The 130,218-nt window shown below is 54.0% G+C and overlaps 2 protein-coding genes and 1 long non-coding RNA gene across 12 annotated transcripts; all 3 read left to right on the top strand.

Annotated features, from left to right (window-relative positions):
- Nucleotides 1-6: 6 nt before the first annotated feature.
- LOC118977837 (uncharacterized) lies at nucleotides 7-3,655 on the top strand. Of its 2 annotated transcripts, XR_005064620.1 has the most exons (4): nucleotides 7-897; nucleotides 2,440-2,506; nucleotides 2,547-2,600; nucleotides 3,391-3,655. It is a non-coding gene; the product is annotated as an uncharacterized LOC118977837 (long non-coding RNA). The 2 variants fall into 2 exon arrangements; XR_005064619.1 differs by lacking the exon at nucleotides 7-897 and having other exon boundaries at nucleotides 925-2,506.
- A 19,619-nt stretch (nucleotides 3,656-23,274) lies between these two features.
- FGR (FGR proto-oncogene, Src family tyrosine kinase) lies at nucleotides 23,275-42,747 on the top strand. 5 transcript variants are annotated; one of them, XM_037032862.1, is made up of 13 exons: nucleotides 23,275-23,472; nucleotides 30,568-30,631; nucleotides 31,645-31,877; nucleotides 32,359-32,461; nucleotides 33,246-33,344; nucleotides 36,560-36,663; nucleotides 36,946-37,095; nucleotides 37,524-37,679; nucleotides 37,764-37,943; nucleotides 38,501-38,577; nucleotides 38,821-38,974; nucleotides 40,792-40,923; nucleotides 41,033-42,747. In XM_037032862.1, exons 3-13 carry the CDS (start codon nucleotides 31,658-31,660, stop codon nucleotides 41,239-41,241), a joined length of 1,584 nt encoding a protein of 527 aa, XP_036888757.1. In that variant the 5' UTR covers nucleotides 23,275-23,472; nucleotides 30,568-30,631; nucleotides 31,645-31,657; the 3' UTR covers nucleotides 41,242-42,747. The 5 variants fall into 5 exon arrangements, with proteins under 5 accessions (XP_036888757.1, XP_036888762.1, XP_036888761.1 ...); XM_037032867.1 differs by having other exon boundaries at nucleotides 31,648-31,877; XM_037032866.1 differs by lacking the exon at nucleotides 23,275-23,472 and adding an exon at nucleotides 23,546-23,628.
- A 6,672-nt stretch (nucleotides 42,748-49,419) lies between these two features.
- Nucleotides 49,420-113,042, top strand: AHDC1 (AT-hook DNA binding motif containing 1). 5 transcript variants are annotated; one of them, XM_037033033.1, is made up of 7 exons: nucleotides 49,420-49,453; nucleotides 50,140-50,237; nucleotides 62,771-62,885; nucleotides 91,329-91,506; nucleotides 97,042-97,079; nucleotides 97,470-102,380; nucleotides 112,494-113,042. In XM_037033033.1, exons 1-6 carry the CDS (start codon nucleotides 49,438-49,440, stop codon nucleotides 102,335-102,337), a joined length of 5,313 nt encoding a protein of 1,770 aa, XP_036888928.1. In that variant the 5' UTR covers nucleotides 49,420-49,437; the 3' UTR covers nucleotides 102,338-102,380; nucleotides 112,494-113,042. The 5 variants fall into 5 exon arrangements, with proteins under 5 accessions (XP_036888928.1, XP_036888931.1, XP_036888929.1 ...); XM_037033036.1 differs by lacking the exon at nucleotides 62,771-62,885 and having other exon boundaries at nucleotides 49,440-49,453; nucleotides 50,143-50,237; XM_037033034.1 differs by lacking the exons at nucleotides 49,420-49,453; nucleotides 62,771-62,885 and adding an exon at nucleotides 49,552-49,905.
- Nucleotides 113,043-130,218: the final 17,176 nt, after the last annotated feature.

Genomic DNA, 130,218 nt, shown 5'->3' on the forward strand with positions numbered 1-130,218 from the left:
TGTGCTCAATCCACTGAGCTATGCCAGCCAGGGCTGACAAAAGCCATCTTGTCGCCAACTTTGGTACTAAGGTGGATGACAGTGCTGAGAAATGCCATGTTTGGTCACAAATAAGGGTGACAAGAGACTAGCAGGGAAGTTCCTCACTCTGAGGTCACACCCAAAGACAAGTCTGACAACAGTTCCATCTGTCCGTGTGGCTGACCTGATGGAAAACAATGCTGAGGTCCTCCATCCTCGTCGTTTCTCCCTGGACCTCAGTGTCCCAGACTGTAAAATGGAGGAAGGGAGGAGTTGGAATCTCATCTAGACCTAGAATACCTTTCCTAAGTGCTCACATTAAGCTGTCGCACTCTTTAATTAGGTCTCTCCCTCTGGGGATTTCTTTTATTCTTTAAGATCCTCCCTAGACCCTTGAAAGTCAGCTCACTCCTGGCCCTGGCAGGCCTCCCACATTTCCATGGTGCTATGTGCTGCTGTGGCCACCAGGTGACAGTGTAATCCCATCCTGAAATCCTCAGCCTTCGCGGTCCTTCAGCAGCTCTACAATTACCAACAGCCCTCCCGCTGCCAGGCCCCATCAGGGATGTCAGAGACTGAAATGAACCCACCCCTGCCGCTGTCTGCAGCAGGAGCTCCTGAAGCACACGACAGTGGTGGATCCCGAGGAACCCTGCAGGGCCTGCCCTCTCCTCTCTCTGGGATCTCCAAACTCCTGAGCACAGCCTTTTGGACCCTTTGAAAGTAGGTCTCACCCCGAGGGCCACAGTCTGTGCTTCTAGACCTGAGCCACAGGGATTAAAAGAAAATGAGAGAAGCACTTCACGCACACACTTCACTTGGCTGGTCCGAAGAGGTGATGCTGGGAGCAGAGCATCCCTGGGCCCAGCCTTGAAGGTGGCCTGGGTCAGCAGAGGGCCTGGTCAACAGGCGCTGGAGGAAGCTCAAGCAAAGGAGGCCTGTGGCTTCCTGTGAAGAACTGAAGAGCCACTTCCTTTCAGCAGATGGCTGTGGGGGATGGGTGAAGATTAGGGAGCATGGGCTTCCTGGCCCAGGGAAAAAGGAAGAGGGACCCCAAAAAGCCCCATGAATGAGGCCCCATGAAGAGGCCCAGAGCGCCTTCTAGTCCCCTTCCCTTGGGAGTCTCCTTGGAGCAGAGCGCAGACAGGCAGGATCACACCCCACTCGTGCGGTATGAAGCCACAGAAAGGAGAGTCAAGTTAGGGTCAAGCCCATTTGTATACGGCCAGTAAAGAAACAGAGCCTTTGGTTACTTCGAGACGCAAGCCCAAGCTCCTAGCCCCAAGTACCCATCCACCCTCAGAACCCAGCCCCAGAGACCCAGCCCCAACTTCCCAACTCTAAGCACCAGCTCCTAGTGGGGTATCCAATGCCCAGACAGAGGCTGGCAGGCCCCAATGGCTCTTTCGCTGCATGCAGAAGTGTCCCTATAGGAGAACTTGTCCCAGAATGTATTTACTGGACTCTGCTTCCCTGTAACCAGCATTAAGGGAAATGCCAGCCCAACCATGATGAATAATCACAAACCCCAAACTGGTACAATTTTACTGCTTTTGTTCTATTTGCACATACTTGCTTGTCCAAGATGGTACCCAGCCCCCACTCATCCATACCCCCATTGGATGGAGCACCAGATCTCCCCAACAGGGAGAGGAGCAGGTCAAGGCCAGGGAGGCCTCTAGAAACCAGCCCTAGGCAAAGAGGCAGGGGCTTGACTTGGGGCTCACCACCCCTTAGCCTTGCTGCACGACTTTGTCTGGGCCTCTGCCTAGCCTCTGTCTGGCCAGTGGACGGCCCTTCCCTGCCTCCTTCAAGGGGTGGTTGTAAGGAGAAAGAGAGTACCCATCTCCTGCCAGGAGCACAGCGTGGTTCAGTGGCTCCAGGTGCCGACCTGAGGAAGAGGCAAAAGGTCTTCACTCAGCCACAATTACTCACCCATTCTCTTGGAACCCGTCAGCTCAAGCTCATTACTCCCTCAATGTTCCCCACTTCGGTCAAAGGCACCTTCTGGAATTCAGGTACCCAGGCCAGACATTTCCCGAAACACTTCCTCCCCCCCCCACCCCGTGACTCTCCAATGATGGCTCCTACTTCACTCTTTTTCCATTCAAATGTCACCTCTTCAGGGAAGCCCTCCCTGACTGCTCGCTTTAGAGGAGCTTCCTTGTTGCTCTCTGTCTCAGTAGTTAGTTCTCAGATTTATCTGCATCTTGAAATTACCTGGAGGCTTCAAAATGTACTATGGCTTCAGAAACCTGTGTCTCACCCAGAGAGATTGTGATTTAATTGGTCTGGGGTGCAGCTTGGACTTTGAAATTAAAAAAACAACAACAAACTCTAGGTGACTCTAATGTGCAGACAGACAAGTGTGGGAACCACTGCTCTAGCATATCACCCCATTTTAATTTTCTATGAAAGGCCAGTAAAGAAATGAAGCTTGGTTACTCCAAGAAGCAGGCCCAGGCACCCAGCCCCAAGCACCCAAGTCAGGTACTCAATCTCAGAACCCAGCCCTAATCACCCAGACCCAAAGTATTACATAAGTTAACTCATTTAATTCTTACAACAATCTTTTTCTGGTAATTTAAAAAAAAGTATTGATTTTGAGAGAGAAAGAATTTGTTGTTCCACTTATTTATGCATTCATTGGTTGGCTCTTGTATGTGCCCTGACCCGGGATAGAACCTATGACCTTGGTGTACCAGGATAAAGCTCCAACTAGCTGAGCTACCCAGCCAACACTTCTTGGGTGTTCCTAGGATCCTCATTTTATAGATGAAGAGATCAAGGCAGAGAGAGGCTGAATAACTTGCCTAAGGCAAACAGCTAGCAATTGATGGCCAGGATTTGAACCCAGATAGTCTCTCTAGAATGGTGTCTGGCATCCAGAGGGACTCTATAAATAATTGTCCAACAAAGGAATGACTTAATTTTAATCTCCGTCTGCCTCACCCACCTCCCACATTCAATCCACCAACCAGCCAACCAGTAGATTCTATCTTCTAATTAATTTTTGAGTCTGTTCATGACTATCTACCCACATGGCCCCCCTTTCCTCATCTAATTTCTTCATCTAGTTTACCACCCTCAGGCTGGAGGGCACCTACAAGATCCTCCTAACCAGTCTCCCTGTGTCCACTCCTGCCCCGTGTCCACTGTCTATTCTCCACAAGTAGCACCCCAACCCTATTTAAAGTCTCCCCCCACACACACACATGGCTGCCATCACACTTAGAATAGAATTTTACTTGCTTACTCTGGCCTTCAAGGCTCAAATAACCTACTCAAACCTCCAGAGCCTTATTTCACCTTGCTTCCCCTCCCCAACTCTTTTCCAGCTATACTGGCTGGCCTCTTTTCCCTTCCCAGGACTCTCCAAGTGCCTGCCAATCTCAGTGCCTCTCCACAAGCTCTTCCTTCTGGCTGGAACACTCTGGTTGCTTTAGGAGTCAGCTCGAATCTAACTTCTCCAGAAACCTGAGCCCCCAATCTAAATTAAACACACCCTTGCTCTGGCTGGGTAGCTCAACTGGCTACAGCATTGTCCCCATATCCCAGCGTTGTAGGTTCCATCCCCTGCATCAGGGCACATACAAGAATCAACTGACGAATGCATAAATAAGTGAGACAACAAATCAATATCTCTCTCTCAAATCAATAAAAATAAATTAATTAATGCAACACTTCGTTATTCCAGCAGCCTGTACCTTATGTTCCTAGAATTGATCACGATTATAATAGATGCATGATTAGTGTAAGCATTTGTTACTGTTAGACTTCCTCACTAGACTCACTCAGGGCTCACCATGATTTATTGACAGCACCCAGCACAGCACCTGGCACAAAGGAGGCGCCTGATAACTTTGGATAAGTGGGTACACAGATAGATAGCGGGTGGATGAGGAGCGACTGAGTTAATACATACATTTAAAATTGGAATCTATTCTCCCTGCATGTATTTCTCGAGTCAGTTATATGTGTGATTCACAGGGTAGTCGTTTTCACCCTTCCTCACCCCCTGGTTCCTCAGCCCCTGGTTCCCACTTTGGCTTTTCCCAGACGAGGCCACTGGGCGGGGCGTCCAGGTACCGAACCTCGCGGAGGGAGGCGTGCCCGAGTCAGCTTCGCTTCCTGATTGGCTGGCGCTGACGGCTATACTTGTCACTGCGGTTGGAGTAGACTCGGTAGGAGTAGAAGGCGGGGAACGCCTGGAGGCTGTGGTGCAGCAGCACCAGCTTCAGAGCGTTGGAGGCTCCCGGGGGCATGTTCACGTACCCTGCGGGGCGAGAATAGGCTCTTGTTGCGAGGCTCGCCCGGTTCTGCTGGGAGATGGGACCGTCTCTGCTGCTGGACGGATCCCCGCAGCGGGTGGGGAAAAAAAGTGTAATCAAGCCTGCGGTGCTCACTGGAGCGCAGCTATTTCGGGCTTCTGACCTCGGTGAGGAAAGTCCCCGAAACACAGCCCCGCCCACCCCCTCAGTCTCCTGGACACGCTCCGCCTCTTCCCCCACACCCCGGGACTCAGACCCAAAAGAGTTTCGGGATAAGGAATGTGTAGGTCTGGTTTCTACTCCTAGCTCTGTGTGACCCTCAACAAGAGTCATGCCTTCCGTACCTCAGTCTGCCCTGTGCTAAATGATGTGGTGTATAAAGTGACCAGCACTGGACTAGCACATACTGGGCGCTCAGTAGATACTAGTTTCTTTCTTTCTGACCCTGACCCCGCCACTGATTTGCTGCGTGGCCTCGAGCAATTTCACTTAACCTCACCTCCCCCGCCCAAGGATGAAAGAATTGTCCTTTCAGCCCCCAAGGTCCTGCCTGCTAAGACTTCTTGAGTTACTGAGTCAGCGATGAGCTGAGACCAAACCCCACCTCCTGGTGTCCCTTCTCTGAGGTTTCTCTGACAAATGAGCTTCCTCGTCCTCCCTGAGATGGCTCTGATGAGGTTGTGCCTAAAATGGCTGCACTCCTCCAGAGGTTCTGTGCAGTCCTAGGGTCTGTAGGGACACACTTTAAAGCGTTTCTCAGATCACCTTTCTTAATATTCCTACCAAGGGTGGGTCACTCTCCTGATTAAAACCCCTCTGTGTCTCCCTATGGCCTTCAGGCTGCTCAGCAAGACTCACAGGCTCTGGGTCAGCCAAGCCCCATCCTCGCTCTCCCAGTCAGGCTCTAGCTGGACTGAGCTGCTTCCAGCTCACTTTCCCCTTCTCCCAGTGTTTGCACAGACAGTTCCCTCCCTGCCCCAACCTCTTTCACCTGACTAGCTCCTCACCTTTGACTGTCAAGGGACAGAATCCTGACCCTTAAGATGGGTCCCCCCTGTTCATGTGAGGACTTGGGACTCCTCACCCAACCAGTTCAACCACCACCCTTCTTGCTTCCTATCCTCCAGCCACGCTGACCTTTCAACTACTTAGAAATGCAGGGCTCTTTTTTGCCACTAGGCCTTTGTGCCTGTTGTTCTCTCAGACCTAAATACTCCTCTCTTCCCTACTTAACTCACACTTGTCCTTCAAACTCCGCTTAGAAATCACTTCCTCAAAGTGGTGTGGGGAAGGAGTTCCTTGACAAGTCTTTCCATAACAAGTAGATACTTTGTAGCCACTATTTAACATCTCTCACCCCTACTAGAATGTAAATTATGGGATAGCAAGGATGCTTGGTCAATGGATCCCCCAGTGATGGGCACAGGGCCTGGAGCAAAGTAGGTTCTCAGTATCTTATCGAATAAGTGAGTGAATCCTTGCCCAGCTCTTGCCAGTCTCTGCTTACACACCTCAGAGGTACGGAGCTTACTACTTCTGAAGGAGTCTTTTCCATCTGCCCTTTAGAAGGGCTCCAATTCCTGCCCACCCCCAACCAATGCTCAGGAGATTCCCTGGAATTGAGCACAGAGTAAGTGAGTACTTTGAGGTCTTAGTGCAGAGTCAGATTTCACCCACCTGTCCTGAGGGCTCATGCCAGACTCATCCGGCCCTGATAGGGCCCATAGGTGGCAGCACTGAGCAGATCCCCCACAGCCTGGATCCACACTGTAGGCTTGGGACTAGAGACACCATCATAGCTCGTGTTCTTTTCCTCCTAGGAGCAGCTGATCACTTCTGCTGGGGACAGGGACACCAGCAACCTAATTTGAGCTGGTGGAGGCCAGGAAAGAAGTGATGGATTCCTACTGCCTCGTTCAACCTCCCTGTGAGCCCTCTATGGCGGGAGGTGATGTTCCATTTACACATTCACAAACTAAGGTTTCTGGATGGATCCTATTTACCTGTGTGACAACACCGTGGGATAGTGGCAAAGTGAGGCTGAATTTCAAAACCCAGCCTCTTTCCTCTGCCTCTCAGCTTGGTGCCACTCATCTACCTGCCCTGTTCAGAGCCCATTCTGCCCAAAGCATCATGAGGTCCTGAAGGGATCCGTGGCTCCTGCTTCCCACATCTGGATTCCACCCCTACTGGGGCCTCAGCAGCTACACCTGGGCAACAGCTAAGGGCTGGCTGAATACCAGGAGACATCTCTTCTTTCTGCACTTGGTAACTCCCCAAAAGTGCAGAGGGACCCAAACCAAACTTAGGTCATGGCCAAGGAGCTGTCTTATAAACACCAAGCTCCTGAGACAGCTTGGCCGCTTATTTGCTGTATGACCTTGGCTGGGTTTCTTCCCTTCTTAAGGCTTCAATTTACCATCTGTGAAAGGGGCATATTATCCCTTCCCAGGGCCTTGGTGTGCCAGAATTCGGAAAAGCAGCTCATTCTCTCTTGCCATCTCACCCTCGAAACCTCTCACCTTGGAGAAAAGAGGCCCCCTCCAGGGTCCCTGTGGTGGCAGGACCTCAGCGTAAACTGCATATAGCCTAGTCTTTGATGGGGGTCGCAGATACTGGGTAGGGTGGGCACTGAGTTGGGGGGGCTCAGTTTCCCCAGCTTCAGCCCCTCTCCACCTCCCTCTGTGCTGTGCTCTCATCACGTCTGTTCCCTCTACTATCTGCGGCCTTTGCAGAGCCATTCCCCAGGGGACTCTGCCTCTCCTGCCTCTTCCTGTCTGTTCTCCCTCCCTTTTCCTCCCACAAATGTTTATCCGTGCCTACTCTGTGCATATATCACCAAGGAAGCTCAGTGCCTGTCCTTGTAAAACTCACAGTCTTGCAGGAAGACAGACAAAGAAACGAAGTCACAATTTATTCACCCATCCCCAATCCTGTGGCCTTCCCTGCCGCTGCCCTCACCGGTATGGTGCAGCCTGCTCTGCGCACTGCAGCCTGAGCCATCTTGTTAAAAAGGAAGTCAGAACATGTCACTCTTCTGCTCAATCCCCTCCCATGGCTCCCCGTCTCAAAGGAAAAGCCAGTGTCCTTACTGTGACCTGCAAGGCCTGCATGATCTACCTCATCGCCTCCCACTCTCCCCTCTGAACACGCCATTCCAGCTGCACTGGCTGCCTTGCTGTTTTTCAACATGCCAAGCATGATCCTGCCTCAGGCCTTTGCATTTGCCTTTGGTGCTGCTGGGAATGTCTTCCTCCAGGTATCCACGTGGCCTCCCTTCCTTCACTCAGGCATCTCTGCCTTATCCAGGGCCCTTCCCAGCTGTGCATCTAAATCCTACTCCCTTCCTGCCTTCTGTCCTTTTATCTGCTTTATTATTTTTTCTTGGCACTAACAAGTGACATATAATTATTTGTCTGCTCCCCTGAAGTAGTAGAAATCCCATGAGATCTCCTAAGGTTCCCCACCCCTCAGGAAAACAGAGAGAGAGAGAGAGAGAGAGAGAGAGGAATACAAAGAAATCAAGAAAAGAAAAGGCAACACTAATCACCTTACTACTATATAATGACCATATTTAAAGCCGTAATAATTAAAACAACTTGATTTGGGTGCAGAAAGAGACAAACAGACCAATGGACTGGAATAGAAATCCAGAAATAGACTCAATTGTACAGATTTTGTATTTGATAGATTTGATAAAGGTGGCATCTCAAAGTGGAGAATAGACTCTCTAATAAAACAGTGTTAGAACAACCAGGTAGCCAACTGGGAGAAAAAATAGACCTGTCTTCCCACCGAGTACCAGGATAAGCTCCAAAAGGAATCAAAGACTGAAGTGTTAAAAAATAAAAATAAAAATAAGACCAGAAAAGCACTAGAAAAAAACATGGGATAGTCTATAGTCTCATAGTGGGAAAAGTCTAATCATAACTCAAAAGCCAAAAATTCATTTAAAAAGATTGATAAAGTCAACTAACCATATAAAAATCAAAAACTTTTGCATTGGAAACCACTATAAATCAAGTCAAAAGACAAATGACAAACTAGAGGGAAACATTGGCAACTCAAATCACAGATAAAGGGTCATCTATAAAGAAATTATTAAAAAGACCTGGAAATTCTCTCTGGCTGGTGTGGCTCAGTGGATTGAGCACTGGCCTATGAACCAAAGAGCTGAAGGTTTGATTCCCAGTTAGGGCACATGCCTGGGTTGCAGGCAGGTCCCCAGTAGGGGGTGTGCAAGAGGCAACCACATATTGATGTTTCTCTCCCTCTTTCTCCCTCTCTTCCCCTCTCTCTGGAAATGAATAAATAAAATCTTAAAAAAGAAAAAAGACCTGGAAATTTATGAAAAGGACTGACAATATAATAAAAACAGGCCCAGGATATGAACCGACAGTCTCCAGAAGAGTAAGTACAAGTGTCTTCTAAGCACATGAAAAGGAGCTTAAAGTCACTTGAAAGAAATGAAAATCAGGGAAACCGCTCTGGGGTATCACTTCTTACCAGTCTGGCAAAAAATCCAAAAGTTTAATACTTAAGAGTTTAAGTCCTTACTCTGTGGGCATGTCTGTAAAAAACCAGTGTTCTCACACATGTCCTCATAGAGTACTCTCACCCATGCAAATATCAATTGGCATAGGTCCCCAAAAAGGGCATTTTGACAAAAGCTATCAAAATTATAAAAGCACCCAGATATCCTACTTCTGGGAATTTGCACTTCATATATTCTTGCACAAGTGTGTAATAAGGTATGTACAAAGTTGTTCTCTGAAGCACTGTTTGCGACAGAAATACTGGAAAGAACTCAACTGTCCATTAGCAAGGGGTTAGGTTAGGTAAAGCACAGTTTGTCCAGTGCATGGAATACTATGCAACTATGAAAAAGAATGGGGGAGATCTGTGTCTCCTAATTGGAAATGTTCTGTAAGGGATATTAAGTTTAAAAAGCAACATGCAGCCCTGGCTGGTGTGGCTCAGTGGATTGAGTGGGGGACTGTGAACTGGGAGGTCCCCAGTTTGGTTCCCAGTTGGGGTGGATGCCTGGGTTTTGGGCCGGGTCCCTGGTGAAGGGGCGGCATGTGAGAGGCAACCAAACACTGATATTTCTCTCTCTCTCTTTCTCCTTCCCTTTCCCTCTCTGTAAAAATAAATAAATAAATAAAATCTTTTAAAAAATAAGCAACATTCAGAACAGCATGTATGATTTCACCTTTTATAGGAAAAGGGGGGATTGGGTATATATATATATATACATACATATACATATACATATATATATATTATTCATAATCTGACTGATGTACCATAACCAGTGATTCAGAGCACAAACTCAGAAGCCAGATTGCCTGAGTTCAAATACACATCCTGGCACTGTACTGAGTTGTATAGTGTCCCATCAAAATTCATGTGTACCTGGAACCTGTGGATGTGACCTTAGCTGGAAATAGGGTCTTTGGAGATATAATCAAGTTTATATGAGATCATACCTGATTAGGTGGGCCCTAAATCCAATATGACTGGTGTCCTTATAAAAAGAGAAAAACTTGGTCACAGAGACAGAGACACACTAGAGATGCCAGATGAAGACAGAGATTGGGGAGGTGCACCTACAAACCGAGGGACGGTAAGGATTGGGGCAACCACCTGAATCTAGGAGACAGGCATGGAACAGAGTCTCCAAAAAGCCTCTTAAAGGAACAAACCCTGCCCACACCCCAGTTTTGGACTTCTCTAGAACTGTGAGAGAATAAATTTTTGTTGCTTGAAACCACCCAGGTCGTGGGTATGGCACCCATAGGAATCTAATACAGCTACTTAGAAACTGCAATCTTGAGCAAGTTATTTAGCCTCTCTGTGCCCTAGTTCCTCGTTCATAAAATAGGGATAATAGTACTCACCTTATAGGATTGAGGTTCTAAGGATTAAATGAGTTAACCTTTTCAATAATTTAGAATAATGCCTGACACATAGTAAGTGCTATGTAAATGTTAACTAAGCATATGCTTGTGTTTACATAAAGAAATCTTGCCCTGGCTGGCGTAGCTCAGTGGATTGAGCACTGGCCTGTGAACCAAAGAGTTGAAGGTTTGATTCCCAGTCAGGGCACATGCCTGGGTTGCAGGCCAGTTCCCAGCAGGGGACTCATGAGAGGCAACCATACATTGATACTTCTCTCCTTCTCTTCCCCTCTAAATATAAATAAATAAAATCTTTAAAAAAAGAAATCTTGAAAGCACAACCACGAAACTAATATATGAGGCCCTGGCCAGGTAGCTCAGTCAGTTAGAGCATTATCCTGATACACCAAAGTTGAGGGTTCATTCTCTGGTCAGGGCACATACTCAAGGCAACCAATGAATGCATAAATAAGTGGACCAACAAATACATCGATGTTTCTCTCTCTCTCTCTTTCCCTTCCCCCTCTCTAAAATCAATTTATAAATTTAAAAAATAAAAATAAGAAAAGAAGGCCCTGGCTGGTGTAGCTCAGTGGATTGAGCACAGGCCTGCGAATCAGAGGATCGAGGTTCAATTCCCAGCCAGGGCACATGCCTGGGTTGCAGGCAGGTTCCTTGCAGGCCAACTCCCAGCAGGGGATGCACAAAAGGCAACCATACATTGATGTTTCTCTCTCCCTCTCTTCTTCCTCTCTAAAGATAAATAAATAAAATCTTAAAAAAAATAAGAAAAGAATCTAATACACGTGGTTGGCAGAAGGGAAGGGATAAGAAGATGAGGGTCAGGTGGGAGCAAGACTTTGCAGTGTCCAGGCTTTTTATATGTTTTTCTTTCTGAACCATATAAATGCCCTATTTAAAAATTAAATTAAAAGTTATTTTACAACACACATATTACTGTCCTGCTCAGAACCCTCCAGTGATTTCCCATGTATTGATAACAAAATCAAGTGTCCTTCCTGTGGCTGACAAACACCCACCAGGAGGTGAGCATCCCTCTCCATAGCCCTCAGTTCCTCTCCCCTCATTCGCTCTCCTGTAGCCTCACAGGCGGCCTTGCTGCTCCTCCAAGCTGCGGGGCACACGCCCACCTCAGGGCCTTTGCACCAGCTGTTCCCTCACTTCATGCAAGTCTCTGCTCAAAGTCACGGCTACAGAGGTGCCATCTCTCACCTAAAAATACATAAAGAAAGAAAGGAAGGGAGGGAGGGAGGGAGGGAGGGAGGGAGGGAGGGAGGGAGGAGCAGCTCAATTCCCACAGGCCCTATCCCTTCCCCTGCTTTACTTTTCTTCAAAGCATGTATCTCCTTGACTTATCTGTTGTCCTCTCCCACTTCTGAGTTCCAAGAGGGAGACCTGTGCCTGCTTTGTTCACAGCTGTATCCTCGGCAGTGCTTAGCACGGGACCTGGCACATTCAGTAAATATCTGTTGAAGGAGTGGATGAAATGAGACACTGTATGCAAGCTGCTTAGCCTGGTGCCTGGCACACAGGAGAGGGCTCCTTTCCCCTTCCTTCCCTTGCCTCGGACATCTTCACTCTCTCCTTACCCTACCCCTACCTCTCATGTGACCATACGGGTGTCTTCTCTCAGGACCGCTGTTCTCACCCAGGTCTCTCTCCTCTCCAAGTAGCCTTAATATTCAGCTGTTGACCCAGGGTGCGACATATCCCCTTGAGTGAGACAATGGTTCCCCTGTGCAGGAACTGTGGGAACTACAGTACTGCCTCACTCTGGCTCCCTGCTTTCCCAGAGCTCAGCTTCTGGAATCACCCACAGGGACCTCTGTGTCATTTCCTGACTCTGGTAAGGAATTACAAGCGTGTTCCCCCTCTCTTCCAGTAAGTCCCTTCTTCAGTCTAACTGAAATCATTCTTGCTACAATAGTAAGTGCATTTTCTCTTAGTTCTGTGGGGCCGCTGAGAGTGGTTGGCCAGTTCTTTCTGTTAGCTTGTGTTGGTTGTCAGGGACTTGGGGTGGGCCCTCACCGTGGAGTCTCCAGCCCAGGCTCTCAGATAGGGCCAGGCTGGCCACCTGCTTGGCAGGAAAGATTTCTCATCTGTTTAGCTCAGAGGATCTCAGCAGGTCCTATGGGATTGTGGTCCATCAGGTTGTTGGGGGCCAGGCACAAAATGTGGTGGGAAGTATTGTGGTAGTTAATGAACCTGGGTGAGGACCTTGACCACCTCGCTCCTACCTCTCCCTTCTTAATTCATCCATCCATTCACTCAGCCTTTCAGAGTGAAAGTCAGGAGCACCTACCATGTGACGACTATGTGCCAGCACCTATCATGCACTCTTACACTCTCTAATCTCTCTTTCCCTGCCTGTCAAATGGGCCAATAGTACCCTACTTACATGGCCATTGTGAAAATTAAATGAGCTAACTGTATAAAAAGCCCTTAGCATACTTGGCTCATTGTAAATACTCAATAAACCTGTTGTTTCCACTTAATCAACACAGAGACGCCAGCTCTGGGCCAGGCTCCCAAGGGTGCAGTGGGAATGGCAGATATAAAAACAGATGTTTATAAAGTTAAATCCAAGTACTTGGGGACAAGGTGGAGCTGGGACCCCACTTGCCTGCTGCTCTGCTGTGTGGCTTTGGGGAAGGCACACCCTCTCTGGTCCTGCCAGGGAGAAGGCAGGATTTAGGATGGGGACAGATACCTAAAAAAAAGGTGGAGCAGGAATAAGGACTCTGGCTTGAGCCAGCAGGCCCTGCCTTCTGATCTCTCCTCTGCCAGGTCCTTCCAGTGTGACCTGGGACAAGCCCTCCCCACTCTGAACCCCAGTTCCATTCCCCAAAGAGTGGGGATCATCACTTGAGGAGGCAGGGTAGTTGTGAGGTTGCAGGAAGAAGACAGATGGCAAATTCAAGGTGCTGAGCCCCACGCAGGAGGAGGGTCAGTCCTGGCCCGCCTGCATTTGTCGAGGCATTTCATCCTCATCGAGAGGGGCCTGGAGCTGGGAGCTGGGAGCTGGAAGGTCCTCCTTGCTGCTGTAGCTCCTCTCATGCCAGCAGCTTAGTGCTTGGGGAAACTGAAGACCCAGTCGGTGCCAGGCCCCAGGAAGTCTGCCATGGGGTTCACTGGATGGGGTGCTGCGCCTTGAGCTGAGGTCTTACGTGCAGGCACATCTGAGGGTGGGGGGTACAAGAGACCCCTGGAATATCACATCCACTCTCACTCTGGGCCAGAGAGGATGGGATAGACAATGCAGGACCTTGGCCCTGCTCAGTAATTGAGTCACTACATTCTTGGATAAGTAACTCAGGCTCCCTGGGCCTCCATTTCCCTGTCTATAAAATAGGGGCAATGAGACTAACCTGGGGAGACTTTCAGAATCAGCCTATCCCATTCTCTATCTTTTTTTTTAATATTTTATTTATTTATCTTTTTAGAGGGGAGGGAAGGAGAGAGGAAAGAAACATCAATGTATGGTTGCTTCTCATGCATCCCCTGCAGGGAACTGGCCCCTGCCGGAAACTGGCCTGCAACCCAAGCATGTGTCCTGACTGGGAATTGAACCACGATCATCTGGTTCGCAGGCCCGCGCTCAATCCACTGAGCTACACCAGCCAGGGCCTCCCATTCTCTATCTTGTGCTCCATTCCTTAGTGCTCACTCCCTTCCCCTGGCCCTGGTGGAGTTATAAGTGAGGTGATTTTTGCCACTTTGCCTGGGTGAGACTAGGGGGATCCTGAGGGTAGAGCTTCGTGTCTTCCTTCATCCTGGGGGCAGTGCTATGCCTCTCCTATATGTTCTAAATGTTGGTATTACCTAACAGTTACTGTGTACAGTGATACAACACCACAGGCACTTCACACACATCATCTCTGTTTATCATATAACACCAATTTTATTACTACACCCATTTTACAGATGAAGAGACTGAGGCTTAGTATTCATCCAAGGTCACTCAGATCGTAGACAGATAGTCAGAGTTGCCCAGTGGCCTATGTCAGGGTTATACAGGGAAGGCAGTGTTAGTCAGGTCAGGTAGACCCTGGGCCCAGCCCCAGCTTGTTCACTCACTCACCAGCTGTGTGAACGTGGGTGAGTCTGGGGCCTTCTGGCCTGTTTCCCTATCCCTATACCAGGAAAAATGACTCTATCTCACAGGGAGATAATAAATGTAGAATGTCTAGAATAGGGCCTGGCACACAGTAAGTGTTCAATAAAGGATGTTCCCGTCCTGACTGGTGTGGCTCAGTGGGCTGGCCATCATCCCGAAATGCAAAAGTTCACCAGTTCGATTCCCAGTCAGGGCACATGCCTGGGTTGCAGGCCAGGTCCCCAGTTGGGGGTGTGTGAGAGGTAACTGATATTTCTTTCATACATCAATGTTTCTCCCCCTATCTTTCTCCCTTTCTTCTCATCTCTCTAAAAGTAAATACTTTTTTTAAAGCATGTTCCCTCCTCATTTCCTTCTTTCCCTGCTCTGGTAGGGCCTCCAGGCCTGCGTACATGCCAGGCTACTGACCTAGCTGTCTCAGAGACAGTATTTGTGTTCTCTCCACCCATATTGACAAGGCCTGGGGGACTGCTGTCCCACCCAGCGTCTCTCCATTCCCAGGGATTCTGTCTGCTAGGGGAGGGAGGTGAGGGGATAGTCTCTGGTGTGATGGAGACACAGTTCAGTCAGAGAGGGGAGATACTGGCCCGGCCTGACACTGAGTGAGACACCCCAGCATTGTGCCACTTCATTGCTCAGGGTGTGCAGGTGGGGTGTGCACACTGGTGGCAGGAGTGGTGGCGTGCTGGCAGGGAGGGTGACTGGGGCTCTGTCCTATGTCAGGTGAGCTGCTGGGGTCCTCACATGTTAGAAAGTGGAACACATCGTGTGGACAGGAGCTGGAGAAGCTGGCATAGTTCAGTTGGCACTTGCTGAAGTGACAGCCCCATGGGTAGCGAAAGCTATGCATGGTGGTGCAAACAGAAGCTGTCCCCTGGGGGCCTGAGGCCACCCAGAGTTGCCACATGCTCTTCCACCCACCATCTGCTGACACCCTCTCCACCACTGAGCACTCCTGGCCCCCGAGGACCTCAGATCACAGGCTGCAGGAGCTACCAGGGACCACTGAGGCAGAATAGGTTCCCCCTCCCCACCAGAGCTCCCATACTCAGGAAAAAGGCAAGCCCTGCCCCCCCACAAAGCAGGATGGACTTCAGGTAGACTGTAAAGAGACCCCTGGAAGCAGAAAGATCTGTTCCCAGCAAGGCTCCAGGCTCCTTTGCATGGGAGTTCCATTCTTGGGAGAGGGCAGCTGAGCAAGGGAAGGGGGTCCTGCCCAGAAGTAGGGGGATGGCTGAGTTGATCTGACCTTTATCTGGAAGCCCCGGAACTCAGGCAGGATGTTTCACCAGGACCTGCTTCTCCTTTGTGAAAACAGAAATCATTGCCCCCAAGGCCATGATCGCCAGCATCACCTTCTAGTCCATATTGAAGGACTACTTATGGTTTACCTGGAGGATGATGATCTGCCTTGGGGGCAGGAGAAAGCAGGAACCCTGGAATCCTTGGCCTGCAGACTTAGGGCTAAAGGGGGGCTCTCTGGGCAGCCTCGGGGCCCACGCCATCCCGCAACCATTCTCACTCACCTCTGAAATAGTTTATCCCCCCCCCACTAAAAGACTCTAGCCCCCACCCCAGAAGTAATCCCATTCCCTCTGAAATAATCCAGCCTCCCTCAGAAGAATTCCATAATATCCCAGCCTCCCTTCTGAAACAACCAGGCCTTCAGTGGATTTGCAGCCCGCACTGTATACTACTCCAACCATCTCTGGGTATTCCCACCCCTGCTGTGAAGCTCCACCCCACTGTTAAACCCCAGCTCGGCTTTCAAGTGTATACTCCAGCTTTAACACTGCGGTCTCCTTGAAATATGCCCACACCCATAATACTCTGCACTCCACTTCAATACTCCCACCCTCACTCCCGTGATAGTTCTCCACCCCCAGCGAAAATCCTCCATCTCCACACTGGTTCTCCAGCACTCCTGCGATGCTCCGACCTGCGCGGATAAAAAGACGGACTGCTAGGCCTGCCCAGAACCTACTGTATTAGCACTCAACCTGGCTCCCGCCGGTTCCCATGTGCCCCTGGGCCTCAGACAGCTCCTGGACATCAGTGCAGCAGAGCATCAACACCTCTAGTGGGAGGAGGCTGTGAGATGACCCCACCGGCTTCCTCATGGTACTCCCAGCCTAGCAGTCCCCCACTAGACACCTTTTCCCTGTCCCCAGGATTAGATCCCCACTAACCAGAAACATGGTAGTAGCACCCAAAGGTTGAGGGCACCCAAGTCCTGAGGGATGGCATAGCCCTGACTGCCAGGGTGACTTGTCATGAGCCCCCCGACTGGGTCAGCCACCCAGAGGCAGCCACACAGGCTCAGTCGGCCAGCCAGACCCAGCACACAGCCGGTTTCCCCACTGTCCTGCTCTGAGGCCCTGTTCTGTTTCACCACGGGTCTGAAGATGAAAGGGCAGCCAGGCCAAGGCTGAGCTGCCTCTGTCGGAGCAACATAGTGACCCATCAGGGCCTCCGGGTCATCAGAGAGCAGAGCTAGGCCTCTGAGAATGGTTCGGGTGGAGGCAACCTGCCCTGTTTTTTTAGCTTGTCCAGGTGCCACCCACCAGGTCACTGTTAGGTGAGGGTAAGTGTAAGTCCCTGACCACAAGGGAGCTCTATGGTAGGGCATCTTAATTACGGGTCCTGCAAGCAGAAGGGAACTAAGTTCCGAGCTCAGCTCCACTGTGGTACTTTAGGCAAATCACTTTCCCTCTCTGAGTTTCAGTCCTCACCTTTGAAACAGAATCATAGCCCTTATCTTGCCCCTTATCAGTCTTCTTCAAGTCTCAAAGGAGAGAGTGGTTATAGAGTGAAACTTTCACTGGACAAATCTTATTAAGTGCTTACTATGTGCCGGGTTTGCTGTAGATGTAGGCATATTTTATGATTTCTCCCTACATTGATCAGCTTATGAGAGCAGAGGGACTAGTTTATGGAGTGGTGGTGGAAAAGACTCGAAAACTCCTGATCAGACCTCTCTCCCTGACCCCTGGCAACTTTTCGTATGCCTACTATGTGCAAGGCACTTTCAAAGCCAACATTTCCTTTACTCCCCATCCTGGAGGACAAATATTACTCTTCTGGTTTCACTGATATGAAAACTAAAGCCTGGAGTTATTAAGTCACTTGCCTAAGATAACACAGCTAGTAACTTCTAAGACCTAAATTAAAACATGCTGCTTTTGACAAAGGAAAGATGTCAAAGTGTTACTACAATTCTCTTCCACCTCTACCCCCCACCCCCTGTTCCTGTGCTTTGGGGAGATGAACCAGGTCTATTTTTAGGGGTCCTCTCAGGGACCAACCCTGCACTGACCCTGTTGTCCTCCAGGAGTCCCAAATCCAACAGAGGACAGGGGAACTGGACTCCAAGCAAGACATGTGGAGGTGGGACAGGCCTCATGGGGCATCTTGTCTTACCCTGTCCTGATATGAATCAGGAAACATAGACCCACGGATAGGCAGACACCTGCTCAATGCCACACACCCATCAGAGGCCACGGGAAGTCTTGCCCGTCGGTAACAGGCAAAGCCTGATGAAGACCCCCTAGTGGTACAGACAAGAACTACTCAAGGTTCAGAGAAAATACTAGCCTGGAGGGCTGAGCCTGGGCCAAAAAAAAAAAAAAAGCCATCAGGTGGGGGAACCTCTGGGCAAAGACCTGGGGTGGAACTTGTGATGCGCATCACCGTGGACGCCCACTTCCTGCCCATACTGAGGTCAGTCCTTGTGGCCTCCACTTGCTCACCCTGGCACTTCCCGAGACCAACCATTCTGCTGCTGGTGATTGTAGTTCTTCCTGTTTCTGAGCTGAAATTCTGCCTGCCTGAGTCTCCGCCTGCTGGTGAGAGCCCTGCTGCCTGGGACCTCAGAATGAGAGTCATCCCTGGCCCCAGAGCCTCTGAGGGGGAGGGGGAGGGGAATCTCTACTAGAGTTCTCACCTGTGGGCAATATCCTATTTAATCATCAGAACCTCCTCTGAGAAGTCAGTCCTCTCCTCCAAGCAGAGTTTATTCTTTCATTCCTGTTTTCAACCAGTACCTATTAAGCAAGCACCTGTTAGGTGCTAGGTACTTGCAAGGCGCTGGGTAGATTGAGTAACAAAACCCCTGCCCAGAGGAGTTGAAAGTCTAGAAGGGAGAGAGAAAAACACATTGACTAATATGCATAATGATAGCTGGGTTTCCCCCCAAAATTATTGAACCAAGGTTTACACATCACATTTGGCGGTGATGTCTCTGTTTTCTTTTAACATAGCAGAGTGACCCTCATTCTGCCTCTTACTTGTTAAATGACAACAGCTTTTTAAAGTGACCTGGCCAGTTTTCTTTTAGAGTGCTCCACATTATAGATGAATCTGAAGGTTCCCTTATGGTGTCATTTACTTTATCCTCTAAACTCTATATCTCTTGTCAGTGGAAGTTAGGCCGAAAGCATGACTTGGCAAAACTTTTCTGTAAAGGGCCAGAGAGTAAATATTTTTAGCTTTTCAGATCATAGGGTCAGTGTTGCAACTACTTGGCTCTGTCGTTGTAGCATGACAGCAGCCATTTGCAATATGTACCGTATTTTTAGGAACATATGACGCACCTAGGTTTTAGAGAAGAAAAATGGGGAAAATTTTTTGAAGCAAAAAAACGTGGTAAAATATTTAATAACATAAATAACACAATATTTCACCAATGTAAATGTAAACTACATTTACTAGCCAGGTAAGCTACATTCAGACTATAAGACACACCCCTATTTCCTCCCAAATTTGGGGGGGTGTCTTATAGTCCAAAAATACGGTAAATGGAGTGTGTGGCTGAGTTTCAGTACAACTTTATCTATGGACACTGGAATTTGGATTTAATGTAATTTTCATACATCACTCAGTGTCATGCTTCCTTTGATTCTCTGAACCATTTACAAATGTGAAAACCACTCTTGTTTCATGGGCTGCAAGAAAACAGGCCGAGGGCCGCAGCCGACCGGCGGCTTGTCGACACCAGGTATGGGGTGCCCACCAGCCCTCTCCACTGCAAAGGAGCGACCCTCTTGTGAAGACCAGATCGGCTGTGCCATGCTCCTTCATGCTCCAATGTTCACTCAGTATGAGTGAACATTCTGTTCTTTAAAACCTTTCAACTGGTGGCTTTGGCATCTGCTACGCACTGAAATGTGCCCCCTCCCACCCCGCCACATTTATATTTTGAAGCCCTAACTCCCCGTGTGACTGTATTTGGAGCTTGGGCCCTTATGGAAGTAATTAAGATTGAATAAGACCTTATAGGTAGGGCTCTAATCTAGTCAGACAGGTGTCCTTATAAGAAGACACATCAGAGAGTTGGTTTTCTCTCCACCACGTGAAGACCCTCCGAGAAGGCGTTTTCGACAAGTCAGGCAGAGTGTGCTCTCACCAGAAACCGAACCTTCCAGATCCTGGGTTTCTAGCTTCCAGAACGGTGAGGAATAAATGCTTATTGTTTGAGCCCAAAATACCACCTGGGCTGTGGTATTTTGTTATAGCAGGCCAAGCTGACAAAGCCACTGATGATTCTTGCCTAAATCAATGATCTGATTGGGGCTGCAAAATGGAGTTTTTCTAGTTCTCACATTACTTCTCATGGGTTAGCTGGCATTTTTCTACAAAACAACAACAACAACAACAAACAGCTTTTCCTCCTCAAAGAGATAATAAATGAACTACAGTTCCTCTCAAAAAGGCAAGGGAGATGTTTCATTCTCTAAGGGAAGGTGTTTGTTTTTTCCTTTTACGTGAAAATTTCTAGAACCTGTTTGCTGAAATACTAATTCTACAGAGAGGGAGCCATAGATGGTGCTGGAGAGGGGGCTGCAGAAGGTGTGAAGTCCACAAAAAGTGAAAGGATCTGGGGTGCAAGTGGACAGGGAAGAAGAGGTGGGAAGCTGGGGGCCAGAAGAAAGGGTGTGAACTGGTCATCTGGGCGGATACACAGGGCCAGCTTACTAAGGAACTGCCCTGGAGAATTACTGTTCTTTTGGGGCTGGGAGTTGTGACCCTGTCCGCATGGCAGTAGTCTCCTCCCCACCCAGAGAAGGTGGCTGGTTGGACAGCAGCAGGCCTATGGCTTTCCGGGCCAGCACACCAGAGGGAGAGGGAGGCCAGCAGCTCAGTGTCTTTGCAAAGCAGGACTATCAGGAGTGACAACAGAATCTAAGCTGATTAAAAACAGAAGTGAGACCAAGAGAGTGATGGCTAGATAGGAAATGGATGGGAGATCTCAGCTGGCTTCCTGGGCTTTGATTTTTGGTTTTAGTATCAGTTTTCAAAGTTGATTTAAAGGAGCATGTGAGCATGGGAGCTGAAAGGATGGTGGGGGATTCTAGCAGGCCCGTTCTGTGGCCTCTTTGCCCTGTGCCCACCGTCACCTGTACATAGGGAGCAAGTGCCACGTAGAGGACAAGGACTGGACCTGATTCCTATCTGAGCCCCCAGCACCCAGCCTGTCACAGAGTAGTGACAGGGAAGGCTTGAGGTTTGATTGAATGAATGAGTGATAGCAAATACCTACATGGCACGGACTAGGTGCTAAACAGGAGTCTAACGGCTCACTGATTTCTCCCAGGGTTCCCATGAGCTGGGGTCTACAGTTACTCCCATTTCATAGAGGAGGGAACTGAGGCACAGAGAGGTTAAAATGACTGGGGATCAAGCCCACAACCTGGGTATGTGTCCTGACCAGGAATCAAACGCTCAACCTTTTGATTTACAGGACGACGCTCCAACCCACCGAGCCACACTGGCCGGGGCCACCTGGTTATTCTAGATAACTAAGAATCATAGAGCCTCTGTGCTGAGTGATGCCAGGTACCTCTCAAGGGCAGAGAGATCCAGAGACATTAAATAATGAACTGAGAAATGCCCAATTCTAGATCGGGACAACTACCACGAAGGGGACAAACTGGGTGCCAAGAGCAAAAATGAGGGGACTTCCTTCGATGAGGTGGTCAGAGGAGGCAGCCCTTCAGGGAAAGGACAGAAAGGAGCCAGTACTGTGAGGAGCAAGGAAAAGATTATCTTGGGAAGAGGGAACAGAATGTGAGAAGACCCTGAGGCAAAAATTCAGTGTATTCTCTAACTGAAAAGGATTCTGGTGGCTGCAGAGGGTGGGCCACTGGAACCGGAGAGGTGGGCAGGGCCCAGGGACACCCGACCTGAGAGGCCATGGCAAGGCGTTTGCATTTTATTATTCTTTATTATTATTTTATTTTATTTTTATTATGCAAGCAAAGTGGGAAGTAAACCATTAGAGATTTTAAGCGATTTGGCCCAATTTGTGTTTGGAAAGCAGAAGTAGTTTTATTCCTCTGTTCATTTGCCTATTTAGTCATCGATTCTCGAATTTATTCACCATTCCTTATTCTTACACTCGATTATTTAGTTTTTCATTGGATTGTCACTTGTTTACATGTTCATTCCTTTGTTCCTGAATGATCGATGTATTTCTATGCCCAGACAGCCTGCACGGCTGCTGGGGGCACGGACAAGAGCCAGACCCAGTCTCTGCCCTGGGTCTGGGGCAGAGAAAAACACACCCAACTCTCCACACCCTGAGAACCAGTGGGTACCAGGTAGGAGGTTCTGAATGCTCTGCTGGGGGTGGGAGCGGCAACCAGGGAAGGCCTCCTGAGGAGCCAGAACTTGAAGGATGACAGAGAGCCTGGTCGATTGCGGGACCCGCCCAGGGACAGGGATCAGTCTCTGCTTTCCCAGAAGCCATTGCCTGGCTTCCAACAGGCGATAATACATGTTTCTTTGTCAACTGAACACCCGGACCAATGGCCATCAGGAAGTGCTTGATGGTGGAGGAGACGGTGCCGATCCAGGGCAAGGCCACCCTTCCCGCATCTTTGAACCTCCACCTCCACCTCTTCCCTTGCATCTTCCATCCCAGCCCTCCTCTCATTTTCCTGGGAGAAAAGCATTCTTACCTGCATCCCACTGTACTCGGCCACCCCGCAGTCACAGGGCGGCACTCCTGAACTTATGCACAAGTGCATGCATATGCACACACAGAGGCATTCACACACATTCCTATTCACACCCACATAATGTGTCCTAGTTGTTGATTCCAAATCGCAGTCATTGTGTTCACTGACCACAGTCACGTGTGATGCACACACATCTGTACTTACACAGCCTCCCCACCTCCCCGCTAATCCCAACACATCACTCCTGTACCGCACAGCCCTCTCACACACATCTCTTCCTCCCAAGGACTCGCCTGGTCCTTGGTTTAAGGCTGAGGAAGTAACACTGGCTGGAGGGGGAATGGAACCGCGGGCTGAGAGGGGCCAAGGATCTTTGCTAATTGGAAAGGCTCTAACTGTGATGGACGGTGATACTCAATTTTTCTAAAACTTGAGTGTGTGGGGGAGGGTGCTTGAGGGGTGATGCCTTTGAACACAGTTTCCGAAGGGAAGGATCTACTGCTGCCCCCCCACCCCACCCCTGGCACTGTCAGAAATCCTCAGGGACCGGGCCCTGTGTCCCCAATGCCCGGCCCCTGAGGATGGTGAGGCTTGGTGACTGGATGTGCAGTGGCTCTGGTGACAGCAGCCTGAGGTCAACTGGCTGTGAGAATTTGGGTAAGGCCTGTCCCCAACTGGTCCTCGGTTTTCCAGTCTGCAAAAGGAGTGGAGGAAGGCTTCAGGGGGGAGAAAAGCCCCTCTCAACCTCAAATGCAACAATTCTGAAAGAGCAGGTGCTTTGCAAGGGGCCCTGGGGAAGGCTGTGCTGAAGGTTCGGGTCTGCAGAGTGCAGCTGGGGTGCAGGGGCAGGGCTGGGACAGCTGACCCCCGGTAATCCAGGGGAGGTGGGAAGTGGGGGCGGGCGGGCCGGCCTGTGACTTGAGGGCCCCTCCCCGCTACGGGCAGCTGGCTTGGGGCTGGGGCGTGACTGTAAATTCTCCCCGCCGCCACTGCCGTCGCGCCGCTGTGGCTGCAATAGGAGAAGTCCAAGACGGCTTCCTCCTCCTGCCCAGAGCGGGCAGCGGTCAGAAGCGGGCAGCACCCCAGTTTTCTGCTTCCCCTTCCCCTCACGTAGGTGCTCTTGGCTGCTGGGAGCCCCGCTGACTCACCCCGGGTCCGGCAGAAGCGGCCTCTGCTGGGACCAGGTAGGCAGTCGTCGGGCGGGGCTGAAGAGGAAGGGCTGGGGCTGGGGGGCGGGGGGCGGTGAGCCTGACTTTAGGGAGGGTAGCTGAGGCAGTTGAGGTCCAGGGGGGCCGCACCCAGGAACGGAGCAAAGTAGGAAAACTGAGGAGACCTGGAGAGTAAGACTGAACAGATGTGGGGAGGCAGGAGGGTCTGTGGGGAAGGCAGGTCCCCCAGAAACACTGTGGAGTGATCTTGGTAGCTTTTGGGAAGAAGGCTGAGCTGGGAGAGGGACTAGCGGGCCTCCGAAAGGGGCTGGGGGAGAAACTGAAGGGCCCTGGAAAGCGAGGGCGCCTTTGGGGGGAAAGCTGCGGGGTCGGGGTGAGGGAACCAGGTCGGGGGGCTGGGTGGGTATCTGGGGGGTCAGGGGAGGCAGTCAGGGGGTTAAGGGGAACCATTTCTGGAGGATGCCGAATGCGGGGTGCAATTCCAGGCACCCCCTAAGTCCCCCACCCGGAATCGGCAGGCGTCGGGGTGAAGCCTGAAGCGCTAGGGGAGCGGAGACACCCCCCCCGACCGCATGGTGGGCGGTCGGGGGGTGTGAGGGACACTTCTCCGAGGCACCGGAGGTGTGGGTCGCGGCTTCCTGGGGACGTCCCCGCCCTCGGCAGGGATGGGCCTCCCCGGGTGCCCCCTCCCTGCCCCCCGTAGCGGTCTCGGTCCACGTTCTTCTCGGGATCCGGGAATTGCTGGCCGCCCCGACGGAAATCCTGCCTTTGACCGCGATTGCGGGGAGGGGCTGTCTCCGTGGCAACGGGAGGGCGGAGGAGCGGAGCCGGGCTCTGCTTGGCCGCAGCCGTGGCGCGTTGCCCTCGTAGAAGCCCACTCCGGTCTCCGCTTCCCTCCCATTTGGGTCCTCAATCGGAGCAGGGCCGCGGGACAGAGGAGTGCAGCGACGGTGGTCCGCGTCTAGGGGTCCTGGGGTGGGCGATCTGTAGTTTCTGGGACTTGGCCAGACTGGGTTCTAGATCGCAGTGTGACTGTAGGCTAGTCATGGGGCTCATTTTCCTCATTTGAATTATGGGGGGAAATCGCGTAATTCATCACGTCCGTAGTCTGGAGAATCAGGTGCCGAAAGCAGGTTTTGCTAAGTGTGCTGGAGAGGTCAGGGGTTATTTATCACTGATCTGGAGACCCTTCCCTGCACCTTCTCAAAAGCATGTAGGAGCTCCAGAAAGCCTGACATGGCCTCCAGGGACCAGCACACAGTTGACCTCTAATCAATAAATAAATGTTTGTGATCTGTCGAGGGTCCATACTGGGAAAGTCAAAAAGTCTGAGACCGATCTTCAACATCCCTGGTGCCACACCCAGCATCCCGAGTCCTGTGGCCTCCTTCCACCTGCGGTGGTTGTGGAAAAACAGGGCTCTGTTCCCACTTCACAGACGGGAAGATGGAGATTTGGGAGTCAATGACTGACAGGGCCAGTGGTAGGGACTCAGGGCCCAGGGTGTCTTGTCCCTGACATGGTGAAGGAAGTAGCCAGAGCTGAGGCCTGAGGTCCCCCCTCATCCCCACCAAATCCCAGGGAGCCCTCCTGAGTGGGTGGAGGGGGAGTGGTGGAAGGCCTGGGCTCCATGGGCTTCATGGCTGGCTCCTGATCCCAGTGGCTATGAGGGTGTGAGAGTATTTATGACTAGGGTTTGGGCGTTGAGTGAACAAGCATCAGCATGTAAGCCCACGCGTGGGCATTTGGGTGTTCTCTGCAGCTACCTGGGGCTGATGTGGAAAGGAAGTGGCCAGACCTTGAGAGGCTGGGTGGGTGGGGGGGGCAGAGCTGGGGAGGTGAGAGCCAGGGCCCTCCCGGCTGGCCTAAGGTTGGACCTGGAGAGGGGGCTTCCTGTCTGGCCACAACGTGGAACGTAAACTCTTATTCTTTCAGCCCCACCCCACCCCTCAGGACCACCCCTGCTTCACCCATCCCCAGGATCTGGTGGGTGTGTTTCTAGCAGCAGCCAAAAAACCTCTTTTACTCACAAGAAGTGAAGAAAATTCAGCTGACACCCTCAGGACCATAAAGCTAGTGTGACAAAGAGGTCCCCTCCCTCCTCTCCTGCTCCCACCCTTGCCCCGCCCTCCCCCACACACCAGGGTAGTAGTCCCAGATTAAGGTATATCTTCTGTGCCCCCCGGTGTTGGGGTGGAGCATGGTAAGGCCTCCAGAAAGCCTGGCATGAGATGGTTGGCGATGCAATGAGAGGTGCAGGCCTCTGTGAAGGAGGTCAGGGCTCACTGTGGGCAGTGGAGCTCAGCGAGGGGTGGAAGGTCTCAGTGAGGGATGAAAGCCTTCAGTGGGGGGCGGGGGTGTCAGGACTTGGTGACTGTGACAGTGGGGTGACGTGGCACTGAGACTTGACCCTTGCTCCCCCAGCCCTGACCTCCCCATGGACAGTCCAGAGTCTTGAGGAGAAGCCAGATCTCTTGCAGGATGGTGGTTTCCTGCGGCTGCCCCCAAACCCCAGTTCCCTGTTGGTGAAATCCCCTAGGCAGCTGGGCCAGCTCAGCCCTCCCACCTCACCCTGGGAACTTCTCTTTCTTCTCAGCCCTGCTGTTCCTCTTCCCTCAGCTTTAGAGGTGCTTTCAGAGGCTTGACTGCATTTAATGCTCAGAAGCAACCTCTTGAGGTAGCTATTTCTATTCCTATTCCTATTTTGGGGGCAGAGAAACTGCAGCTCAGAAAGGTGAACTCACATGCCCAATGTCTCAAGCTAGTTGTCAGGCCAGATAGAACTTCCTCCTAAACCTGTCTCCAGATCCTCCATATACTTGGCCAGGGCTAGTGGGGAACAGGACATCCTGGGTCTACATCAAGGCTTTGGGAAGTATGGCCTCAAGAAAGAATGTGTGGGCCTAGGGCTCCTGTGTCCAGGAGTAGGTGGGAGGAAGTCGGGCTCCCTGCTGGGTGGCCAGCTGCCATTCGATATGGCAGGGGATGATGTGTTCAGTTGCCCAGGAGCTGGGTAGGAAATATGACGTTCCCCTGCACAGTCTTTGGAGAACACAGCCACGGTGCCAGGAACAGCACTCTGGACCTGAATTAATAGTCCTGGCTTTGAATCCCCCATCTGGCTATTCGACCTCGAGCAAGTTATTTCCACCCTACACAAAGATCCGGGTGAGCTGATTCATGGTCCCTGGGGGGGCCATTCCAACTATGACGTTTGTGGTTCTCAGGTTGACTTAGCCACCGCATGCTGGGCAGGAGCCACATCTCCTTAAGCCTTCCCCAAAGCTGCACAGAAGGTACAGTTGCAAGCACTGAGGTTCAGAGGGCTTGTGTCGTTCATCCAAGGTTCCAGTTGGGTAGAGCCGCAGAGAGGAAATGTTGAAGGCCAAAGCACCGTGGTCCAGGGTTGACCTCAGCTCTGACATCCACAACCTGACTTTTTAAAAAAGATTTTATTTAATTTTAGAGACAGAAAAGGGAGGAAGGAAACAGAGGGAGAGAAACATCAACCAGTTGCCTCTCACACACGGCCCAACCAGGGACTGGGCCCTGACTGGGAATTGAACTGGTGACCTTTGCTTTGTGGGATAATGCTCAGCCAACTGAGCCACAGCACCGGTCAAGGCTACAACCTGATTTTGACCTGGATGAGCCTCTAGTAGCTGACTCCTGTCAACCAGGTGTTCAGGAGGCATATTCACAAAGAGAGTCAAGTCACCTTCCTGTAAAATACAGGTGATAATAAAACACACTTACTTCATAGGGCCACTAAGTGAGATCATGCATGGGAATTGCTTGCATCAGTACCAGACACTGAATAGCTTTTCAGTAAATTAGCATTTTTAAAAATATTATTTATTTATTTATCTTTAGAGGGACAGGAGAGAGGGAGAGAAATATCAATTGTATGGTTGCCTCTCATGCATCCCCTGCTGGGAACTGGCCTGCAACCCAGGCATGCGCCCTGACTGGGAGTCGAACCTGCAACCAACTGGTTCTCAGGCTGGCATTCAATCCACTGAGCCACACCAGCCAGGGCCTCTCTTCTTTTCTTTTTTAGTTCTCTTTCTGACTCTCATCATTTCTCTTTTCCTGTTTCTGTCTCTACTTTTCATTTCTCTCTCTCTCTTTGTCTCTTTCTAGCAGTGAAATGCTGGAGCCAGCTAGTGCTGGCTCTGGGGAGCTGATTCTGCGAATCTCTTTCCAGCCCCGTGTTCAGGAAGTCACTTCGGTAGCCTGAAATCAGCCATGGTGGGAATATTTACACCATGGAAATCAGAAAATGTGACAAATCAGGCCCTTTTTTCCTTTTAAGAGTCAGCATACCAGCATATCACACTGGGTTTCTCTTCGTCTTGCTGCACTTATGTCTCCCTGCATCTCCCCGTCTCGGTCTCTAACTTTTCTCTTCCTATCTCGTCCTCCGACAAAGCCAAATGAGCGTGGTCACACTCAGTGTATCCCCCTCACCGCCTTGGGCCATGAGGATGCCATACCCTGGGCCCCACGCCCTCAACCCACATCCCCCAACCCCCTCGACATACTGGTGTTCAGAGGGCCAGGCCTAGCCCTGGACTCTGGTCCCCATTAGGTCTAGAGTGCAAAGCCCTGAGAGCTGACCCTGCTGCCTATTGCCCGTGGTATCAGACCTGCCATGGCTGGTCCTCGGCCCACAGAGCCCTCTGCCTCCTTCATAGCTGACAGTTTTCTCAACCCCACCCCATTCCAGGCATGCAGAACCTGGGGCTCCTGTTAGGCGCAGTTAAAAACATTGTGGAAATATGTACTTCAGTGGCAACACTGTATCTATGTGGGGACCCAAGAAGTTGTATAAATTTGTGTCTTCTGGAGAAGGGAGCTCTGTGTGGGTCCGCCATCTGGGAGGGCTGTGTCCCTGTGGGGGCTCCGTGCATCTGTGCCTGTTTGGGGGAAGGGCTGTAATTACCCGTGTCTGTGACCAGGCATGGGAAAGAAATGGCTCTCATCCCGGGGCCAAACAGCAGTGTGTATCAATTGTGTAACCTCGGGCAAGTTTCTAAACCTCTCTGTGCTCCAGTTGCCTTATCGGTAATAAAAATACTTACCGCATAGGGTTGTTGGGGGATGAAATGAGATAATGTATGTAAAATGTTGAATGCAGCGGCTGGCACATAGTAAGTGCTATGGATTCTGAACACGCTATTTTGGGGGAGAGGCTGTGTGTGTGTAGGTGGGTGAGGGCTGGAGGTGAGTGTATATGGGGTGTGGGTATCTTTGAAGATGTGTCTGGGAATCTGGTGTGTGTGTGTGTGTGTGAGAGAGAGAGACTCCACGCAGAGGAGCTCAGAGGCTTTGCGTGAGGTGCTGTGTGTGTCCAAGAATGTGTCAGCTGTGTGCTCCTGAGTATAGACCCTGTGTGCCATTTGAGATGCACATGTGTCTTCATGTGAGAAGTCCCTTATCCTCATCCTGTAACCCTTGCTTTCATATTACCCTCATCTGTCCCCTCAGTGCCTGAAACCCCTGGACGCCACTCCCACCTCCATTCTCTCCCTGCTCCCAGCCCTGCCACCTCCTGGAGCCTGTCCAACACAGCAGTTTTGCCCTAAGGGAGGGGTCCTGAGGTGAAGATCTCTGCAACGCCTTGGTGAACAGGGGCTTTTTTAGGTTTCCAACCACAGCCCGCCTCACAGTTCACCACATGGGTGCCAGCCCCCCCCCCGGCTCCCCCCGCCTTACAAAGGAGAACAGTTACAGTGAAGGGTGAGAGGGGTTGGTAGGACTAAGGTGAAGATCAGGGCACTGATGTGACAGAGTCATCAGACATGGTGGTGAACCTGGTGGATCCAGGAAGGCTTCCTGGAAGAGGAAGAGGTGAGTGGTGCTTGGTAGGAGAGGCAGGACCCAGAGACAGGAGGAGGAAGTTATCCATGAGGGAAACTGGACTTGGGGTTCAAGAAAGGCTAGGCAGCCCTGGCTGGTGTGGCTCAGTGGATTGAGCACCAGCTCGTGAAACAAAATGTAGGCAGTTCAATTCCCGGACAGGGCACATGCCTGGGTTGCAAGCCAGGTCCCTGGCTGGGGGTGTGTGAGCGGCAACCTATCAACGTATCTCTTGAGCATTGATGTTTCTCTCCCTCTCTTTCTCTCTCCCTTCCCCTCTCTCTAAAAAGTAAATAAATAAAACCTTAAAAAATAGAAAGAAAGGAAAGGCAGGGGCCCTGGGGCCCCTCTGGGGAAATCAGTGTTCTCTGGGTCAGTGTTCCCCACCCTGCAACTCTCCATGCATCTCACATCTTAGGAAACTGAGCTCTGCCGGGCAGTTCCTCTCTGAGTGTTGCAATGGGAGAGTTTCTGGCAGGGCGTGGGGAGCCCTTGCTCAATGACCTGTCAGCCTGTTGCTCAGGGGACACAGTCACCGGGAAAGGCTAGGCACATTGGTGGGCTCTCCAGGGGACTCCCAGTTGCCCTGGTTCCTGACCCGGGCCTTTCCTTGATGTGGGGATAGGAGCAAGTTCTGGAGGTAGGTGTCTACCTTTACTTTGCCACCAGATGGGTGGCTGGGGCTTACCCAGCCCAGGCTGGGAGCAGAGGCTGCCTCCAAAGGAAGGAGACTGTGTTGTTAGGAGTCAGTAACTAGCAGCCCCCCAAGAATGGGTAGAGCATGGCTTGGTAGAAATCCAGTGAGAGAAATGGATCTAATTCTAAACTATGAGTGTCCAAGTCTGTTTTCTGAGAGGCGTCCTGTGGGTGTGCATGTACATGTTACTGTACTTCAGAGCTTGGGCTTGTGTGTGAGTTTGTGTTGGTGTGTGGTGGTGGTGGTGAGCACACTCACGTCAAGTGTATGCTGTGAAGATTGGTGTGTGACTGTTGCTGCTGTGTGTATTACTGTCTGTGTCGGTGTGTTGGTGTATCGGGCTGATGTGACAGAGTCAGTGTGGGCATGTGTCCCGTGTGAGGGTGAATGTGTAAGTGTACCAGGGATGGTGAGAAGGGAGATGAAGGCAGAAGTCACACTGGAACACAGCCCAGGCCTTCTGGCTTCCCGAAGAGGGCAGGAGCCAGCAGCTGGCTTACAGGAACACTGGCAGAACCTGCATCTTCTCTGTCCTTCTGTCTTGCTCTCAGGTCTCCAGCTCCTCCCAATGACCATGCCGCAGCCCCACTGACGGAGGGAGCAGGGGCCTGAGGGGTGAGTGAGGAGAGTGGGGTCTGAGGGCTTCACATACGCAGGAACCCTTCCCCAAGAGTCATCAGCTTTGAGGGTTGGGAACTTGGGTTGGGTGGCCTTCCCAGGTCCCACAACTCCTCACAGACCCCTCCTCCTACAAGGGCCCTGTTGCTAGGTAACAGATGGGGGAGCCAGAATGAGGCAGCTTGAGAGGCCAGAGGCTGGACCCACGACAGGAAATGGCCTTGATCCCCCTCTGCAGGGAGTCTCCAGGTGCAGGCACACAGCCCTCACACACTCACTCACAACCTCACATCCATGCATAATGTGCGCATCCGTGGGGAGACACACACAGGCACAGACACATTCACACATTTCCACAGAGCGCACACACAGACAAGCACGTGATGATACACAGACACAGAGGCGCCTCCTCACACAGACCTGCATGCACAGGAATACACACACAGGCACACACTCTTGCACAGAAACACATACATGCATACATGTAAGAAACGAGCACATGCAGAGCCATCACATACATGGATATGTACATGCACTTATATACATGGGCACTCAGACATTCACAAAAGGCTGCACATATGCAGAGACTCATACCCACCGACAAACTCACAAATACTTAGAAACACACAAAAGGCACACACGAGCACTCTGAAGGAGTCCCAGAAATGCAACATATTGAAGGAATAAGAGGCACAAATCTAGAAGTAAGGCCGGCGACATTTGGAAGCAGAAAACCAGCCCCACTGAGCATATGCGTGCCCTCTCCAAACACGCTAAGGCAGCTGGTAGGGAGATCCAGCGGTAGCCCTGCCCCACCTGCATCCCTCACTGGGGAGGCCCCCTACTCCAGACCTGAGAGGAAAAGCTGCATGCTTGTGTCAGAGTCATCAGCTAGGCAGCTGGACCTGGTGGTCTATGCGTGTGCATGTGCACATACATGCGCATGGGTACGTGCATAGGGTAGCGTATCTGGCAGGGGCCCCCAAGTGAGGCATGCCCCCATTCTTTAGCAGGACACGTGGGATGGGCTGTGTGTTCTGCAAGAAATTGGAGCCGGGGCCCAAGGAGGACGCTGGCCTGGAAGGGGACTTTAGGAGCTACGGGGCTGCAGACCGCTATGGCCCTGACCCTACCCAGACCCGACCTGCGTCCTCCTTCGTCCAGATCCCCAACTACAACAACTTCTGCGCTCAGCCCACCAGCCCCGCCTTCCTCGATGGGGGCACTGTCAGGGGCATCTCAGGTGAGTCCAGTAGGCTGGAGGCAGGCACTCCCTGGGCCCTGGGGGAAGGGAGGATAAGGACTTGTCCTCAAGAGCCTCCAGTGTGGCAGGGGAGACACAGCCCTGCTTTCAGCACAAGCTCTAAGTAGAGCCCTCCTCAGAAACCCTGATTTGAGGGGAAGATGTTGCTCTGACCCATTCTGAGAGAGGGACCCTGATGACGTGCAACTGGGAATTCTTCCTGGTGGGGAAGAAGAGGAGATGGTGACCTGGAGACTCCCCAGATTGGGAGGGATGGGCTTGAAGGTGTGTGTCCCGAATCGAAGGGGGCCAAGCTGTGAAGCCCAGGTTGGAAATCCATGGGACTCCAGAGACCTTTGGGAAGAAGGGCATAGCAGTGAGGAGGCACAGTGCCTGGCTGGGGAACAGGACGCTAGGGGTGCCGGCCCCTTGGGGTCCCCCATCCTGTGCCCTACTCGGCTGAGTAGCCCTGACTCTGCAGGGATTGGGGTGACCCTGTTCGTCGCCCTGTATGACTATGAGGCCCGGACTGAAGAAGACCTCACCTTCACCAAGGGCGAGAGGTTCCACATCCTGAACAACACGTAAGTGGCAAGGCCACTCAGCATGGCCTGGACTGGGAGCAGGACCCAGAGGAGAAGTCTACTCAGCCCCCATTCTCAGAAAGCTCCAGCCGAGCTGGAGGCACAGGTGCATGACGACAACAGCCCTGGGTGATGGCCACTGCGTGAGGGGAGCATGAGGAACCATGGGCACAGAGATACCACCAAATACAGTGTCCAGGGCAGTGGTGATCGGGGCAGGCCTCCTAGAGAAGTTGATTTCTCAGCTGAGCCTAGAGAAATGAATAAGCATTGAAGGAGGGGAGAAAAGAGGAAGAGAGAGAGAGAATGAGAAAAAATGATGACTTCTGGAACCCACCAAGTGGTTCAGTGTAGATGGGTCATAAAATCTGAGGTGCCGAGCAGAGAGAGCAGAGGCTGGGGAGGTGGGTGGGAGCAGATCTGCAGGGCTTTTGTAGTCATGTCGAGAGTCTGAGTTTTATCCAGAAGGAAATGTGTAGCAATTGAGGGCGGGGTTCAGTAGGGAAGTGACCTAGTTAGTTGTACACTGCCTACCCGAACCCCAGCTCAGCTGAGCAGCCAGAGGAGAAAGTCAGAAGTCCTAGATGTTCCTAAACACTTTCCTTCTCCAGGGAACGGTCTCCTGGGACAGCTGTAGTGACTGGGGTTAAAACAGACAAAAGCCGTGGTATGTGTGTGTCCAAGATAAGGGGTTGGCAGGGCCAGTCTGCCACTGATCCTTTGTGTGGCCCCAAAGTGCGCCAGGGGCTAGGTTGCTGCTGACACCCCTGTTCTGTGCCTACAGTGAAGGTGACTGGTGGGAGGCTCGGTCCCTCAGCTCTGGACAAACTGGCTACATTCCCAGCAACTATGTGGCCCCAGTGGACTCCATCCAGGCTGAAGAGTGAGTAAGAGTTGAGGGGAGACCAGCCCTATGAACAGTATTCTGGAGTCCAGACTCAAGGTCACCTCTTGGGCAAGTCACAGCTCCACTCTCTATCCTTATCTATAATTCTGTAAGATCATTGGGAGAATAAAAGAAGATAATAATGATGGTAATAATAGTAGATGATACTTATCTAGCAGGTACTACGTGCTGGGCACTATTCAAAGTGCTTTGAGTATATTCATGGAGTTGGGAACTACTGTTATTGTTTTACAAATGAGTAAACTTAAGGCACAGAGAAATGAAATATCCTGCCCAGTAATGTCCAGTAAGTAGGTGGAGCTGGTATTTAAACCCAGATCACCTGGGTGCATTTGCTAAGCATTGTACAGATTGTCTCTCAGTGACAACAGCAATGTGTGGGCTTTAAAAAATTGTGAAGTGCTAAACAAATGCAAGGGGGTATTATTTAGAATTAGTTCTATTAAGGAGGCAGGGAATGACTCACAGAGTCCGTTTATGTACTTGAGATACTACTACGGGTACTTTACCTGCCCTGATTCATTTACTGCTCAAAATAACTCCACTGATATTACTATTGTCTCCGTTTTACCAATGAGGAAAGTGAGGCTTGTATATATTTTTTATCTATCCGCACATGTACATATATATGGGACAAAGAAAGATCAGAGAGACTGCAGAGTGAGAGTCAGCAGGACATGGTAGCTGATTCGCTGCTGGGGTGCAAGGAGTGGGAGGAATCCAGGGTGGACCAGAGTCTTCTTGAGGAATTGGGTGGGTGATGGCGCCATTTGCTAGAGCGAGGAACGTAGGTGCAGGTCAGTTTCTAGGGGAGACCCGTTGGGTTAATGTCCATGGATAGGAATGCCCAGGGAAGAGACCGCCAGCAAGTAGGTTCCGTTGTGCTTTGCATGAGAGGTGCCCAGCTCGTGCCGAGCCATGCCCCGAATTAGTCCGGAGGGAGGGGCAGCTGCGTCTCATTGGCACTAAAGCTCTTAATTTGCTGTAGCCCTCGTTTCTGGCGCGCCTGGGCTGGGGCGGAAATTTGGGACTCTTCAGAGTGGAGATGGTAATTAAAGATGCATAGTGGGGTGAGGCAAGAGGGAGGAATGTGAGAGAGATTGGTCCTAGGAACCAATTTTGAAAAAAACTGCCCTCAAAAGAGAACTTGCCGATGGAAAACCAGGCCAGGCCACGTCAGATCAGCCAAGAGGGCAGAGGAGAGGTTTCAGGAAACGAGAGGAAGTAACAGCGCTTCCACTGGATTTGGCAATGGGGTGACCTTTGTGCGAGATCTGTCTGAGTGAGTGGGTGCAGGCCAGACAGCAGAGCCTGGGACGGAGTAGGAGATGAGGAAGTAGAGATCCAAGTATGAAGTCCTTTTTCAAGCAAAGGGAAGATGAGAGCGTTAACAGAATGTCAATGGCAAGAGAGGATTTAGGACAGTTTCCTTTGGGAAAAGAAGAAACGTAGGCATAGGTGGAGGTTGCTGGGATGGAGAAGCTGCAGCTGGAGGCTGGTTGGTGGGGGAGAGGCGTCTCTGAGCGGAAGGGAGGGGACAGGGTCTGGAGCTCGAGTGGGGTGAGGACTTCATCTACTGAGGGTTGTGGAAGGCACGGAGGAGAGGGGCGGTGGTGGTGCAGAAGACGAGAGCTTCTTGGGGTTCATGCTTGTGTCCCCACCTTGGGGGGCAGTGTCAGGAAGCCCTGAGAGGCACTTAGTGCAGGGTGGTTGTTAAGAATAGTGCAGCGGTTTAGGGTGCAGGCCCTGGAGCAGACAGCTTAGGTTCCTTTTCTAGCAACACATCTTAAGAGCTTGTGGCCTTGGGCAAGTTGCTTAACCACTGAGATATCTCAATTTCCTCATCTGTAAATGATGGTTAATAATAGTACTTACCTCACAGTGTTGTTATAAGAATTCAATGAATACATGTATGTATTAGAGCCTGACACAAAATTAATGCTGTTATTATCATATCGATTATTAAGGAAGTAGCTTATGTCATGGGTGTGGGTGGGGGCAGGCTTTGAAAAAACTTGGAAATGTGTCTTGTCTACACTGTCCTGTAATAGTTTTCTTCCCCATCCTGCCCACCCTCCTGGACACTCCATTTGCCAATGTCTTCTCCTGTTCCCCAAAATGCACCTAGTTCCCAGGTATGGGATGACAATTTCAGAATTCACTGAGACTGCCACCTCCCTTGATTCGAAAACTGTGCTCTTTTTAATTGAGCCCTAAATGGTCATGAGCCAATTTAGTGACTGAATGACATCTGACCCCCGCCCCAAATTGTAAGAAAATCGATTTAGAAAGTTACAGAGTGGTAGAAGTGAGCCAGCTGGGCTGTGTCAGCTCAGGAAACAAGTTACAGAGGCCAAAGTAGGGCCCTGGAGCTCAGGAGAGAGAAGGCAAAAGTAACTCCACCCAGGGGTAAGAAGGGGGGGAAGGGAAAGGCAGGAGTGAGCTCCAGACATCTGATTCTTTTAAGGCACCTGTGGTCACTTCATCTCTCCAGCGTACTTTTAACAGTTGCTTTGAGGCTACAGTTCAGTCCAAGGAAGAATATTCAAGAGACAGCAGGAAGGCTTGAGGCCTGAGGTTGAAGCTGAGACTTAGAACAACATGCAGATTTAAGAGAATGGAGGAAAAGCCACAGGCAGGAGCAGTGAGAAAGAGGGGAGGAGAAGCTGGAAAGAGTGTTGTTCTGGAAGCCAGAGGAGGAAAGGGTTTGCGGGTGGGTGTGGGGAGAGGGATCTGAGTGATTGCCTGAGCTGGTGTGAAAAGAGCCAGGGTGGGCCACAAAGGGTTTCAAGGAGAGTTGCTTGCAGGCTTGTTAGGGGGGTCACTTCCCTTCCCCCAGTCTCAAGTTCCTCATCTATAAAATGAACTCTTGGAGGAGCAGCCATGACATGGACTGATAGACGGGGGCACCCCGATAAGGTCACTGGTGACTGGGGTTCTAGCAATTTTAATTCAGGAGAAACCCAGAGAGCGGAGAGGAAAAAAGCCTAACCTTTACTGGGCACCTACTATGTGCCAAGTGTTCTAATTCCCCCTTTCTGTGATCCTCACACCCAGCCTGTGAAGCAAGTGTATGAGCCCCCTTTCGTGGGTGAAGACATTGAATCTTGGCTTGTGAGGTGACTTCCCAGGAGGCTGACTTGGGGGTTGAACTTGGTGTGTACCTGACTCTTGCTGGCCCTTCCCAACAGGTGGTACTTTGGAAAAATCGGGAGGAAGGATTCCGAGAGGCAGCTGCTCTCCCCAGGCAACCCCCGGGGAGCCTTTCTCATCCGGGAGAGTGAGACCACCAAAGGTGGGGGCTGTGCGGTGGCTGGCCAGGGGCTGGGACAGCCTAGCCTTTAGGGTAGAGCTAGAAGCAGTCAGTGGAGCTAAACCCGGTGGGGTGGGGCTAGGAGTGGTGAGGTGGGGCTTGCAGGGCCAAGACTGAATGGGGTAGAGGGGCAGAGCTAAGACTAGGGCTGGGTTCAAGGGATGTAGCTGTTCAACTTCAGAGTCCCCAGCCTTCAGGGCCTCTCTGGGCTCCCAGACTGGGGCCGAGGAGGAAAGCAGGCCCAAAAGTGACCCGTTCCCACAGGTGCCTACTCCTTGTCCATCAAGGATTGGGACCAGGCCAGAGGAGACCATGTGAAGCATTACAAGATCCGAAAGCTGGACACGGGTGGCTACTACATCACCGCGCGGGCCCAGTTCGACTCGGTGCAGGAGCTGGTGCAGCACTACATGGGTGAGGGCTGCCTCTTGGGACCGGTGTGTGCTGCAGATTTCTGACCCAACCCGCTGAGACGGAGGCCCAGGACTGGAACCCAGTCGGGGGCTCTCTCGCCCAGGACACTGCTCTGTAGAATTCCAGAGGAAACAGGACAAGAGGCCCATGGAAGCATGAGGGTCTCATGTCTACATCTTTGTGGGGAATCCTCAACTCCATGTCCATCTGTCAGAATCCCATTTTATCCTTAGAGGCTCAGCTGGAGGCCACCTCCTGTGGGAAGTCCCCTAGTCCTTACAAGGGATTGCCTAACCCTCTTGGTGTCACACCCTGACCTGTGACCTCACCTGTGGTCTACTTCCTTATAACTGATCTTAGAGGCTGGGGTGGGATGAGGAATGTGTGGGCTATCCTGGTCCGACTGACTCCAACACCCTGCTCCCCAGAGGTGAACGACGGGCTGTGCTACCTGCTCACAGCAGCCTGCACCACCATGAAGCCACAAACGCTGGGCCTGGCCAAGGACGCCTGGGAGATCAGCCGCAGTTCCATCACGCTCGAGCGCCGGCTGGGCACTGGCTGCTTTGGGGATGTGTGGCTGGGTACGGAGGTCCCAGGGGCCTGGGTGGGTGGGAGGACTTGGGCTGACAGGGGACCCATCTTGATGAGCCATGGGCACCTGGCAGGCACGTGGAATGGCAGCACAAAGGTGGCAGTGAAGACGCTGAAGCCGGGCACCATGTCCCCCAAGGCCTTCCTGGAAGAGGCGCAGATCATGAAGTTGCTGCGACATGACAAGCTGGTGCAGCTGTATGCTGTGGTGTCTGAGGAGCCCATTTACATTGTGACAGAGTTCATGTGCTATGGTGAGAAGGGGTTCAGGGAGGGAAGTCTGGCCGGGCAGGATTTGGGGCAAAGTTAAGATGTCTCTGGGGGAGGGACTCGGATGGTGATCTGTGATGGGAGGGAGCACGATGGACAGGCACAAACCGAGTGAGGCTACAGAGAAGTAAAACCACGTGAGCGCTGGGTGTGGGGTCTGGGCTGAGTCAGACAAGGTGGGGTCTTAAGAAAGAACCCCAGGTGGGTGTGGTCAGCCGGTGATTGGGGCTTGGGAAAGTGAAGGTGGAATCTGTAATGAGGAAGGGTCTGGGACAGAGGCTGAGTGGGTCAGGTCCTGTGGCTGGAGGGGGCACCTAGGGAGAGAAAAGATGTGAGCAGGGGCAGGGTGTCTGTGGGAGTGGGGCCTGGGCAGGATCTGTGAAGGACTGAGGTAGCAGGACCCTACATGGGGGAAGATCTAAGTGAGAGGGCTGGGAGCAAGGGAGCAGGCTATGGGAGATGGGTTCTGGGTAGGGGAGACAGGCTGGCCTACGAGTGGGGGCAGGGTGTTGCTGCTGATTTTCTGGGTTCCTCTCCCCAGGTAGTTTGCTGGAGTTCCTCAAGGACCAAGATGGCCAGGATTTGAGTCTGCCCCAGTTGGTGGACATGGCAGCCCAGGTAAACTGGGGCAGCAGCCTTCATTTCTCAGACCTCTCTCCTATTAACCTTCCACAGATCCCTCCTAGAGCCCTTAAACTTTTAACCTACCCTAGACCTGCAGCCCCACCCACTGCATCAGCTGCAAACTGAGGCAGGGAACTGGCTATCTCTGAGCCTCAGTGTCCTGGTTTAGAAAGTTGGTTTTTTAAATGATGTGTCACATAGCCATGGTGTTCCCATCTCTCCATATCTTGGCCCCAGATAGCTGAGGGCATGGCCTACGTGGAGCGCATGAACTACATCCACCGTGACCTGAGGGCAGCCAACATCCTCGTGGGGGAGCGGCTGGTGTGCAAGATCGCCGACTTTGGGCTGGCCCGTCTCATTGAGGATGATGAGTACCATCCCCGGCAAGGTGTCCTGCCTCATCCCACCTTGGGGCCTCACATACTCTGGAACCCTTCCCCATCCCAGACCATCTGGGACACTCCCATCCTGATGTAGTGTAAGAGGCAACCCTGGGTTCAAATCCAAGCCCCTCTAGTTACCAGCCATGTGGCCTTGGGCAAGTCACCTAACTTCCGTGAGCTATCTTTTCTCATCTATAAAATGAAAATATTCAGACAACAATAAGCCAACAAATATTTATTAAGCACCTACCATGTGCCAGGTATTCCTATAATTCTCAAGTGAAAAACAATAAGCATAGGCCCTGGCCAGGTAACTTAGCTGGTTAGAGGGTCATCCTGACAGATCAAGGTTGGGGGTTTGATGCCCAGTCAGGGCACATGCAAGAATCAACCAATTAATGCATTAATAAGTAGAACAATAAATTGGTCTCTCTCTCTCTCTCTTCTTTCGTCTCACTCTCAAATTAATAAATAAAAATTAAGAAAGGAAAGACAGTAAGTATGATAGTGTGAACTCTGTAGCCAGAATGCCTGGGCGTGAACCTTAATCACCTGTAAGCTGTGTGGTCTGCCTCCCCCTCCTCATCTGTACAGTGGGGATAATAATACAGTAGCATGTATCTCACGGGGGTTTGTAAGGTTTAAATGAGTTAATGCATGTAAATCACTTAGGACAGTGCTTGGCATGTAGTCAAGTCTATACAGCAGGTCCTCAAATAATGTCCATTTGTTCATCATTTCATTGTAACATGGATAAGAAAAAAATTGAGTCCCAGCTGGACCACTGTCTGTGTGGAGTTTGCATGTTCTCCCCATGAATTCATGGACTTTCTCCAGGTCCTCTGTTTTCTCCCTCACCCCAAAGCTGTGCACATGAGGCGAATGGGCATGTGCACCTCATCCCTGTCTGACCGAGTGTGTATGAGTGTGCCCTGCAGTGGAAGGGCATCCTCTTCAGGGTGGGTCTTGCTTTGGCCCTGAGCTGCCAGCAGAGGCTCTGGTCACCCTCAACCCTGAACTGGAATAAGCAGTTGGAAAGTAATTATCTTACGCATTTTTATTCATTTTTCTTCTCTCTGTTTTCTTTTTTATCCTCACCCAAGGACATGCTTATTGATTTTGGAGAGAAAGAAAGGGAGGGACAGAAATAGGGAAACATCTATGTGAGAGAGGAACATTCATCAGTTGCCTCTCACATGTGCCCCAGCCAGGGACCGAACCTGCAACCCAGGCATGTGCCCTGATTAGGAATCAAACCCATGACCTTTTGGTTTATGGGATGACACTCAACCAACTGAGCCACACTGGTTAGGGCTTATTTATCTTTCTTAAATGAATGTACAGCTCACACTTATCTCAATGTTTAATATTAGAAGTATTTGGGTCTTTATTTAGAAGTTTGGTGATATTTTTTGTGACTTGAAATATGCCACAGGAACTTAACTTTTATTTTTTTTTATCGATTATTAGCCTAGGTGAAATTTGGTTTTGTTATATGTTGCTTCACTTAAAGTCACACTTTCCAAATACCTATTAAAGACATGAAGTGAAGATTCACTGTACAAGTGTTAGATGTTATTGTTATGAGAATCATTACAATGTTTGTAAAGTGCCCAGCACTACACTAGACATATAATACTAGACATAAGTTATTAGACAATGTGCTGGCTAGATTCTGGTGGGGCTGTGGGGAGTGGGTCCCCTCTGTCATGCCCAGAAACCTCTGTGCTCGAGGTTCTTGATACTAAAGACAGCATTCTTTTAATCCAGCTGTTCCCAGGGACCCCCTCATTAACTTTCCCTTCTACTCCCATCTCTCCAGGGGCCAAGTTCCCTATCAAGTGGACAGCCCCAGAGGCTGCTCTTTATGGCAGATTCACCATCAAGTCAGATGTGTGGTCCTTTGGAATCCTACTCACTGAACTCATCAGCAAGGGCCGAGTCCCTTACCCAGGTTAGCTGGGGGGTGGGGAGATGGAATGGTGGTCATGGGGAAGGACTTCCTCCTGGCTGCTTCTTTGGGAGGGGCTAGACCCCCTGACTGACGAAGCCCCACTCTCCAGGCATGAATAACCGGGAAGTGTTGGAACAGGTGGAGCATGGCTACCACATGCCATGCCCCCTGGGCTGCCCAGCATCCCTGTACGAGGTCATGTTGCAGACCTGGCGTCTGGACCCAGAGGAGAGGCCGACCTTCGAGTACCTGCAGTCTTTCCTAGAGGACTATTTCACCTCCACAGAACCCCAGTACCAGCCTGGGGATCAGACATAACCTGTTTGGGCATCGCCACCTCTCTAGGGGTACCTGCCAGCCCTTTTCAATCCCCAGGGCTCTGGTCCCAAAGACCCCAGGCTTAGAACCCTATGGAGTCCCAGCATGGCAGAGCAAGCAGGCTGGTCTGATGCTGTTGAGGGCAACCCACTCATTTTAAGGACGGGCAAATTGAGGCTCAGAGATCATCCCTCACCAAGTTTGGCCCAAGGCATTATTTCTCTCTTTTCAAGTTAGGACCCTACATGTCTCTAGTCTCCCTATTCCTGCGCCCCACCCCCACCAAAAAAAATGCTTAGACCTTGTCTAGTTATTTATAAAACTGTATATCCTTTCTCTCACTTTCCCTGCCCCTGAATCCTTGCATTCCTACCCTGTCAACCCACCCCAGTCCAGGACCCCAGAATTCACCTCCCTCTCAATTCTCTTGTGTCTATAAGTTACAAAGAGAGGAAAAGACTTTGCTGGATTGCTTTCCTTCTGGGTGTACACTATAGTTCAGGACTGGAGTCCAAGGCGAAGACTGAGGGAGAGGGGTACTGAGGGTTCACCCCCTCCCTATTAATAAACATGTGTGTTTATTAATTTTGTAAATAAGAAAAACGACAGCACGTGTCCTTGAGCCATGAACATACCTTCCTTTGGGAGGGGTGGTGGGTGGTCAGTGGGAGGTGAGTGGGGCTGATTCGGCTGCTGGGAAGAAGGGAATGTGAGAGAGTGCCTAATGCCTACTCAGCACAGGGTGTCCAAGGGGGATTTTGGGACCCAAAAGTCCTGCTTGCCCCTACATGAGTTTAGGATGAGTTGAGAGATGGATACACAAGACAGGCAATGGGAGATCAAAATGTCCCCTTCATTACTAATGTGACTTTCAACGTGTGTGGGTTTGCTAATTCTTTACTTGATTTCTACAGATATACTCTTCATCACAGGCACAGCAGAAGACCTCCCCCAAAAGGTGCAATGGGGGGAAGATTACAGTGGATCCTCTGCAGCTCCCCCAAAAGAAGACGGAGGGTGGGACTGAGAGTTAGTCTAGCTCTTCTGATTTCCTTTGACAGCTCTGTCCCCTAGGGGGCTTTTGGAGCGGTTTGGAGGCAGTTTTGCTTGTCACAATGGCTAGGGCCTCCTACTGTCTCGCGGTGGGCAGGGGTTAGAGGTGATAAACAACCATCCATGCACCTGTGCTGGGAGGAATTCTGCCACCCTGGGTCCCCCTTTGAGACACTTTGACAGCTGACGTGCCTCTATGTGGAAACAAGGGGAACAGGGAATAAGGATGCCCACGGCTCCTGTCAGGAAATTGTTGACCCCCGGACTTACCAAGGAGGTGAACAGGGAAAGTGGGTGGGAGCTGGGAATCACTGCTGCAATTGGCAAACAATTGCTGGGCGTTAACCCTGTGAAGGGCCCTTTGCTAGGCAGGACCTGCGGGACCTCAGGAACACAAATATGAACAAGACCAGTCCCTATCCTGGAGCAGTTCACAGGCAGGCTGGAGAGAAAAACAGTAACTCATTTATTCAGTGTTTGAGTGCCAGATATGTTTGCAACCATTTAATCTAGTTCTGAGTCTGGTTCTAGGATGAGAAAACTGAGGCTCAGAGGTCACACAGCTATATGTGACAGACAGGGGATTTGAACCCTGGTCTCACGCCAAGGCCCACGATCTTTCTAATAGACCTCATTGCCTCTGGCTTTAGGAAGAAATCATATCTGCCCCATGTGGATGTTTGGAATATCCTTCTCCCTCTAGATTTTGGTAGAAAAATCCCCCTAGAAACCCAAGGTGAGTGACCTAAAAAAAAGGGCACAAGGTGTCCAGTGCAGATTGAGAGCTCCCAGTGTTTAGTCCTGTGCTAGAGGTTGCTGAATGGGAGCAATAAGATGGAGAGAGGCCAAGTGGCTCCTTAGAGAGGTGGTCACAGGAAGCCTTGGCTCTGCACATTCAAACTTTCAGGTGCCAAGGCTTCTCAAGGGCCATGGTCTCCAGCCAATCAAATTCACAAGAGCCTGATGTATAAGCCAGAGTCCCAGTGTTCTGCCATGGAGTAAGCAGCTAAGAGCACAGCTCCAGAGCTGTACTGCCTGCTGTCAGTCTTGCCTCCACCATGCAGCTCTGTGATTTTGTGCAAGCTATTACCTTCTCCAAGCTTCAATTTCCTCATCTGTGAAATGGCAATAAAATACCCCATATATGCTAGCTCTCTTTGTCACTGCCTTTTACAAATTATTTACTCTATAGTAGGTATCCTGCTAAATGCATGCTGCCATTTAATCTTCACAGAACCCCATGAGGAGAAGACTCCTGTATCTTCATTTTACCAGTAGGGAAACTGAGGCACACAATGAAGTAAATAGGTTATAAGACATAACTGGCAGAGCAGGGACTTGGGCCAGACCCTCTGACTCCAGAATCAGTGCTCTTAGTCTCTATGGTTTTTTTCCTGGGACCAAAATATTTTTGTCTGCCTGGTGGGACTCTCTGCCTGGTATCTGGATGCCCGCTGAGTTAAAATGAAGGCCCAGCAGGGCAGTGAACCACATGAAGTTCACTGGGCCCTTATGCTCAGCAGAGACCAGAGCCTCCTGAGCCTGGAATCCCTGTATCTACTGGTTCCCTGTCCCTCTCTCTGGTGCAGCTGAATAAATTCTCCCTTGCACCCCCTTTTCTGTGCATCCTTCTGTTCCCTTCAGATAGAGCACATGCAATTGATTAGGCCCCCGTTTTCTCAATTTCAATCACATCCTCACCCTGCCTCCCTGAGATTACAGGCAGGTCACCTTGATTGCGGTTTCTACCATTCACAAAACCCTTCAATCGTTTACAGAACCATCTCTCGCCTCATTCACTCCCCCACTTGGCTCTTCTCCTGATATGTGGATTTTACTGGCTTAAGACTCAGAGGGCAATTTTATTTCCAAGTTCATGGTGGGGGAGGAGGACACCTAATTGACTAATGCTAGGTGTTTCACATGCATCATCTAATATGATCCTCCTGAGGCAGTGCACCGGTGTGATTATTCTTGTTTCATAAAAGAGGAAACAAAGACTCTGGGAGGCTACGACACCTGCCTGAGGTCATACGGCTGGCTGGCAGAATCAGGATCTGAACCCAGGTTTGTGTGACTTCGAAGTCTCATTCATCCTCACTATATCGCATTCCTTTTTTTGATGGAGAAGCATGGGGAAGGGTAATACTAACTCAGAGTCAGGCCCAGGGAGGGCATGGGGCAGATAGGGGTCTGGGGTAGCCCCATATATGCTGAGGATTGTATTTGTAAAAGAACCAAGTCATTTAGTAATTTGGCACATATTTACTGATATCTCCTGTAGACTGGTCCTGCCCAGGAGGCAGAACAGTAAACAATTAGGACACTTAGGGGCAAGGTCAAATCTGAAGGCCAAGGGAGACTTCTTGGAGGATGTGGAAGGGGAAAAAAAAAACCTGATGAAGCAGCCAGAGGGTGAGATCATCCCCCACTGAGGGAATAAGCATGTGCAAAGGCCCAGAAGTATGGCAGAGCAAGGTCAAGCCAGGCAAGTGCAAATAATTATGTATGGGAGGGTTGAGGGTGCAGATGAGGCATGGAAGAAGGTTGGAAGTAAGAGAGTTGGAAGGCCTGGGAGTATGGCCCCTGAGTTGTGGAAAAAAGTCAGAGAGAAATCTAGGGGGCTTAGAACCTATTGGGGGCTGAGTCCATCTTGGATCCCATTGTTCTAGTACTGAGCTGGGTGGACCCACTATCTACTCCAGTAGTTCTCTCCTAGGTATAGTATCAAATCCTCCCTTTCACCCATTACACACCCACACAGCCCACTGCCTGGAAGTCCGGCAGAGGTGTCCATCCGCCCTCTAGTTGTCAGTGTGGGTACTACATTTTAAAACTGCAGGAAACTCCTCTGGGATAGGACTTAGGTCCTGCTCTCAGAGCTCACAGTAATGGTGATGAGGATGAAGGGGACAGACCCCTACAGAAAATGTGGGTAAACGGGGAAGGGTCATAACTCAGCTGGGCATGGGGAAGTCTGGAAGGCTTCTCAATGGAGGTGTTGCTTCACCAGAGACTTGCAAAAGGAGTGAAAGTTTTGTTTGATAGAGAAACGAGAAGGGCATTTCCAGACTCGAATAGGACCTTGCAGGCAGGGACAACTAGGTAGGTGTGACTGGGGTGAAAAATTTGAAACTAGAGGTGGAGATGGTAAGGTAGTCACGAGTCTGGTCTGCCATGCGTGTGGGCTAAGATTCTCAGTTTGGGGGCCATGAGAAGCACTGAAGGGTTTTGAGCAGGGGAGTAACAAAGTCAGATTCACTTTCTAAGTGGAACGCTCTGCTGACTGATGTGACAGAAGAATGAGAGGGGAAGAAGTGGGAAAGGGACACCCCTCTTGAATACAAAGAGCCACACCAGGTCACATTCACAGGACACATGCCTACAGCACGCCTGTGAACCAGGCACATGATGACGCCTACAGACATGTCGGTGGGGTCCCCGGCTGAGCACCAACAGATAAACAAACACGCTCTGATATACACTCGGACACATAATTCAGGTTCACAAGTCGAAAAGAAACCAAGGAGCTGACAGAACCCTACACACCCTGATGGACACACAGGAATTCTCTCCCCCCACCTCATATACACACACACACTCACACACACAGGGGCCCTACCCTGCCCCCTGTCTCCCCCAAGGTCCCCCATCACCTCCGGCAGGAACAAAGCTGACCCTTGCCCTCTAGCCTCTGGCCTCTCCTCCCACACCCCCTGCCCAGAGGGAGGAGCTGTTTGAAGTCTGGGCTGCAGCTGGGGTTTCCTGTTGCCTGGAGGAATGTGGGAGGACTCACAGGGAGGGGGAATGAAGAGGGGCCAGCAGAGGAGGAGGGATAATGGGGGCCTGGGGGCCTTAGTTCCCACTGTACCACAATGAGGAGGGGCTTTCTGCTTCCATGGTCTCTTGGGCCCCAGCTCTGAGCTGTTCTCATCCAGAGGAGGGGAAAACCAAGGCCATGGTGGCTCCAGTCCAATGAGCCTGTTTCCTGGATCTGTAGCTCAGTGACTTAGGACGGGTCCATAACCTTTTTCAGAATCAGTTTCCCCTTCTGTGAACAGGAATAAATCTCTCTCTAGCAATCTATACATTTCCTGAGAGAACTCCAAGAGGGGTCCTGCCCCAGAACTTCTGTGGCCAGGGAGGACAGTACCCATCTTCACCGAAGGCTTACTTTATTTTGCCCTTCCCGTGAGCCCCAGGGGCCTGGCTCCAGCCTGCTGTGACTTCTCAGTTATTGTTGTTATTATTATACGATTCAATAACCCCTCAACATGCCCTTGCCAGTTTTCAAAGTGCTTTCACATCTATGTGCTCAGTGAGTTTTTTACAAGCACTGCCTGTGACACAGGGAAGGGATTACTCTTCTATACATGTGGAAACTGACACTCAGGGAGGTGAAGGACATACAAGAGCAGAATCAGAACCAGGTCTATCTGGTTCCTATTCCACATGGCCTCGAAACCCTGAGGCTCCACAGCTTTATTTCTAGATTCTCATCTCTATTTCCTAGGGTCTAATTGTACCACCTTCTGCTTACATTGAAACAAAAGTGGTTAGAACGAGCTGAACTGGAAAGGGATGATGCAGGTTCTTCCAGAACCTGGGTCCCCTCCTTCAAGTCTACTTTCTCAGGGAGCTTACAGCAGCTTACCAGGGCAGCCCTGGGGTGGTGAGTCCCACACTCTTTTTAAGGACTGGGTAACTAACCTTAACCCTTTTAGACTGTGGCTGGCAAGGCTGACATGAAGATTAGACACTAGGTGGCAGCAACAGCCCATAGGAAAACTCAGTTTGAGTTTGTCTTGGGGACACCCCTTTCAAAACAATTTGGAGAGGCTCCAAGAGAAAGACCAGCCCCCACATGACTGTGAAACCCTGTAAAACTTGATTTCTAGTGCTGCCCAGCACCTTGGTGGTTAACAGTACGCGCGCTCTCTCTCTCTGCAGAGGGGACAGCTGAAGCAGCCTGGGTTGGGAGGGGCATGCTTGGAAAACCCTACCTAACTTCTATTCTCTCCCCAAGGGGCCATGGACCCTACTGGCCTTGCCTTCTGCACCTCATCACTTAACCTGTCCCCTGCTGTGCCTTTCCCAAACTCCTCTTCATCCTAATCCCCACCCCACCAGGCTCCCTCACTCCCTGAAGCCATCCTGTATTACCCCATCTAATTCCTTCCCAAAACTTGATTCAGATTGGCTGGGGTCTTCATGCAGAGCCTAATAGTTAGGGATGTGGATGTGAGGAGAGATAAAAGAAAGGGGAATCTTGGCTCCTTTTATCCTCCCCATTGTTAAAATCTGTCTTGTGAGGGACCAACTAGGGCACAATGCCAAAGCCTCATCTATTTGTGATAACTTTAGACTCAGACTCTGTTGCTGCAAAGGGCCCCTAACAACTTTAACCACTGCCTTCACTAGTATCTGACCTTATAAGACTTCCCATTCAATGCACACATCTTGAAACCTAAGGTTTGCCTGCAAGAAGCTGCTCCCCAAAAGATGCCTGTCCAGCTGGCCAGGCCAGAGCAATGGGTGTAACATTTAGAGCCCTGGACCTCTCCCACTGCTGTTGCCACTCCCCTCTCCAAGGGCCAACAAAAAGTGCCCTCACCCAGATCCCTTCTCTTGCCCTCTGGAGATTCCAGACCTTCCTAGAAGAGGAGCTTGGAAGAGATGGAGGTATAGGGAAAGTGGTGAAAGGAAGCTGCATTTGGCAAAATGTCACCATGTGCCTTTGCCACATGCTGACCATTACCCTGCCTTACCCCACAGGGCCAAAGGAAGAGTCAGAAACAGGTGGACCAAGGACAAAGGTAGTGCTGGAGGAACTTCAAACGTGGGGCAAAGCAGACAAAGCTGACATGGGCAAAGAAATGTCAGACACACAGATGAAGCAGAACTAGCTCAGGACCAGTTAGAGCTGGTGTTGGTAGACACTGAGGACAGGACAGTGACCATACATTATTCATCTCTGTGTCCTCTGTGAGCCACACACAGACACTGGGAGAGGAGATCAGACGAAGGCCTGGGGAGTCACAAACTCCTGCATGGCTCAGAGGTGAAGCAGTAGGCTTTGCTCTACCACTTCCTAATTGGGGGACCTGGGCCTAACAGTGCCCTCATCTTTAGAAATGCTAAGGGTACCATTTCACCAGGTCTTTGCAGGACTCAAGGGCCCTGTGGTGTCCAGTAAATGGCAGCAGCAGCAGCTCTTCCTGGGCTATCCAGCTACCTCCCCTTGGTAACCAGGCCCTGGCGGTGCACATTCCCATCTGCGGGGATGGGCCAGGCAGGGGGCCCCCCCGAGCTAGGAGCTAGGGGCTGGATAACAGATGTGACCTGAAGAGGAGGTAGGTGAAAGTGCTGAGCCCAGCCCCCTGGCCGCAGCAGGAGCTTTTAACTGTTGAATTTGAATCTTGCTTCCTGACACAATGAAAACGCTCAGTCGAATTCTGGAAGTGTATGCGTGTGCACTTGCACATGTGTGCGCGCAAGCGGGCGCGTGCTCGCGCTATCAGTGGATTTTCCAGGACTTTTGTGCCCCTGTCGCCCTTGGACTTCAAGGAAAACTATGAGTTGGGGTGGGAGGGGTAGCTAAACCTCGAGCTCAGCGTGAGACGGGGTCACTGAATGAGGAGGAGGCTCTGGTGGGGTTGTGAGTTTTCTGGAACATCCCTCCTGCACAAGCCCTTGCACTTTACTCAGTAAGACAGCTTTTCATAAAGGGAGAACGTCCCCAAGTTCATAGAATTTATCCTCTTTTCTCATCCATTTCTCTTCCATTTAATTGGGACGCCCCAGAAAGTCTCAGGTCTTTGGCTAATCCCTTGATCCACTACTCAACTTTCATTCCATTCTCAGACCCCGCCCCTTCGCTCCCTCCCGCAACCTCCCTCGAGCCAGAGCCCCTTGCATGGGACAGGAAACTTGGGAAACGTTCCCAATCCTTGAGGAAAAGGAGCACCCCTAGGTAAGCGAGGACGCGACCCTGCTGAAGGGATTAGGGCGCAGAAACGCTGCGGGATCCGAGCCGCGCCGTCGGAGCTGCGGCGCGGCTCCGCCCGCCCCGCGCGCGGTGCTGCTGGGGCGGGGACTACAAGTCCCGGCGTGCTACGCGCGCGCTCCCCCCTGGGGTTCCGGATGGTGAGCAGCGAAGGTAAGGCGAGCTCGCAGAGGCAGCGGCGGCGGCGGCGGAGACGGAGAGAGGCAGGCAGGCAGGGCGAGGGCGAGAGACGGAGGGAGGGAGTGAGCGAGCGAGGCAGACCAGACAGACAGACAGGCGGGCGGGCGGGCAGAGCGAGCCACCCACCAGGCTGCGCTCAGTCCCTCTCGCAGCGGAGAGAGCAGAAGGCAGGAGGAGGGAGGGGAGGAGGGGGAGGGAGAGAGAGGGAATCCAGCTACCACCACCCGAAGCCAGCGTCTGCTTTCTGTCCTCATTTCCTTTTCCCACCCAGCTCTGAGAGCAGAGAAAGGCAGAGAGCGAGAGAGGCAGAGACAGTCGGAGAGACAGACAGACAGCCTGAGAGAACGGGAGGGAGGAGGGCGGAGGAGGAGCAGGAGCAGGAGCAGGAGCAGGAGGAAGACTACGCGGGGCGCGTTCCCTCCCAGGTTTGCAATTGGGGGGTGGGGGCGGGGGTGTCCAGGACTGTGAGAGTGTGTACGCGGCGGGAGGGGGGTAACGTGGGGGGCGCAGAGAGCGAAGGAGTGATCGAGGTGGGGGGCGCCGCGGGAGCGGGGGGCCGTGTCCAGCGGAGTTAGCGGAGGAGAATGTGAGCCGAGGCGCGAGCCATGCTGTCAGCAACAGCGGGTGGCTCAGGGCTCCTTCACGACTCCTCTCCCCAGCAGCCGGGCGCCCGCGTCGCTGCCGCCGCCGGAAGACAGACGCCCCCCAAAGCCCCTTGCCTGGCTCGGACCCACGGAGCCGGCAGCCCAGCACTCCGGTGAGTGGCGTCTTCTCCACAGCCCTAGACCCCCGCTGGGGACCGGCTGGCCGGGCTCTTTTGTGCAGCGCGCCAGGGGGGGCCCTGCGCCCCCTCCGCGCGCCCCGGTCCGGTCCGCCGGACCCCGTGGCTGCGGTGCCCGCGGTGCGTTCGGTCTTTGTTTCCACCGGGGCCCGCGGCTCGGCTGGGCTCGGCTCGAAGCCTGGCAGGCAGTGCCGGGAAGGGGGAGGGGGAGGTGGACGAGAGGGGGGGCGGGGAGGGGGGGTTCTCGGGTTTCCTGGCCGCCCCGCGGCTCCCCCGGCTCGGGGGCGAGGTGCGCGCCCAGCGCTGCCGCGCGCCCCCTCCTCCTTCCCCCTCCCTCCGTCTTTGGATTTAAAACTGCAATTTGCTCTCCAGCTTGCTGAGAATGTGGGGGGGAGAATGTAGGGGGGACCGTGGGAGCGGAGAACAAGGCTGGATTTTAGGAACGGCGCTGGGAAAGGGGGAGACTGCGGAGGGAGGAGCCCCTCCCTCGAATCCCCAAATCCCAAGGTTCCGCTGGTGCTCTGGGAGTTGAGGGGCGGGGACCTAATGACCCGGAGGGGGTGTGGGGCGGAGGAGGGATTTGGGGGCGGCTGGGGCCGGAGGGGTTGGGCCGCGTGCCCGGTTACCTGGCGAACAAAGTCGGCTCACTTTTGCATAAATAAATAAATAATCACCTATCAATGTGTTTCCTCTGGGGCTCTGATTGACTCGGTCCCCTCTTCCCCAGGGGGTGGGGTGCTGAGTGACAGCTGTCAGCCCCCTGGGCCGGTAGCTGGGGGTGAATTGCTGAATCCTTCTGCTTTCTGGCTGAGGGCACCTTCCCCTGCAGGGTCCTGGTCCCCAGGCAGAGCCAGAGGGGCATGGGGCTGGCTCTGAGTCTAGGAAATAACCTTGTTTCCTGTTCTACAGGAAAAGGGATAGCAACCCAGAGTTTGGGGGCTGGGGATGAGGACTGATGGGAGCTGGAGGGGTTCCCCAGCAGCCTGACCCCCCAGCCTTCTGCCAGGCGAAGGGGCCAGCTGAGGGAGGAAGGATGTGGGCCTTGCTGGCCGGAGGCGGGAGCTGGGGCTGTCCCTGAGGCGGCAGCGGGCACAGAGAGGGAGGAGGGAGAGAGAGAGAGAGAGAAGCGGGGGCGGGAATTCTCTACCGCAGACCCTGGGGGCCAGGGCCAGATGTGGAGGGGTGGGGAGTCCCTCCTCCCTTCTAGCTTGGGGGCCCTGAGGCTGGGTTGGGAGGGGCTGAGCCTGGTGCCCTCAGTTCTGCACCAGTGCCTGACTGGCAGGGCCAGCTGAATTTGGGCCCAGGCGTCACCCTGGGAGGCAGGGCTGGGCTGCACCAGCCTGGTCCCTGAGCACAAGGAGGGACCCTTGGGGGGCCTGTGCTTGTCTGGCTGGGCAGGCGTTTCCCGCCGGACCAGTTGGTGTCAGGCGGGACTTGGCCCCAGCTCCCTGGGCAGAGCTGAGGGTGTGAGGACAAGCTTTGCCTCCCAGTCAGGGTGGCCACATTTTGTCCACTGCTGCCACCAGCGGGCGGGGGCATGTGCCCGGGGCCTGGACAGAGTCCTGCCAGGAGCATTCGGGGTGTTTCTATTGTTGGCTCTTTTCTGCACTGTGTGGCCCCGCGTGTGTAGCTTTGTGAGCTGGGGTTGGAAGTGAAAGATTACCAGTCTGCCTACCCCCAACCCGCGCTTTGGTGGGGAGGCTGAGTTGTGGTGGTGAGTTGTGGGGGACCCTCCAGGTGGCATGTGCACGCTGCTTGCTGTCTCCCTCCTTTGAGCAGATGTATATTTATTTTTATAGTAATGGAAAAATCAAACTGGATAGTAAGTTGAATTCATTTTTTTCTCCTACTGTGTCAATAGTTAGAGTAACCCTCAGAGATTTGTGAACTTCTTGCCCTGGAGCTCCCACCCTTCAGAGGTTACAGAGATCAGTGAGGGCATGGGCTTTGTGGGGCCCCTGAGTGCCAGCCCAACCCAGGGCTCTAATCTCCCTTGGTCTGACATTGGAGCAGGTGGGCAGGCATCGCCCCCTCCCCAGACAGACCCCCACACCCCAAGGTGTAATCTGGCCTCTCAGTCTCCTCTTTGGTCAGTGCCTAGACTGTGCTCAAGTCTTCAGGGACATTCTCTGGGTGGGCTCTTCCCCCTGCCTAGGCTCCCGGGCCACGTGCTGATATTTATTTTCTGTAGTAAAATCCATTTTTAATGCCGTTACTTTTGAAATAATATAGAGAGAAACAAATGTGATGTGTTTAAGTTGCCCTCTGTGAGTTTTTAATGTGATCTATGGCTGAGGTATTGATGGAAGGAACTGTTGGGCTTGGAGAAATTTGGTGTCATAAAGAAAAAGAGCTTGCTGTTTATTATGGTTGCTGGGCTGGGGGGTCTGAAATAGGGTCAGGGCACAGGGAGCCCCAGCCCGCCCCCCCCCACCCCCAAGTGCCGTGGATGGACAGTGTAACTTCTTAGTTTGGGGGGGTGTGGGTTCCAGGATTCTTTTGTATTGCTCCCCAGGTTTTAAGGGGTCTTTGGGGAGGAAGCTTTGGAGTTGGGGGGCTTTGTTCTCCCTACTCCACCTGCTTAGATCTTGGCAGGAAGGCTCTGAAACCCCTGCAGAGTTAAAGGGATAGGGAGTTTGCACTTGGATACTAAAGGAGATTAAGGGGTGGGATGTCCAGCTGATTGTTGTGGCTGTGCTGGAGGATTGAGGGGCAAACTGTCCCTGACAGAAACCAGGGGACTTTTGGGGGGGCGCTGCTTTAGACTGGCAGAGCCCCAGAAGGACGTTGCTTGTCCTCAGAGCTACCTGGAACACTGACTTGGGGCCACTCCCTCCTTTTGACTCTGTTTGCTGTTGGACCCCGGATCCTGGAAGGTCTGCCTCTAGGCAAACCTGACCTCCCCGATTCCCTGCCCCGTCACTACCCCCAGGTCACCTTTTCTTTTTTTCTTTTTCTTTTTTATTTTTCGGTTTGTGGACTACTCTGTGTCTCATGCCAGCCAGCCACCCAAAACCAGGGGGTGCCATGCCTTCATACCAGATGCCCAGGCCCTTCTGGTCTGGTCGAGTAAGGTCAGGCAGGCTCACTATTATGGGATGGAGCCCAGCTCTGTCCCTGGGTCCCCTGGGTCTCTTGGGACGGGGCCTGGAAGGGGAAGCTAGGATGGGGTGGAGCTGGGGACTGCAGGAGGGAGCATGGGTAACATTGTTGCTAATGTCAGCAGATGGGCCCCCCCCCCAGGGAGAAAGCTGGGGGAGAATGGGGAGGTGGGAAGGAGAGAGACCTAGACAGCCGTTTGCTGAGTGGAAAGAAGGAAAGATGGTGAGAGGAGCCAGCGACGAAGGGGTGAGAAAGAAAGCAGGCAAGAAGAGGCAGGATCACAGCCCCAGGAGAGGGGGGCCAGGTGACCAAGCAGGCGTTGGCACGTGCCACTCCCCACACCACAGCCCCAAATGAGCAGGCACTGAGGGCCTCTCGCCCAAGATAAAATGCTGGGATTGTTTTGGAGGAGAGACAAGCAAATGTCTCTGGAAAGAGGGAGGAGGACAGGTGGGAGAGAGAAAGATTCCCACAGGAGGGAGGATGGAGGGGGTGTGGATTCCAGGGGTCACTAGATTCATGCTTCCGCCCCAGGGCAGTGTCGCCCCTCTGCCTTCTCCAAAGGTCTCCGGACAGAACAGAGGTCTTCTTTGGATCTGGGGGCGGGGCCTGAGGCAGGTTCCTTGCCCCACAGGTTGTGGGTGCTCTGTGCAAAGAGGCACCAGGGTTTTAAAAATGGAGAACATTAGGGTCTTAGAGGTGCCCGGGCCATTGTCCAGTTGGGCCCCTCTCCCTTGTTCAACAGGAGGAAACCGAGTCCAGAAAGGGGAGCCACTTGCCCAGTATCACAGACACTTGGCAGGGCCAGGCCCGGACCCAGACGCTTTGCTGCTCTACCTCTCTGTAGCTAGAGAATTGGAACAGCTGCAGGGGGCCTCCTGGGCTCAGAGGGGGGCTGGAGCCTGGGGAGAGGAGCAGGCAGGCACCCTTGTGGCCAGAGCCCCCCCAGGGGAGGGGGAGGTGCCTCTGTGGGGAGAGAGGGAGGCAGGGGAGAGAGGAGGGGAAACAGTGAGTCAGGCTTCCAAGAGCTGAAGATGAGAGAGCCAGCGCTGGGAGGGAGAGGGCTGGGAGGGCTGCTCTGAAGCAAGGAGAGGGAGGGGGCCCAGCTAGGGGCAAGGAGAGCTCTTGAGGGAGGGAGCCCGCCCCTGGCCCCGGCCCAGCGGCAGGCCTGTGCTGTGCAGAGGGTGCAGCCAATATGGACTTTGCCCGCCCGTGGTAGGTCAGGAGGGAGCCAGATTCTGTCTCTGCAGTGCCCCTTTTCTTTCCCTATTGCTCTTCATTTTTGATCCCACCCTAGGGTTTCAGGGGGGTGACTGTGTACTCCTATCTCCTCCTCATTTTCTCTGTCCATTGTGGTGTTTCGACCTTGAGCTTTTCTGGGAGGAAGGTAGGGGCACGGCATCCTGGGAGGGTGTTAAGGGATGCTGGCATTGTGCTAGGAGCACTGTTGGAGCTGCCATTGGTGCAGGATGGGGCACAGGTCTTGGGGTAGGCTCCCTGTTGAACCCTCTGAGCTGGTGGCTGGCCACGAGTGTTGGGGTGCAGTCTGTGTGTGTGAGTGTGTGAGGTGCTGATCTGGTGATGTAGGTGGGCTGCCTGGGTCCTCTCAGGATGACCAGTACCTAAACAGGGCCAAAGGCCCCGTATGTCCAGAACCATCTTCCACTTGGGGTAGGGGGTGACAATCATGTGACTGCCCCACATCCCTATGAATCAGAGGCTCCAGGGAAGTTGGAGGGTGGGAAGAGCCCCTGTGGGGAGCTGGTGAGAACTGCCTGTGTGGCCTCTCATGCCTGGAGCTGGGACCAGAACTGGAGAGATCCCCAGGGACTGCCTGGAAGGGAGTATGGGAGGAGCCCCCCACCCTCCACAACTGACTGGTAGCTAAAGCTCCCAGGCCCTCCTTCCCCAAGGTCTGACATTCCTCTGCCGCTCCTTCCTGGATCCCAGCATCTCTCCCATTGGCTAGGGGGTAAGGAAGGTGAACACTAGGGATCCCTCTCCTTCACGGCCTGGCTTTGGGGAGGAATGGCAAAGTGAGGGTAAAGTGAGGCTCCCCTCTGCCTCCTCCTGTGCACACATAACATGGACTCAGCTGCAGTGAGGCCTTCCTTTCTCTCCTCTTTCTGCTCTGGGGTCCTTGGCCTGAGAGCCCAGGGGAGGGGCCGCTTTTGCAGCTGGCTGGCCCTAACTCCCAGCTCAGCCCAGCTGCTACTGAAGCTTCCAGAAGCTGCAGCTCTGCACCCCTTCCCCACACTCTGAGCCAGGAGAGGTCTTTCCTGACCTGGAGGAGGGTGCCGTGGTAGTGAGTAGACACCCCCACTCACAACAGACAACCAGACAGATGGGTGGTAGAACAGATGGACAGAGACACCCACGCACAGGCAGATGGAGAGAGACGGACAGATGGACCAGGACAGGGAGAGACGGACAGACAGAGGTGCTGGCAGAGAGAAGAGTCAGAAAAATGGAAAGGCTAGGGGAGAGAGAAACAGACAGAAACTTGGAGAGAAGGCGATCCCAGAAGGGCAACCAGGTGACGGAGAAGGGAAAAGGAAGGATATGGAGGAGCAAGAGGCAGGAGGAAGAGATAAAGAAAAGTGGGAAATCCAGACAGAGAGAGAGGAGAGACTTGAGGCTGCAAACCACAAACAGGGGTTTGATGAGAATCTGGAAGGTGTTTTCTCCTGCTTCCCTCCCCAAACCCCCAGGCCAGCCAAGTCTCCATTCCTTCCACCCCCAGCTCAGTTTCCAGCTGCTAAAGAGGTCAGGGAGACGAGAGAGAAGCAGCAGCCCAGAGACCTCTCCTCCCTGCTCTTTTTTGCAGGGGAGGGAGTCACTGAGAGAGGCTCTCCCAGCCCTGACCCCTACTCACAGATGTATATACTTGTGGGCTCTTGGAAAGTAGCGTCCCACACTTACCACTCACTGGGTATGTGCTTCCTCATATAAATGCACCCCAAACACACCTGTCCACACAGTCCTTGCTTCACACACACACACACAAACGCATGCACGCACACACACATTTTGTGATATATAAATCTCCACTTCCACACTCATTTCGAATCTCACAAACCTAACTAGTGAACATGAACCTGTGCTTCCTTAGCCATACAGGTGGTGACACAGGCCTTGCCGGGGGGTCTCAAGGTATGTTGACACGCACGGATAGTCCCACGTTCACACAGGCAGTGGCAGTCACCAGTGCAGAGAGAAGGCTCTTTCTAGACATGAAGGTCAGGGTTCCCAGGGAGTGATGGGAATGAACCTGGTGTACCCCCTCACTCTGACCCAGCTGGCGGGGGAGGGTGGCAGGGGCCCCCAGGTGGTCGAAGCCCTCCTGGGAAGCTGCAGGGCTGGGCCTAGGCACAGATGAACTGGCTGGCAGGTGGCATGGTATGGAAGAGCTGAGAGCCACCGAGGAGGCAGGTGTGCATGCACAACGTGGGCACAGATGTAAGGGATGGAGAGTGTCTCTTCTGGTGTGTGTGAGGAGACCCAGTACATGGGAGATAGGGCATGGGTGTGACAGGGGATCCAAGGTGTATGGAGTGCGTGGGTACCTGTGTGGTAGTTAATTGTTAGGTATGGATGGATGGATGCGTGTATACACGGCAGATGTGTGGCTGCCTGGTTTTTCAGTGTGGGGATGTGTCATGGGTGTACATATGTGAAGGTATAGGGCCCTGGGGGTGAGCTGCGGGTGTGCAAGGGCTCAGTGTTACATGGATGCGAAGGTGTGTGGGGTGTTTGTGTGTGGGTGTTAGCAGTGTGCAATATGAGGGGGTAGCTGCCTGTGTGAGGCTGTGAGCATGGAGCCTGGATTGGAGGGCTGCCATCCAAGGCCAAAAGCTGCTAGAACAGAGGCCATCGGCACAAACACTTGCGAAGGGCCTCCAAAGCTCACAGCTGGGCACTGACCCACACATATGCACAAGGACAGACAGACCGCCCCTGTCTTCTTCCTCTCTCCTGGCATCAGTGGCTTTCAAAGGAGCCTCCATGAGGACCGTTTGCCGTGCAGGTCCCCCACTCCAGCCCATGCCTCTTCAAACACATTTGACGCCCTCTAGGCAGCTTTGTGGAGGCTCCTGCCTCAACCATCTGAAGGCAGATGGGTGGGCTAGGATCTGCTGCCCGCCCCAGGGGAGCGAGGAGGCGGCTGCTCCTGGGCCTGGGCACAGGCTCAGACAGATGGACTGCCTTCCTGGACACCCCCTCGCGGTGTCTGGAGGTGGGCCGTTAGCCCCTAGATGGGCCCTTAAGCAGAGGCCAGGACTCTGCCCTTCATTTCCCCAGAGGGGCACCCACCTATCTGGGCACAGGGACCCAACTGCAGCCCATGCCCCCTCCTGAATATACAAAACTGCTCCTGCACAAACACACAGTCCCAACACCTCCACAAACACGTGCTCACTCCACCTACATATACTTTCCTGGCATTCAACTGCCCCATATCACACACGGCCCAGACACGCACCTAAACACACAGCCACCACATATTTTCAACCCTAATACACATTACCAAGACCCATTTGATGACCCACATCATACCCCCAAATACCCCATCGTACACACGACAGCTTCCATCACACCCTCAAACATGTCAGTTCCCTCTCCAGCACCTCCCCAGGTGTCCCTGGGCTGCACTATGGCCCCAGCGCTCCGCACACACGGGGACTCTCAGAGCGCCAACACCTCACTAGCGCACACTCTCCCTGGAGCCCCAGCATTTTTCCCAGCTGCAGCCATCACCTCCCCGAACACGTCTGGCCAGCCCCCTACACCTTTCCAAACACACAGCTGCCCCCTGCCCCGTATACATAGGTACATTGTCTCAACACCCCCCAAAATGAGAACACCCACTGTAGCCATGCCAGTTACCTCAAACACACGGACACAGACAACTCAGTCCTGGTGTATCTCTAAACAGGTAACATCCCTCCAGTTTCCCAGGCAGGCGCACGTGCGTGCGCTCACACACACACACCCTGTCCTCCCCATCCAGACCCAACACCTCCTCGAAAAGGCAGTCCTTTGTACATCCCCAACAAGCTCCAGCTCCAGAACTTTCCTCAGCTACCTAAGATCCCAGTGACAGCCCACACACAGCTTTCTCCAAACACCGACCCCTCACTCACACACACAGGCAGCTGCGGTTCAGTCACAGCCCTGCACCCCTTTCACCCCTCAGAGCTCAGGAACAGCTCTTCCCTGCCCCCCTGCACCCCCACCTCTCTCTATCACATACCCCGCCTTCCAGTGTCTGCAGCCCTCACTCCCTCCTCACACATCCCAGCACACCCTCTCCATACACTCTCCCCCACAGCTCCTCCAGCCCACCTTGCTCTCCCCAGACCCCCGCCCAGACAGCCTTAGCCTCGCTCACACTCTTGCTCACTCTTGTGTGTTCTCTCTCTTTCTCTGCCTCCCAGACCTCCCCCCCTTCCCAGAGCCTCCTCTGCCTGAGGAGGCATCTCCACCCCCTTCACTGCCCCAGGCCTTTCATTCCTGGACAGTGAGGCTGAGCATCTGGTTCAGAGCTGCCCCACCCAAGACCCTGTGCTCTGGGCACTTTGGCCTGGGCTTTGGGGGATCGGGGCCTCTTTGGGGGCTCTTGGCGCCTGGTCATTCTGGTCTCTCAGCCAAGAGTACCCAGCCCTGCCCTGCTTCTGGCATGTATTGGGTGGGGGGGTGGGGGGGACAACAAGGGAATTTACCACCGCTTTCTCAGGTGCTTGCCAAATTCCCCCCTCCTTGGCTCACCTGAGAGGGACATTGGGCCATGCAGGGAAAGGGATGGTGAAGGTGTTGGTTTGACATGCTCCCCACCCTGTGCCCCCCCCAGGCCCAGGCTTGGGGCTTGGTCTCCCCGGGAGTCAGTTCCGACAGTGAAGGTTACTTTACTAGACGCATGATTTTAAACGGAATCTCCACCATCTGTTCCACCCCCTAATTACAGATGCACAGAATCCGCCTCAGAGGGCAGCATGAGGGGAGTGATTTAGAGGCTGAGCTGCTTCTGCCCGCATTAGGGTTGGAGAGATTGGGGGGGCATCTGGGTATTGCTCACAGCCTCCCCAGTACCATATCTTTCCCAGGGGCCCCTCTTGCCTCATTTGCCGCTGGAGGAAGGCTCCCCTGACCCCTAAGACCTGACAGATGAAGCAACTGCAAGGCTGAGGGAGGGGTCCGAGACATCCCCTGTGTCCCAGGCCCCAAGTCCTAGGATGCAGGCTCCATTAGAGCCTTGAAAAATTCAGTGGATCGATCTCCTGCCTGCCTCTTGTGCCCTGGGGAGCCACAGGCGCTGGCCTGGCCCAGCTGTCTGCCCACTCCAGGGGTAGCAGGGATTGGTGAGGTAGGGAGGGGTTGGTCAGAGCTGAGGTGGGGGCAGCCAGGTTCTGGCAGCAGAGGACATGGGTGGGCATGCCAAAATCCACCGAGTGTGATTGCGCATATGTGCCCATCCACCTTGGCACAGCTGGCACGCCTGACCCTACCCTGAGCCATTTTCTGTGGGGCTGGGCCAGCACCAGGGGCCAGAGGGGACAGGCCTGGGCCTGGGCTCCAGAGGGTTCTGAGGGATGCTAGGCTGCACCTTGAGGATGGGTTCTCCTTTGCCCATGGGCACCAGGGACCTGGGCCCTAGCCTGCTTGGTGGTGGCAGTGGTGGCGGGCACACTGCAGTAGATGCTAGAGCATTCACTGCTGGGAGAAAAGGAGTGAGAAAGGGAGCGGGGAGCCAGGTTGGGCTGGAGGAATTTTAAAGATTGCTGCAGGCAGGAGGGTCTCTGGAACCCCGTGGAGCAGGCAGTCATGCAGAAGTAATCCTATCGCCTGGCTGGAGGAGTGGAGAGGACAGGGGGCGGGAGAGGAAGGATGGGCTGCTGCTACCCCTCTTCTACCTCAGCCCCTGCCCCAGCCAGCTGTGGAGGGAGCCAGGGACCCCAGGGGCCTTCACCGAGGAGGCACCTTGTCTTCTCCATTCCACTTTGGCATGTGCCCCTGGAGGGGCAGCACTGCAGCTGTTGCTCAGCTCCGAGCTCTGGGTTTTATAAATAATGCAGCTTGGAGGTGGGGGCCAGCTCAGTCCCTGGTCACCTTGGGTCACCCAGTGTGGTGTCTACAGCTGACAGACCTGTGGCAGAGCCCCTTCCCTTCCAGCCTATTCTTCCTCTTTTGCTGTGTGAGCTTGAGCCAGAGGCCCTGCCTCTCTGGGGTGGGCCAGGGGCAGAGGAGTGTGGAACAACCCAGAATCCCCTATCCTTTTGTTCCACATCCCAGCCCTCACAGGTTAACTGGCACCTGGCTTGGCGAATCCAGGCTGGAGAAGGATGGCCTGCTTTGCAGGGATCTCACTCATTCCAGCCCCTCCATTTTGCAGATGGAGTAACCGAGTCCAAAGAGGGAAGGATGGCCAAGGCCAACCAGCTGATGAACCCCTTCCTGCCCCATTCTGCTGTCACTCAGGCTCTTCTCAGCCTCAGCTCAGCTAAGAGCAGGGCTTGGGGGGGCGGGGGATGTTTGGGAAAGTGGTTGCGGCTGAGAGGTTGCCATGGCGATACTGCAGGATGCCGAGCTGAAGTGGGGGTCCTACAGGGTCTCTGGGGCCCCCAGCTCTACACCCCTGTGGTCTTCTCCCCATCTTCTGCCCCCCACCCAGATGCCTGTCAGGCAGCTCTGGTGACAGGCTGGGTGGTGACAGGTGGTGCAGGTGATGGGCTGGGTGGGTGAAGAGCTGGGTGGGTGACAGGTGGTGCGGGTGCAAGGCAGGCAGGTGACAAGCTGGGTGACGGGCCCTGCTGATGACAGGCAGGGGGTGTGGTTGGCGAGGATGCTGTCTCCTGGCTGGTGGCCTGTTGCAGCCCCCCCACCCTCATGCGTGTGTACATGCATAGACTCTGGGCACAGAGCTTGGGGCTAAGATACTAATGAGGCTTATTATGTGCGGAGGGGCAGGTGCCCAGGCTCACTAATGAGAGTCCTTTAATGAATAGGGGAGACAGCTGGGGGCTTCAAGGAATTTGGCTGGCCCTCCTGGGCTGAGGCCCTGAGGGTCCTGATCTGGCTGGAGGATGAGCCATTCTCCCCTTTACTCCAGCCACTTGGGTTTATATTAGCGCTCCCCACAGTCGTGATAACTACCGTTGTGCAAGCGCTGCTACACTGTGCCCAGCTTGTACAAGCATTTTCTCATTTCAACTTAACAGTTGTAGGATGCAGGCACTGTCACCCATTTTACAGATGAGGAATTAGAGGCTGAGAGGAGGCAAGGGACCTCACATAACAAGTTTCTGGTGCAGCTGGGATTGTAATCCAGGTTTTTCTCATCTTTCTCCGTTTACCACCAGTAAAACTGAAGCCTTGGTCCAGACCCAGGCACTTTCTCAGGGCTTCAGTTTCACTCTTCTGGAAAATGGGTGCATAGCAAAAGGGTAAGCACCACAGGCTCTTCAGTTCTGACTTGGGTGGCTTCAGGGACTCCTCCAGGTAGCTGCTGCAGCCTGACCTCATCTGGCCCAGATTCTGGGTGACACCCCTGTACTGGAAAGAAGGCAGGGTTTAGTGCTAAGGGAGCTGAGCTGAAGAGGGGGGACACCTGGGATTTCTGAGCCACTTCCTGCTTTGTGCGGTGGGGAGGCTGAGGCCTGGAGAGGAGCAGCAACCGCCCAAGGTCACACACCCTGTGAGCAGTAGGGCCCCATGGGATCCCAGGTCTCCTTGCCTGTTGAAAGGGCGGGCGGGACTGGGTGTGGTACCAGGGCTGGGAGGTACCTCCTCCTGGGCCCCACCCACCAGCCTGTTTCTTCCCTGGAGGTTGTGAGCCCTCAGCTCCTGGGAGGGTGCAGGGGGCTGTTGGCTGCCTCTTTAGGGCCATGCACCCTCACCATCAATCTGGGCTCCTAGTGTCAGTTGGGCCACTCCTTTTGGAACTCACTGGGGTGGGGACTTCCTGGCAAGATCTGCTGCATGAGTTAGGGCCATGGTATTGACCTGGGGCCACAACATGACCCTTGAGGGACCAAGTTGGTGCTAGGGGGCTTGGAGGGGAGTTTAAGGGAGAAGAATTCAGCTCATAAATCTTGAAAGGTCTCAGTTTTCCTCCTTCTAGACCCTAATCTCTTATCAAACCTGCTCTCCCGCTGTTCATCCAAAGCTGGGCTTGAGGGAGTCCCCTGCCCTTTCCTCTTTCCCTCCAACTGATGCTTACCCGCCCGAGATTGCACTCAGTGGGGGAGGAGTTGCAGCCCCTGCAATTGGGCAGGATAAAGACCTTGTAAGACCAGACTACTGGATTTGGCCTCTGATTCATAGTGGTAGGTAGGGCAGAGGGCTTCAGTGCCTGGGTTTCTTCCACCTGGGGTTTGAAATTCTCTCCTGGTACCTATCTGCTCATTCAGGAAGGAGCACTGAGACCAAGCGGGATTGCGCAGCTGCAGGACACATGGCCCTGTCTTCAGAAGCCCCAGTCTGAGAACAGCACAGCCCTGGCCTTGGGGGCCCTCAAACCCAGAGGTGAGGTCTAGAGCCCAGGCTGGGTGTGTGCAGAGGTTCAGGCGGGTAGTGGGTGGTGCTGGCCTGTGATGAATTTCTGAAGCAAGGGCTCCGGCTGTGGGGAGGCCAGAGGAAGGGTAGTGATTTGCCTGGGGGCTGGGAAGCCATCTTTGTTTGAGAGCAGGAGCCTGGAAGGGTTTGGCTTTCCCACAGGCCTGGGCAGCAGCAGGCTAAGTTCTGGGGCCCTCCTGGCTCCCCAGGGGACTGACTGCTGCCTGGCCCTGGGGACCCAGGCGTCCTGGCGGGTGAGGGCGGGTCTCCAGCAGGCGTTCTGCCAAACCCTGCAGCCTGCTCACCAGGAATCTTGTTGCTGAGAGATGGAAAATCCCGGCTGGGCCTGCAGCTCATCCCTCCCCTCCGGGAGGAGGAGGGGCCCAGAGATTCCTTCCTGTACCCCCCTCCCAACTGGGGCAGGGCCCTCCTCGGCAGTGGGTGGGGCTGGGGGGCCCAGGACAGGCCTCTAAGGCTTGGTCACATGTCCTGGAGTCCTGCCCAGCCTGCAGTGGGCACCAGGGCACTCTGGAGGCAGAATGGTTCTGGTGCAGCAGAGGGAGGGGTATGGGTGGGGTGCTGAGGGCAGAGGGGACCTGGGCGGGGGGCCAGTGCCTGGCCCTGGCCCCTCTGGCTCCCCCAGGGCAGAGGGTGAAGAGTTGGTTCTCTCCTTGGACAGGAAGACGAATGATCCCATTATGGGAGCGTGATTTTATTCCACGTGTCACAGAGTCTGAGATTAACTTGCTCACCAGTCTGTGACAAACCCCTCACACTCTCATGCCCAGCACATACGTACACATGTGCACACGCTCAGGCACACAGATATGCACATATCCTTGGTCTCACAAACGTGTACTCCACAGACAGAGATAAACATTTTCATGTTACAGCACATGGCAGAGTCCCACATACAGAGACAGTCACATAACCACACTTAGATACACTGAGATCTAGACCCATAGCCCCCAAAGCACAACATTCCCTGTCTTACGCCAAGGCCAAGGCCATAGGGACCCTCCCACAGGGATGGGCCTTGCAGGGGGCTGCAGAAATCAGGGACACTCGGTGTCCCTTCAACACAGATGCACTTAGACACACACATCCAGACACAGCCATGCAGACAGGCAGAGACCAGCAGCCACACACACTGGGACAAAGGCCCAGATACGTACAGAGACAAAGACAGGCACAGACACACAGCCGGCAGTGCGCACACAAGCACAGACGTGCACACCCAGACACAGACAAAGACAAATAAATGCCCAGAGGTTTTGCTGTGGACAGATGTAAGGCACACACACATCTGGGCTTCCTCCTCGACCTCCCCGCCTGCGGATATGATAATATGGTGCCTGTGGCTCCAGGGAGAACTCTGAGGAATCTTCTGCTCAGTCAGAACCCCCCACCCTGGGCCCAGGGCCAGCCCCTACCTCTGGCACTGGGCCTGTGGCCGCCGATGCTGTGGCAGCCACACCCTTAGCACAGCCCTGACATTTTTTACCTTGCCCTCCCCACTGGACACTCTCAGGCACACCATCTCCTGAGTATGCCCCCGCCCCCCCCACGCTTAACGATTCCTTGCTCACCCATCCCTTCAGGTGTCCCCTTGTTGTCTTCCTCAGTCACCTGTTTCCAAGTAGATAATGTACAACCTCCAGCACACATACTCACAGTCTTCGTGGCACACACCCTTATCTTTTCTTACTCGGACCCACGCACAAGTAGTACACACAGGCCCCCCACACCCTCATCTTACACAGACCCCCATACGCACACGCCCCTTCCCATGCTTCCTCACCACTTGCTCACACGTATGCGTGCGCGCGCACACTGAGCACCTCCCTTGCACCATGGCTCTTCTTCCTCTGTCTCTCACACACTCCCTCTGCCAGAAGTACGGCCGCGATGCAGAGCAGCCCTGACAGCGTCTGCCACTGCTCTCCGTCACGGCCTTGGCCTTTCTGGCCTCAGTCTCTTCTCCACCTCCATCCCTGCTTGCTGCGGCCTTGTCAGCTCTCTGCTAGTTAACAGTTAGTGTTGTTAACTGTTAGTGTTAACAGTTAGTTATGTGTGGAACATGCACTTACTCATTCAACAAATGTTGATTGAGCACTGACTTTGTGTTAAGCATTGGGGACAGAGTGGTGACTCAGGTGTCTCCTTTATACAGCTCTTAATTTTGTGACCAGTTCTGTTTGCTGCTTGTCTCGTATAACTAGATGGTAAGGTAATCTTTGATACTGGCTATCGAAGAATGTAGATATGGGAAAGGCAGAGGAAACGGCATATGCAAAGTCTGGAAGTGAATCAAACTCCTGATACGCATGCTGGGAAAATGGGGGGGATGTACAGACACAAGAAGAGAAGCTGCAGAGTAAACAGAGGCCTGATGGCACAGGGTGTCGATGCCACGCTCAGAGGTTTGGATTTTGTCCAGCGGGCCACAAAGAGTCATGGGAAGTCTTTAGTGACGGGATAGGGTGGGGAGAGAATGGAGGCAGGAGGCTAGTTGAGAGGTTTTAGTAGTACAGATGGGAGATAATGCTGGTCTGACCTAGAAGAGGCAAGCAGGATGGAGAAGAGATTCATTTAGAAGCAAGAACTGGTGGAGTTCTAGTTCCAGGACTGTGACCCTGGAAACAATCACAAGTCCCGTACACTCTTTGAGCTGGATCATGTGAGGATGGGACAGTGCAGGAGCCCGGCTTATGGTAAATGCTTAATAGATGATAGCCAATTGTCAGTTATCAGGAGGACATAGGGGACATAGATGAAGAGGTTTACTGAGCACCTACTGAGTGCTGGGTCACGATAGTCTGCAGCTTCAGGAAGCTTGTGCACCTGGAGCTTGTGCAACAACAGCTCACACAGACAGCAGGGAGAGCCAGGCGTAGGAGTGCACAAGGGACAAAGCACCCTGGGAGGTTAAAGGAGGGTGAGGCAGCACCTGTCAGGGCTCTGGGTGGTGCATGGGGGAGCTTCTGTCGAGTCGGACACTGGAGAGTCTGGTCCACCTTGGGCAGGCAGAGGTGGGGGAAGGAGCTTCAGATAGAGGGAAGCAAGTAAACAAGAGCCAAAGGGCAGGTTGAGGAGTCTAATTTAGCTCTTGTGTGGGACACAAGAAGGGGGAGCCACGGGATGGGGTTATGGACGCGAGGCCTTGGTGGCCAGGCCGAGAGGGGTGTCAGCATGGACCTGAACTGCCATGTTTTGGTGGTGACATGGAACATGCCCATTAGAGATTCTGCTGCAGGCTCTGCCACTAAACCATTAGATGGTGGCAAACAGATGTCTTGGCCCTCCTTGGCCTCAGCTCCGCCCTGGGTGCGGTGTACAGGAGAGAATTGTGTGTGATGTCCTAGGGGTTGTCTGCCTGACCCTGGGCAGTTCTGGCCTGGGATTCAGGGCCTCGGCAGTGCTTTCTTCCTGAGTGTTTCGAAGAAAAGGAAGGGGTAAAGTGAGGGGTCCCCCCAAGATAAATTTTGGGCACTCTAAATGTGGGCCAGGTGCTCAGCATGGAAGGAAGAGGTCTTTGCCAGGATCTGACACCAAGGCCCTGCTTCTCTCCTGTGTCCTCCTGGCCCAGAAGGTGTCAGGACCCTTCCTGCCCACCGACCAAGGAGCAGGGCTTGGGTTCAGGAGTATAACCCAGGGCTTGGCCTGCCCTGGGGTTAAGGAGCCAGGAGGCCGATCTGGGGTGGCACAGCCAGATGAATGCCTGTGGGTAGCAGGGCTCTGCCACTGATATTTGGGGTTGCCCAGTGCTGTGGTATAAGGCAGGTTCTGGTGACCCCTCAGCTGCCCTGGATCCTGGCTGCAAGGGGCCCTTTAAGCATCTCACCTGTGAGGTGGGGCTGGTAGAGAATTAATTTCCTGTTCTATTTTAATTTTGCTGTATTTAATTTGCTGTTTATTTTAATTAATTAAGGGCGGGTAATCGTCTATCGTAACTTGCTGCCGCTGGCTCCTCATTCTTTTCAGAGGGGTGGAAGGCCAGGCCAGGTGATTGCTGAGTTGTTAGCTGTGGGGGGAGAGGAGGGGTCTTGAGGACACGTCCCTCTTCCCCTTTTCCCCTCTCAACCCAGGGGTCTTCTCCACTGTCCCTGGTTCTCCCCCAAGAATAGGCCTTTTCCTTCCTCCCTCGCTTGTGGTCCCTCCTTCTCTCCCCTTTCCACCTGCTCCAGGGTCTCAGACGCACTCACCTGGTGAAGGGTGGCCTGACATGCGGCCCCTGCTTACTCCCCAGTAATCGAGATTTTAATGTTGGGTGGTGGTTTAAAGGACAGGGAGCTTGGCTTGCAACCTAAGCATTGCTTAGGGGCTGTTGGGAAAACTTTTAAAGTGGGGGTCAGTTTTTAATGGCAGCCCTCTTCCCTACCCCATTGCTCAAACAGCAAACCCATCCATGTGGTCAGGCCTGTGGGACACTACTTTGTCTGAGCCACATCTGTAGGTGTGATTTTAGTTATCAGTTTCTAGGGCAGACCTCCAGGGTGGATTATCCCTTTTAGAGTTGAGGAGGCCAGGCTCAGACGGGCTAAGTGACTTGCCCAAGGTCACACAGCAACCAAGAGAGGCAGGGCCTGGATTCTGGCAGTAATCTGGCTATATGGAATGAGTTAACAGTTGGAAGGAGAGGAGGGGAAGTGGCTTGGGGATTAGGGTAAGAGTATTAGATCAAAACACTGATGTGGCCAGGAAATGGGGTCCTCTGGCTCTGGAGGATGTGGCGAGGAGGAGGAGTGGGTCCCTGCCACAAGGGGCTTCCTGAGATGTGAGATCTCTGCCACCTGTTTCCATTTCCCTGTGCGTCTTCAATTGTCTGTTTGGAACTGGGCCTTGCTTTGTCACTTGCGCTGTACCCTACCAGGGGGACCCTTCCGTGGGTAGGTGGAACCCTACTTTTATCTCTTTAACAAACACTGACATAGCATTTGCCATGTCCCCAGATAGTCATCTAAATTTATAGATGTTTACTCATCATAACAACCTTATTGTTGTCATCCCTGTTTTACATATCAGAATAATGAGGTTTAGGGCTAAGCCTTGGGACTTGTCCAAGGTCACATAGCCAGTACCTGGTGGAGCTAGCCTTTGAACTTGGAACACTGGGATTCAGAGCACCTGTTCTGAACAACCAGGCTATTCTGCCTCTTTAGTGCCCTAAGTGGGAGATGGGAGCCCTGAGTTCCTGGGAGATAGGGCATTGTTGGGGAGCCTCTAGGTTGAAGGGGAGATCCAGCCCTGCTCTTGCCAATCTTGAGTCTTATTGGGGAGATTCAGCCCACAAATGCAGATCTGCTTTGTGGTGGGGAACAGGTGAGTGTCAAGGTGTGCCTGGCTGGGGGGGTGCAGATCAGGAAGCCTCACTAATGGAGGAGTATGGCCCATGCCACTACAGTGCTGGCCACCGTAGGGGGTCACATGGAAGGGTTAGCCTCAGACTGCCCCTCAGAGAGCTTGCTGCCTGTGACAAAGTTATCAACAGTTGTCTAAGACAATGGGAGAAAAACATCACAAAACACGATGCAGTTGGAGGGGTTTGGGATTTGAGTCCTATGTGACCTTAGTTACTTGACTGCTGTCTGAAGCTCATTTTCCTCACCTGTCAAGGGAAAATAGTGCGGCACTGAATGCATAGGGTTTTGTGAGGTTTCAGTGAGATCAAATGTGAAGTATCTGAACTCCAAAGCAGGGGCTCAGTGAGCAGTTGTCCAGATACTGGAGTCCAGCCTCTGGAGAGAGAAAGTGTCTTGGCCTGCGGGTTGGCACTGGAGAAGGGCGAAGTGGGAATAGTGAGACTAGGATGGCAGTGAAAGTCTCAGCTTTAGAGTCAGACTGCCTGGGTTCAGACTCCAACCATGATGAGTTGTATACCCTCTCTGGGCCTTGATTTCCTTGTCTGTAAAATGGGCATAATAATAGTGCCCTTCCTGCCCTGGCTGGTGTAGCTCAGTGGGTTGAATGCGGGCCTGCAAACCACACGATCGCGGTTCGATTCCCAGTCAGGGCACATGCCTGGGTTGCAGGCCAGTTCCCAGCAGGGGACTCATGAGAGGCAACTATACATTGATGTTTCTCTCCTCTCCTTCCCTTCCCCTCTAAAGATAAATAAATAAAATCTTTAAAAAAACAGTGCCCTTCCTCATAGGGTGTTGTGAGGATTAAACCAGTTATTTTATTTATTCAGCAAGCAATGTTGAGCACCTGCTGGGTACCATATTTCTACCTACTGCAGATATTAAGCGGTCAGTATGTGTTAGCAATCTTACTATCATCAGTTATATTCTGGAGGAGGGGGCTGTCTGGGAGGAAGGCAGAGAGCAGGCTGACATAACAATCTGATATTTTGGGGGTGCTTACTGTGTGCTGGGCACATCAGTTCATGAGACAGGTGCTCATATTATTCCCACTGTGCAGATAGGAAACAGGTTCAGAGAGGTGTAGTGACATGCCCAAAGAAACACAGCTAGTGGGGGCGGCGGGGGCGGGGGAGATGGAGTTTGAGAGACTCAAAAGCCAGGCTCTTAATCACAGAGCTTTAAACCTGATTAAGACATGGCTTGGGGTGGGAGCAGTGATTCAGCAGAGGGAGGAGGGAGAGACCTGGCCAGGTGACGGACGGAGGTGAGCAAGGCCTCCGGATTCAGGGAACAATGAGGGTATGCTCTCATTGCCAGCCTGTGCTCTCTCCTGGTGGCTTTTCCCAGCAGTAAATAAGGCATGAGGTCAGGACAAGGAGCAAGTAAGGACTGGAGGCAAAGCTTCCTGGAAGAGGTGGGTCTTGAGAAATGGGTAGAGTTGAAAGAGACAATGGTGTCAGTGCATTCCAGGCAGAGCACAGAGCATCAGCAGAGGCCCTGAGGTGAGGATGGACATTTTGGTTTATGGCTGAGAAGTGGGAGGAAATGGCTGAGAGAGAATGTGGGAGGGCCGGTGGCCTTAGGGGCATAGGTAGTGTAACAGCCCCAGGGAGACAGGGAGGGTGACAGATGCAAGAGGCTTGGCTAGTGTAGAAATAGAAATAACCCCCTCATCTGGACAGAGCATAGAGTTCAAGCGGGCAGGTCGTTCGAATCTTGGCCAGGTGGCCTCCTATTGGGTAATCAGGGCAAGCCACTCAAGGTCTCATTTTCGAAATGAGGGTCATGAAACTACCTGTCCTCTAAGACGAGATGATCTATGAGAAGTATTTACTTAACGTAGTGCTAGGTACATAATAAGCACTTGATTCATTCGTTCCTCAACTACCAAGTGCGCACAGGCACTTCTCTAGGGTGCACAACAGAGACCAAGGTAGATTAAAATCGCTGCCCTCAAGGAGCTTACATTTAGAGGATGAAACAGATGGTAAGCACAAAAGTAAAATACTTTGTTAGATGATGTAAGTACCAAGGAGAAAAGTGAAGCAGGGTAAGGGCTTAGGGAATGCCAAGGTTGTAGGGTTGTTGCAATTTTCAATAAACTTACAAATGAAGGCTATTGTTAGTATTATTTGTATAGCAAGTTTTAGGAGAAAAAGTACCAGTTTATAAGACATTTGTCTTTCATGAGACTCACACAGTGTGTAGGTGTTGCTGTCCCCATTATATAGATGAGGACTTTAAGGCTCAATGAGAAGAGTCTACCCAGGAGTCATGACTCTGAGGGCAGTGCTATCCCAGCTAGCTCCCCATGAGAGGCGTGTTCCTGAAAGTCTAGGGGACAGAAGGGGAGAGTTTAACCAGAGAGCACATGGGCAATGGCTAAGGTGCATTAATGTGAAGGAATGGAGCTGGACCGGCGAGCAGGGCCAGACGCCTGCTTCCTGGAGCCGGAGCTGCAAGCAGTCAGCACACCCAGGCATGGCCTGATCAGGGTGAGTCCAGAGAGTGGCTGGACCCCAGGGCAACCCTGAGGGCAGAGCCAGGGAAGCAGGCTGGGCCTGAGACACTGTGTAATCGAGCAAAGGGGCAGATTCTGTCCAGAACTGAGTGATTGTGTGGGTAGTACGGAGACTGTAGGGAGGGGGAGAGAAGAGAGGAAGAAGTCAGCTCCACTGACCAGACAAGAGGGAACCATGAGGAGGTTGGCAGGAGCCAGAGCTGGCTGTGAAGGCTCTTGAATGTCAGGCTAAAGACCTCGGCCTTGATGTTGCCGTCAGCAGTAGGGAGCTATTAAAGGTTTCGGAGCAGGGACACAGTGTCATGAGAATGAGATTGGAGGAAGATGAATCTGGCGCGAGGTGTAGGCATTTGGAGGTGGGGAGCCCACTGTGGGGGGCTGTCACTGCTGACCGGGTGAGAAGTGATGAAGTCAGATCAGACAGACAGCTTGGTCTGGTGGAAAGAGTGAGGCCTTGGAGACAGCCCTCCTGGGCGCTGGCCGCGGGGCTGCCTCATGTTTCCTGCAGGACCCCGGGATAGTCCTGTCCCCAGTGTGTGCCTGTGTCCTTGTGCAGATTGAACTAAAGCCCCCCAGCCCCCCGAAGCCTTTTTTCCAACTATTTGGGCTAAGGAATCATTTTGAGAAGATGATGAGAGCCATGGGCCTTCTCTTCAGAAAAATACAAAAACAGGTTTGGGTTAAAATGTTGTGAGGTTCACAGATCTGCTGCTGTCCATCTGTGGAACCGTGCTAGATTGCCATTAGTAATAAAAACAGTGAGTAGCCTTTCATGTTTGTTATGGGCCAGGTGCTGGGTAAAAGTGACATACATCACGATCTTGTCCATATAACAACCCTGTGAGGTGGTACCATTATTTTTATTCCGCTTTACAGATGAGGAAACTGAGAAAGCCGAGAGAAGTGGAGTAACTTGCCCACAGTTAGAGCTGGAATTGAAGCCTGGCCCCCAAGATCTTAACGGCAAAGGTTAAGTTAAGGCTAGAATTTCTAGACTAGAGGAAGGAGAAATGGCAAGGGAGGGAGGCAAGTGTGGGAGGATTTTCAAAGAAAGCCATGAAAACGCAGAGCTAGAGGTGAACGAGGGGGAAGGTGGTGCTGCTTGTTCCTGAGGGAATAGGCTTCAGGTGGTCAGAGGCAAAGATTCCATTGGGAGCCCTTTGGTCTCGCTTTTGGATGGGTTGGTTATCTGTCCCACGTGACCCCCAGCTAAAGGACCTGCTCTGTAGCCTGCTGGGAAGGAGTGGAGTGTGGGGCTACTCTGTCTGCTTGGCCTGATTATGTTCTGTACCCTTGGCAGGGAAGAGCTTACCCCTGACTCTTTGGCTTAGCCTACAGAGCTGTCTCTGGAATCCACCCTCCCTCCCTCTTCCCAAGGCCACTGAGTAGGGCCGATGGGCCTTGATCTCTCTAGGGGAATTGGGAAATGGAGACACCCTTTCCATCCTAGAGCAGAGTACTGGGTCCCATTTATTGAGATCAGAGCAGAATGTGGAACTCAAGCAGTGTGAGGTGCATGTTCAGCTCTGGTTCAGCTACTGGTCAGCAATTCCCATCTTGCAGGAGGTGATCTAGATTAGACGAAGCCATAGTCTCAGGCTGGAATCTACATTCATAATGGCTTGGACTAGTTAGTCCTCTAGAATGGGTGGGCAGACTTCCTGTAAAGTCAGTGGAAATTTCAGGCTCTGTAGACCATAGGCTCTCTGTCACGAGTACTCAACTCTTGACATTGTGCCTTGAAAGCAGTCACAGGTGATGCGTAAAAGGATGAGCATGGCTACATTCCAGTGAAACTTGAGGTATAAAAACAGACCAGGGCTGGATTTGGCCCTTGGGCTGTAGTTTGCCAATCCCTGACCTAGAACCTTATTCCTCCTGAGGGTATCGAGATCTCAAATCTGACTAATCAGTGATCTTCTAAGCAAACAAAGTAAGGGGGGGTGGTACGGGGGGGCGGGTATCAGGCTGGATAATGTGGAGGGTGATCTAGAGTTGCACTCTTGTTGGGATCTAGATAATTGGGAATTGTTGAACAAGAAATGCACTAGACAGTGCTTTAAAGCAGACTAAGCCATCATCTCTGGCTGAGCCTAAATTCACAGAAAGCTGGGGTGGGATGGGGCGGACGGGGTGGGGTGTTGAGATTTAGATCCACACATAGGCTGTGGTCTGGATATGGGGAAGTTGATGAGCCGAAGCCACAGAAATATTGATGTAGAGCAGGCAAAGTCTTGGTTGTAAGCCAGAGAACCATACGATCTAGAACAACACTTTCAATAGAAATGTAATGGGAGCCATGTACTTAATCTAAGTTTCCTAGTAGCTACAGTAAACAAAGTAAAAAGAAATAAGTGAATTAATGTTGATAATATATCTTATCTAACTCAATGTATTCCAAATTATTAGAATTTCAACATATAATTATTATTTTTTAATTCTTTTTTAAAGGATTTTATTTATTTATCTTTAGAGGGGAAGGGAAGGAGAGAGGGAAAGAAATATCAATGTATGGTTGCCTCTCGTGCATCCCCTGCTAGGAACTGGCCTGCAACCCAGGCATGTGCCCTGACTGGGAATCAAACCATGATACTCTGGTTCGAAGGCCCGTGCTCAATCCACTGAGCTACACCAGCCAGGGCTCAACATATAATTACAAATATTATTGAGATATTTTACCTTTTTCATATTTAGACTTCAAAATCTGGTGTATGTTTTAATACATATGGCACGATCCAATTGCAACTAGCCACATTTCCAGTGCTCAATAGCTAATTTCTACCATATTGGGCAGCCCAGGTTTAGAAGTAGGCTTTTCTTTGGGACCAGGGTCCAGGGGAGTCATGAGCCAGAGTGATACAGAATAAATAGAGTTGGACACACCAGAGGTTATACTTACTTAGTCACCTCTGACTCTGGAGTCTAGTCTGGCCTGGCACGTGGGGTTGGGGCAGGGTAGCAGCTGGACCCTTGAGAGAGCAGGAGCTCCACCCCTCCAGGCCAGCTGCTGCCAGCCTTCCTGGACCGACTCTGTGGAAACAGGGGGCCCAGAGACAGAAATAAACTGCCAGGTTTCCGGGGAGGAGTAGGGGGGCTGCCAACCTTTGTGCTTCCTTGCCTGGGGGTGGGGGCAGGAAGCAACTCCAGTCCATGTCCCAGACTGTTACCCCTGCAAGCCATCTTCCCTCACCCCTAGATGCCCCCGTCCCCTATGGCTGAGGCTGGGCTGAGTCTAGAATTTGGTGGATTCATGAACCTGGAGGCCTAGGAGTCTGGGCCTTACCCTTGGGAGCAGAGGGTGATTTCTAGGGCCCCAAACACAGCTGGGTACCCATGGAGATAGAACCTAGGTACCCATTTCTAGGACCTAATCATGGGGCCCTCATTAGCTGCAGCAGGGCATTAGACTGAGTTGGAAGACCTGCATTGGATGCTCTGCCACTACCTGGCCAAAGGCAACTTTGGACAAACCACACTTTGATCCTGTTTCCTCTTCAATAAAAGGGAGGCAGAGCTTGTCCTGCTTATCTCAGAGCACAGTATGGTTCAGTGGTTAACTCAGACTCTGGAATCAGAGTTTATGACCCTGGCCTCTGCCATTGTGTGGCCTTTGGTGGGTCACTTGATCTTCCTGAGTCTCAGTTTCCTCATCAGCAAAAAGGGGATATTACCTACTTAATGGGAACCTTACTATCAAGTGTTCAGTGGTGGCTGTTACCACTGGGTAGTCGCTAAGCTCCAAGGGGTTGTAAATGAAAATGCCTTGTTCGAATGTAAGGGATTCTTCCCCTGGAGAGTCCTCTCAGACCCCCTCATTTTATAAATAGCCCCCAAAAGGAAGGCATTTTGCTCAAGGAGAGACACAGAGCAAGCCAAACTTTTATTCGGTACCCACCATGTAAGCCTGGGAGCTCTCTTCCAATTTACCCCAATTTACAGGTGAGGAAATCGAGGCCGGTGATTGGCCACTGGTGCACCGTGGCGCTATCCAGTGAGGCCTGAGTCCGTCGCTGGGGAGGGAGTGCCCTGGCCGCCTAAGCTCCCCGGAGGAGGGGCGTGCAGGTAGCGGGCGCCCTAGAGCCGCAGCCTGAGCCAGGCGTGCTATTAATAATCCAGCCGCGGTGCCTCAGCTCAGAGCACAGGTCCGGACCGCCGCCGGGCACCTCCTGGGCCCGGGCGCGGCCCAAGCCGGGTCGCTCAGTACTCCCGCCCCCGCCGCCCTTCGCCCCGCCACGTGACCCTCCACCCCCATTCCACGGGTAGCCGCGAGGGCCCGGGATGGTGGCGGGCCAGGGGCCAGGAAAAAGCCGAAAACACCGAGGCTGGGCCGCTCTCCTCCCGCTCAAAATAGCCCCCGACCGGGACTGCCACGCATTCCGCCGCCCCGGGGCTCGGGAAGGGACGCCTGGCCGGGGCCCCCGCCCTGCCCGACGTGGCTGCCTGGCCCGTATAGAAGGGGGGGCCCCCCCCCGAGGGCGGGCTGCATGGCCGGCCGGCATGTGGCTCTCCTTCGGGGAGCCTTGGCAGCCCCGGCTGCGCGCTGCGCCGGGATGATGGAGAGCTTCTGGAATTTCCTGCAGCTGGAGAGCGCGGTCGGTCGTTCAGGGGAGCGGACTGAGTGCGCAGTTCGGGAAGGGGCGCCTAAAAGCCCGGCCCTAGGGGGCGCCTTGGCGGCGAGGGTTGTCTGGATAGATCTCGTCTGCCCCCCAGAATGCTAGAGAGGAGGCACACCTCCCCTCCCCCGCCGCTCTTTTTGGGTCTGGCGGGGGTCCAGTCCCGCCCTCCCAGCCTAGGCGGCGGAGAGGGGCCAGGTGCAGGCGACGCCCCTCCCCCAGCCGCCTGGTTTCCCTCTCTCCCCGTCACCTCCTCCAGGAGTTAGGAGCTCCGCGGCCTCTTTTGGAAGAGGGGCGGGGATGGCAGGGATCAGGGGGCAGCACAAGCCTGCCAGGTAGCCAGAGAGGCGGCGGCGGGAAAATTCTGGGCGGACCTTTCAGGACCGAAAAAGGCTGGGCCAACGGACCAGAGAAAGCCTCCTGCAAGAGGCATCTTGAGCCTTGAGGCATCTCAGGGCCTCTAGTTAGGAGTCGAGCCTGTCTCCTCCCAACAGCCCCTCACCCCTATCCCGGCAACTACGGATCTGGTGGCAGTGCAAACGTGCCGGAAAAAAACCCTGAACAATTTCTCCTTCGGTTGCTACATCTTTCTTTGGGGGTGGCTCGGCCCCTTGCAGGTCCTGAAATCCAGAAAAGGGCTTCCGGGAGGGAGGGGCTTCTTTTCACTGGAGCCCTGAGATCCAGGGGAGTAGGTAAGTGACTTCTCAGGGCTCACTCTTGGCTTTGTGGGTTTGGGAAGGGAAAAGAGTTCTACCCTGCATTTTGAGGGGGAGGGGAATGGGTGCTTGCCCTCAGCTTTGCTAGTTCCTGTACCATTTGGTGCTCTGCAAACTGATGAACCTTTTGGCAACTCAGCAGGCACCTCCCCCATCTTGGGTGGACCTAGTCTCTCCCTTTGCTGTTGGCCCTAGTTCAACTTCATTTTCTGTCCCAACCCAGCACACCCTGATCATGTTAAACAAAACCAGTAGGTAGGTACAGGTACAGTTGGAGTCCTTTCTCTGCCACTCACTGGCTGTGTGACCTTGAGCAAGTCCTTTCACTCCATAGTCCCTTTGCTCATCTGAAAAACTAGATAATAGTAGGTAGCCTGTGGCCTTGTTGTGGGGCATAAAGTTGCATTTAAAGCAGTTAGCACACAGTAAGGGTGGGAAATGAAGGGCACCTTTGTAACATACAGCCCCATGCAGAGTCATCAAAGTATCCAGATCCTCTTCCTCTACAACAGCGCTGTGAGATTTAGCTTCCAACGGTAAGTACCCCCTCATTTAGGCTGGGAGGATTGAAAGATGTTGGTTTTATTGAATGTTTCATTCATTAAACACATTTAATCTTGGTGCTTTTCTGCTAGCTTCAGACTCGGGGAGAGGCTTCTGAATTTGTGCTGTGGATTTGGGACTAGGACTGGTCACCAAGCTATGTTAAAGATGGACAGGCCCTCGGAGGGCTTTCCTGCTAGGCTAGCTCTTAGTACAGATGGGGAAACTGAGGCCCAGGAAGGGGGCCGGGTCTACTTACAATGCTCCTTCTGCTGTTCAGACTCTGGGGGTAGAGGCAGGGTCTGGTAAGAGCTCTGGGCTGGGGAAAGTTGGGGCAGCTCCCTGGGGTATGGCCCAGGCTGGCCGAGAAGCTGATGGAATCCTGCTTCCTCTCCCTCCCATCTCCATGCTGACCTTTCACTCCCCCACTGTTAGAGTGGGTAGGGGTAGGACCCAGACACCCGTATTCGAATTCAGATGCCTGTTGGCTCCCCCTTAGCCCAAGATTTTGGGCCTGGGCCTGTTTAACTCCCACCCAACCCACCCCCCTGCCAGCTCTCCCTGCTTCCTGTCGGATTGGGCCTTCCTTGTGTACTGGACAGGAACTCGAGGCTCCATTTGTTGTCTGTGAACTTAAGCAAACTACTCCACCTCTGTGAGCCTCAATTTGTTTTTCTGCAAAATGGAGTTGAAATAAAAACTTCCTAACGTAAAACCTCTTTCACACATACCCCAGAGGCTTCCTGGTAGACTCATTTAAATAACAGGAGGCAGGGATTCCCTAAAATTTGTATTCAAGGCCTGGGATCTGAGCAGTCTCCTGTACCTGTAATTTGAGGAGACAGATCTCTGGGGTCTTGGCATAGAAAGTGGGGTGGGGATGAGTTGGGGTGTCCACACTTCGAGTGTCCACTAGGTCATTTTAGCAAAGTTCGTGTTTGAGCAAGTTTACGTGGCCTAGATTCCAAGGCTGCCAGGTGCCCACGTCACTGGATGCTCAGTTCTCACAAACTTCTCTTTAGTACTCTAGTCTCTACAATGAATCCAGTCCCACCTCCTGCTTTTGGGAACCCTTCCTGGGCTGACTATATCTCCTTCCCCCACTTTAACCTCTAAAGTGCTCTGGTCAGGAGCGGGAAGCAGCAGTTGGGCCATGTGACTCTGGGCTGGCTGCTTCCCCTCTCTGGGCCTCAGTTTCCTCCTGCAGAGCAGAGGAGGCTGGATTAGTGGCTCCCTAAGGCACCTTCCAGCTCTGACAGACTCTGAGCCTGTGTTGACTGATGTATCCTAGGAGATAGGAGCATACAGAACCAAGTCAGCTGGGAGATTCCTGTTGAGGTATCCCCCCACCCCCACTCCAAGGCTAGAGTGCCTCCCTTCCCAAGACACACCCTTTAGGTGTACTGGTGGAGGTTGTGGTGGGTACAGGGGACAGGTCACCCAATCCCAGGGTCCCTGCTGTCAGTAGAGAGGCCTGTGCCTAAGAAGGAGAGCTTGTGTCTCAGGCGGGGCGCAAGACTGCTGGCTTCTAGGGGAAGGGAATGTGTGTGTCAGTGACCAGTCAGCCTCCAGGGAATGAGGGGTGTGGTGCACAGGCAGCTAGTTAGTTGGATGGTGTATCCCAAAGAGCAATTGCAGGGGCAGTATATTGGGGTGTGTGCAAGACAAGGAGGCTGGCAGTGGGAGGGAGGGAAAAAAAATATTGGTGAACCAGAGAACCAGGCTCTGGGTCTGGGTTAGGGTGGGCTGCGTGGGGAGGCTCCCACCTTCCCGGCAAGCAAGGTGGAAGATTCAGCCCTGTCTGACACCGTGCAGTCTCGCCTGTGCTTAGGTTTGTCCGCCTGTTGTAGGTATTGAGCTGGGCTTCACTGTTCTGAACTGCAGCTGTCATGTTCTGTTGGGGGAGTATCTGCATCAGGGTGTTTGTCAAGTTTTTCTGAACAGTGAGTGACTGTTGTGGGTGCATGTGTCTGCACTGGATGGTATTGTAAGGCAGGGGGTAGCTTCTGGCCATTTGGGGTGCACCAGGTTGCAGCGGGGGCATCAGTTCTCGCCATCAGGAAGCCTTTTAGCTACAGTGGAATTGCTGGGTTGTAAGGGAGGATGGTTTCAGGCTGTGAGTGAATCCTGGCCATGTTTTGGGTGCCTCTTACCCCCTCCATTGCTTACACACTGTAAGGGAGGTCTCCTGACCTTAATCAGTCTCTTCCCAGGTAGGCAAGCCGGCAGGCAAGTCTGTTCACACTCACAGTAATTTTACCACGGTGCCTAAACCAGGAACAGGCGTGAATTGACCTTTTAACCCCTTACCCGCCATGGGATTAGACTCTGTTTCCTGTTCAATCTCCTCCAGAACCAGTTCCATCCCGCCCACCACCCCCCCACCCAAGGAGCGGATAAGCAACCCCCATCTCTCTTGCCCTCCCCTGTTGAGCCTTGGGGGGGCCTGAGGGCCAGACTAGTGAGGAAGCTGAGGACCCAGGCGGGAGTGATAAATATTGAAGAGGAGGGATTTCGGTGTGGGCTGGAGCAGCTGCAGTGGTTCGAGTGTCACACTATCTCTCCCCAGGTTTACTGACCCATTTCCATTCACGCGGCTGCCGGTTTCCTAGCAACGGCAACAGTCCCCCCAGAACAGGCGGAGTGTGTGTCTGCCATTAGCGACTGCCGCAACTGTGTCAAGGTTACCCCGCTCCTGCAAACCCACCCCGGCGGGTTTGTTTTCTGCCAGCGCCTGGCACACTCGGTGCCAGCCAGGGAGGGGGAGGGGAAGCGGGGGGGGGGGAGCCCAGCGGCTTGGGTGGGGGTGGGGGGGGCTGAGGAAGAGCTGCAGTTCCTGGTCCAGTGGGAGCCAACTTGGACTGAGGCCGAAGCAGGCCCCCCTCCCTTGGTTGGTGGAATTCCTGAGCCCGAGGGGAGCAGGGGGCGGGGCTGTCCCTCAGCCCTGACCCCCGAGATTCCACAGCCTGGGGGGAGGGGTGTGGGCCGAGGGGCCTCTGGGAAGCCTGCCCGATCTGACCCCACCTGGCTCGTTCTGCTCCTGCCTTGGCTTCCTCCCACTTCTGCGCAGCTCCATGTTCTCTCTGCTCTCAGCTCTTTGTCCCAGCCTATGTGGCTGGGCTCCCCAGTCACACTCCCCAGGGCAGGGTTGTATTTCTCCCATCAGACTCGGGGCTCCTGAGGTTGGGGTTCACGACGCCTTCTTTCTCCCCTCAGGCACCACCACCTCATGACTTTTTTCCAAATGACACTGGAGATGAAATCAAACAGTTGGTGTGGCGAAGTCTGATTTTTCTTAACTCAGACTTGTGGGGCAAATACCTCTACCCACCCCATTTTTGAAGTAGATTCTGCTCTCCCCTACCTAGCAGGAGTGGCCTTTGGAAGTAAAGTACCCCTCTTTTTCACCCTAAAAGCCTGATTGCAAAGAGTTAAAGCACTCCCGCCTCCCCCCCTTGCCCTGGTATGTGAGCTCCCCCAGGCTGGGAGGATAGGGTGGGGGGGTCCTGTTGCCTTATAGCCAGCCACTCATGTGGTCAGCTCAGACCTGACCAGTCACATTCCTGCCCAGGAGGGCTTGAGGCGGAGGGGCAGGGGCCTGGAAGGCCCTGGGTTTGTTGGATTGGAGTGGGGAGTCCTGAGAAGTTGGGACTAGGGACTGCTCAGGACTTGGAAGTAATTAAACCTCAGGAAGCCTGAATCCGCCTCCCATTCCTCTGGGCCTCAGTCTCCCTGTTTTTCCTCCCATATGCTCCTTTCAAAATGTTCCTGTGGTCCACATAGTTGTGTTACAGGTATAAACCTGGTCTCCATTCTAAACAAAGAGTGTGGTTAGAAGCAATTTCTGACGTGCAGGGTGGCACAGAGACTTGTGGGTAACCTCCAGTGTGACTTTCTGGTGCTTGGAGGTCGGCTGGGATTTGGCTGGGTCAGAGGCTCTGAGATCTAGGGTACAGAGCAGGCTGTGCTAGACGGGAGAGAGACCTGGGCGGAGACCCAGGGAACCTGGTTCTTTGCCCAGCCCTTTTCAGACTCATGGCCTCAGTGTCCCCATCTGAGGGGCTCAGGTCAGTCGTCTGTAAAAGCCCTCCTGTCCTGTTAAGTGTTTCTGGGTGAGGAATGAGGAGTGGGGGGCAACAGTCTGGAGGGCTGTGGGAAGCTTCCAGCTCAAGGGGGAGTTTGCAACTCGATCCCAGAGCGAAAATAGCCCAGGTCATTTTCAGCTGCTTGGGCGGAGGTATCTGATCCTGGGAGGGCAGGGCAGCTTGGGCAGGGGGCAGGGAGGAGCACTCTGTAAAGCCCTCTTGGAAACCGGACCCCAGGATGGGAGGGTGGGGAAAGGTTGGCATGCCCGGCTGAGCTTCCTGAGACCTGCTGGGGCCCTGGCAGGGGCCCTAGAATGGAAAGATGAGGAATGCAGAGGGTTAACAGGAGGTGAGGGCTGGACTCCTGCCCCTTTTGGGTCCTGGCCTGGATGAGGTGAAAGGTCAGCCCCAAGGAGTCCAGGCACAGCTGGGGAAAGGGTAATCGGATCCTTCTCCCTAGCCAGGCTCAGGGGATCACAGAGCCGCCTCCCCCAGGAAAGGTGCTTTGACATCCCCAGGAAGAAGTTTGTTTCTGTTCTCAGCAGGGCTTGGGGGCTAGGAGAGGGTCCTGCCCCAAGGGGTCAGGGAGAGTTGCAGGCCTGGCGCCCCAGGCGACATGTCAGCGCTTTGTCATCCTGGGGTCAGAGGGTAGAGGTGAGCCTGCTGAAAAGGTTAGAGGTGGCCCATTCTGGCCCCGCTCCCACTCTATGCCCCATTTATAATTCTGATGAAAGCTTAGAATTATAGGAAACTCCCCCCAACTCACACTGATTAGTGTAAGAAACTGCTGATACTAGACTGTCACATTGAGATGTGTTTGGGGTGGAGAATTACACCTCAACTCGGAGAGGGCTTTGCTGCCAGTGGTTGTAAGTGCAGTGGGGTGTCAGGGTGTAAGGTGGCATGATGGGAGGCAGAGGTAAGTCAAGCTTGACTTCTGGGCTCAAATCCTTGCCTTTGCCTTAGGTATTTGACCTAAGCCTCAGTTTCCCAACCACAAAGTGGGACCAATAGTATTCATGATAAAAAGCAAGGATTGGCATAGAATAGGTGCTCTGTAAAAAGTAACCTTAATGAACTTCATTTTATGCCAAGGTCACATGCAATGTAGAGCTGCATTCAAGCTGGTCTGGCTCCAGAACAGGAAGTTGGTGAGCCATAGATGAGAGAGAGGGTAGGTGTGAGAATGTGAGTGGGTCAGTGTCCCCAGGGCTGTGCCTGAGGCTGTGGGATTATCCAGGTCACTTGGGGTGAAATGGGGTCAGGTGAAAGGTGTTGCCTCTGTGACAAGGGGTGGTTGGGGCAGACTTCTTTTCTCCTCTGCCCTTGCCGGAGTGTTTTGTGCAGCCACGTGGAGGTATAACTGTCCCTGGAGTGTGACTGTAGGTATGTTTGAGAAGGTGCAGGCATCCCAAGAAAGAACAAGTCGCCTTTTGTACGTGTCCAGCCTCGGGCTGGGCCGGGCCCTCTCTGGGGGATCCCCTGTTTCCGCGCCCTGCTCCTCACCCACAGCTCCGCCCGCTACCTGAGAGGCTGTCTGAGCGCCCCCTTCCGGGACTGGGCTTTGGTTTTAGGGCAGGGGTCTGGGACAGGAGGCGTGCCTGACACCGTGACCACGCCTCTGGTGACATCACCCCAGGTACTACGAATCTTCGGGAGCTCTGCCCACTGGCGGCCAGCGCCCCCTAGGCACCCCTCTCCTGCCATCCAGCCGCGCAGCCGGTGGAGGAGGAGGCAAGGCCGGCTGTGGGGCGGGGAAACGGTTGAAGGCCTCACCCTTCCTGCCGTGGGAGGGGCTGAACGGGCGGCCCTGAGACCTTAGAGCTCAGCTCCTCTGGAAGAGCCTCCTCCCAGGACCTTCTCTCTCCCGGAACATTCCACCCTCTTGCTCACCTGTCCAATTCTTGCCAGGTACCAATTTCTCCAGCAAGCCTTCCAGAACTGCCCCCCCCCCAATAATTTATCTGGTTACCTACACCCTTTTAGTGACCCTCTGTAACGGCAGTGGCAGCACCACTATGACTAACACCAGCTGCCGTCCACGGAGCAGTTCACTGTGTACCGCCTGCTCGGGGTTTTCATGGAATATCTTACCTGATGATGGGTCTCTGGATTGCTTTCTCCCTCATATTATGAGCCTCTCTCACCCACTGGATTGGTGGTTTCTCTGGATAGGTGTTCTGGACATGGCCTCGCTCAGAAGAGGCACTATTAAATGTTTAGGATAGTGATAGATGAGGAGACAGGCCATACCAGAGGTCACAAAGCAAGTAGGTAGAACAATCAGAGCTAGAAACCAGGTTTTCTGGCGCCATTCAGTTCTTTGGTCCCTGTGTGTGGCTAAGAGTAGGGGGTTACACAGGATGATGCTGTAGGCTCCCCTTCCCCCAAAAGATCAGAGGAACCCCAAAGTCTGTCTTTTTTTGCAATCCATACACCTTGTATCAGAACCCCTGACTTCTGGGAGGAGCAGTGGGGGGATGGAGAAGAGGAGTAGGGAGAGGAGATGTTGGGGAAGGTGAGAGGGCTTTTGTGGGCCAACGGGGCAGTTCTGGAGTATTGTCGGCCTAGTAATTGGGGGGTACTGGTTATAGGGACATAAAGACTTAGCCTGCAGGTAGGAGATTCCAAGTTGGGCAAAGAAGAGTATTGGGAGCCAAAGTATGTGGGGGTTCAGTGCAAGGGAGGCAGGGATTGTGCTGGGCCAGCACTCCCCCTACCAACAAGCTGGCCTGGTGGAATGCCGGGAGGCCTGGGGGATGGGGGCCAGGCAGCCAAGGTGTCTCCGGTGGCACAGAAGCAGTTAAGAGCTGCCTCAGCCCGTTCCTTCAGACAATTAGTGACATCTCGCTTGACAACACCACACTGAGCTGATGCAGACCTCAGCCCCCCTCCCAGCACCCCCATGGCCGCTTCAGCTGTTTATTCTTGGGCTTTAACAATTGGGATTCTGACTTGGAGGAGCAGGCGCCCTGAGCTGCCCTCTGACCCTCCGTCGCCTTGGCAACTGGCACCCGGTAGGCCTGGGCTCTGCGTTAGGATTACTGATTCTGAATTCACAATCTTCCTGCTCCCCTGCAAGCACCAGCAGCCGCAGCAGCCACAGCTGCAGCATGCTGGATCTTCAGCTAGACTGGAGGGAACAGAGAAGGAGAATCCCCAGGGGCCAGGCTGAGGTGTGGGTGGGAATCTGGGATGCCCACAGGCTACCTAGGAAGTGGTGCCCCACTGGCAGCTACCATGGGGTGGATCAGGGCCCAGAGCCCTTCTCAGCTCCCAGTATCTCCTATCTGCTCTCTGGAGACTTTCTTCCTGGTGGAGCCAGGAGGGCAGGGGTAAGGCTACATCATCATCCCCCCCCACCCCGCCTTTTCCCTCAGTCAGCCCCCTACCATGCCCAGAACTCCAAGTGCCAGCAGACTGTGCCCCTGCCGCGCCCGCAGCCATGGCAACAGACCCCCTCCCTGGTTCCTTCCTCTCCCCACCCCAGCAGCCAACTGCCCCAGCTGAAACCGGAGCTGATGCATCTGCGAGCCTCATGCCCAGACCCACATTCCATTTCTGTCCTGTGTGTCCCCCCCCCCCAAGCTCTGGCGACAACCCTCCCCCTCATAGCCCCTCCCACCATGTGTCTGTCTACTCTGTCCCCACCCACCCACACACACAAACACTCTTGTCACTTAGGGTCTTCCTTCCCCCCCCCCCCCACCCCATTCTCTCCGAGTGTGTCTCATTCTCTCGGACTGTCTCTTGGTCTCTGGGTGTATCGCTCCCTGTGGTGTCCGCAGTTCTCTGGGCCTTGCCCCGTCTGTGTCAGGCTCCTTCTCCATCTCTTCCCCTCTGTGTGCATCTTGCTCGCTCACTCTGTCTTTTGTCTCTGCCTTATCCTCCCTGGCTCTCTGTCTTTCTCTTGTCCCCTTCTCCTCTCCTCCTGACTCTTGCTCTGTCTCTCATCCTTTCCCTCCTCATCTCTCTCTGCTGCGTTCTATCCTGTTTCTCTTGCCCCCACATACTTCAGTTCTCTTCCTGAATCTGATTCTCTGCCTTGGTTTATCCCTCCCTCTTTCTCTTCTCCCTAGTTCTCTCCCTCTAAATACACGGGTTTCCTTCAAGTCTTCTTCCTCTATTTCCTACCCGGTTGTTTCCCTCACGCCACCCCCCACCCCACGTTTGAGCTGAGAAAGGGGACTTTCCAGAGTCACCCCAAAGGAGTCCCCTCTCAGTAGGGGCCAGGTGTCCTGGCACCCATTGGGCAGGTGCGGTTGAATCTCAGGTGGGGAAGAGAGGGTCTGAGGTCAAAGAGCCTATAGGGAATGGAGCATGACACCTAGGGCGCCAGGCCTTCCTGTCTAGGCTTCCAGAAGATGGGCTCCATCGACCTAGTGTACGTTCTGCCATTCTGGGTAGGGCAGAGGGTGGTTCTGGGGGCTGAGCTGGCCCAAGAAGCCCCCTAGCCATAAGTACTCAAAAGAAGAGCGTGTCAAGGCCTAACTGATTCCTGGGGTTTGTCTCCTCCCCTAGTGCAATGACGGCCATCTCAGATTTTGCCTCAGTTTCCCTCAGTGGCACAGGGGTACCCTTGCTCTATCTTTGACTTCTTTAAAGTACCTTGAGTACCTGGAGCAAAGTCAAAGTTATGAAGAGGGAAAGGGTAGGGTGATTCCTGTCCCCTTGTTCACCAACCCCACAAAGACTCCAGCACAGAATTGGTTGGTCTCAGGGCAGGGGTAGAATAAGGGTCCTGTCTCCTTAAGTATCTGGAGGAGGACAGTGCCCCACCTCCCCCCAAGACTGGCAGCCCCTGCAGTCAGGCCCTCCCAGTCTGGGCAGTGGCCTCTGGCCCTCCTCCCAGCAGCCCCTCTTCTAGGAACCAGCTTGGAGTCACGGGAAACAGGCCCTGGCGTGGGGTGCCAGGGCTCCAGGGCTCAGCCCTGGGTGTGACGAGGCCTGGTCGGGCAGTTCTCGGACCCTGGGGTCTTGGCACTACTTACCAAGGGGCCAGGAGGGGGAGTAGGGGTGTCTGGGGGAGGCGGGTTGCACGCAAGGCATGCTGGGCCCCCCTTGGTGGGTGGGTGGGGGGAACAAAGCTGGCATCGAGGCCTCAGCTAAAATTAGCTGTTTCCCTGCGCGGGAACGAGCATGCCTGCCAGCCGCCCAGATCGCCGCTGCCTCAGCAGGCCATCTGTCGCCACGTTTTGCTCAGTCCCCCAGGGTCCCCCAGTCCCAACCACCCCCAAGGGCTAGAGGGACTCTGTTCTGAAGCTGTCCTTGGCCAGGGCTCTGGTCTTTGTGGCTGTCATGCTGTGTGACCTCAGGCTAGGTGGAGTCCCTCTCTGGGCTCCTAGACAGCAAGAGGGCCCTGGACAGACATCCTGGATCCCCCAGTCCTTCTCCAAGCACCAGCTGCTGATGTTGGCCACAGGGGCCCAGGGCGTGGGCTGCCCTCTCTCTCATCCAGCATTTGAAGGTGGGCCAAGTGAGGTTTAGGGTAAAAGTCGGGATGTATGACAGACTCTTCTCAGTTTCCTTGGTCTTCAGCAGCTCTGTATCCAACAACACCCCAGGATCCCCCCACACTCCCCACATACATACACACGCATCCTGGACCTCCAAGCAGTCTTACAAAAACAGCTCCAGTGGGAAGCCAGGAGGTGGAGGCTAAGCTCAGCTGATACTAACTCGCTCTGTGGCTTGGACAGGCCTCCTGCCCTCTCTTTGTCTGTTTCCCCCACTTCAGTAAGAAACTCCCATTTCTTGAGCAGCTGCCCAATTTACACCACATTGTCTCTTGAGGCTGATGGTATCATCCCCGCTTCACAGACAAGCAAACCGAGGTACAGAAAGGTGAGGAAGCTGTGGAGCCAGGGGCGGATGGCCATGTCCTCTTTCCCATGGCCCTCTCGTGCTCTGCTTGCTGGTCTCCAGTCTTGGCTGCTTTCAGACCCTGGCACTTCCCCGGCTGCTGCCCCTTCCCCCCTCTCCAAAGCCAGAGGCTGAGCTGCTGCTCCAGGGTCACTCAGCTTGGCCTGGGAGGAGCTCAGACTTGAACCCAGGCCCCTTGGCTCCCAGCCTCCCTCACTCCAGCCAGCAGGCTGGGCTTGTTCCCTGGGTGAGTCATGCCCTGGGACTTTGGCCTTCTTGTCGGGCTGTATGGTCTGAATTTGGAGGAGGGGGCCTTGGTAAGAAAGAGGGGCTCCCCGGCAGCAGTCGGGGGGGGGGGTCTGAAGCTGTTGCCCCGCTGCCTCCGCAGTCCTATGCCCTGAGGGCACGGTGACAGCAACCTATTACCTGTCTCCCTGCCACCGATCTGTAGGAAGTCTTACAGGAGTTGCTGCTCAGTGACCACCCATTCTGTCCCCTCCCTAGATAACAACTGCGTTCAGTAAGAAATGAGGGGAGAGTGGGAGCCCCGGAGCGGGGGTGGGGGGGAGGGTGGCGTCTCTAGGTGGTCTGTGTGTCCCAGCGGCTTCCTTGCCCAGCACTCATCTTCCCCAGCACCAGGACACTGGGTTACCCAGGAGGGACACCAGTGTGCGTCCTCCCCTGGTGTCTAGGGACCAAGGTCACACCCAGAGCCCTATGCGCCTCCACCTCCTCCTGGGGCCAGTGGTGTTTGTCACTGGGGCAACGTGCGGCTGTGCCTGGCTCTGGCAGTGCTAGGGTGACATTCATGCCCTGTGAGCTGTGACGCCTCTGCAGGCAGAGGACAGCACCACCCGGGCTGGTAGTGCTGGGGAAAGGTTGGGAGTGGGCTGCCACCTCTCGAAAGTAGCCAGGGGTTAGTATGTTGCGTACCCATCCCGTTCTGGAATGGGGACCTAAGGGGAAGGAGCAAGGTTGTGTTCCTGGCCTATCCCTCGGGGTCGGGTGGGGGCGGGGGGTGTCTCTTCCTCATCCCTAAAAGGTGAGCCTTGTCTGTGTGGGGCAGGCAGAGAAGACCGCGTGCAGTTGGTGGGTGCGGGGTACCTGGTTGCATGTTAGTTACACCGACGTGAGGGTCGCAGCCAGTGTTCCTGTCAAATGGTGTCTAGGGGTATCAGATGCGCCCAGCTTACACCCTGCGGGGAGTGACAGGTTAGGAGAACAGTCACTCACATGCCTGTCTCTCTGACTGTTGGCTATGTGTGAGATGTCACCATGTGCCCATCTCATGCTGTTGTGGGGAGTGACATGTGTGATTATCTCATGCTGTTGGGAGGTTGTCAGTGACTTCGAAGCTTGTCTCTCACCCTAAAGAGACGTGTTTCCCGGCGGTATGGGGCTGACAGCTGGTGGGCCCTTCCCATGGAGACTGCGGGGGCCGAAGGGCTGGCCAGTGGAAGCTCTCCAGGCCCTGAGCACAGGGACAAATCTGTGTCGAGGGGGGCCTCATTCCCACGGAATCTACCTTCTGACCCAGGTGCCAACCCTGGGGACTGTGCCTCAGGAGGAGGGACCCAGTGTTTTTCAGGCAGTTGCAGTGGGGCCTCTGGGACTGGGGCAGGTGTAACTAGAGAGGTGGGGCACCAGGCAGGGTTTGCATGAGGGGCTGTCCCCCTAGGGCTGGGGGACCCTATTCCCTGCCTATTCTGCCCCTGAAACTGTTAAACTAATTAAGGCTGTGGAGCCGCAGGATTAATCGGGGCAGCTCTGCGCGGGCCGGGAGCTCAGGTAGTCGATTAGTGCGCAGCGGAGGATATTGGATTTCTGAACCGCAAGTCAGCACTATTCAGGCCTGTTATCTCTCTGAGGCTCGAGGGTCAGGAGGTGGAGGCCCAGGCGTGCTGGCCACCCCCGTCCAGCCAGCTCAGAGGTTCGCTCCCCCTGCCCACACTGCCGTCCGCCCGAGTCTGCATCCACTCCCCTGCCCTCCTGGCCCCGCCACTGCCCACGCAGCGCCCTCAACCACGACCTGCCCTTCTCCCTCCATCACCCTCCAGCTCCCTTCCATCAAACTGGCCTCCCCAGTGCCACCATCCCCTCTGGCTCTCTCCCTCTCAGTCCCACCTGGCCTGACTCACACTGTGTGCCTCACTAACGAGCTCTTCAGCCTCTGACTAGCCTCTGTCATTTCCCTGTCACTGTCCCTGTCCCCCAGTCTCTGTTCACCTCTCCCATCACCTCTCCGCTTTTGTTTTTGTGTCTCTCACAGCTCCTGTCACTGTCTGTCTCTGTCTCTCATGTCTCTGTCTCTGTATGTGCCTCTCTCTCACTCTCCCTCTCTCCTTCTGGCATTCAGTCTCTGCGCCTCTCTTCTCTCTCTCTCTCTCTCTCTCTCTCTCTCTCTTGTGTGGTCTCGGCTGGTGTCTGCAACCAGAACAAATCTCCCCCAGCCAACACCCCCTGAACAAGCAGGCCAGAGCAGCTAATGGGAAACATGTGATTCTGCCTTTCGCCTGGAGCACCGTGAAGGGAGCCTCAGTCCCAGCTCAGCCCATGCTCCCCCTTCGCTGCATTCCCCCTGCCACACTGTCCCCCGCCTCCCAGTGGCTCCCCCAGCCTGTGTGGGCACAGTCACAAGTTCCCCAGTCATTTATGTTTCAGGGGTTTGGGGAAAACTGTCTTTTATCAGTTGGGGAGTATCAGGTTGTGGAGGGGCTGGGAGCAGCTTTGCTCTCTTTTGGTTCCCCACAGCCCCCCGGGGCCAGAGAGACCCCATGCAGACTCCCCCCACCCTTGCCACCACCATATGTAGGAGAACAGGGCCAAGATGAGCTGAGCTGTGGGGGCCGGGGAGGGGGGAGCCAGTCCACCCCACTTGGAGGGGTCTGGAGCCACCCGGAGTTCCATCTTTTCTGCCCTCTGGGCCTCTGGGGAGCTGCAGAGGTGGGGGCTCCCTGAGGGCTTGGGAGCTGCTGGGCTGCATTTCTGTGCCCACCCAACCACAGGGAAAGGGAGGATGGATCAGAGGAGGGAGGCTCTGGCAGGTTGGAATTCTCCTCTGCCTGTGGATAAATTGTCCCTAATCCAGGCTTGGGGAGCTGTCTGGCTCCTACAGAGAGAGAGAGCGCGAGAGCGGGCAGGAGATAGGGAGGAGGCAAGCAGGCATACAAACACAATGACACGGACACACACTGTCTCACAAAGGGTCTCTCACACGCACGCCCTGACGAGTCACACAAAGGTGCCACACAGATACTGAGGCCCCCTTGGTCTGACAGGCACACTTCCACACATAGACTCTCTCACACAGTGACGTTGCCAGAGGTGTATTATTAGCACAGACGTGCAATGACATGGCATCAAGGACCTGCAGACGCACAGTGTGGTGAGGTCACACAGTGCACACACATGGACACACGTGTAAACACACAATGACCCGTGGTGAAGCAGACCCACAGGGACACTGACCAGGCATGCCATCACACCGTGACCCCAAAAGCCTAGAGGAAGGGAGAGGTAGGAGAAAGGCAACGCTGATCCACAGTGACACCAGCGCCTGCAGTCCCGGGCCTGGAGATTGGGAGCCTCCAGGGACAGCAGAGGATCACCCACACTCCTCCCCACCCGACACATGCATTCAGAGAGCTCAGACTGGCAGAAGCCAGTGCAGCTCCTGACACAGTAGGCTGCAGAGAGGCGCACTCATAGCCTGACCAGTGGGCACACCTTGTCACACATAGGCACACATACTCTTATCTCTTTCCCCACAGGTGTGCAAAGGCAGGCTCAGCTGGACATACACAAGGCAGATACACATACCCACATGTATAACTAAAGACACTAAACCCAGGTACACATCAAACACATACACAGAGACCACAACTGAGCAAGCACAATCCCATATATGTGCACTGAAACACACATGTACCTGCACAGACATACAAAAATACACAGAGATACATACAGAAGGCTAAATAGACCCAGAAACCCACATGCAGGTGCATTTACCCAGGCAACTGAACACTCACAGACGTGCATTCATACAGGCAGGATCTCTTAGCACGCAACAAATTCCTGGGCCACCAGAAGCAGTAAGGAGTCCATGAGACCTGGTTATCAGACCCGCTGTGGGCTCCAGAACAGACCTTGAGGCAGACGAATGTGCAGGAAGCAGCAGGGTAGTCAGAAGAGCCATGGCTATTAAAGAAAACAAGGGATGTAACCAGCTGATAGAGAAGGGTAAATGGCAGTTGTGTATACATCCCTCATGGAAATCTGCAGGCACCATCACTTTGAACAGCAACTCACACCTGTATTATAAAATAAGCTCTTAGCATCTATAGATTCCCCAGAGTGTTCCTCCCCATTCACAAGATCTCTCCGTTTTACAGGTGAGAAAACTGAGAGCCAGAGAGGTTAACTGACTTGCCCAAGAGGGCTGAGCCAACAACTGTCTGACTCCAAAGGCCAGCTTCTTTCCACCACAGTGTGTGTGCATGTTCGTGCATGCGTGTACCTGTATATACCAAGATAGTGCTTCCCAACAGAAGCCTGAGTTCTCAAGGTTCACAATTCCCCCAGTGAAATGAGGTTTGAGCTGGTGTAGTTGTATACAAGAATGCACCCCATCTAAGACAGCCTCCTGATCCCCCTCTCTGGCTCATCCTGTGTCCATGCTTATGCCTGTGGTACTCTTTGCTTCCACAGATGGGAGCTTGCCTGCCTGTCTACCCATTGGCCTGGACCCCAGAGCCCACCCAGTTAAGTACGTGCAGAGGGCCCCGGGTTTGGGGCGACTCTCAGGCTGCCGCAGAGACCACCCTGAGATCACTGGTGAAGACTGGCCTTTCCTGCTGAGCCAGGCCTGTCTGCGCGGTCTGCTCAGGTAGGTAACAGTGGACGGGGAGGCCAGGTCTGTGCTTCGGCCGCCCCTGGGAAGTAAGCATCGGGGAGTTACTGCCCCATCCTGGCAGGGATTTTCCCCTGACAGCTTAGGCCAAAAAGAGGCCCTTCAGAGAACCCAAATATATTAACCCAACTTACCAAACTCCTTCCTCATCACCTAGAAATGGGCACTGAGGCCCATGGATATACCGTAAGTTTCTTGGGGTCCTGCCACCTAGTCTGGGGACTCTTCCTTGCTCTTTGATGACCTGAGAGGACTGGGAAGAGAGGGTTTGTGACAGTGAGCAGAACTCAGGGCCAAAGGGGAAACCAGAGTGTGCCTAATGTATGCTGTGAGCCCCCAGAACTGAAATCTGTGGAAGCAAGAGCTGAGGGGCCAAGGTGAGGTGATAAGAGGACTGGGTAGTTCAGGTATGTTAGGCTGCCCAACTAGGATGAGGTACAGCAGGGGCCAGGGCCTGCCTTCCTGCTCCTGGCCCAGATTAGCCCACCCAGGCTCAAGAGCCAGAGGCCAGGTGGGGCTGCCCTTCCCTGCAGAGGCAACTCCCTGAACTGACACATGAAGCCTCCCAGCTCCAGGAAGCTCCCTAGAGCCCAGCCTGCCTGGGGACCCCACCCAGCTTCCAAAAGAGCATTCCTGGGGCCTGAGGTCTGGGGCGGGGCCTCTTGGGATTGTGTGGGTGGGGAGGTTCAGCTGTGGGAAGATGCAGGGCCTTGTGTACCCAATGCAAGTACTGGGCGTCTTGAGTGCAAGCAGGCTTGTGTAGAACTCTGTCCTTGGGTGTGCAGGCTTCTGTATTCTTTTTATAAGAATTCTTTTATAAGTAGATGAGCTGGGGATATTAGAAGGCTGTATAGGAGGTACATTGGAGTGATGAGTGTGCAGGATTCAGAGTGTGTCCTGGGCAGGGGTGGGAATACTGGAGTATTGTGTTTGCCACACTGGATGGTGTAGGCGTACAGGGTGCTTAGTGTGGACTGTAGGGGGGGGGGTAGTACACTGGGGTGGTATGTTGCGTATACATTGGGGTCTCTCCGTGTATTCAGGATTCCAGGTGCATGCTGGGAGTGGTGTGTGCAAATGGCAGCGTTTGTGCTTTGAAGGTGGGCTGAGCAGGCCTTCAGCTGAGCTGGGCTCAGCAGTGCCCAGCCTTGTGGCCAAATCGCTGAAGTCACTTCCCTTCCAGCAGCAACTTTCCAGGAGGAGGAGTTCTTTAGACCTGGGCAGGGAGTGGGGGAGTGGAACAAGGAGCTCTCAGGGGAAGGAGGTGGGCGGGGGTGAGAGGCTCCGGGAGGGCCTGGTGGGGCTGGAGGAGGCGAGTCCTCTGGGAGACAGAGGGAAAGACAAGGACAGAAGTCTGGAAGGGCCAAGGGCAGGAGGGGATGGGGGCGGAGCAGGGCGGGAAGCAGTCCCTGAGTGACCTCGGAGGGAGGAAGGGAGGGCCACCCAGCTGGGTGAACCTCAGGTTCAGCCAGAGCTGGCTGTGGTGCCTGCACACCTGGCACCCAGGTCAGGGGGCTGGCAGGGGGCGGGTCCAGGGCAGACCTGCTTGCCAGGTGCCCCACTCTGTGCAGGAAGGGGGTGGGCGAGGGCTGCACAAAGGAGCTCTGTGTGGCTTGGGGGTAGGGTGGAGTGGGGTGTGCTGTGCTGGGGCGGGGGCTCTTGGCTCCAGGGGGTGGGGCGGGGCTTGCTCCCCTTGGGGGCATCAGTGGCTCTGAGAGGACACCTAGTGGTGAGGGAGGGTAGTGCACCGGGATGGTTGGGGTGGGAGGGGTGGGTGAAGGAGCTGACTGGGGGTAGATTAGAAGTTAAAAATTAAAACTGGTGGTTGGGATTAGAGCAGTTGGAGGAGGCTGCAGGGTAGGGGACTGACTCTGGACAGTGAAGAAGTTTGGTTTAGAGGAGCCAGACAAACTTAAGTTTAAGGCTTCAGTTCTTCCATGTCATGGCTGTTTCTCCTTAAGGGCATAACTTAAACTTTCTGTGCTTCCATTTAAGTAACTGGATAGGCAACTACCAATATTTTTTCATCATTGTAATTTTTTAGGATTTTGGGCTGGAGTCGGGTTGGAAGAAGATTTTTAGTATAATTGGGTGGGTGGGAGGGGGATGAAGAGGAGGAGATTGAGAAGGTGATGCTTAGTTCCTGAGGGGACAGATCCTGGGAGACAAAGGCCCCACAGGGAGATGCTGGAGGTTTCACAGCAGGAGCAGTGGCCCTTTCAATGCAGTGTTTTTCAGTTGAGGACATCCCTGGGCCTTCACTCCAGGCTGGGAGGGAAGTGGTGTTGGGGGGAGTGTGCAGGCTGGAGAGAGGGTCATGAGGCCGGAAGTGAGAGCTAGGCCTGGTAGCCTGGCTCCCCTGGGGAGGCTGTGGGTGGGGGCGGGGAGGCAGTCTGGGGAAGGGGTGGGGTGGTCACAGCCGCAGCCACCAGGAGGGTGGGGCTGGGGACTCAAGGATGTGGGCTGGCGCTTCCCGGCACTGTGCACAGCAGGTTGGGGCCCTCTCCCAGCTGTCTGGTGTCCCCATGGGCGGGCTCAGACACACTGACCCAGAAGCAGACAGAGGGACAGAAGGATCCTTTTGGCTTTGTTCACAGACTTGGGGTCTACAGGGCCCTTGGGAGGGGGCCAAAAAAATGACCACCTGGGTGTGGTGGGGAGTAGAGGCAGCTGCTTCCCTCAGATCTGAGAGGCTGTAAGAAAAAGCAGTGGACAGAGTCAGGAGGTCTGGCAGGAGGATGTGCCCAAAGGTCTTCACGGGTGGGTGGGACAGAAGCAACCACTGGAGAGGAGGTTTTCCTTTTCTGCCAAGATGACAGCCTCTGGCCCCAAGTGGGAGGTCTCCAGAGCGGGGAGGTTTGGTAAGTGCCACCCTCAGTAAGGGGGGGATAGTGGCTTCTGGTAGGCATCTCTAGGAAGGTGTCAGGAGGTCACCATACTATTGGAGAGCAGAGTTGGAGATTCCAGAATCTGAGCCCCTTCCCTCCTTTGTGAGGGTATTGCCCTCAGGCCTTCCTGCAAGAGCAGTGGTGAGATTCTTGAAGCAGAGAGCCTAGTTAGCCTGGTCTGGGTGGAGCTGGGCAGGGAAAGAGCAGAACCCTGAGTGATTCAGTAGGCGGGACAATGATGAGGAACAGCTAAGGCCTGGGACCTGCAGAAAGGGAAGGACAGTGGACAGAGGGACGTTCTGCCTGGATAAGCAACAGAAGGGCCCTTCCCATGCCTTGGGCAAAGTCTCTTTCCCTCTTCAGTCTCAGTTTCCTCATCTATAAAATGAGAGGGGCATGAGGTGGGGCTAGAACGATGTACCCACTGGGGGAGCTGATTAAAAATACAGATTCCCAGATGTCCCTTTCACATCTATGAGTCAGACTCCCCTGGACTAGGGCCTGGGCATCTGGAATGTTACACAGCTTCCCCCAGCACAGGGTTTGGAAGCCAGTGGGTTAGATGATTTTAAGGTTCCTCCCAGCCCTTAATTAGACCACAGCTCTAGAAGGAGCGCTTTCAGGAGTGGCTGAAGGAGAGTTTACAGGAGTTGGGAGTGGAAGGAGGCTTTGGACTTAGGACAGAATTAGGAACCCTGTCACTTTGCAGCTATGTGACTTCAGGCAAGTTACACAATCACTCAGCCTGTTTTCTCTGTAAACTAAATGCAGGGGTCTCAAACCGTGCCTTCTAGTTTGCTGTAAGGGCTCAGTGGGTCCTATGTGTGGAGGTGCTTCGTAGACTGCAGCTCAGTGCCCACCAAAGGGGAGTGGAGAAGCGTCCTTATCTGCATCATCCTGACTTCAGGGTCAGCTCTGTAGTCTTCGTGTGGGGTGACAGCACTGGGCAGAGCAGCCACCAGTGAGAGTCTGCACGTGATTCTTGAGAGGTGGACCCTAGGGATCAGGTCAGGGCCAAAAGCTACGCAGAGTTAGGGTCAGTCAGGGGGTGTTCATATTTGAGAGAGAGAGAGATCAATCCGTTGCCTCCCATACTTGTCCTGACCAAGGATCGAATACCCAACTTTCTAATGTATGGGATGACATTCCAACCAACTGAGGCACACTGTCCGGGGCAGGGTCAGTCTTTAAGACCCTCATCATGGTGGTCAGAGCATATTCCACTCATTGCTCCCTGAGATCCCATCTCCTAGGATCAGCCAGGGCCCTGAGTCCCCCGGAGAGTTGGACACGCCTGGATCTAAGTCCCAGCTCTGCCCAAACTAGGTCTGGGAGTCAGTTGGTAAATATTTATATAGCATCCATAGCTGAGGCCCTGGGGTTTGGGATATAGCAGTAAACAAGACGGACACAGTCCTTGCACCTGAAGAGCCCATGTTCCAGGGGGACAGACACACTGAAGAGCCAGTTTTCCAAGGAACAGATTACAGCCACGATAAATACTGTGAAGGGGAAATAGAGAGGGCTCTGAGGGTGTATGGTAGGGGCCAGATTAAGGCAGAACAAGGATGGCTGGTCAGAGAGGGCCTCTCCGATAATGGCAGAAGACAGGTCGGAAAATACCCCTTTCCACATTCTCGTCTCCCTCCCTCCCTCGGCCTCCTTCTCAGGTCACACTTGGCTCTGGAGAGGAGTGAGAGAGAGCCCCATAGGGAAAGGCAGGGCTAGGGACTCCGTGTGCTTCCTTCATTCATCGGTAGTTTTTGAAGCGCTCCTGTGGGCCACATGCCGATCGGGCTGTTGGGAGACAGGCACGGAAGTAAACAGGACAGAAACCCTTGCCCTCATGGTGCTTAAAACCTTCCAGTGGATGGTTTCCTCATGGTGAAAGTGGGGGTGATAACCGTACTGACTGTGGGTTTGCAGGGGATTAGGTGATGTAAGTCATATAAAATGCTTAGACCAGTGTTTGGGCAACAGAGACAGGGCCCCCAAAGCGTGAGCTGCTGCTGCTGTTGCTGTTGACTCCCTGGTGTGATTGCTAAACCTCTGACCTCAGGTAGTGGTCACTTTTTTTGTACTGCTTTTATCCCAATAATAATTAAGGCATTTTGATAATCTGATGTTTGTCTGCCTAGTTAGTCTTTATAATTGATACAAAACAGGCACCCTATAAATAATGTCAGTGAATGATGTTAGCTCATCTCCAAGCCTCCATTCATCTGCAAAGTGGGGTTATTAATAGCCCCTACCTCGCAGGATTGGGATGAAGAGTTAAATGAAATGATGCCTGGACAGCTCCCAGACCAGTGCCTGGTGTGCAGTAGGTGCTCACTAAACCTGAGCTGCGATGGTCCTTTCCAGGCGCTTTCCACACCCTGAGGCCTGGGCCCAGGCCGAAGTTGTGCCACAGCACCCCCAGCTGACAGCCAGCAACTGGCAGAGCCCCCAGGCACCCGGGGCCCTCTCTCTCCCAGGTCAGCCGGGTGCGTGCACTGAAGGGAGCATTGAGGGAGCTGCGGGTGGCATATGGAAGAGACCGGGTCGGGGGGCAGGTGGGCAGTGACTGGACTGTGACCACCAGACCATTCAGATCTCCTGTTGTCTGTCTTGTTGCCCACAGAGATCTCCAGTGTGACAGCCCAGGCGGCAGAGCCGAGGGTGAGTGGCTGGGGTTCCCCTGGAACCCTGGGGGTGGGAGTAAGAAGGAGGGAGGCCTGGCCCTTGATAGGACTTCCTGGCCCTCTCCTTCAGTTGGATCTGGAGCGGTTGCCCTGCCCTGCCAATGTTCTTCCCTCTCCGAGGCAGGTGTCCTGTTCCCGCTGAGCAAATAGCCAGGGTCTAGAAGGGGGTGAGCTGTCAGTAAGCAGAACTGGGACCTGTGAGGGGTTCATGGTGCATGTGGTGGTTTGGGAAAGGCTGGGGGTCAACAAGTGGATTGGACTTGGGGAGGGGACTTAAGAGAGGGGTGCAGGGGCTCACTGAGGATGTGCGAAGCTTATGAGGACTTCAGCATTCAGTGAGAGATCTCCTGCCTGTCCTGCCCATTAGGTCCTGGTCCCGGCTTCTCGCACCCTCATGTCAGCCCCGGCCCCGCCTGGCGGCCCTCGGAGGACAAGGTCAGGATGCGTGTGAAGCCCCAGGGCCTGGTGGTGACTTCCAGTGCTGTGTGCAGTTCTCCTGACTACCTCCGGGAGCCCAAGTACTATCCCAGCGGCCCCCCTACCCCCCGGCCCTTGCTTCCCACCCGGCCCCCTGCCAGCCCACCTGACAAGGCCTTCACCCACACCTTCTCCGAGAACCCGCGCCCACCCCCACGCCGGGACCCCAGCACCCGGCGCCCACCAGTCCTTGCCAAGGGGGACAACCCGCTGCCCCCTCGGACAGCCCATCCAGTCTCACAGGCCCACTGCCCCACATCTGCTGAAGACGGCAGCAGCTCCCGACGTCTCTGGGACAACGGGCGGGTGAACCTGCGTCCAGTGGTGCAGCTGATTGACATCATGAAGGACCTGACTCGGCTCTCTCAGGACCTACAGCACAGCGGTGTGCACCTGGACTGTGGTGGGCTCCGGCTTAGCCGCCCACCTGCTCCGCCCCCTGGTGACCTGCAGTATAGCTTCTTCTCCTCCCCCAGTCTAGCCAACAGCATCCGAAGCCCTGAGGAGCGGGCCACCCCCCACGCCAAGTCTGAGCGGCCCAGCCACCCCCTCTACGAGCCTGAGCCTGAGCCCAGGGACAGTCCTCAGCCCGGCCAAGGCCATAGCCCTGCAGCCACGGCCTCAGCCACTGGTCTGCCCCCAGAGCCTGAGCCAGACGGTCCTGATTACTCAGAACTTGCTGACGCCGACATCCTTAGTGAGCTGGCCTCTCTTACTTGCCCTGAGGCCCAGCTGCTGGAGGCCCAGGCCCTTGAGCCACCATCACCTGAGCCAGAGCCTCAGCTCCTGGACCCCCAGCCCCGCTTCCTGGACCCACAGGCCCTGGAGCCACTTGGGGAAGCTTTGGAGCTGCCACCCCTGCAACCTCTTGCTGATCCTCTGGGGCTGCCAAGCCTGGCTCTTCAGGCCCTAGATACCTTGCCTGACTCCCTGGAGTCACAGCTGCTTGACCCTCAGGGACTTGACCCCCTGCCCAAATTGCTTGATGTCCCTGGCCGTCATCTGGAGCCCCAGCAGCCCCTAGGGCCCTGCCCACTTGCCGAGCCCTTGCGCCTGGACTTGTGCTCACCCCATGGCCCCCCTGGGCCTGAGGGTCTCCCCAAGTACGCCTTGCGGCGCACTGATAGGCCAAAGATTCTGTGTCGCCGGCGAAAAGCCGGTCGGGGGCGTAAGGCAGACACTGGACCTGAGGGCCGATTGCTGCCCCTACCTATGCCCACAGGGCTGGCAGCTGCCCTGGCTGAGCCTCCACCACCACCGCCTCCACCACCTCCTCCTGCCCTGCCAGGCCCGGGCCCAGTCCCAGAGCTGGAGCCGGAATCTTCCCAGACCCCAGTAGTTCCTACTCGCAAAAGCAAGTGCCGGGGTGTGCGGCGCATGGTGGTGAAGATGGCCAAGATCCCTGTATCGCTGGGACGGCGGAACAAGACCACGTACAAGGTGTCGTCCTTGAGCAGTAGCCTGAGCGTGGAGGGCAAAGAGCTGGGCTTGCGTGTATCTGCAGAGCCCACCCCGCTGCTGAAGATGAAGAACAATGGACGGAACGTGGTGGTGGTCTTCCCACCTGGTGAGATGCCTATTATTCTCAAACGGAAGCGTGGCCGCCCTCCTAAGAACCTGCTGCTGGGTCCAGGCAAGCCCAAGGAGCCAGCTGTGGTGGCAGCCGAGGCAGCCACTGTGGCAGCGGCCACCATGGCCATACCGGAAGTGAAGAAACGGCGGCGGCGGAAGCAGAAACTGGCATCTCCCCAACCGTCCTACGCAGCAGATGCCAATGACAGCAAGGCTGAGTACTCTGACGTCCTCGCCAAGCTGGCCTTCCTGAACCGCCAGAGCCAGTGTGCTGGGCGCTGCTCACCGCCCCGCTGCTGGACACCCAGTGAGCCTGAGTCCGTGCACCAGGCACCCGATACCCAGAGCATCTCCCACTTCCTGCACCGCGTGCAGGGCTTCCGGCGGCGTGGTGGCAAAGCAGGCGGTTTCGGTGGCCGGGGTGGGGGCCATGCAGCTAAAGCAGCCCGATGCTCCTTCAGTGACTTCTTTGAGGGCATTGGCAAGAAAAAGAAGGTGGTGGCAGTGGCAGCTGCTGGGGTAGGGGGCCCTGGCCTCACCGAGTTGGGGCATCCCCGCAAACGGGGCCGAGGAGAGGTGGATGCCTTGACTGGGAAGCCCAAGCGCAAGAGGCGGTCCCGGAAGAATGGGACTCTGTTCCCAGAGCAGGTGCCCAGTGGCCCAGGCTTTGGAGAGGCAGGTGCTGAGTGGGCTGGGGACAAGGGTGGTGGCTGGGCCCCTCATCATGGGCACCCAGGCGGGCAAGCTGGCCGAAACTGTGGGTTCCAGGGAACTGAGGCCCGGGCCTTTGCCTCCACTGGGCTAGAGAGTGGGGCTTCAGGCCGTGGCAGCTACTACAGCACGGGCACACCTGCTGGCCAGACTGAGCTCAGCCAAGAGCGCCAAAACCTCTTCACTGGCTATTTTCGCTCCCTGCTTGATTCGGATGACTCCTCTGACCTCTTGGACTTTGCCCTTTCAGCCTCACGCCCTGAGTCCCGCAAGGCATCGGGCACTTATGCAGGGCCCCCTACCAACACCCTGCCTTCCCAACGGGGCCTGGCCACCTTCCCTAGCCGGGGAGCCAAGGCCAGCCCAGTGGCAGTGGGCAGCAGTGGGGCGGGGGCAGACCCCTCCTTCCAGTCTGTCCTGCCTGCTCGCCAGACCTTCCCACCGGGTCGGGCAGGGAGCTATGGGATTACCCCAGCCACTTCAGACTGCCGGGCAGCTGAGACCTTCCCGAAGCTGGCTCCCCCTGCTTCAGCTGTGGCCCGTTCACCTACCACCCACCCGCCTGCCAACACCTACACCCCACAGTATAGTGGCTATGGGGCTGGACAGAGTGTATTCGCCCCAGCAAAACCCTTTACAGGCCAAGACTGTGCTAATAGCAAGGACTGTAGTTTTGCCTATGGCAGCGGCAACAGCCTGCCTGCCTCACCCAGCAGCGCCCACAGCGCTGGCTATGCCCCACCGCCTACTGGTGGCCCTTGCCTGCCACCAGGCAAGGCCTCTTTCTTCAACAGCTCTGAGGGGGCTGCCTTCTCTGGTTCAGCCCCCACTCCCCTGCGCTGTGACAGCCGGGCCAGCACCGTCTCACCTGGTGGCTACATGGTGCCCAAGGGCACCACAGCCTCTGCCGCCTCTGCTGCTTCCTCCTCCTCCTCCTCCTTCCAGCCCTCACCTGAGAACTGTCGGCAGTTTGTGGGGGCATCTCAGTGGCCTTTCCGGCAGGGCTACGGAGGCCTGGACTGGGCCTCAGAAGCCTTCAGTCAGCTCTACAATCCCGGATTCGACTGCCATGTCAGCGAGCCCAACGTGATCCTGGACATCTCCAACTACACGCCACAGAAGGTGAAGCAGCAGACGGCCGTGTCCGAGACCTTCTCGGAGTCGTCCTCTGACAGCACCCAGTTCAATCAGCCAGTCGGGGGCGGTTTTCGGCGTGCCAACAGTGAGGCCTCCAGCAGTGAGGGCCAGTCGAGCCTGTCCAGCCTGGAGAAACTCATGATGGACTGGAATGAGGCATCGTCTGCCCCCGGCTACAACTGGAACCAGAGCGTCCTTTTCCAGAGTAGCTCCAAGCCAGGCCGTGGACGGCGGAAGAAGGTCGACCTGTTCGAGGCCTCACATCTGGGCTTCCCCTCCTCCGCCTCGGCCACTGCCTCAGGCTACCCGTCCAAACGGAGCACAGGGCCCCGGCAGCCACGGGGGGGACGGGGCGGTGGGGCCTGCTCAGCAAAGAAGGAACGGGGTGGCGCAGCAGCCAAAGCCAAGTTCATCCCCAAGCCACAGCCGGTCAACCCACTATTCCAGGACAGTCCAGACCTTGGCCTGGACTACTACAGTGGGGACAGCAGCATGTCACCACTGCCCTCACAGTCGAGGGCCTTTGGAGTGGGTGAGCGAGACCCCTGTGACTTCATGGGCCCCTACTCCATGAACCCGTCCACGCCATCTGATGGTACCTTTGGCCAAGGTTTCCATTGTGACTCGCCCAGCCTGGGTGCCCCTGAACTGGATGGCAAACATTTCCCACCACTGGCCCACCCGCCCACAGTGTTTGATGCTGGCCTGCAGAAGGCATATTCACCCACCTGCTCACCCACACTGGGCTTCAAGGAAGAACTGCGGCCGCCACCCACAAAGCTGGCTGCCTGTGAGTCCCTCAAGCATGGGCTCCAGGGGGCCAGCCTGGGCCATGCGGCTGCAGCCCAGGCCCACCTGAGCTGCCGGGACTTGCCGCTGGGTCAGCCCCACTATGATTCCCCCAGCTGCAAGGGCACGGCATATTGGTACCCACCCGGCTCAGCTGCGCGCAGTCCACCCTATGAAGGCAAGGTGGGTACCGGGCTGCTAGCTGACTTCCTGGGCAGGACGGAGGCTGCATGCCTCAGTGCCCCACACCTGGCTAGCCCACCAGCCACGCCCAAGGCCGACAAGGAGCCACTGGAGATGGGCCGGCCACCTGGCCCTCCTCGTGGCCCTGCTGCAGCCACTGCTGGCTATGGCTGCCCGCTCCTTAGTGACTTGACCCTGTCCCCTGTGCCGAGGGACTCGCTGCTGCCCCTGCAGGATACTGCCTACAGGTATCCTGGCTTTATGCCACAGGCGCATCCTGGCCTGGGTGGGGGCCCCAAGAGCGGCTTCCTGGGGCCCATGGCGGAACCTCATCCTGAGGACACATTCACCGTCACCTCCCTGTAGTGCCAACTGAAGTGCCGACTGGACCTCGAGGTTTTGTTCCTGGGTGAGTCTGGGGATGTGGGTGCAGTGGGAAGAGGCCTGGGGGGTGGGGGGGAGGATAGTGACAAGCAGGAAGGATTTAAGGACCTGAAAATAAGAAGTTGGAGCCCTGGCTGGTGTAGCTCAGTGGATTGAGCGTGGGCCTGCGAACCACACGATCGCAGTTCGATTCCCAGTCAGGGCACATGCCTGGGTTGCAGGCCCGTTCCTAGCAGGGGACTCACGAGAGGCAACCATACATTGATATTTCTCTCCTTCTCTCCTTCCCTTCCTCTCTAAAGATAAATAAATAAAATCTTAAAAAAAAAAAGAAGTTGGGATTCAGGAAGGAGTCTGGGATTATATATTGGGAACAGTTTTATGGAGAGGGGTTGCTTGGGCGGGGAACCCAGCCCAGGGCTCAGATGTTACTGAAATGGCTGGAGATCAGATTGGACAGTCTCATCTAGTTTGCATGCATTTCCCTCATTTCACGCTAAGTCCCAGACAGGCACTACCCAAGTCCCCAGATTCCGGAAACAGTCACCACTTGACCTTATGTGAAGGAAGGCATTCGAATTGCTCTGTGAAGGAGGAAGCAGGTGGTATAATTGCCATCCAGGGTACCAACCATGACAGGCTCCTTCATTTCCTCAGGAGCTTCGTTTAGTTTAGGATGAAGTCTGGCAAGAGCCATGCTAAAGGTATATGGCCAATACGTCTAGTTGTATACTCTGCAAGGCTTTACAAAACGCCCAGAGTACCCTTTCCTGGTCCCCACGGTGGCCCCAAAGGCTGTTTCTCAACACCTTTGGCCAGAGGTAGGCTCAGTGTGGTCAGGAATGTGGTATAAGGACCTAGACGTGGAGAAGGGGCCCTGGGATCCTGCTGTGGCCGAGTCAGTGGGTCTGTCCCCAGGTAGGATGTTTCCTGCCTGGAAAAAAAACAGTCCCTTTCCTGAAGCCACATGCTTTTCTAAGAGTTAAGTTAACTATTGCTAGATACTCAGATGCTGTTAGGGTCACATTTTTTAGTATTCTCAAGGTTTTGTGTTATAGGAAAAAGGAAAACAAAAGAGGGGAAATGCCCCCAAAATAGTAAAAGTGGAGAAGGTTGGAAGAATCACTTTCTTGACAACCTGCTCCAGAAAGGCCCCTCGGAGCCCACTGCTGTCCAACAGGCCTGTCAGAGAATTGGCTTGGGTGTGGCGGGTGTCGCTGGAGTGGCTGGGGGCCTAGAGCCCCTCACTCTTCATGTCTGCTGCGGCCACAGCCTCCTGGGAGTGTCTCTTCCTGGAGAAGGAGCAGCAGGGCTCCTGGAAAGCCCCGTTTGGGTCTGAGGAGGCCATCCAAGGCCAGGGTGACTCAGGGTCCTAAAGTCGTGTCAGTGGAAACCTCTTACCCGCTCTCCACCTGACCTCAGCTCCCCTGGTGCCTGACTTGGGCTCCTTGGGAGTCAGGAGGCCTAGAGAAGGGCCATTCCCCAATTGGCCATGGACTTGTTCTGTGCCCTTGACCAAGCTCCTATCCTCCCTCCCCTGACTCTGGCCTCTGTTTCCCCATTTATTCAAGGAAATAGACTCTGATAATCTCTTAGGCTCTTGCAACTCTGCATGACATAGACAATGGATCAAAGGGGTTTTTTCTTGGAGGGGGGATGGTCTTTGCAGTATATTTTTTCTCCTAATAAAGCCAGGCCAAGATTAAAATGGCCTTCCATTCCCTACACATCTCACTGCAAGCAGTAGAGCCACAGATCCAAAGCAGGCCAGGGGGAAGCTGCTTAGGGTTTAAAATGTCAAACTCTTGATCCTTCTCACTGGAGGGGAGCTGTCTCGTGGATAATCAGAAATGTGAAATAATCCGAAAACCGTTCCTCCCTGGCTCTGGGTGGGAGAAGAAACAGGTGTGGGGGCTGGGTGTTCAGGCAGGTCACAGCTCAGTGAGATGCATAATGGAACCGCCAGTGAGGCCTGAACACAGGAGGAACTGGGACACCATCCAGCCCCACATTCTGGCCCTGCTTCCCGCTCAAAGCTGAGAGTCGACATCACTCTCCTCAAACCAAAGCATTCAGATATTCCAGAGACATCTCTCCAGTACCCACTGTGTGCCTGGCATGGGGTGGGGGCACCACAGTGAATACCACAAAGGAGGTTCTGGTCCTCAGGGGGCTTCCAGTTTGGAGGGAAAGATAGTAACCAGAAGGACACAATGCCCTTGGCAAAGATCGCCATAGGAAGGACTGCAAAGAGCTAGGAGCCCATGAAGCTGCAGCAGGCTGGCCAGATCCTGAAGCTTATGCTTCACTGATGAGGGAGAGGGAAAAACATTCTGGGTAGCGGGAACAGCCGTGGGGAAAGGCCCGAGGCAGGAAGGAGCTCCGCTTCAAAGACGGCAACACTGAGTGAGGGGGTAAGGCAGGCAGGGCCAGAATCACACAGGGCATTGGCAGGGTTTTGAATTTTATTCCAAGACAAGTAGGGAATCGCTGTAGTGAGCCCTTAGCAGGAACATGCCAAAGGTCATGGTGGAGCAGGGCAAGTGGTGGAGGAGGGGGACCAGCTGCAGGAGTCCAGGCAGGCACCAGTGGTGGCTTGGGCTGTCTCCCTTCTTTTAAGGTGGCGCACCAGATGGCACACCGGGTCCCTCATCTAAGACAGCCCATCAGTGCCAGGCACCAATTAAAATCATTGTGGAAGCGAGGAAGATTTGGGGATGTAGGGAAGTAGAATGGTGAGGAACAAGAGTTAGCGGAGAGAGTGTCACTGTTGACACAGGGCCTAAGCAGAGGACAGTGACGTGCTCATTCACCAGCAGGCCGTGAGCACTGATGTCGGGCACTGGAGAAGCAGTCCTTCAGCTCAGCCTCAAGTCTTGAGCCCCTCCCTCCCCGCCCCAGTGCCAGACACAGGGAGACAAAGCAGCTATGGCCCCTGTTCTCAGAGGTGAGCATCTACCACAGGAAGCTAAAACGAGTACACAAAGAACCTGAAAACACCTGGTGGAATGTGGCAGGTGCCCAGAGGCCAGGAGAAACAAAGCTTGTGCACCAGGAAGGTGGGTGTTGAGGTCAGAAGTCATCTGTGTCTCTGCCTCTGTGGTGAGAAAAAGAGATGCGCTTTGTGCCGGCTCCTCCAGGAGGCGAGCCCCCATCCCCAGTCGGAGTTGAGGAAACAGGTGCAGCTATGAACCTTGCCCAAGGGGATCCAGTCAGTAAGGTGTGGAGCCAGCACTGGAACCCAATACTGTTGAGTCCCTCATGTCCCCTGCCACACTGCTCCCTGTCTATGCCCCTGCCAGTTCCCCACCCACAAAATGACAAATTGGTTGGATGTTCCCTACAACTGTTTCTGGGCCTGACATTTTAAATGGATTTTGAGGTTCTGTGGAAGAAGCTGCATTTGAACTTGACCTTGAAGAACAGGCAGGATTTGGCACTCAAGAATGGGGGAAGGGCATTCCAGGCAGAGGGAACTGTGGGCAAGGACAGGTCACATCCCAGTGGGAATTAAAAGAGGGTTAAAAAGCTCAGAGGAGCCAGAGTGGGGAATGTGGGACCAGACCGGTCTGGGAGCTGAGCTCATAGGGCGGAGAAGGAAAGGGGCAGAGGTGGGAGAGCTCCTGAGCCCAGACACACTGGCCCCATGTTGGGCCCTTGTGGCTGAAGATAGGCCCTTGCAGACCCTCGCCAGAGGTGGGAGGGTAGGGAGGTCCCTCCAAGGTGTTCAGGAATCTCGCGTCCCCCTCTCCTCTCTGTTCCCTCAGGCCTGGACCTGAGGCCAAGAGAAATGTCACAGGTCCTCCAAGGTTACACCAGCTGGGGCCTGACCAGAGCAGGAAGCAGTTTCCAAGGCCACCATCCAGCCAGGGTCAGCAGGCATGCTCGGACCTGGGCCAGACCCCGACTGCTCTGGGCTTTGTCTCTTCTGTCTTAAAACTTCAAGAGATCACTTTATCTTGCCTCTGGCTCTGAGCAAGAGGCCGTCACGTCAGGGGTCAGCCAGTCCTGCCCTGCCTCTTCTGGGCTCCTCAGTCCTATCGCTTGCCCCTCTCACAGCCATTTTCAGGCCAGGCCTTCTTGTTCCGAGCCCTCATTTCCTGGAAATCTAATCTCCCCCATGAACATGCCCTTTCACGCTCCTTCTCTCCCTCATCCCTGTAGCCCTGGAAGAAGAACCCCAGGGAGCAAAGCCCTGAAACTGAGGGCCTCGGGGGGTGGGCTGAGAGCATGCCTGTGGGTGCAGATAGGCCTCTGAGCAGAGGCTGATTCCATCTCATACCAGCTATGTGACCTGGTGAGTCACATCGCCTTGCGGTGTCTCTTAAGACAATTAAGTGAGATGACTGTGAAGCATTTACCCCAGTGGCTAGCACGTAGTAAGCACGTAATCAGTGGCTGGTAAATGGAGAGCTAAAGTCCTTCCCTCTGACCCAGTCTGTGTAAGTCACGCACGCCTGACCCTTTCCTGCTTACTCGGGACACTGTAGTCAGGCCTCCCTCACCTGCTCAACTTGCTTCTTCCTAAGAAGGATCTTGTATCTAGTGTGGATTTGGGGCTTTTTGGGGGAGGTTAACGACTAAGGCTGAGTCCTCCCTGGATGGGGTAGGGCAGAGACAAAGTAACTTACAGGCCCCTACCCCAGAGGGCCTAAAGCCTCAGGCACATCAGGACCCAGGTCAGCCAGAAACCCTGTCCACACACTTATCCACGCCAGTCCTCTCTCTCAGTGCAGATGATCTGCAAAAGATTTCCTGCGACTTTGTAATAGGTCGTGATTTTTCCCCTGGCAGATTTGCCACCTTTGTCACCGTAACTTTTGCTGCCACAGTGCCCTCTGTTTGTGCTGGAGGGCAGGAGGAAGTAGGTTAATTCTCTATTCAGTGCACATGAACCAGCCAGCCTTCTGGGCCAGGCATTGCAGCAAGTGCTGAGGGTATCACGGAACAAGACAAGCAGGGCGTCCTGCCCTCATGGAGTTTGCAGCCTGTAAACAGGTGTTCATTAAAAGCCTCCAAGTAAATAACTTTTTAAGACATTTTAAAAAGCCCTGGCTGGTGTGGCTCAGTGGATTGAGCGCCTCCTGCAAACCAAAAAGTTGTTGGTTTGATTCCCAGTCAGGGCACATGCCTGGATTACAGGCCAGGTCCTCAGTTGGGATGTATGAGAGGCAGCCAATCACTTTCTCTCTCACACATTGGATGTTTCTCTTCCTCTCTTTCTCCCTCCCTTGGCCTCTCTCTAAAACTAAATAAAAATTTTTAGAGTCGTTTTTTAAAAAGCCTCCATAGGAGCATCACTGTCCAGGGGAGGACGCGAAACTCTCCCACCAGAAATACCAGGGACCACACTCTTGAACCACAGGCAAGAGCAGGCAGCAAGGACTTCCTGGGAACAGAAAATGTGTCTGAACAAATTGGAGACTTCAGAAGTTGTTGCGCCAGCTCAGCCACCTAGGTCAGAGCACCCAGTGCCTTCCAGGTCTCCGCCCCAACACCTTTCTCCTCTGCCTGAGTCCCTTGCCCCGCCCACCCACTGTAGCCACCTAAATGCTTGTTCTTCAGGGCATGGTGTCTGAGCCCCCAAGATATTTACCGGATGAGTCGATTAAAACACATTTGCTCCTATGACTTCATTGCTTAACACCTTTTGATTACATCTTCCCCTCTCTAGCCTCCTTCCGTACAAGATAAAGCCCAACTTCCTAGGCTGGAATTATGGGTATTCAAGACTTCTGTTTTGGCCCTGACCTCCTTTTCACACCCTCCCTTTCCAGCCCTGGGGTGTGCCCTGTGCCTTTGCTCTAGATGTTCCCTGGTCTGGGCTTCCCTTCTCTACTCACTATCCATCTCCCACCTCTCAGTTTCTGTCTTACACTCAGACATCACCTCCTCCTAGAAGCATTCCAGGATCCTTCCCAGGTCCATTTAATCTACAAACATTTATGCATCCATGACAGCACTTCCTGGGAATGTCCTCCCCAGGCCTCCAGCTCCTTTGGGCTGGTTACTCATCTCTGTGTACTGTCCCCATCTCCCTCCCCAGTGTTTCATCGTACCTGGGACATCTCAGGGTCGGGGGGGGGGCGGTTGTGGGGTTTTTTTCCTCCTTGAGTCAGAGAACAGCACATAGACTAGGGGGAAATTGTGAGAGGAGAGGGTTAAGTGTTGGGGAATGGGTAGAAGATGATTGCTCTTACTCCTACTCATCAGATATGCTCCTAAAAGTGGAGCAGGGCTGACTGGGCTCTTGGAGGTGTCCAGGAGAGGGACGCTCCCAAAGACGCACAACCACCCAGGCAGAAAAACATGACATGGAAGGGCCAGGAAGGACCCTCGGGGATCACCCAGTTCCACTGTTCATGCTCTTTCCTCAGCCTCCACTGCATCCCTACACATACCCATACCCGTCAGTAACACCTGTCTGCGCAGGTACCTCCTGTGCGGAGGCCGGAGGGGGTGTGGGCTAATGGGTAATCCTCCTCCTGGGACAGGTAAGAAGTATGAGGCTCTGAGGGGTGGGAGACCTTTAGTGTGAAACCTCTGGACCCATAGCATCCCTGTATGCTCAGCGGTGAAGGAGGTGGAAGCTCCTGAGGCAGGAGGGAATGGGAAGGCTAGAGTTTAAAAAGCACCTGCCTGGTAGACCCAGATTTTGAAAAATATCTGTGGAGTGGGGAGGGGAGCCACACCCTTTGGTGCATCTCCACCTCTCAGGTGTGGTCTGGACCCCAGTGGAACCAGTGTCCTCTCGGCATCTGATGGGCTCGCTGGCCTGACTTTGCCTGAAAGTGTCGGAGGGGTGGTCTGGCCTTCAGGGAGCTGCAGTTTGTCTCTGACTGCTTTGCCTGAAGATCTCTTCCATTACCTTGATCCCCTTATTTTATGTAGAAACCAAAGGCCGGAAAGGGAAAGAACATGTCCAGGCCTCACGGCAAATCAGTCTTCGTCCCTATGTATTCTCTCAGCTTCCGTTCTACTGCCTCGTTCCATGTCGAGGCCCCTTCCAGAGGGCAGTGACTCGAAAGTAGGGGTTAGACCTCAGCTTCATTGATTGCAGTTAGTGGGCGTGAAGATGTCTCTGCTGGTTGCTGAAGTGAATGTGGAAAATAAAATGCTTCTTTTGCGGTGAGAGCAGTGCTCTCTGGACAACCTGATTGTATACCATCTGTAGCACTTTAGAATCCCGCTCAGCTACCCCTCTGTGCCCCCCAGTGCCACCCCCACTGACAGGCAGAGCTCATTTAATGCCCTAGTACCCCAGACAGTAAAACCGCTGGAGCACAGGGCCTCGGCAGCATGCGACTGCAGTCGTGCATTATGGAGGCATTAAAAGGTTAAGTCTCGTGAACAATGGCCGGTGTCCTGGGGCACCAAGTGCGTGCTAGTGTTGGGGATACAGGGGTGCTACACACAGGTCTCTGCTCTGGAGGAGCAGGGAAGGGGATGGCAAGTGCACTGGTAGCTATGGTAACAGGGTGGTCTAAGGAGGCATCCAGGAGGTGTGCCCAGCCTGAACTGGACCCTGACATGCCAATTAGACTTAGACTGGTCTTTGCTGTCCTCACTGTCGTGCAGTCAGCACACGTTCTGTACCCCAGTGCGTGCAGAACACTGTGCACAGCAGTGGGTAGAAGAGCCACAGCCCCTCCCGCCAAGGCTGGGCCAGGTGCCCCTCTGTGCTCCCTGAGCCCCCAGGGCTTCCCTTGGCACAGTCCCCATCTCCCTGCATTGAAATTTCCTGGTCTGGATTCCACTTTGTTTCCTTCTCTGCTCTGTGAGCCCCTCAAAGGCAGGGCTTAGCAGTTCTCAGCTTTGCCTCCAGTGCCCAGCCCTGGGCCACCTGGCATGTCAGCCTGAGTTCCATTTTGTGGAGAACTGACCCTGGTGAGGTCAGGGTTCTGCATAGCCGCAGCTCTGTCCATTCTCCCTGGCTCCGGAACCTCTGTATTTGATTCTCTCCCCATCCCCCATCATCCCCCAGTTTCTGGCCAAGTCATGAAAGCTGGGGAGGGTGGTGGGAGGAGGAAGGTGAGACAGGGATGGCTTAGCAGAGGGTGAGAAAGCTTCCCTGCTGCCTGGCCACCGGCACCATGGGAATGGTTCTGGCAGGAGCTGCCTGCTGGGCTGAGATCACCATGGAGACCTGGCTTGGAGAGGGTCACTGGCAGTGGCTAAGGGCTGAGAGGGGGTTGGGGGTGACGGGGATTTGTGAGGAGGCTCCCAGCCTGCCCTGGGGCCCTTAGGGGGAGCAGGAAAGGCTGGGGTTTGGTAGAATTCACTTGCTCTAAGTGGTTTGAAGCAGCCCATTTTAAGTCTCCCACTTCCTTGTGTCCCCAACACATACCTGTCACCCCAAAAGGAGGTTCCTTAGCTTAGCAGCTGTTTTTAAACTGTAGTAAAACTGTCCTACAGATAGGTGCCTCCAGCCCTGCAGCTGAACCTGTCCCCCCCCCCCATCCCATAGTCCTGACCCCAGCAAATACCTTGCTCATCTCTGCAGTTGTTCCTGTTTGTCACTCTACCTGCGGAGAACTGACCTCTATCCCAACCTCACCCCCTGCCCCAAGAGTTGCTCCTCTACCAATCACCCCAGTTGCAATAGAGCTGTCGTCCCAACAGGCACACCTCTGACCTTTAGGGCTAATGTTCCAACCTCCCCTCACCTGCAGGAGACCTGACAATTTAACAGAGATGCAGCTCCCACCCTCTTCCTCACACCTCTGCCTGACACCTGGGCTGAGACACCTGGGTGGGGTGCTGTCCCCACGTTTCAGAAACCCACCTGGGTCCCCAGGCCTTGGGGGAGCACTGGCAAGTGCAGCCTTAGGACGAAAGTCGTCCCTGGGGCTGACCGCCCGGCAGACAGCAGCAGAGGCTGAGCGGAATTTAAATGTGGCCCTCTTGCAAAGGGGAGCCAGGGGAGGAAAGGCTTTTTGTGGCTGCCAGTGCCTGCAAGGGTGAGGGGCTGGCTTGCTGAGGAGTCCTAGAAGGTGGTTTTAGCGCCCCCATCTTGCCCCTGAATTCTCGTGGGGTGGTCACTTGCCGGGTGTGGGAGGCATGGATTTCAGGGCTGGGAGGAGGACAGAACTCTGAAAAGGGTCAAGCTAATGACTGGAGGTCTTGAGAATGACCAAGCCCATTCTTGTCCTTCCCGGTACCTTCTTGCTCATCCCAGCAAATCTGGGGTCTAGATAGGGCCTGAGGTCCCCAGGCCTCCCTGCAAACATAACTCTACCTTCCAGGGGAAGGGCATACTTCAGACTTCCAGTGTCCAGTGATTCTAGGGAGTAGGGACTTAGGAGTCCCTGAGCCTCAGGAAGGCAGGGGGTGCGGCCAAACACAGATGGTATTGTGTTGGGCAGTTTATTCCTCTGTTCAGGCAGACTTCCTCCTCACCTCTCCTCTCTAAGGAACAGAATGGCGTTGGTGGGGGCTGGGGAAAGAGTGTTGGATTTAGAAGAATTAAAGCTGCAATTCATACCTGTGCTGTGCTAAGGTTCCTGTCTTCTATATCACATCATTCCTCAGAACAGCCTAGGCTGGAGGAATTGTTACATGAGGAAACCCAGGCTTGGAGAGCCTAGCTGGCCCAGGCCCTGCAAAAATAATGAGTACTAATTAGTGTCATTTATTATTCATTTATGTACCAGGCTTAATCTGCCCTAAACCACTGAATTCTCCCAACAAACCTTTGGGACAGTTCTAGTCTCCCCTTTTTACAGATGAATATACTGAGGCTCACAGAGATTCTCTGACTTGCTCAAGGTCATAGAGCTATTAAATGCTGGTGCTAGCTTTTGAACTTAACTGTGTCTGACTCTAGAGTTCAAGTTCTTAACAAATTGCACAACCCAGAACTCCAGCTCCTTGCCAGGCACATCCCTTACCTCTCAGTGGGGTGGGTGTTGGACCACACACTGATTTTACAGAGAGGAAATCTGAGCTCAAAGAAAGCCAGAAGCAGTTCAGAGACTCATGGGGGACTGTTGGGAGTTTTATGGGAGAAGGAACAATGGGGTTAGCTTCTCCCCGAATCCTGGTAGGAACTGGGTGGGGTCCCACTCTTAATCTGTTCTCAGAACTCAGTGTCTGCCTGCTACTGACTTCTGCCTCTTCTCTTTGTGTTTCTTTGCAGCTTTCAGAAAACCAACGCCAAGACCCCTCCCAGCGTCCACATCGTCCTCTGGCAGGAGCGCCTGCCCCTCTGCCTCCCACCCCACCCCACCTGCACCCCCTGCAGCCCCATCTCCCCCTCACCCCTCCCTGCCCATCTCCTCCACGCAGAAGCCCAAGGTGAGCCCTTTCTGCACAAAACCAGCAATTGTAAATACTTTTTAAAAATGTACAAAACTTAAAAACAAAACACAGTTTTAGAAAAAGACAAAAAAAAAAGAGAGAGAGCGAGCGAGAGAGCGAGCGTGTGCAAGAGGTTGCAGGCGGGGCCTCGAGGTGTCCAGAGCCCGGCAAGTATGCACTGAGAAATTTATCTACAGGTCGTTTGACAAAAATGAACAATATCCTATTTATTGTATATACTGTTTTATTATAAATCGTGGATTGTATATTGCATTCTGTAAACCTGCTGTGGTCCCGTGGTGTGCAAATTCGCATGGTGGGGGGGAGGGAAAAGAACCTCTTGCGGGAGCTTTTTTTTTCCTTTATTTTTCACTCTTTTGGGTTTTCTCTTCTGTTGTTGTTGTTGTTTTCTGTTGGCAGGACACACCCAAAGATCCAAGTTTGTATTAAAAAGAAATGAAAAAAAAAGCAAAAAAAAAAACCACACACACACGTTGTGTCTTGTGAAAGGGGGTGAGTGAGGGTGGATGGAATGGAAGGGGCACACCAGGGTTTCCCAGGGTTTCCCAGGGTTTCCCAGGGTTTCCCAGCCCCTGGGTCCCTAAAGGAGTTGAAATACTGACATGTGTTCCTTCCCTTTGAGTTTTCCCTTTTGCCTGGGACCTGAGTCACCTTCACAACAGGGCCCTCTACCCCAGTTCCTCTAGGCCCTGGGTTTCCCTGCCTCTGGCTCCCAACCTGCCCCCTAGGGGCCACCTGGTCCCTGATTTCTTTCTGTCCCAGGTACAGGGATTCTGCCTCTTAGCTCTTCATTTTGCCCTGGGCCCTGGGTCTCCCCTCACTCTGAGACCCCTCTTCTATCCCATATCCTGGGTTTCCCTTGCTCTGGGTCCTTTTTTAGGTCCCCAGGCCTCCCCAGCCCCTGGACCACCATTCTTTTCAAAGTACTGGAGTGGTTGCCTCCAGGAACACTGTTCTGCCCCAAGTCCTAGTCTCCGCTCCCTGAGGAACCCCATTAGGAGTCGAGTCTGGTGTCCCCTACTTCTCTAGACCACCTCCCTCCGTTCACTCTAGATCTCAGGTCTCCAAGTTAGCCCCCTAGTTTGTTAGTCCGTCTCCCCAGCCTCTGTGTCCTCCAGTTCTGCTTTGGTTCAGGGACACCTGTCTGAGATACTCCACCCTGAGCCCAACAACTCTTGTGGGACACCCCCTTCCCCACAAGGACTGGAGTGATCCTCTGTTTGTGTGTCTCCCTTTTTGCCCCAGAGCCTGTCGTCAGGCCTCCATTTTGCCCCAACACACCTTTCTCTGCTTTCCCCTTTCCATCTGAGCCCCAAGTGCTGGGTCTGGGTTTCCTCCCAGCTTTCATAAACTTTGGAAATCCAAAGACAACTCAACCCTGTGTCTATTTTGGTGGACCCGGAATGACTGAGCTGTTTCCCGCTTCCTGACCTTGGGGAACTAACTCTTGGCTGCTTGACCAAGTAATAATACCCACCTTGAGCTGCCTGGTCTTTAGTAAGCAGCTTTGCCTACAGATCCACTGGATGTTAAAACTCCATCCAGTGTAGGTTCTCTATGCCCCTCCCTGCTGAAGCTCAGGGAGACCCCAAGGGTCAGTTCAACATAGCCTGCCCTTCCTGACCCAGCCAGCAAGGTCCAGGCCTTGGGAGAGTCAAAGGAACTCTCTCTCTGAGAGGGAGACAGACCACCCCTTCTGGGCACCCCTGTCTGAAAGAGGAGGCTAGAGGATTCAGATAGAGGCAAGTAACAAAACCTCAGCCCATGTTGGATGTAAAGGCTCATCCACCCAACCAAGGCCCCTCCACAAATCCCCAAGCATCAGATGAAGACCGTTCGCACCCTCCAACATGGTGAGAGCAAAGACATCAACACAAGTCTCAAGCTGACAATCCAGTATGGAGCTGGAAATGGGGAGAGGGAGCAGTAGAACCCCATGAAGGCTGGGGAGGGGGGTTTGTTCCTGCAGAAGGAAAGAGCATGGTCAAAGGCCCAGAGATGTGAGAGGTGGCAGGGGCGGAAGCCACACGTGTTAGGTCTGTTTGAAGTAGACACTGTGTTTCAGGGGTAGAGTGGGAGCTTTGGCAAGGTCTGGGGCAGGGTGGAGGCTGGTTGGAGGGGGTGGGTGGCACCTCAGGAACCATTGTGGGGGCGGGTGAGAAGCTTGTTTTCAGCCCCAAGAATCTGATGCACTGCAGGGAGAAAATGTTCAGCGGTTGCAGAAGAGACTTGGGGAGGCTCTCCAGGTGAGGTGTTCTGGGTAAAGAGGGATGCCAGGGTGGGGGGTGGGGGGCGGGGGCGGCGGAGCTGAGGGTTCCACTTGAGGTGGAAAAGGACAGTGAGGAGTTGCTTGTCACAGAATTGGAGTGAGGGTGGGGAGGGGAGACCCATGACAGAAATGGAGGATTATAGCCCAGCAAGGGGGCTCATTAGCTTGAGGGCTTTTTGTAAGGGAGATGGGAATTCACTATAAAGAGGGGGGCACCAGGAGAGGGATGGGAACCCAGAGAAAGGCTTACAGCTCCTGGGATGGGTGGGAGGCAGGCTTGGTGAGGAGAACTGTGGTTCCCTGAAAGGAGGGGTCCGACTTAGGGAGAGCAGGGTTCTGTGGCTTAGTAAGGGACAAGGAAGGCCAAGATGTATTTTGGAGAATACACTTGGGAAATCCATCAGGGCCAAAGGCCCAGCCTTTGAGTGGGGGGCAGGCAGCAGAGACCCTGCCAGGTGGGTGGAGAAGGAATGGGTGGTACCCTAACGTGATCTGTACTTACCACAGGCCCACACCTGATCTCAGAATGTATCAAGGCCACATGGCTCCTAGAGACCTGGATTTTGCCACCACGTATTAAAATACTGCCAGAGGTGTTTATTCCTTAAAAGGATTGTTGAGCCTTTGGCCTATATGGCTCAGTCGGTTGGAGCATCGTCCTATAACCAATAGGTTGAGGGTTCGATTCCCGGTCAGGGCACACACCCAGGTTACAGGTTCATTCCCCAGTCTGGGTGCCAGTGATCCTGGTCGGGCGCATACAGGAAGCAGCTGACCAACACTCCTCTCGTGTGGATGTTTCCCTCCCTCTTCCTTGTTCTCTCTAAAATCAATGAAATATGCCTTTGGATGAGATTTCCATCAGAATTTGCACCAGAATTTTTAAAAGCTCTCCAGGTGGTTCTGTGCAGCCGAAGTTGAGAACCTCTAATCTAGCTGTTGTGCTGAGTGTTTGCACACAAGCAGGCGCCTGTGCGTACACACCTATGTTTAAGGTATCCTGGGTGTGTATCAGATGCCTTCTTGTGTATACACTATGGCATGCATTTGTGTTTTTCACTCTGAGTGGCTGTAAGTTACTGTGGATTCTGAGTGACACTGAACACATTCATTTAACAAGTATTTCTTAAGCACTCCAGGTACTGTCCCAGGCAGGCAGGATACAACAGTAAAGAGAGATTGGGTTCATGCCTTTGATTGTATAGGCTGATGAAATTGACCAAGTGGTCCTCCATCCTTCCCTGTGTGTAGCCCAGGTTTGGAGCCCCTCAGAGAACGTGAGGGGTGAATGGCTGGCTGGGAGAGCTTAGGAAGGTGGGACTGGCTGGTGTGGCTACATACATGGTGGACCTTCTGGCCCTACTTGCAAACTGTTTGAGCCAGGGAGGTCCAGGGCATGTTTCTGGGTTTGAACGAGTATATGGGAAACTGGGCAGTGGCAGGGGGAGGGGGGTATGTGCAAGGTAGTCACCAGCCCAGAACAGCACACAGATGGTGGCACATGCATGCATACAGGCACATACACAACTGGCTGCTGGGAGGAAGAGGCTGCATTCCATCCAGCCCCAGGGCACAGACCTGCAGGACCAGAGAACTGGGTATGTGGAGGAGGCGGCGGCAAGCTAGGGCTAGAAACTAGAGTGGAGAGTTGGGGGAGGAAAGAGACAGGAGGCCAGGGACCCACATCTTGATCTCTGGTCTGTTTCAGCAGCTTTGGACTTGGTGCTTTGGGTCTCTGTGTGAGTCTGGGTCTTCCCCTCTCTAATGTCCTGATCTTGGCATCTTCATGTCTCTTTTCTGGGTCTTGGACTCTAAGGCTCATCACATGACTCTGGGTCACTAGCTCTCCAGCCTACTTGGCTTTCTATTCCCTCCAAGAGGAAATTTCTATTCTGTCTCTGCCTCCATGTCTGCCTCTGTCTCTGCCTCCATGTCTGCCTCTGTCTCTGTGTCCTTCCTTGTCCTTGCCAGGTGGGGGGAGGGGGCCCAGTGCTCAGGGAGCAGGTGTCAGCTTGCTCAGGCAGCAGGGAGTGAAGCTGAGGAGGGCGCAGAGCCAGCAGCCCCTGGACACACAGCCACACTCCAGGACACACACTCGGGGCACTCACAGGAACGTGTAATGACATGGCGAGTTGGGTTCTCAAGGAGCCACAGGGCCATACGCGTGGATAGATACACAGTGCAATATGCAGCTCTGCCCAGACACACACAAGAATGCCTGACAGGGAGGGTCACATGCAGATACCAAGGGATCGTGCACACGCACGCACACACAGAAATGCGCATCCAGGTACAGGCACACCTGGGGCATTCAACCAGAGGAAACCCAGGGCCATGGGCATGCAAGCTGACACACACACACACACCTTATACAGGCACAAAGCACAGACAACTGCACATTCAGGAATGAGGAGGCACAAACATGAGCACAGACAGGCAAATACCCTCAAGGACAGCAGAGACAGGCACACTAAGGGACACACCTGGGCACGGGCTGAACCTCCTCAGGTACATCCCTGCTCCTAGAGGCTCATTCTGGAGCACCTGGGGGACACGCCCACAGGCCTTGGGGGTGGAGAGGGGAAGAGAAGCCCCAGCACACCGGTCGCCCCCAGGCGTCCGCAGGCGCCCCGAGTGTGCACGCCTGTGCGTGCGTGCCCGCCAGTGCGTGTCGCCACCTGTGGGAGGAGAGGTGCGCACTGCGCCCCGGGGCAGCCCTGCTGCGAGGCGCGGGGAAGCGGTTGCCATGGCGCGTGGAGCACGGCCGCATACTAATGGTGCGGTCAGGGGCGCTGCCCCCCTACCGCCTGACTGCCTCCTCCCACTGCTTCCTCCAGCAACTCCGAAGTCACCCCGGCCCGCAGCTGGTCTCATACACCCCACTCAGAGGGCCTGAGCCCGTTGCCTGCGGCCTGGGGGTGGTCGGGAGGCCTGCAGGGCTGTGGAACCCTCGCCTCCTTGGCTGCTCACAGAGAAAGCTCAGGCCCGGCTGGGTTGAGAGCCTGGGGCACTGCAGGGCTGCCCAACCTAAACACGGGCATCCCCAGGGCATAGCAGCACAGAGCACAGGTGCTGCTTTGGAAATGGGGGCGGCTATTCTGGGAGGGGGAAATAAAGGGGAAACTTAACACTTTTGTTGCCAGCCGGCCTTCCAAGTCTGTCTGCCCTGGGCTAGGTTGGGAAGTAGCAGAGGACTTGACCAATCGCTAATACTACCTGCATCCCTCTCTCCCTTCCACATCCCTCTCTCTCCAGCTGCTCCCAGCATCTCTCCAGCACAGGGGAGGGGGCATCAGCTACCATCACTTCTGCTCTAGTCTGATTGGTGGGGTGGAGGTGAGGAGAAGTGCACTGAGAACTAAGGGGAGGGGGACAGTAGCATCGGAAGGGTTAACACCTCCCCATACCTTGACCCCAGTCCCACAGCCCCACTGTTTTCATTGGCATGGAGGGGAGTAGCAGTACCCTGGTGTGGGGGTAACCAGCAGAGAGTTTGCAGGTAGAAACAGTGGGAGGGGGGCCTTATGGGGGGGAGCCAGGCGGTTGCCTAGCAACCCCACAGCTGTCTGTTGACCTAGAAGAAGCTGCGCCTTCTTGACACAGCTGGTGTTTACATGTAACTGAGGATCTGGCTTAGCGCTTGCTTGGAGGAAAGCTGAGGCAGGGCCCTGGTGGCAGCCTGGCCCCAGACCCAGCTGTGGTGGGCTCCGTGCCTGCCTGCCCTCTGCTTCAGCTCCTACCTCAAGTCCAATAGGAGAGAGTGGGAGGGTGACTTTCAGGGCTGGAAGCTTTAGTGCTAGAGAAAGTTGATGTACACACACACAGAGACACAACCCGAGGCCTTCATCACTGCAATGGCAGGAGACTAAGCAAGGACCAGGGGAGGAGATGCCCAGCTTGTGCACAGATTTTAGGCCACACAGTATCAGCATTCACAGGGGCTCATGGACATACAGACCCACAAAAATCAAACTTGGGTACACACATGCGGGCACAGAGATGCCCGTCGACATAATGAAACTCAGGCAAACAGACTCACAAATACAGCAATGAAGTGATTGAAACCCCAACACAGACACACCCACAAACCTCTGGATACAGAGGACACACAGGCACTGATAGCCTGATAGAGACACACACTCAAACACACTGACACACAGAAACACCCACGTGTTAGTGCCAGCAGCTCTCACACGAACACAGCTCATTCCAGCTAGTTTGCAGGTCTTCGTGGTGAAAGGGAGAAACCCAGACCGATGTGCAGTCACCGCACACACAGAGAAAAACACAATGCTCCAAACTTTCATTGATTGCCCATAATGCTCAAGGCAGGCAGTGCTGACTCCACTGACATTGACAGAAACACACCCAGGATCCCGACATGTGAAGAGGTCTCTGAAAGACCATGGGCCCTGACACGTCCCACCGCACCCACACACATACCCGTAACAAACACATGCCGACCTAGGGTGTGGGCAGAGCTGAAACTCCTCCCTGCCCACAAGCTCTGAGCAGCAGCAGATGTGCCTTGGGGTCCAAGAGCTCTAGTGGCCCCAGTGCCAGATTAGCCGGCACAGCCTGGGCTGTACCCCTGACTGTCAGTTCCAGGGAGGAAATAGCACCAACTCTTTTTCTAGGAGTCCCCAGACTGAGGAGAAAGATACAGCCTATGCCCAGGAGCCCCCCTCTCTGAGGCTTTGTCTTCCAGAGTCCCTGGACTGGCAGAAGAGACACTGCCCAGACAAGCCCCAGGCCGGTGGAGGCCACATCTTGCTCCCGGGCAGCACAGCACACCACAGACACACATGCATACACTAGCATGCCATGGCTCCTGGCGGTAGCTTGAGGGCTTCCTGACAGAGGTGAGCCTGGGGCCTGGCTTTGGAGCCCAGAAGGAAAGGGGGAGGGAATGTGCTGAGGAGGGCCTCCTTCTCTTTACCCCACACCCTGCCCCTCATCCAGCAGTTCCTCCTCCCACCAGGGCCCAAGGGGCCTGCTGGGGCCCCACAGCCCCATCAGCCCAAGCAGTGAACAGGAGGAGGAGAGGGATATTTTTAGCTTCTCTGCCACTGACATTTCGCAGCAGGCGACCTGGGGTGAAGCTGAGTGAGTGCTGAAGGCTGGGAGAAGCCGACAGCGCCTTCCCGCCCCCATGCACATTGCACGTGCACACACAACTGTGCACGCACACAGCCACATCCCCAATGCTCCCAATGCCCACATAGTGGCACAGCTTCAGGTCCACAGTCTCACACCTAGATTCACACCCATCTGTGTACACCCTTGGTTCACATGCCACTTATGCCTAAAACTTCACACACCCAGACACACAAATGTATCCATTTACATACCAAGATACATGTATACACAACTCATATATATATATATGCACACATATATATTCCCACACCTAGCTAAGCATGCACATACTCATTCACTCATTCCAGGAAGTGATTCAGTGCCTACTGTGTTAGCACTATTCTAAACGCTAAAGATACTATGAGCAAATAAGCAAAAATTCCATCCCTTAAAGAGTTTACATTCTGGCGGGGGAGGTATGACAATAAATAAAAAATAAATAAACAAAGAATCACGCATATAAGCCAATCCCCCAAAATATACAACCATATGTTTAAACAGCTCCCTAATATTGACTGCCCCACAAATACAACTGCACACACAACCCACAGTCAAGATTCATAGAGACATTCACTATGTTCCTCAAAACCATCACAGGTGTACCCTGGCTGGTGTGGCTCAGTGGACTGAGTGCCGGCCTGTGAAACAAAGCGTCGCTGGTTTGATTCCCAGTCAGGGCACATGCCTGGGTTGTGAGTCAGGGCCTCAGCAGGGGGCGTGTGAGAGGCAACCACACACTGATGTTTCTCTCCTTGTTTTTCTCCCTCCCTTTCCCCTCTCTAAAAATAAATAAACACATATTTTTAAAAAAACACAGATGTGTGTAATCTGTGTACACAGCAGCACACATGCAATTGTACACTCCACTCGTGATGCTCAACATGTGATACACACATAAATCCAGCCACACACAATGTACACAGCTATATGATCTACCGACCTACATATATAAAATACAGCCCCAGGTTCACGCACTCCACACGTGCACACAACCATTCCCTCGGGGTAAAATGTCTCTGCCTATCACAGGCACGTACACACACACACTCCTGCATATGTCTCCATCCCTCAGGGAAGTGAAGCTTGTTTGTCACCCGTTCACAGGTGTACACAGAGTCCTAGCACGCTCACAGTTTCACATACGCACCCAAAACCCAGCTCCCATGCTCCAAAGAGGCCACACAGCCTAAGTCAGTTCTTACCCAGGGTCACACTCACCCTTTGCCCCCACAGCCCCCTCTGCTGTTTCTCATTAGGTGAGTGTGGTCACTGCACACCACACAATGCTGTCCTCAAGATTCTAACCCTGCTGCCCCCGGGATCATAGGGTTGAGTCCAGGCCATTGAGAAACCCTAAGGTCCTTATCCCAGACCCCAAGAAGCAGGACTCTGAGGTCAGTCTTTGCCTCTGGTGTCCAGGCTGGAGGTGGAGACAAAGGAGAGTCTATACTTCCCAGGCCTTCCCCCAGGAGCCTCCTTTCACTCTCCTCCCCTCCACACTCTCCTTGACCTTTCCTTCTATTTCTCTCTCTTTTAACACATTTTTAGACAGAGGGGCAGGGAGAGAGAAAGAGGGAGAGAAACATCACTGTGTGGTTGCTTCTGGTGTGTCCCCCACTGGGGACCTGGCCCCAACTCAGGCATGTGCCCTGACTGAGAATGGAACCAGTGACCCTTTGGTTCACAGGCCAGCACTCAATCTACTGAGCCACACCAGCCAGAGCTCTTTCCTTCTGTTTCTCTATCTCCTCATCTCACCCCCACCTTCCCAGTTGCAGTTGGCACAGCACCAAACTCTCCTCTTCCTGGTTCTCTGCCCTAGAAAGTACTGGAGCCCTTGTGACAAACAGATGGACTAATGAATAAACAGACAGGTCACTTGGGGGGGAAGCAAGAGGTTATTGTCATATCCTGAAGACCTGGGAGGGAGAAAGTGCTAAATGAACCAAGAGAAGAATAGGACTGACTGGCCCATGCAGCACGCACAGCAGACATAACTAGGAGAAGCAGCTCTACGTTCCAGTCCTGCCTCTGCTGTGCTACCCCAAACCAGTTGCTGCCCCTCTCTGGGTCTCTTTTCTGCTTTTGCACAAAGAGGAAGTTGCAGTCAGGGAATTTCTGAGGCAGAGATTCTCAAAGATACTGCAGCTGTTATAGAATCAGGGAGGGGGCCTGAGTGCTGTGGGAGTCTGATTAGAGCAATAACAGCCCCCTCCCTGAGGTTTCTCCCTTCCCCCAACCCTTCCTGAAGCCTCCTCCCCCTTCAAGGCTTCTTGCATTAGAGGCCAGTAACACCCCCTGACCCCCAACACGTATAAACGTGTGCTCCCCAAGGCTCGGCCAAGTCCTTTGCCCTCTTTGGACATTTGGTGTGCAGGCTTGTGTATTTAGGGGCTCACACTCAGGCTCTGGGCCGGTGAGCCAGTCTGTGTGTGCGCTGTCTCTCTGTCTGTCCGGCTGCCAACAGCTTTCAGGCGCCAGGAGGGGAGGCAGCAGTCAGGGGGTGGGGGTGGGGAAGGAGGTAGCGTTGACAAGTTCCAATGTCTGGCTTTCCCTCCTGGAAACCCCAAGCTGGGGCTGGCCCCCCCTTCCCTTCCTGTCTCGTTCAAGCACGTCCCTTCTAAGAGCCCCTCTCTGCAGACACCCCCAGTGGAACCAAGCCCAGATTTGCTGCCAAGAAGGCCGACATTTCTTAGACTTGCCACGTTAAAGGTGCCTGCACAGGCACGCACTCAAATCCTCCCTCCATGTCCTCCTCCTGTGCACATTCAGATGACTAGAAACACACAAAGACGCGGTTGGACACAGCAGCCACCTGTGCACACAGGAGGCAACGCATGGAGTACATCTGACCTCAGCTCACAGACAAGTACAGACACGGCCATATACTCCCCACTTCTTATCCTCAGCTTACTACGGACCAGAAGCACACAGTTTCCAGAACACAGTGCTCACAGACACGCACAAACACTGTCACACTCAGGCCGTGCCATGCAGAGGAACAAGTGCAAACCCGCAGCATATTGCTTCCCTGCACAGCACAGCCACCCCCACCACCACTTCCACCACCACCACGGGTGCATCGCAGGGACGCAACACTGTGCCGCCTGTTCTCTTGTGCACATAGCCAAGCATACACAGAGGGCCACACAGGGTGACCCTCTGCGTCGCCAGAGGAAAACCAGGTCCACTGGATACAGAGACACCGTGTGCCCATGCCCACGCCCCGGACATGTGCAGTAGCCCACAGTTACGCAGTGTCTTCCTGGGCAGAGACATGTGTAAAAGTACGGCTGCATGCAGTATTTCCCTGTGCACACAGAGTCACTGTACCTTGGGCACACGCCCAGGTGAGCCCAAGTTCACAGTTACATCTTTCCCCTCCCATACACAATGACAAATCCACAGGGGCTTCAACACAGCCAGACGTGAGCTGAGCACACAAACTCAAACACAGAAGCTGACCCTTTTGTACGCATATGGATTGGATTCCTTCTCACTAACGATCGTCTTTCACGTGCACAAACCAGCATGTGTTCAAAACTGGGACACACACAGCTTTCCCCGTGTGTACACAAACATGCAGTGGCCCCCTGTGTGTGTACAAACCAGCACAAACTCACACACACAGCATCACCTCTGCACACTGAGGCGACCGCAGACTCACAAATCGCCCCGACACGCTCCTCCCTGCACACTTAAGAGTGCTGGCTCACACAAACAGACCGGGCTATCCGAGCCTCACACACAGCCACTCAAGCTGCAGGCTCCTAACCCCAGCCTTCTGCCTCCCTCAGTGGGGAGGGCTGGGAAGGTGAGGGGCTGGCTCAGCCCTTGTTCCCTCCCTCTGCCCGCTGGCTCACTCCGCTCCCTCCCATCTGGCAGAGTCAGCCAGCCCAGCCCCTGCTCCAGCAGCCCTGGCTTTTCTGGGCAAACTCTCCACGGGTTGGTCTCAGCTGATGCCGCATCAGCAGCAGCAGCAGCAGGGGCGAGAAGGCTGCGGGCGGCTGCCAACGTGGCAGACGGCGGGCAGGACAGCAGGAAGGAAGCTGGGCCCATTCAGCGCCCACTCACTGGGGGAGACAAAACCAAGGGGGCTGGATGAGCGAGCAAGGCAGCTGGGCCGGGGGACCTTGTGCCCAGCTTGGGCTCTGGGCCCACATTGGTCCCAGACTCACTGGGTGACCTTGGCCACTTGCTTCTACTCTCTGGCCCTATTTCCTCCTTCAGCAAATGAACAGTCTGGAGCTGGACACTTCTCCCAGCCTCCAAAGCTCTTGTCAATGTAGAGCAAAGGACTCGTAGGAAGGAGACGTGAGTTCACTCTGTTGCCTCGGGCTAGTCCCTTCCCCTCTCAGAAACTCAGCCTCTCTGTCCAGCAGTAAAAACTCCTCATTTCTGTAAGCTGTTGCTGCTGATAAAATGTGTTCATTCTACAAAGCTAGCACCATTTTACAGAGAAGAAAACTGAGGTTCAGAAAGGTCAGTGATGCACCCAGCGTTGCCCAGCAAGTGCGTGGCAGAGCTGGGACAGGAACTCAGGACTTCTGATTTAATCTCTGAGATCAGCTCTGTCTCCCTATCTTACAGTCATCCCATGCCCCCTGACTGCCCCTCTGAGACCCCCTGCTCCCCTAGCCCTGGGCCCCACCCGAGCCACCTGGTTCTGCCCTGGCGAGTCAGGGTGCAAAGGCCAGACAGGCCTCCCACCAGCATTCCAGCTGCCACTGGGAACACAGCTGTCAGCAGGGCCAACAGAGCCAAAAGCCACCTCCCAAGCAGGCCACATAATTGGTACATTGTCCACTCAAAACAGAGCTGCTGTGGGATCTCGGGCAAGCCACAGTCCGCTATGGGCCTTGGTTTCTTCAACAGGCTGCAGTGGATTGGACTAAACCATTTCCAAGGGAGCTTGCAGCTTGGATAGTTGCCTAGGGAGTAACCAAGGAGAAGCACAGCAGGGGAGATAGCTGGACCGAGACCCCCCCGCTGGCCCCAGGCAGCCATGGGTGTGTCTCAGGTGTTTGGAACAGGGGAATCTGGCCCTTGCCTCCCCTATCGGCTGAGGTTGCATCTAAGCTCTCTCCAAGCTCCCACACTGGGAGAGTTTGCAGGATGCACAGATGGACAGACAGATGGACAAAGGTATGACAGAGAGAAGGAAAGAGAGGCCCTCAAACAGTGCTCTAGGGGCTTAGCACCCTGTGAGGAAGAAAGAGGACAAACGGTAGGGCGGGGCTCTCCCCCTAGCCATCTCCTTTGTTCATTCCACAAACCTTTACCTCTCCCTCTCCATGCGCTTATTCTGCCCCACCCTCCAGGGCAGTCTGTGGGGAGAACAAACGTGGGAGACGTATCAGCAGGGAGGCACATGCTGTGGGGTCAGTCCTGGGAACTACAGGAGAGGCACCCAGCTCACCTGTGGGGTTGCAGAAGGCCTCCAGGAGGAGGAGTCACAGGTGTTGAGCTCAGGCTTTGAGGGTAAGTCAGAGGAAGCACAGTGCAGTGTGCGTGCCTGAACCTGTGTCTGTGCAGGTGCTGCTACTATCCCTTCCACAGAGATCAGTACTGGGGGGCCGGGGGGCGGGGGGACCAGGGCCAGGCCTTCCACCCAGGCCTGCCCAACTGCAGAGCTCGTGTTTTTTGTGCTATGCCACGATGCCTCCTGAAGGAGTGAATACAAATGGTGGCATTTCAGATTTCAGATGTAATGACAGCAAACTAGGAAAGAGGTTCTGGACAGATGGTTCTCAATCGGGTCCCTGCCTGGGGCAAGCAGAGCAGAGGGTTGTCAGAGCAGGCAAAGTGCCCTCCCCTCCATTCCTCTTGAGTGTGGGATGCAGGCAGGTCCCTCACACGCGCTCTCCTCACCATCCCCCTCCAGCCCTTTGACCCTGCCCGGGTGACCTGCATGAGCTCAGCTTCCCAGCAGCCCTGCGGAGGAGTCAGCTAGAGCAGAGGCTGTCTCTGCCCTCTGACTGCTTGGCAGTGCCAAGGGAGGCGGGGCTGCAGAGGAGTTGGGGGAGCCTTCCAGCCACTGGGCCTCTGGTCCTGTCCCCCAACTCAGGCGCCCCCTGGGCTCTGCTGCAAAGGCTCAGGCTGGGGACAGGTGGTGCAAGGCTGGGGCACTCTGGTCAGGCCCGTCCCAGTTGCTGCAGCCTTGTTGAGCTGCCATTAACAAGTGGCCGGAGGTTGCCGTGTCTCCATGGAGACCAGACAGTCGGTGAGGCTCCGGGGTGAGGGCCGTGATTAGTGAGTGTCAGCTTTGCCAGCCCTGCTCTTCCCACCGCCAGCCGCTGGGCTCAGAGACAACAGGCCTGAGCGGGGGTGGGGGAAGGACAGGGAGGGAGCCCTGGGCTCCCACAGGCAGGGGGGCTCCCAAGCCCGGCCCCAGGTGCTCTGTCTTTGTCTCCCCCTGTGGCTCCTCAATTCCTCCTGCCTTCCCTCCTAATCCATCTTCCACACAGCCCTCAGGGTGAGCTTTCTAAAACACAAGCTGGATCCTGACACTGCCTTCCCCGAGAACTTTCCATGGCTCCCCATTCCCTGGAGGCTAAGAGTCAAATTCCTTCTCCTGGCATTCACATCCTTTCTTCCTTTATCCGTTCACTCATTTGTACAACAGGTAGACATGGTCAATAAAACAAGCAAGATCCCTGCCTTGAGGAACTTCCAATCTAGTGAGGAAGATATATAATCAGTAAAAATACAAACCAACAGATACATGGTTACAATCTCAAGGAAGGCTGGGAAGGAAATGGAAAGGGTGTGTTGGTAGAGAATAATTTGTAGGGGGCCAGCCTCCTGAGGGTGGTCTGCGTGGCTTCTCTGAGGAGGCCACATTTTAACAGAGTCACAGACACTGATGGGGAGCCACTTGTGGGGAGAGAGGGAGGAAGAGCATTCCAGGCAACAGCCTGCACCTCCGGGGTGGGGGAGGGGGGGCCCAGGCTTCAGCCCTGGCCTGCTGCTCCTGCCCCACCTCCACCCCCGCCCTCGCGTTTCCTAGCTTGGTTCAGGGCATCAGGGCTTATCCAAGGGAGAAACCTCTGAGTGACAGCCAACCCTTTCTCTTCCCGCTGTGCTCGCCTCTCATCAATCCTGGTCCTGCCAGTCCTCTCACCGTCTTCTCTACCCTCATTGCCACTGCAGACCCTGTATTTTCACTCCAACTGTCACACCTGCCCCTAACAGTTTGCCCATTCACACACTGCCTCCTTCCCTCATCTGGTCATAGGCTGAGTGCCTGCTGCATGTCGGTGTCACTCTGCTGGGACTTGTGGACCCAGCAGTGAGCAGGACCACACCATTTCTGCCCTGGGCAAAGTGCGGTCAGGGAGACGGGTGAGTCCACAAGTCCCGAGGAGGAGGAGGAGGACCTAGTCTAGATGCCCCTGCTCTGAGGTGCCTAGAGAAGCTTCCAGGAGGGAGTGTGGTGAACTGAGGCCTGAAGGAGGACAAGGAAGTGGCTGGACAAAGGAAGGGCAAAGATGTCCCGGCGTAGAGGAAAGGGCCTGTGGGCAAGCAGGACAGGACAGGATGTAAGAGGTCAGAGCCTGACCTGCAGGCTGGTGGGGAGCCACTGAGGGACTTGAACTCACAGGGAGCATGCTCAGATCTGCTCCCGGACATCCAGTCTCTCCCCTTCCGGTTCACTCTCCACGCTACAGTTAGAATCATCTTTCTAAAATAGGCACACTCATGTCCCTGCCCAGCTCTTAAAAGTCCTGTTCTGTCCCCAGCCCTTTAAAGTCTAAACTCGGCAGCCAGCCACTTGAGGCCCTTGAAACTGCCTTTCCAGCCTCATTTCCTATCACTCCTCCAGGCTGACTCTGCTCAGCCACACCCAGACAGGTCATATCCTCCCACATTCCTCCTGGAAGACCTTCCCACACTTCTCCAGGTGAATTCCTCATTCCCCAGGGCCCAACACAGCGTCCCCTTCTCTCAGAAGGACCTGACGCCTGCTCCCTGAGAAGAATCCGTTTTTCCTCTATGCATCCATTACACTTAACTACAGATAGCTAATATTCACGGAATGCTTCTTCCTTCCTATGTGATGGACTTTGTAGAAGAATTTTATGTTCATGCCATTTAATCCTCATGGCTACCTTGTAAGAAGGTATCATCATCCTCGTTTTACCCATGTGAAACTGAGGCTCAGAAAGGTGAAGTGTGACTGGCCCAGTTTCCAAAGGTAGTAAGTCTGACTCGTCCAGGGTCTCCAAGGCCCTGAAGATAGCTCCACACACTGGAGGGGTGTGCAAATGTGTGCAGGATGAATCAACCCCTTCAGCTAGAGGGTCGTGAGATGGGCTCACAGACAGGTCTCCCAGGGCAAATTAAACCCCTCCACCTTGTGTGGCTCTGCCCATCGTCCTGAGACAGACAGCAGCCCAGTCCAGCCCCTGGCTCCCGGCCCAGCCTCGGCAAGGGACTGCTGGCGACCTTGAGATTCCCATCCCTTGGCTAGCAGCCCCTTCAGAATCAGATCCAGCTTCAAGTCTCAGCTGCGCCCTTAGATGTAGCTGTGTGACCCCAAGTGACTTTACCTCTCTGAGTCTCAGTTTCTTCATCTTTCAGATTGGCTCAATAGTATGTGCTTCTCAGAGTTGTGGTGAAGATAATGGGTGGCAGCCATTCTTACTCTCTCCCAAGTGTCTGCTCTGTGCTGTGCCAGGCTTTGCCATTCACTCCTAGTTTGGCCCCCAGGCCCAGGCAGCCAGGGAGGCAGGAGCCCCTGCATTTCAGGGGGCCCACTCTAGTCCAGCTCTTTGGGCCCTTGTCCGTGAAGTAAGGGGCCAGAGAAGCCAGGAAGCCGTGCCAACCTAATGCCCACCTCCTCTCCCATCTAGATCATGTCTGGGTACTCAGATCTTAGAGTCCCTTTCAAGGGACCAGCTTCCGGGGCCTGAATGAACCATTGCCTACTCCAGACCTTACTACCAGCATGGATTCCTAGGCCTGAGAGCTGGCCAAGGGGCAGCTCTGTTCTGGGGCTGCGTGAATAGAGCTTGAACATGCGGATGGTGGGGCGGGGAGAGGATGGGAGAGGAGAAGGGCCTCCGAGGCACTCTGACCAACTTGCCCTTCCTAGTCTTCACAAATGCCCTGAAAGGCAGGAATTACGAGCAGCGTTTTAGAGATGAAGAAACCGAGGCCCAGACTAGAGGGGTGACTCCAAACCCATTCCCTTTCTGACCCCGAAGGGGCAGTGCTTCAGGTCCACGTGCCTTCCATCGGTTCTCTCGTTTCATTCTCACAGCCCCGTGATGTAAGCAATATTATCACCCCACTTTTCAGATAGGAAACTAGGGCACCGAGGGTTAAGGGACTTGCCTAAACTCACACGGCTAGTTAAGTGTCAGATCTGAGAGTTGAGCCTTGGCAGTCAAGCTTTTAACTATAATGTTTGTTGTGTGTTAGCATTATCATAGTTGTAACCCAGTTCCTTAATTTGGCTAGTAATCACTCTGCCTCAATCTGTCTAAGGAATGGGACTCAGTAAGGGGGCTCTGAGTGCCCCCTGGTTGTAAAGTCAGGAAGAGACAGAAATGTAATCTAAGCCGAGGAAGGGCCACATAGAAGGAGCTGGGGCACTGGAGTTCGACTCGGCTCCTCACCCTCTACAGCCCCAGGATAGCCAGGCAGGGCCCTGGGGCTGCTCAGAGAGAGGCCTCTCAGCCTGACTTGCAACTCTGCCCTCCTTCCCTGCCCGTGGCCTGAGAAGATGGCGCTTTCCCAGGCCAAAGCAGAGACAGCAGCCCCCCTCTCCCTGAAGGCCCAGCTGTGGGGCTGCTGACCAAGCTCCCACCAGCCCCGCCTCTCCTACACCCTGGCCAAGTTGCTGCTCTGTGGTCACCTGGACCCAATTTCCTCCTTCCTGCCTCCTCCCATCTCTGGGAAGCGCCCCTAGGCTGCCCTGCCAATTTTCAAAGGCTTCTCCCCCAGGAAGCCATTTCTGTTTCTCCCCGCCCCCATCCCAGGTCTCCTACCCCTACTTGGAACACTCCAGCTCCTCTCCCTTCAGCCCCACACACAGAGAATCACTTGGACCATCAGCCCATTTTCCATTTGGTTCCTGGCTGAACATTGGGTCCCCCTGGCCAGACTGTGAATTCCCCTCCCGAGGGCG

The sequence above is a fragment of the Sturnira hondurensis genome, unplaced genomic scaffold (genome assembly GCF_014824575.4).
Source record: "Sturnira hondurensis isolate 20B ecotype Veracruz unplaced genomic scaffold, ASM1482457v3 Scaffold0021555, whole genome shotgun sequence".
Classification (NCBI taxonomy): domain Eukaryota; kingdom Metazoa; phylum Chordata; class Mammalia; order Chiroptera; family Phyllostomidae; genus Sturnira; species Sturnira hondurensis.

Bases quoted from the DNA above. Each gene is read 5' to 3' on its own strand.
- FGR (XM_037032862.1), top strand. From the start codon at position 31,658: ATGGGCTGTGTGTTCTGCAAGAAATTGGAGCCGGGGCCCAAGGAGGAC. The intron at 36,664-36,945 runs GTGGGGGCTGTG...CCGTTCCCACAG, and splicing joins GGAGAGTGAGACCACCAAAG to GTGCCTACTCCTTGTCCATC. The intron at 37,096-37,523 runs GTGAGGGCTGCC...CCTGCTCCCCAG, and splicing joins GCTGGTGCAGCACTACATGG to AGGTGAACGACGGGCTGTGC.
- AHDC1 (XM_037033033.1), top strand. The intron at 62,886-91,328 runs GTGAGGTCTAGA...TTGCTTCCACAG, and splicing joins GGGGGCCCTCAAACCCAGAG to ATGGGAGCTTGCCTGCCTGT. The intron at 91,507-97,041 runs GTAGGTAACAGT...TGTTGCCCACAG, and splicing joins TGTCTGCGCGGTCTGCTCAG to AGATCTCCAGTGTGACAGCC.